General features: G+C 45.0%; 1 protein-coding gene across 2 annotated transcripts; it reads left to right on the top strand.

Annotated features, from left to right (window-relative positions):
• The first annotated feature begins 8,461 nt into the window (after positions 1-8,461).
• On the top strand, positions 8,462-106,149 carry CUEDC1 (CUE domain containing 1). Of its 2 annotated transcripts, XM_032216807.1 has the most exons (12): positions 8,462-8,653; positions 69,919-70,064; positions 74,002-74,639; positions 79,995-80,122; positions 81,091-81,217; positions 81,780-81,963; positions 85,194-85,277; positions 94,192-94,281; positions 96,626-96,719; positions 99,178-99,236; positions 102,872-102,937; positions 104,844-106,149. In XM_032216807.1, exons 3-11 carry the CDS (start codon positions 74,349-74,351, stop codon positions 102,934-102,936), a joined length of 1,122 nt encoding a protein of 373 aa, XP_032072698.1. In that variant the 5' UTR covers positions 8,462-8,653; positions 69,919-70,064; positions 74,002-74,348; the 3' UTR covers position 102,937; positions 104,844-106,149. The 2 variants fall into 2 exon arrangements, with proteins under 2 accessions (XP_032072698.1, XP_032072699.1); XM_032216808.1 differs by lacking the exons at positions 85,194-85,277; positions 94,192-94,281.
• The last annotated feature ends 8,785 nt before the right edge of the window (positions 106,150-114,934 follow it).

Genomic DNA, 114,934 nt, shown 5'->3' with positions numbered 1-114,934 from the left:
GTTTTGCATAAGAAACTCCTGGAAGATTGTGCCTTTTACTGCTACTACATGGAGCAAATTGCTATCTGGAGTGTATCTCTGTCATCCTTGAATAGTACACTCCAAATGTGCTGGGACTACAGTTTCCATTGCTCTTCAGCTCCGAATGATTTAAGTTAAGGATGCTGAGGACAGCAGGCACCAACACATCTGCACAAGCATTAAGATTATTAGCCTGGCTTTATTTACAGTACAGATTAATTGTGAATTAAGTGTAAATCTAATTGTAAACAATAGATGGAAACTAAGCAAGGAAAATAGCAACCTAGAAGGAAGGAGAAATTTCCTAACAGAACAATTAACCAGTGGAATGACTTGCCTTCAGAAGTTGTGTGTGCTCCAACACTGGAGGCTTTCAAGAACAGTCTGGACAGCCATTTCTCTGAAATAGCAGAATCTCTGAGCAGGGGGCTGGATTAGAAGACTTCCAAAGTCCTTTCCAACTCTGTTATCCTGTCATCTGTCTAAAGTGAAAAACCTAGTTACTGAATTAATCCATTTGGGGGGCTCAAACCTACGAAGGGCTTGTACAATAAGCTAAGCAGCCCTCTTCCTCACAGACCGTTTTGACACCGGTCCAGTTTACATGTTCACTGAATGGCATCCACCGCCCAGGTTAAGCAAGTTTTGCGGCTTCCAGTTATACCTGGGAGTGAATTGTATTAACAAGTCAGGCATCTATACAACAGACTTTATAATGCATGTTAAGAAACTAGAGAGAACTAAATACCAACTTCTTCGGAATGGCTCAAATGACGGTGTGGCTTTGAGAAGAGCAGTTCTCCATGGTTGGTCTTCCAGTTACAATAAGGATGCTGCAGAGCAGGGATGTCAAACTGAATTCTTTCGAGGACCGGATCAGCATTGTAGTTCTCCATGGATCAGCTGGAGTGGTGGGGGAGATGGGATGGACGCCTCCTGCAGCACTCTGCCAGCCAAAACTGAAGAGTGGCTGACAGTGCTGCAGGAGGCCGTCCCAGCTGAAAATGGGGCATGGGATGGGGGCTGTGCATCCTCCCCATGCCCCATTTTGGCTGCCAGAGGCTCCGAGGGCCAGTCCTTTGCAATTTCCAAGCTGGCCCTGCAGGCCAGATTTAAGCACCCTGCGGGCTGGATCCGGCCCACTGGCCTTGAGTTTGACAACCTTGGTGCAGAGATACCAAAATGGGAATCTTGCTTGTCTGTCATGATGACCTCGAGGAATCTAATGGCAGATCTGAGATGCCAAATGTAGTGAATTGGCTTGATAAAGATGAGCGGGATAAAATACCACCAATACGCGGACGATACACAGCTGTATCTGTCCGCCCCGTGCCAACTCAGTGAAGCGGTTGAAGTGATGTGCCACTGCCTGGAGGCTGTTAGGGTCTGGATGGGAATGAACACGTTTGCTCTCAATCCCGACAAGACCGAGTGGCTATTGATGCTCCCTCCCAAAGATGGTCCAGCTATTCCATCTCTCAGCCTGGGGGGGTGAAATCATACGCCCCTCAGAGAGGGTTCGCAATTTGGGAGTCCTGGATCCGCAGCTGACTTTAGAACACCATTTGTCGGCTGTGACCAGGGGGACCTTTGCCCAGGTTCGCCTGGTGCACCAATTGCGACCCTATCTGGACCGGGAGGCCCTTCAGATAGTCAGTCACGCCCTCGTGACCTCAAGACTGGACTACTGTAACATGCTCTACATGGGGCTGCCCTTGAAGAGTATTCGGAGACTTCAGCTTGTCCAGAATGCAGCCGCGCGAGCGATTGTGGGTGCACCTCGGTACACCCACGTTACACCTATCCTCCGCGAGCTGCACTGGCTGCCTATTGGTCTTCGGACTCGCTTCAAGGTGCTAGTCGTTACTTTTAAAGCCCTACATGGTATCGGACCTGGGTACTTGAGAGACCGCCTCCTGCCAATTACCTCCCATAGACCTATTAGATCCCACAGATTAGGCCGCCTCCGAATTCCATCTGCTGGCCAGTGTCGGCTGGCAACTCCCTGGGGGAGGGCCTTCTCTGTGGCTGCTCCGGCCCTCTGGAACTATCTCCCCGTTGAGATCCGGACCCTCACCACCCTTCCGGCTTTCCGCAAAGCCATTAAGACCTGGCTGTTCCAGCAGGCCTGGGGCCTCTGAATCTCTTAGCCCCACTTAAGGGTATGACTGTTGTTTTTTACTATGTGTTCTTCTTTTTATTTTTTATTTTGTATTCCCCTTCCCTTTTAGATTGTTAGCCGCCCTGAGTCTCTCGGGAATAGGGCGGCATGCAAACCGAATAAATCAATCAAAAATCAATCCATCAATCATGGAGTGCCAGGCCCTAACGTCAGGATTAGGATCCTGAGCTTTCTGCAGGCCAAGAACAATACGTCCAGTGGGACAATTATCAGTACAGATAGTCCTCGACTTAATGACCAAAGCGGAGCTGGAAATTACAGTCATAAGTCACAGCTAAGTGGGTCCCTGTGTGACTACCAGATTTTATGACCTTTTTTTGCATTATTCGTTATCAAGCTAATCTTTTTGCTGGAAACCAGAAATAATTTCCAAAATTTGGCAAAAAACCGCAAGCCCAGTAAAAATTGTGGGCACATGACCCCATGGTACACTGCAAAGGGTCAGAAATGTGGGCTTGTCAAGCTCCCAAAATGCAGTCGTGACTGACTCCAAGGGAGGGGGCCCCACCTGGAATTTGCTTGTAGTTAGTTCTGTTGAGGTCTGTCATAACTGAATGGTCACTAAGCAAGGCTACCTATAGGTCTAGTACAAAATGCAAAACTGGCCTAAGAATATTGGGATCAATGAAACTTTGGTACAACGTAATGACATATTTATATCCTACTGATTTCCTTAGTTTCGTTTTTTAGAAGCCTGCAGATACCCGTGGCTTTACTCAGCCCAATTTCCTGGGTTCTTGTAACACAACGAAGCATAAATTAACCTCACAAGCTGAGTTCACACGGAAAGCTACACTCCTGCTTTGGCCTTGGCCTGTAAGGCAATAAATAAAAACCAAATAAAACCGGCTACGGCTATGCTACAATGGCTGGCTGATTTGCGGTCTTGTGTATGAACACAGCTAGGCACCATTAATGAAGCATATGATGAAAGCATTCCTGCCCTGAGTGGCAATTTAATACTCGTAGGATGTGTTTGCACAAGCAGTTATGGACTGACCTATTGTGTAATATCGGCTGATTTGTAAAAGCAATTATGGCTTGGTGTTTTATGCAAGCCATTGTGTGGTTAAAGAACTTGGGTGTCTTTTGAGTTTTGCTATCAATATAGGGATGCGGTGGCTCATGAATGCTGCAACAGCCAGCTGGTTGATTTTGGTCCAGTTACCCTCGGCTCAACCCAACCTCACCGGGTCGTTGTGGGGAAAGTAGTAGCAGGAAAGTGCTAGATACGCTTGTGCCTTGTCTTATTGGTTACAATAATACAGGTGGGATACAAATAAATAAAAATCATAATTATATGCCGGTTGACAAGCACCCAAATTTTGATGGTGGGGAGGCTGTGATGGTTGTGTGATGGTAAGTTTTTTCCAGTGCTGTTGTAATTTTGAATGGTTTTAAGTCAGTGTTTCTCAACCTTGGTCACTTGAAGATGTCCGGACTTCAACTCCCAGAATTCCCCAGCCAGCATTCGCTGGCTGGGGATTTCTGGGAGTTGAAGTCCGGACATCTTCAAGTGGCCAAGGTTGAGAAACACTGTTTTATAGCAAGGTTTTCTAACCTACATAGGATTTGCTTCAGAATAGACATGCAAGACATATTCCAGGCATGGCTAATCTTTTTGTTGTTGGGTGCCAAAAATGCGAGGGTGTGTGTGTGTGCTGGCATCCATAATGCAAAGCACCCCGACATGCGCATGCGCACACAATCCCCACCACGCTCCCTCCCGCACGCCACACTGCTTTCCTCCAAGCTGAACTTGGTATTTCTTCGAGGGGGAGGGCAGGAGAGGCTGTTTTCGCCCTTCCCGGACTCCAAGAAAGCTTCTGTTGCCCGGGGAGGGTGAAAACAGGCCCTTTCCGAACTTTTGGTAGACCCGTTGGGCCCGTTTTTTGCCCTCCATAGGCTTTCCTGAATCCTGGGAGGGCGAAAATGGCCTCCCACAGCCTTCCGGAAGGCTGAAAAATCAGGTGGCCGACACACACATGCCCGCTGGAGCTGACGACTTGCATGCCGGCAGATATGGCTCCGGATGCCACAGGTTTGCCATCATGGACATATTCTGTCTTCCCAGTTATGCTACACAAATTAGGGTGGGTGGGTAAAATTGTTAGGGACAATACAACCGGACAAATTTGTGGGTTTCTTGGCAAAAAGGGACACGGTGGCTCAGACGCTGAGCTTGTTGATCAGAAAGGTTGGCAGCTCGGTGGTTCGAATCCCTAGTGACCCGTAACAGAGTGAGCTCCCGTTACCTGCCCCAGCTTCTCCCAACCTAGCAGTTTGAAAGCATGTAAAAAAATGCAAGTAGAAAAATAGGGACCACCTTTGGTGGGAAGGTAACAGCGTTCCGTGTGCTTTCAGTCTTTAGTCATGCTGGCCACATGACCCCGGAGATGTCTTTGGACAGCGCTGGCTCTTTGGCTGTGAAAGGGAGACGAGCACCGTCCCCTAGAGTCGGGAATGGCTAGCACATATGTGCGAGGGGAACCTTTACCTTTTATTTTTGTTATTTGTTTTAATTAGCTATGAACTGCCCAGAATTACAGCTTCAAACACTGAAGTAAGAAATAAATGCTTGACAGTAATTCCCAGCCAATTCTGCGGGTGGGGAAAAGAGGGGAGGGGCAGAGTGGGGTAAGGAAACAGAAGCACCATATTGTGGGCTGTATCTCCAAAAGATTTCACACCTTTGAAAAGTGACACCTCTTCCCACTCACCCTTCCAAAATGACAAGAGAAACCATGAAAAGCTATTAAAAGGGGGATTTGATGGTTAAAGTGCTGGCCTAGAAATAAGAATAGTTTGTTTGTTTATTATATTTATATGCTGCCCTTTTCCCCCCGAAGGGGACTCAGGGCGGCTCACAACTCAAACCAGGGAAGGGGGATACAGACAAAAAAATTAAAAAATGAAACATAACAATGCATAATTTAAAACACACAACAGTCATACCATTCGAGTGGGTAAGGAATTTTGGGAGTTGAAGTCCAAACATTTTAAAATAGTTATTTTTTTTTTCATTTTTCATTTATACTTTATTTGTATGCCGCCCTTTTCCCTGAGGGGACTCAGGGCGGCTCACAGACAAGTTACAAACATAGAGTCATACACCGTTAAAAACACAACAGTCACACCATTCAAGTGGGGTTACAAGTCATTAGCCCCAGGCCTGTTGGAACAGCCAGGTTTTAAGGGCTTTGCGGAAGGCCTGGAGGGTGGTGAGGGTTCGAATCTCCACGGGGAGTTTGTTCCAGAGGGTCGGAGCAGCCACAGAGAAGGCCCTCCTCCGGGTAGTCGCCAGTCGACACTGGCCGGCGGATGGAATTCGGAGGAGGCCTAATCTGTGGGATCTAATCGGTCTAGTGGAGGTAATTGGCAGCAGGCGGTCTCTCAAGTACCCAGGTCCAATACCATGAAGGGCTTTATAGTATGAGTTCTAGTCCCACTTTAGGCATGAAAGCCATCAAGGTGACTTTGGGCCAATGCTCAGGAGACTGTGAGTTCTAGTCTCACCTTAGGAGTGAAAAGTGGTTGGGTGTTCTTGGGCCAGTCACTCAGCCCAACTCACCTCACAGGCTGGTTGTGAGGAAAATAGGAGAAGGAAGGAATATAAAGTATCTTTGCCACTGTGAGCTACTTAGCTATATATATATAAAACCAAAAACCACTCCTATTGCGATCATGAAATCTTCAGAACCGTAAAACCTACAAACTTGAAATTTGGCACGTATGTTCCTCTTGGCTCCTAGGTGCTCGCTAAGAAAGGATTTTTCGAAATGACCATCAGATCATTAGTATTTCTTACACAGTAGTTTACATGCTGTGATGCTAAGGTGTTCTACTCCCCCTCCCCACCTGAGAACAACTCTGTTCCAACTGCCATTTGCCTCACATTCCTTTACCTCAGGTCAAACTGGCAGACATTCCATTCCTTCACATCCCGACTCAAGGTGATTGGCGCGATATATGTGTTTCAACTACCGACCACCACTGAGCCGATGGATTGAACCGGAGCGAACCGGATTTCGCCTGCATTACCTGATCTCATAGTTTCGTTGCGCAGCATGGGTATCCAGTTAGTAAGGTAATAAAGGTGGGATAAAAATCTAATAAACCCTATCACTCAGCCCAATTTTCCCGAGGGTAAACTCGGGGATATACCAGTTTATTCCACTACCACTTTGTGCTGTCGAGAGAAAATGTTAGTACTAAGCATCATTAATCCGTTTCCTTGGATTTTCATTTATGAAATTTATATGCTACCCACCTAGCACTGCAAAAATGACTTTGCCCTTAGCGGGCCAAAGTGTCTTTTCGAATAAATGCGGCTCATCCGAGAAGTTTCACCTGACTTGGAAGATGTGACGTTAGTTTCGGGTTTGGCTTTCAGGGTGGTGACCTGACCCCAGGATGCTAGAGGTCTTGGCAGAGATGCATAGCTGGCTGGGGAATTCTGGGAATTAAAGTCTGCAAGTTCAAGTTGGACAAACCTACTCTGATGGAGGGGACTCAGTGGCTAAGACGCTGAGCTTGTCGATTAGAAAAGTTGGCGGTTCAAATCCTAGCACCGCATAACAGGAGTGAGCTCCCGTTACTTGTCCCAGCTTCTGACGACCTAGCAGCTCGAAAGCATGTAAAAAAATGCAAGTAGAAAAAAATAGGAATCACCTTTGGTGGGAAGGTAACAGCGTTCTGTGCGTTTAGTCATGCCGGCCACATGACCATGGAGATGTCTTTGGACAGCGCTGGCTCTTCGGCTTTGAAATGGAGATGAGCACTGCCCTCTAGAGTTGGGAATGACTAGCACTTATGTGCGAGGGGAACCTTTATCTTTCACTCTGATGGATCCTGCACTGGGAAAGGAATAGAATAGAATATTGAATTCCTTATTGGCCAAGTGATTGGACATACAAGGGATTTGTCTTTGGTGCATCTTCTCTCGGTGTACATAAAACAAGACACATTCGTCAACAACCATAAGGCACAACACTTAATGATAGTCATAGGGTACAAATAAGCAATCAGGAAACAATATCAATATAAATCATAAGGATGCAAGCAACAAAGTCACAGTCCTGCAGTCACAAGTGGGAGGAGATGGGGGGATAGGAACATGAGAAGACTAATAGTAATGCAGCCTTAGTGAATAGTTTGACAGTGGTGAGGGAATTATTAGTTTAGCAGAGTGATGGAAAGGGGTGAGACTAGATCAGTGTTTTTCAACCTTTTTTGTGCAAAGGCACACTTTTTTCATGAAAAAAATCACGAGGCACACCATTAGAAAATGTTAAAAAATTTTAACTCTCTGCCTATATTGACTATATATAAAGTAATTTTCCCACGGCACACCTTACACTATGTCACGGCACACTAGTGTGCCGCGGCACAGTGGTTGAAAAACACTGGACTAGATGACCTCTACAGCCCCACCTACCCCACCCACCCCCAGGATGAGCTGACAGTGGTGAGGGAATTATTTGTTTAGCAGAGTGATGGAAAGGGATGAGACTAGATGACCTCTATAGCCCTTCCCACCCCCACCCACCCACCCACCCTAGAATGAGCTGACTGAGTCCAGCCCAAGAGCAATGCCCTCTCCCTAATTCCCCCTCCCTCCATGCCCCCTCCCCTCCCAATCGCCTGGGGAACCCCTAATAATCAACCCGGTCCCATCCCTTCTTCCCAAATCCGTGTCACTCGTGGCCGGGCAAGCCTTCCCACGAGTGTGTGTGTGTGTTGTTTCTGTGTTTGTGCTTTGTGTTTGTGTGATTTCTGTGTATGTGTGTTGTGATTTCTGTGTGTGTTTTGTGATTGTGTGTTTTGTGTGTATTGTGATTTCTGTGTGTGTTGTGTGTTTTGTGATTTCTCTGTGTATGTTTTGTGTGTGTTGTGATTTCTGTGTGTTGTGTGTTTTGTGATTTCTCTGTGTATGTTTTGTGTGTGTTGTGATTTCTGTGTGTGTTGTGTGTTTTGTGATTGTGTATGTTTTGTGTGTGTTGTGATTTCTGTGTGTGTTGTGTGTTTTGTGATTTCTCTGTGTATGTTTTGTGTGTGTTGTGATTTCTGTGTGTGTTGTGTGTTTTGTGATTGTGTATGTTTTGTGTGTGTTGTGATTTCTGTGTGTGTTTTGTGATTTCTCTGTGTGTGTTGTGTGTGTTTGTGTGTGTCTGTGTGTGTTCGAGCTGCATTTCAAACCCTCGGCCGCTAGGCTGGGAAAAGGAAAGGGGGGGAGGAGAAGAAGAAGGGAGGGGAAAGGCGAGGGGAGACCCAGCCAGCCCGGCCTTATACGAGCCGCTCCGACGTAATTGCAACGGGGCTCCGAGCGCGCAGCCAGCACCACCGCCGCCGCCTTCATCCCGGCCTGAAAGGAAACGGATCGGCTCCGGCACTGGCGGGGGAGCCTTTCGGACGGAGCCAGAGAAAGGGGGCCAACTTGAGCAAACTAACGTAGGTGGCTACAGGGCGGAGGGGTGGTGCTGGTGGCGGCGGAGGGTCCCTCCAGCCTGGCTGGCAGCCGCCGAGATCGGCCGTCCCAACCCCGCTGCTGCTGCTGCTGCTGCTGCTTCTTCGGCCGAGCGGGGCCCTGCCCGGGCTGCGAGGACTGAGCTGAATTCCTCCGCCGCTTGCTTTTGTGCGCTCCGGGATCCGCCGATCGCGCCGCGCCCGCCCCCTCGTTCGCCTGGCTGCGCACCGCCGAGTCCACGCGGCCTTTCGCAGCCAGCCGTCCCCCCCCCCCCCCCCCCTGCCCGGGCTCGGCACGAGCAACCGATGGCCTCTCGCCTGCCCGCCGATTTGGAAAGGGCCGGGCGGCGTGGGGGGGTGGATTGGGATGGCTTCCCCCGCGGATCCAGGGAGCGCCAGCAGCGGCATCCGGCTGCAAGGCGCCCCGGCTGGCTCCTTTGCGCTAAGCTGAAAGGAGGGAAAGCCGGGTGGGCGAGCGCACCTGGCTCGCTTTGCTGAGAGCAGAGGAAGAAGAGAATGGGAAGGGACCTTGGAGGTCTTCTAGTCCAGTCTTTCTCAACCTTGGCGACTTTCAGTCCTGTGGACTTCAACTCCCAGAATTCCCCCAGCCAGCATAGCTGGCTGGGGGATTCTGGGAGTTGAAGTCCACAGGACTGAAAGTCGCCAAGGTTGAGAAACACTGTTCTAGTCCACCCCGCGGGGAAAGCAAGCGAGGCCGAGCGAGCGGGTGGGTGGCTGGAAGCTCGGAGCGGGGAACCGGGAGACAGGCTGGCGTCCCGGCTCCTGGCTCGGAAAGCCTCCGTGGGAGAGAAGGGGGACAGGGCTTCCCCTCGTTACAGGTAGGCCACCGTTCAGTCCCGATATATTTCTGTTGCTAAGCGAGACAGTTGTTCGGTGAATTTCTTTGCCCCGTTTTGCGACTTTTCTTGCCACGGTGGTTCACTGCAGTTAGTAGCAGGGTTTTGCAAAGTGGCGCCTCTGGCTTTGGCTTGTCGGAAGGTCGCAAAAAGGGGAATCATATGACGTCCGTCATAAAACCGAGTCAGTTTTCCAAGCGTCTGAATTTTAAAATCACATGACCATGGATGTGCTGCGGTGGTCGTAAGTGTGAAAAACGGTCACAGGGCACTTTTTCCCCAGTGCCGTTGTTACATCGAACGGTCATTAAATGAACTGTTGTAAGTTGGGGACTGCCTGTAGTTCAGGAGGACGTGGAAGAAATCTCCAGCAGCCACTATATGCTTCTCTTGCTCCGTCCCACGTCATCTCCTTTTCAACAGCTAATCCACACGACACCCCTGCAAAGTAGGCCTGTGGGATTCTTCCTAGATCACTGAAGGCTCAGTTGGGGGCCGTAAAGAACAGTTCAAATACTTGTTTGTTTTTATTTACAGCATTTAAAATTGCTGCCCATTCTGATCTTGTGACTATTCACGGGACAAAACCTAAACATGAAATAATAGAACAATGTTACAGGTAGTCCTCAATTTACAACAAGTGGAATTGGAACTTGCTAGATGAGGTGGCTGTTAAGTGAGTCACACTCAACTTTAGGATGTTTTTTTTTTGCCACCGTTGTTAAACGACTGGCCTGGTTGTTAAGGAAATCCACAAAACCTAAACATGAAATAATAGAACAGTGTTACAGGTAGTCCTCAATTTACAACAAGTGGAATTGGAACTTGCTAGATGAGGTGGCTGTTAAGTGAGTCACACTCAACTTTAGGATGTTTTTTTGCCACCGTTGTTAAACGACTCGCCTGGTTGTTAAGGAAATCCACAAAACCTAAACATGAAATAATAGAACAGTGTTACAGGTAGTCCTCAACTTACAACAAGTGGAATTGGAACTTGCTAGATGAGATGGCTGTTAAGTGAGTCAGACTCATTTTTAGGACATTTTTTTTGCCACCGTTGTTAAACGACTCGCCTGGTTGTTAAGGAAATCCACAAAACCTAAACATGAAATAATAGAACAGCGTTACAGGTAGTCCTCAACTTACGACAAGTGGGATTGGAACTTGCTAGATGAGGTGGCTGTTAAGTGAGTCGCACTCATTTTTAGGATGTTTTTTTGCCACCGTTGTTAAACGACTGGCCTGGTTGTTAAGCAAATCCACCTTCCCCATTGACTTTACTGGTCAGAAGCCAGCTGGGAAGGTCACATGGCGATCACGTGACAACACCCCCCCCCCGCCCAAATGCCATAACTATCCCACCATCTCGTTGCCAGGTGCTCTAATTTTGATCATGTGACCCGCAGGAACTCTGCCGTGATTGTTTAGCGGGAGGACGGATTGCAAAGCACATTTTTAAATGCTGTTGTAGATGGTTATAAGTTGAAAACTACCTGTACAACAAAGCAGAGGGGTGTGTGTGTGTGTGTGTGTCTGAAAACCAGAATCCCATCAGACCAAGCCGGTGAGATTTTGCCAAGATCTCAGCCCTTGTGCCAGAAAAAGGAGCCAAGTTTTCAAGGCTTTCTGGAAAGCTAATGGGGTTGAGAGCTCAGGGTTGTCAATTAAGCGCTTGCAAGTTGGCCTTGGTTTCTTTGGCAACGATCAGGTCACCCTCACCACGTCTGATGAAGTCAATGCAACCTTTTGTAGCCCTGTGCCGAGATCCAGATTCAAAGGTGATTCAGTGTTTGTGGGTGTCTGTGTAACATCTGCTGTTCACAAAGCTCACCTGTATGTGGGCTCCTGCAGGAAAAAAAATGTGTTTGACTTACATGGAAGGCCAACAGGTGAGATATGCATGTCCTTACCTGATCCAGATTGACTTTTCTCCTTCAAACTGGATCTCCACCCAGGACTAGTAATATTTGTGTGTGTGTGTGTGTGTGTGTGTGTGAGAGAGAGAGAGAGAGAGAGAGAGAGGGAGGGAGGGAGGGATGCATTTTCGAATACAGTGTTTGAATACAGGGTATGTCACTTACAGGGGGTATGTCAGTTGCATTTCCTTACCTGATCCAGATTGACTTTTCTCCTTCAAACTGGATCTCCACCCAGGACTAGTAATATTTGTTTGTGTGTGTGTGTGTGTGAGAGAGAGAGAGAGAGGGAGGGAGGGATGCATTTTCGAATACAGTGTTTGAATACAGGGTATGTCAGTTACATTTCCTTACCTGATCCAGATTGACTTTTCTCCTTCAAACTGGATCTCCACCCAGGACTAGTAATATTTGTGTGTGTGTGTGTGTGTGTGTGTGAGAGAGAGAGAGAGAGAGAGAGAGAGGGAGGGAGGGAGGGAGGGATGCATTTTCGAATACAGTGTTTGAATACAGGGTATGTCACTTACAGGGGGTATGTCAGTTGCATTTCCTTACCTGATCCAGATTGACTTTTCTCCTTCAAACTGGATCTCCACCCAGGACTAGTAATATTTGTTTGTGTGTGTGTGTGTGAGAGAGAGAGAGAGAGAGGGAGGGAGGGAGGGAGGGATGCATTTTCGAATACAGTGTTTGAATACAGGGTATGTCAGTTACATTTCCTTACCTGATCCAGATTGACTTTTCTCCTTCAAACTGGATCTCCACCCAGGACTAGTAATATTTGTGTGTGTGTGTGTGTGTGTGTGTGTGTGTGTGTGTGTGTGAGAGAGAGAGAGAGAGAGAGAGAGAGAGGGAGGGAGGGAGGGAGGGAGGGAGGGATGCATTTTCGAATACAGTGTTTGAATACAGGGTATGTCACTTACACGGGGTATGTCAGTTGCATTTCCTTACCTGCTCCAGATTGACTTTTCTCCTTCAAACTGGATCTCTACCTCGGACTAGTAAGTGTGTGTGTGTGTGTGTGCATTTTTCAATACAGTGAATGAATACAGGACATGTCAGTTACACAGACAAAGACCAGAATAATAAAAAAAAACATGGTAAATATTAACACATGAATTTATAACAGTAACTATAATGTGATAACGCTTATATTAACTATAATCGTAAGAGTATAAGCGAATAGTTTAAACTGGGTTTTCTTATATTTTGGCCGATTTACATTTTGTCACACTTATAGTTGAAAACCATCTCTACCTTTCATAGTCTTTTCCCCCTCTAATTCCTATCTAATGGAAGCAGCTCTTTCAGAATCTTCCAGGGATCTTCTCTATCCCATCGACCTACCTGATCTGTTTGCCTTCCCTTGCAAATGGTTCAACGTCACCAATCCCAGTTTTTTCAAGTTCAGGATCCACATGTAGCAGATGCGCGAAGTATATGAGCTTCTACTGCTGATGGTTGCCTCCGGGAGCCATTAGGGGTGGTAATCGCTTACTTTCCCTACCAGTTTGCAAATGTCACTTCACTTGCACGCACCACATCCACACATGCGCTCTGCCTTCCGCGCATGCACTTTGCCTAAAAAAGGGGCCTAAATGGGAGCTGTAGAGCTGGGGCAGGTGGGCGGGGCCACCCGCTAATTTCGGAGGGCTTAAATCGGTCCTACGAGCAAACCGGAAGTGCATTCCCGAACCTCCAGTTTGCCAATAGGGCCGGGTTTTTTGTCAGAGTTCGCGCAGGCGCCACATGCTGTGCGTGCGTGCGTGCGCAATTGGCCGGTTGCTTTAAAAACAGGTATAGAACGTAGGCAGGCGGTTAGGCCAAACCAGCCACCGTACCGGTACGCTGATATGATCTACCGTATGGCCGTACCAGGCCGTACCGGCTGGAACCCAGGTTAGGATAGAGTGAATTTCCTGCTGGATCTGGGTTTTTAGCTGAAAATTGCTCACACTTGGCAATTTTTATATAACAGTCTTCAACTTATGCATCAAAACTGAGCCCAAAATTGAGGCTGTTTTTAAGTGAGTTTTGCCCTATTTTATAACCTTCCTTGCCATGGTTGTTAAGCGAATCACTGCACCAGTAAATTACAAAAATTTTAGGTGAATCTGGCTTCCCCATTGACTTTGCTTGTCAGAAGGTCGCAGATGATGATCGCATGAGTCTGGGACACTGTAGCCGTCATAAATACACGCCAGTTGCCAGGGGTCTGAACTTTTTTTTAATTTTTATTTTTTTAAAAAATATGAACATTCCATCTTTCTTTAAACAGTGCGTCATCTGGGTACAAACATCTATGCAGTAACCATCACAATTTACAGCATCATTCACATTAGCATTAATTCTCCAGTCTTAAAATTATGGTATATTAAACAGTTGAACATAGTAAAACCTTTTCGTTTTTCGCTCTTAACATATCTTCTAATAAAAATGCAATAATAATGTGCAACATAATATTCCTTATAATCATCATATTAACAATTAGCATATTATTTATATATCTATCTTAACGTGTTTTCTGTTCTTCTTTCATCTCCTTTGATTTCCAACTTCCATTTTTATTTTCTTAACCATTGATAAAATGACTCCCATATCATATAGTATTCAGTTTGTTCTTTCTCCTTAATTGCCAGCGTTAATCTGTTCATTTCTGCATATTCTAATATTTTTCCAGTCACCTTCTCATCAGTAGGGATCTCTTCACTTTTCCAATGTTGTGCAAATACAATTCTAGCTGCGGTTAATACATGAATAATTAAATATGCGTTCTCTTTACTATAAGTTTCAGGTATAGGGTCTGAATTTTGATCCCTTGAGCATGGGGATGCTGTAACAGTCATAAGTGTGAAAAATGACCATGAGTCAATTTTTGAGAGACCGCCTGCTGCCAATTACCTCCCAAAGACCCATTAGATCACACAGGGTCGGCCTCCTCCGGGTTCCGTCCACCAGCCAATGCCACCTGGCTACTACCCGGGGGAGGGCCTTCTCTGTGGCAGCTCCAGCCCTTTGGAACGAACTCCCCACGGAGATTCGGACCCTCACCTCTCTCCAGGCCTTCCGGAAAGCCTTTAAAACCTGGCTGTGCCGGCAGGCCTGGGGTTGATGAGTTCCCCTCTCGACTTGTATGGCTGTATGACTCTTGTTTATTTTAATCATGTGTATTGTGTTTTATGTTCCCTTTTCCCCCTTTGAGTTGTTCGCCGCCCTGAGTCCCTCCCGGAAAAGGGCGGCATACAAATAAACTAAATCTTAAATCTTAAATCTTTTTTCAGTACTGTTGTAACTTTGAACCAATGGTTGAAATTTGAGGACTGCATGTATATGGACTTCAACTCAGTGGTGAAATCTATTTACCTTCGCTACTGGTTCACAAATGTGATCGCACGCACCACCTGTGCATGTGCAGGACCTTTCGTGCATGCGCAGAATGTCAAAAACGGACCTGATGGCGTTCAGGTGGGTGGGCGGAGCCTGCTACCAAGCACAATTGCAAAGGTAAGTAGAACAGCGAGGAAGGGGGGAGAATCCGCTGTGCCACACAATTTAGATTAGCTAGAATGCAGGGAATCCTGCTTTCTAGCTCATATAAATCACACATCACAGCTGATTGTCGGAAATACCAGTTTGCCTGAACCGATAGCAATTTTTGTGACTACTGGTTCGGGTGGACAAGTAGCTTTTTTTTACTTGGAGGGTGGGAAAATTGTTAGGTAAGCTTCTAACGTCTCCTAAAATGTAATTTGAGAAGCCATCAAATCTATTTGAGGAAAGCTGAGATTGTTGACTGCTAGCCAAGAAAGCTCTATCCTTTGACTCTGTTTCCAAGTTCTCAGGTTTTTTGGGCCTCAGCCCAGCCAACTTGAAGTCCACCCAAGATAGTGAAACAGCTGACACGTTGAGGTCTTGGAAGAGCCAGTCTTTGTGATCAAATCTTCTTCTTGGTAGTAGGGTTGGCATGTCAAGTAAAGAGCCGGTCTTCCTTTTAGAAGCAGGAAAAGAGAATCATCCACAGGTTGGAAAATTACTATAATTGCAGCATAATAATATACTACACAGCGGTTACACTGTGACATCAAACATTAAAGGAAAGGTAACACTTATTATATTAGTAGAGGTAAAAGACTCCCTTGAGATCAGCTCTGTGAACCTGCTTTATGTTGCCACCTTGGCAATAACAAAAGAAGTGGTGTCCCACTGTCTTTATCTAGAGTGTCCTTCTACCTTGTTTATTAAATATATGCTCTGGGGTGGGGAACTAATGATCTAAACCGGTATTTCTGAACCTTTAAACTGTGTGGACTTCAACTCCCAGAATTCCCTAGCAAGCATGCACCTGGGAAAAGGGCCTTCTCTGTGGTGGCTCCCTCCCTTTGGCACATCATTCCTTAAGAGATAAGATTGACCCCGCCTTTTTGTTTTTCATGCGCAGAAGCCATTGCAGGTGGGCGGAGCCTCTCGCCATCACCATTACTGATTTGCCTGAACAGGGCTGAATCAGGAGCAACCCACCTCTGGGTGTCATGTGATATATCGGAACTCCCCCCCCCCTTTGCTAAACTGGGCTTGTGCCCAGTACGTGATGCATCTGGTCTAGTTCATTCCTGGCATTAATAACAACAGCACAGTGGTGGGTTTCAAATTTTTTTCAAACCTACTCTGTGGGTGTGGCCTCCTTTGTGGGAGTGGCTTGCCGGCCATGTGACCTGGTAGGAGTGGCTTGCTATCCATGTGTTTGCTTGTTTGTTTCTTTCTTTCTTTCTTTCTTTCTTTCTTTCTTTCTTTCTTTATATAGCAATAGCAGTAGACTTATATACCGCTTCATAGGGCTTTCAGCCCTCTCTAAGCGGTTTACAGAGAGTCAGCATATTGCCCCCAACAATCTGGGTCCTCATTTTACCCACCTCGGAAGGATGGAAGGCTGAGTCAACCCTGAGCCGGTGAGATTTGAACTGCTGAACTGCTGATCTAGCAGTAGCCTGCAGTGCTGCATTTAACCACTGCGCCACCTTGGCTCTTCTTTCTTTCTTTTCTTTCTCTCTCTCTCTCTCTTTCCTTCTTTTTGTCTCTCTGTCCCTTTTTCCTTTTTTTCTTTCATCTCTCTCTCACTTTTTCTTTCTTTTTTCTTTTTTATTTCTTTCTTTCTTCCTCTCTTTCTCTTTCTCTTTCTCTTTCTCTTTCTCTTTCTGTGTGAGTCTGTGTGTGTGTGTGTGTGTCTGTCTGTCTGTCTGTCTGTCTGTCCGTCTGAACAGCAACAAGAACATACATTAAATTACATTAAAACAAAACACTGTCCTGATAGAGAGCTAGTTTCTGATTTAATCAGTTTCCTGGGTTTAATAAAGGGCATTAACCCAAAACAAACTCCATCATGCAGTTAGAAAAAGACAAACCTAAACCTTACCGGAATTAAAATGTGACACTACTAATTTTTTACCTGACCTGGTAAAGCATGTTGTGTGAATACACCCATAGTATATTAACCAGAAATAGAGGAAAGGGGAAGTTTAGTCAGCAGAGGTATGTCTCTCCTTAATCTTGGTTTCAATTCCAGTTTTTCCAGGTGTAGCCAAGGTAGATACTTGCCTAAATCCTGGAGAGAGACCAATAATTAGATAATCCGGAGCCTTGCAGGTGTTTTAGATTTTATGTCTGTGGTAATAACCATTGCAGCCGGTGGCAAGAAACTCTTGATTTTAATCCAAAACATCAGGAGGTACCAGATTCTGTAACCACAAGTTCCCCAATATTAACTATTTTAAAATGTTTGGACTTCAACTCCCAAAATTCCTTACCCACTGAGGAATTCTGAGAGTTGAAGTCCACGTGGCTTAAAAAGGTTCCACCACAAAACCGCGGTAGACAAAAGCGCGGTCGATGAAAGCGCGTATGTGACGTCATCACAGCGCGACGAAAAAGATCGAAAAATGTAAAAATAAAGCGAAAACCTTACCCTAACCCCCCCAAACCTAACCCTAACCTTAAACCTAACCCTTAACCTAACCCTAAACCTAACCCTAACCCTAACCCTTAACCTAACGAAAAACCTAACGCTAACCCTTAACTTAACGCTAAACGTAACCCTAACGCTCTAAACCTAACCCTAACCCTTAACCTAACCCTACCCCTAACCCTAACCCTAACCCTTACCTTTATGTGAATCGGCTTGCTGTAATTTAATTTTTATTTCAATTTTTCGATCTTTTTCGTCGCGCTGTGATGATGTCACATACGCGCTTTCGTCGACCGCGCTTTTGTGGAACGCGGTTTTGACAGGTCACGCTTAAAATGGCTAAGCTTGGGAAACGCTGTTCTCATACCTGAATTTGAACATCACCCAACTGGCTTGTGTCCCTAAAGTGAGGATAAAACACACACTCTTGATTTCTAGTGCAGGACCACCATCATTAAACTGGTATACATGCACCAAGATTTTTTTAGTCTACTTCACCCTGTCCTGTTGTATAATAGTTGTCTACTAACTAAACAGTTGTGGGACCAGGATGAAAGATTGAAAGTCTCAAGTCTTCTGCCCCAGAGGTTCTGTGGGTTTGTACATCTCATCTCTCTTTCCTAGCTGGGTAGTTCTTGTGTCACCGCTTATCTTCCATGGGAATGCCACCACCCGGTGTCTTCCTGAGCAGATGAAGGAGATAGGACAATCGTAGCCTGGGTAACCTGTGTGTCTGCTTTTGAGTCAATGTTGACTCCTAGTGACTGCTTGGACAAGTCCCTGCCAGTTGTCTTGGTAAGATTTGAGAAGTGATTTTGGCTTTGCCTGAAAGAGGGAGATTTGGTCGGTTCCACCACAAAACCGCGGTGGAATAAAGCGCGCTCGACGAAAGCGCGTACGTGACGTCATCATAGCGCAACGAAAACATCGCGCTGTGAGCGGTAAATTTAAAATTAAAGCGAAAACCTTACCCTAACCCCCCCAAACCTAACCCTAAACCTAAACCTAACCCTTAACCTAACCCTAAACCTAACCCTAAACCTAACCCTTAACCTAATGCTAAACCTAACGCTAACCCTGAACCTAACCCTAACCCTAACCCTTAACCTAACCCTAACCCTAAACTTAACCCTTACCTTTATGTGAATCGGCTTGCTTTAATTTTATTTTAATTTTAATTTAATTTATTTTTAATTTTTTTCGTCGCGCTGCTGATGACATCACGTACGCGCTTTCGTCGGGCGCGCTTTATTCTACCGCGGTTTTGACGGGTCACAGATTTGGTCACCTGGTTAAGCCAGCAGGATACAAACCAGGAGACTGTGAGTTCTAGTCCTGCCTTAAGTGTGAAAGCTGCCCAGGTGGCTTTGGGCCAGTCATTCTCTCTTACCCCACTCAACCTTACAAGGTTGATGATGTGGGAACAATAGGAGGAGGAAGATGTTTGGGATATGTTTGCAGCCTTGAGTTATTTATAAAAACAATAAAGGTGGGATTAGGTTTAAAATAAGATTTTAGATTTAAAATAATCTAAATTTTCTAAATCAGGGGTGTCAAACTCAATTTCATTGAGGGGCGCATCAGGGATGTTATTGACCTTGGGGCGGCGGGCGTGGCCGACTGGGTGGGCGTGGCCAGCTTGATGCCGCTTCCCAAATTGCTGGCCTGATGTTTCCTCTTCACATTAGGTAGACCGGATCGAAGCGACCCGGGCCAGCCTCTTACATTTTCCAGGCCGGCCCCCACGGACCGTATCCAAACACCTTTGTGGGTCACATCCAGCTTGCGGGCCTTGTGTTTGACACCCCTGATCTAAATAAATAGAAGTTATCCCTCCACCAGTGTGTCATCTCGAGCAGTGTCCTCCACTCCTTTGGGCACCAGAGACCGGTTCCATGGAGAGAGTGTTGTGGCCCGCCAGCAGAGCTGGCAGTAGATTCGGGCAGTGAGGAAGTTGGGTGTTGAGTGTTGTGGCCCGCCAGCAGAGCTGGCAGTAGATTCGGGCAGTGAGGAAGTTGGGAAGGAACCTGAGCCAGTCCTGGAGTCCTGGGGAAGGCTCTGATGAGGGCTCTGCGTCGGAGGCAGAGAGGGGGCCAGAGCCGTATGGTTCTGTTATCGGCTGCCTTCGGAGTCAGACATCAGTGAGGCAGATGAACAGCTGGAGCCTGTTCCCAGTGTGCGCATGGGCAGAGTTGCCAGACGAGAGGAACAGCTAAAGAACAGTGGTCGACTTGGGAGTAAAGCCACAGGTGGATGTGAATGGCCCCTCCCAGAGGAAATAAAAGAGGAGCAAAGGGGGAGTGGAGTTTTCAGGAGACCATTAGTTCGCTTACTTGGTTGGTGACTCTCCGAGACTCCTTGCCAAGTTTTACAGATATCGGCCTGGCAGCTCTCCAAGCCAGATAAGGTCTGTGACTATAAATCCTCCCTCGAAAGACTTTGCTGGATGTGAATGAGCAGAATTCACGGTCAATTAATAAAAAGGGTTTTTGTCGGGACAAGGAGTCTGCTTCATGCTCTCGGGAAGCCTAGGTCAGAACAGAGAGGTTTTCCCGTGGACCGGAGGGAGTGTGGTTTTACATGCTACTCGCATCCCATGGATGGGGCTTCCTTTGTTTGCGCTGTCTGGTTTCCGGCATGCCAGTGCCAGTCCACCGACCAAGGGTTGGGCACCCCTGGCCTAGAGAAGGTGTCTTCCTGAAATCAGAGGCTAGAGGAGAATTTTACATCTCTGTTGGTTCTTGCCATTTTTCTCCTCTCCCTTCTGCAATTCCCCCCCCCCCCTTTTTTTTTACTTCTACTTGGGACTTCTACTTGGAGAAGAGGAGAGATCTCTGCTTTGGTTATGTGATAAAGCCAGCATCTCTCCCTAGGAGGATCCTGCTTAAAATAAATATTCCCGGTCTGGACAGCAGCTGTTAATCTTGTGAACTGGGACCCAGAACTCTCAGCATGTTAAATTGCCTCTGCTTCTACAGCTTTCAACAGCTCAATGGGTGTTTCACCTAGTGATTTTTCTATTTGGCAAGCTGGTTTATTCCCTCTCATCCCTCACTGTGTAATGGGAGTTCAGTTTGCAGGAGGGGCGGGGGGGAAGAATCTATTCCGTTCGGTTCCTGAATAGATTCTTTTCCTGCAAATGTTTCTGCTGTTCTGCAACCTCATTGTAAAGGATTTCACAATAGCTTTTTCTTCCTCCTTTAATTTCTCCCTTCTTTTTTTTTTTGCCTCTATTCGATTTCATCTGTGATCATTCATACTACTTTGGTTGTATTCCCCCCCCTCCCCCGTGATTTTTCTGGTATTCTTGAAAACATTTCTCAAATGGCTTTTTTGATAATTTTATTTTATTTGGTGCCATTCTTGATTGATATACCCTTGTCCTTTCTTATTTGATACTAGCTGATAAGCTTGGGCTGCCCTGGTATTTATTTAGCCCAACCCTCCTTCCATGCACGTCGCCGCAATTTCTAATGTTGGATTTCCCCCCTTACCAGAGGGAGCCCCCTTATAAAGTACTGTGAAGTTGTTAACGTGGCAACTGCACAGACTTGTACAATAGAAGCCATTTTACGGCAGTATGCTAGAAGCCATTTTAAGGCACAACAGGCTGTATCTTAACAGAACACCACCCCCTCCGAGGGGTGTTAGGAATGTCTTATTTCCACAGTATTTGTTTCCAGATATATTTATATTTATATTTATATTTATATTTATATTTATATTTATATTTATATTTATATTTATATTTATATTTATATTTATATTTATATTTATATTTATATTTATATTTATATTTATATTTATATTTATATTATTTATATTTATATTATTTATATTTATATTTATATTTATATTTATATTTATATTTATATTATTTATATTATTTATATTTATATTTATATTTATATTTATATTTATATTTATATTTATATTTATATTTATATTTATATTTATATTTATATTTATATTTATATTATTTATATTTATATTTATATTTATATTTATATTTATATTTATATTATTTATATTTATATTATTTATATTTATATTTTTAAAGTCACAACCCCTGGTATGCCCCAATTATGGGAGGAAGCTAACTGCTTCCATTCTCTGTCCATTGGCTCGTCACAAGAGACCATCCAGACAGAAAGCCCAATATTTTACTGTTGCCTTTTGTTACATTTGTGTAGTATTTGTGCTTTATTTATTTATCAGCACAAATACTACATATATATATATATATAGATATATATATATATAGATAGATAGATAGATAGATAGATAGATAGATAGATAGATAGATGATAGATAGATAGATAGATAGATAGATAGATAGATAGATAGATAGATAGATAGATAGATAGATAAAAAGTTTGTTTTCAGAGTGGTCTTAAAAATATTGGCTGGAGAATTCTGGGAACTAAAACCCACACTTCTTAAAATGTACAGACTGGGGAATTCTGGGAGTCCATACATTTCCAAGTTGCTGAGTTTGAGAAACACCGGCCTAAGGCTTCCATCATCTGTCTTTCACCGATTAGCATAATCAGTGACTGCCTCTTGGAACTTTTCTTTGAAATTATAATATTTTTTCCTGCTTTCACAATATCTCTTATCTCCTGCCATAAGACTTCAAGTTCTCTTTTTTCCAAGTATATTGAATCTGTTCCTTTCACAGAACATAGGTTCTGACTGCATGTCCTTCAGGTCAAATCGTTGCTGCATTCATACTTTCTCTCACTTCCTAAGTTAAACTTAAATTGACGGATTATGTGCCATCAATTTGTGGCCACGTAGGCAGACCTTTTCCAGGGTAATTTGTCCCCAGTCTGGATCTTCCGATGGTGCCTTTATTGGTTCTGTAATTGAATTAATCCACCTTGATCCTGATTGTCTCCTATTTCTTTCCCTTTCCAGAATTACAACTTTCTATAGCGAGCCTTGCATAATGCCCTTGCATAATGTCTCTAAATTATGATGATATGAGCTTGATCCTTTGTGTATTGAATGAAAACTTTAAATTGATCTTCTTGATGAGCTACTTATTTGTTTCCTTGGCTGTCTGTGGTACAGGTAGTCCTCAAGTTATGAATATAATGGAGCCTGCCCATTCCATTCGTAACCTGAAGATTCATGGGATTGAATCTCCTACCTTGAATGGGATCACTCCCTCCTTTCACCCATGCATTTGCTAATCGCACATAAGGCTTGTTAAGTGCACATGATGTATTTCAGGGTGGAGAAGGCCATGGGGGGGGGGGTGGCTAGTGATGGAACAGGCCACTTGCCTAAGACTACCTAAGGCATCCCTGGCCCACTGAAATACATCATGCTCCCCACAATTGCTTTCCCGCCCCCCTCAGGGAGAGGCCCACAGAAGCCCAAATGGAACATCGGAGGGGTGGATCTGCCCCTCAGAAGCTCCATTTTGGCCTGCAACATGCTGGGCGAGGCCTCTGGAGGCCCAAACGGGATGTCGAAGCAGCAGATCCACCCCTCGGAAGCTCCATTTTGGCTGGCAACATTCAGGATGAAATTTGCAAAGCCTCTGCAGTTGTTCGTAAGGGTGAATAACTGCCGTGGTGCTGCAAGATACGTAGTTTCGGGACTTGTTCACAAACACTAAGGGCTTATCACGTAACTTCAAGCGTTCACTAAGGGAGATTATCTGTATTCTCATGTATCTTCTCCAGCATCAAGAATGAAAGTGTGAATACTATTGTCAGCGTTCCAAGTATCATGCAGAATTAAATCAGAGTGCAAGGCAAAACGATCCTTAAAGTTCCAATTTAATAACAGACATCTTGGCACATCTGTGGAATCCTAATTCTGGAAGTTACCTAGGATTCCCACCCAGTTGAAAGTTTAAGATCTTGTCCCCGCACTCACAAATCCATCACATGGTCCAATTTTCTTCTTCCACGCTGGCATCTCCACCCAGCTGGTTCTTGTCAGGTGCAGAGGTGCGGAGACAAAAGATGACCTTGGGCTTCTAGAAAAGAATAACAACAACACATTCCACAATTCTACTCCTTTCTATTCCCCCCTCCCAACTACCACACTAATGAAACAGCATAATGAAATAAGAGAGAGTGTGGCAGGCCAAAGATCCTAAAAGGGATATAACTGCAGGCCTGACAACTATTTCCATCAAGCTTCTTCAATTTTTTTGTAAAAGGTCAAAGGGAAAACAATCATCTGCACAATTCTGATTTTTGTAGGAATAGATACAGGTAGTCCTCAACTAACACCCATTCATATAGTGGCTGTTTGAAATTATAACGGCACTGGGAGTAATAACGTGTGACCAGCCCTTGCACTTATGACTATCTGCAGCATTCCCACAATCTTGTGATAAAAATTTTGAACACTTGGCAATAGTTGCAGAATGCCAGGATCATGTGATTGCCATTTGCGACCTTCCCTGCTGGCTTGAGACAAACAAAGTTAATGGGGCAAGTTGGATTTGTGTAATTCATTTCACGTAGGAGAAGGAGTGGCAGAACCTGGGGTGGAGTTAAAAGAGGAATCAGACTAGAATCCCTACATTGCCACAAGCAGACTAAGATCAGAGTGTAAGGCAAAACGATCCTTAAAGTTCCAATTTAATAAGTCAGACATCTTGGCACATCTGTGGAATCCCAATTCTGGAAGTTACCTAGGATTCCCACCCAGTTGAAAGTTCAGGATCTTGTCCCCACACTCACAAATCCATCACATGGTCCAATCTTCTTCTTCCACGCTGGCATCTCCACCCAGCACCCTTGAATTCCGTCGACCCTTATCTAACTCCAAACAGGTGCTAATCATTGAGAAGATTCCTGTACATAGGCATGATTAGCAGTAAACCAGTTTAATTGGTCTTTCACATGTGAGAGAGAGAGGGATGGAAGGAGAGAGGGAGATGGAAGGAGATAGAGATGGAGAGAGAGATAAATGGAAGGAGATAGAATGAGAGAGAGAGAGATGGAGATAGATATGGAAGGAGATGGAGTGGAGGGAGATAGAGATGGAGAGAGAGGGAGGGAGATGGAGGGGGGAGGGAGATAGGGAGGGAGAGAAAGAGATAGATAAATGGAGATAGATGGAGGGAGGCAGGCAGGCAGATAGATAAACGTTCTCCACTATGATCTGTCCTTAACCTGTTCTTTCAAGTCTCCCAATCCATTGCCACCGTAACTGAATCCCTCTTCCTTGTGGCTGGACCGCCTTGTTTTCTCTTTTGTTCTACCTTTCCCAACATTAGAGCCTTTTCCCCGAAATTAGGCTCTTTGCATAATCTCTCCAAAAAAAGGATAATTTGAGCTGAAAGCCAACGAACCACTAAGATGCTCAACCCACCCACCCCCCAATTCAACCCCTTACCTCTCCCAATGTAGCTTCTGCCCCAGCTGAGTGCAAGCAACCTCCCCTTGCTTCCCCACAGCACTCCACAAAGCTTCTCTTCCCTTTATGTTTTTTTTAAAAAAGAGATTTAAACGGCCTTGGGAGGAACGCAGCTCCTTTATGACACTGAACGATCCGTTTTTCCTCGCTTGAGAGTTTCCATGGAGCAATCTACTCAGGAGAGAAAGAACAACCTGTTCCTTTTTTTTTTTTTTGCTTTGATTATTGCAGCATTTAGAACAAAGGGGGAGGAGAGGGGAGGGAAAAGCCCGTGTAAATGTCAAAGGAGACCATGGGAGGGAAGGAAGGGAGGGAGGGTGAAGACACCCATGTATGCAAAAATCTGGGAAAGCAAAGGAAAGGCACGGAGGGCCCTAAAGGAAAGAGGGAAGACATTGGGAGGAGCCTTTTCTGCATGGTGGGAAAGGGAAGCAGAACCTTCCCACCAAAGTGGTACCTATTTATCTACTCCCAATTGCATGCTTTTGAACTGCTAGGCGATCGGGAGGCAAGGTAGGAATGGCACTTGGGTATTGAACCCAGGCCATCAGCTTGACAAGCGCAGCATCTTTAACCTCTAAGCCGCTGCACCCCCTCCCCCTATAACAGTCATGGCTAACCTTTTGGTTGTCGTGTGCCAAAAGCGTGCACACGTGTGTGCCCATACCCATAATGCAATGCGTGTATGACAGTCCCACACATGACACCCCCTTTGCATGTATGCGTGACCCCCATGCTCCCTCCGTGCATGCACGCATGAGACACCCCCCCCCCCCCCGCATCCCATTTTGGATCTAGTAGGCCTCCCTGCAGCCTCCTGGGACCAAAAATAGGGCATGGGGAGACGCCGCCCCTCCTGTGGATGCATGTGTGTCTCCCGCATCCCCCCCCCCCGTGCATGCATGGCAGGGACCTGAAAATCAGCTGACTGGCAGGAGTTCCCCGCGTATGCACGGTGGAACTGAGTGGGGCGACAGCTTGCGTACCCGCAGAGAGGGCTCCGCGTACCACTTCCTAGGTTCACCATCACCGAGGTGGAGCAGTGGTTAGAGTGCAGCACTGCAGGCTACTTCAGCTGACTGCAGTTCAAATCTCTGTTCAAGAGACTGCAGTTCAAATCTCTGTTCAAATCTCACCGGCTCAAGGTTGACTCAGCCTTCCATCCTTCCGAGGTGCGTAAAATGAGGACCCGGATTGTTGTTGGGGGCAATATGCTGACTCTGTAAACCACTTAGAGAGGGCTGAAAGCCCTATGAAGCGGTATATAAGTCTAACTGCTATTGCTATTGCTCTCACGGCCCTATCATATCAAGACATAATGATCAGAAATGTGCAAAAACTTTCTATTCCTCAGACTTTGGCAGACTGGTGGTGGTGGCCTTGTGGATTTCCTGGAATGAAATCCTTGACCCGTATTATGGATATGGCCTTCCAGCTGAAATAACCAGATCAGGGGAGGAATGGAAGATTCCCCACATTCCTGAAAGTTACATTCTGCCCAAACCACAGAGTTATTATTTGCCTGTTCCTTTTATAGGAGGCCTTATTAATGTCAGATGGTCCAAACATGCTCTTCTAAACGAATATTGCCATGAACCGAGGCCCCTCATGCTCAATCTGACTATCGCTTTGTCTCTTATTCCACCAGTGCGGTTCCATAGGCAGAAAAGTCTGGAAAGTTCTAGTCTTTTAGAGCAGTGGTCTCCAACCTTGGCAACTTTAAGACCTGTGGTCTCCAACCTTGGCAACTTTAAGACCTGTGGACTTCAACTCCCAGAGTTCCTCAGCCAGCAAAGCTGGCTGAGGAACTCTGGGAGTTGAAGTCCACAAGTCTTAAAGTTGCCAAGGTTGGAGACCACTGTTTTAGAGGAAAGACCTAGAGACTAAAACATATGAAGATTGGTTGTAGGAACTGGGTATACTGATAGAAGTATTCCAGTATTTGAGAGGCTGCCACAAAGAGGGAGGCCAATTTATTTTCCAAAGCACCAGAAGGCAAAACAAGAAACAATGGATGGGAACTAATCAAGGAGAGAAGCCACCTGGAATGGAGGAGAAACTTACTAATAGTGAGGACAATTAACCAGTGGGAGCAGCTTGCCACCAGAAGTTGTGGGTGCTTCATCGCTGGAGGTTTTTAAGAAACTGGGCAGCCACTTGTCTCAAATTGTATAGGGCAGGGGTTGGCAAATGGCCTGTTTCCCACAGAAAAGAAAACACCGGGAGCCACAAAGGTTCTACCCGGAAGCTCCCTGTTCAATTCTGGAGCTGACCGGAAGTTCAGTTCCCCCACCATAGAGTCTCCTCCTAGCACGGCGTCCTTTTTCCTCTACCTGTCCTAACCGAAAGTCCTATCAATTGTGGAGACACCTGGAAAACCCTCCCCTTGCCATAGAGTCTTCTCTTGGCACACTGTGCTTCTCTCTCCCCCCCCCCCACCGGAAGCTCCTCTCAAAATTGTGGCGCCGACTGGTGACGGAGCCGCAGCAGAGGGAGGAAAGAGCCGCATGCGGCTCCAGAGCTGCAGTTTGCTGACCCCTGGTGTAGGGTCTTCTATTTGAGCAGGGGGTTGGACTAGAAGACCTCGAAGGTCCTTCCAGCTCTATTCTAATTGACGTTGGCTGCCATATTAGCTTACCCAAACATTCCATCAGTTGATTTTAGGCAGTGGTGGGTTGCCAATTTTTTAATACAAGTTTGTGTGCGCTTGTGCATGTGACGATTCTGTGCATGTGCAGAAGCATCCGGGGAGTGGGCAGAGCCTCCCGCCGCTGCTACTACCAGTTGGCCCGATCGAGGCCGAACTGGGAGCAACCCACCTCTGATTTTAGGGCACCTTGGCAACTTAGAGATGTATGGACTTCGATTTCCAGCCATGCTGGTTGAGGAATTCTGGGAATTGAAATCCATGTATCTTCAAGCTGCCACGATTGAGAAAAACACTGCTAAAGACCACCAGTCCCGGTCACCTTCTGAGCTGGCTCTTCTGTCTGAGTAATCTTGGTTTTTGTGTGAAGATTGATGGTTGCTTAAGTTGATGAAGATTTCAGTCATCCAGATAAAGTTGCCTAGAAGGTTAGTCATGGCTAAGAGCCAAGGTGGCGCAGTGGTTAAATGCAGCACTGCAGGCTACTTCAGCTGACTGCAGTTCTGCAGTTTGGCTGTTCAAATCTCACCGGCTCAGGGTTGACTCAGCCTTCCATTTTTCTGAGGTGGGTAAAATGAGGACCCGGATTGTTGTTGGGGGCAATATGCTGACTCTGTAAACCGCTTAGAGAGGGCTGAAAGCCCTATGAAGCGGTATATAAGTCTAACTGCTATTGCTATTGCTATGGCAACTCGACGTCTTTTGTTTTTTGTTTTGAAATGCTCTGGTGCTTATCCAAATAGCTTCTTTTAAAAAATAAAGAAACAAAAAAAAAGTCCAGTTGTTAACTTCCAGATGATTACTTAAAGCTTTGTAGGTGCAACCTCCGCTCTGCTCTTTTGTCCATCTTTGAAAAACTAGACTCTGCGGCTTAAGAGACGTTACAAAAGTTCTCAGTTCATGTCCCATCAGTGCTATTTACAGCTGGGGTCCCCAACCCCCACAGCCCATGGACCGGCACTGGGCCGCGGCATGCCATGTTTGGGGGCGTGGCCTGGGTTGCTGCCAGTTCTGCGGCCCATGCCAAATCACCACTACCGGTTCAACCGAACCAGGAGCAACCCACCTTTGGCCCCGTCCCCATCTATTCTCTGCCTCCCGAGTCCCAGCTGATCAGGAGGAAATGGGGATTTTGCAGTAACCTTCCCCTGGAGTGGGGAGGGAATGGAGATTTTAAAGGATCCTTCCCCTGCCATGCCCTCCAAGCCACACCCACCATGCCATGTCATGCCAACCAAGCCACACCCACAGAACTGGTAGTAAAAAAATATATTGAATTCCACAACTGGAGTATCTCACTCCAATCTAAATTTCAATAACGTGGATTTAACATCCACTTTAAGTAGAAAGATCAGTAGAGAGACAAGGAGAGGGAAAAGTAATGGTAGGAGAATTGAATGCATGACTAAATCTTTTAATGTTGGGGATGTATTGCACCGAGGGCGTATGGAATGAAATAAAAACGCCATTCATTTTGTAATATGATATGGTTTTCCTCAGCTAGAGTTGTTGAAATAAGCTATAAATATCTGGGTTTACCTATTGTACTAATCCATAAATCAGAATCTTTGAACAATAACAGCTGGATTCTCCTAACATGCTAAACCAGTGTTTCTCAACCTTGGCGACTTTAAGTCCTGTGGACTTCAACTCAGATTCTGGGAGTTGAAGTCCACAGGACTTAAAGTCGCCAAGGTTGAGAAACACTGTACTAAACTGTTCGTCTTGCTGAAATATATTGTGAGAGTTCATTCACTACACTAGCCAGCAATGAAGGCATATGGGGCAGTAATGGGAATTACATAATTTTTTATGGTGTTTTGCCTATGGCAAACATTTTTGTGGTCAGGCATTTGTTTCACCCTTTTGATTCTTTTCTTTTTTTAAAAAAAACCTTGTTCTCCGTCTTACCTGTTGTATTTGCTTCTGCTTTTATTAAATTGCAATTTTGGACAAATGGTTTTTGTCTTTTGAAATGTACAAATGTAGAATTCTTTATTGGCCAAGGGTGATTGGACGCACAAGGAATTTGTCCTTGGTGCATATCAGGGGTGGGTCCCAGCTGCTGCTACTGCCGGTTCCCTCAGGGACGCGCTTCATGCGCGTGCGTGCTTGAGGCGCGCTATCAGCACATGCACATTACTTTAAAAAAATGGTTCTGCACATGCGCAGAAACAAAAAACAAGATGCGCTGCTGAGAGAACCAATTCGGGGGTGTGGCAGGCTGAGTTACTACTGTATTTTTCGGAGTATAAGACACACCGGAATATAAGACACACCAAGGTTTTGAAGAGGCAAATTAAAAAATAAAGGTTTTGCACTCTGCAGACCTCCCCCAATGGGCCTGGTTTTTTTTCAAAAAAGGGCACGAATAGCCTTTAGGAGGCTTATAGAGTGCTCCTCGGGGCTGGTGGGGGGCAAAATTGAGCAAAAATGGCCCGTTTTATGCTCATTTCTGTCCTCCCCAGCCCCCAGGAGTGCACTGCAAGGCTCCTAAAGGCAATGCATGGCCATTTTGGTGAAGGGGGCGGGGTTTTGGGAGGCAACAAATGCTATATTCAGTGTATAAGACGTACCCAGATTTTCAGCCTCTTTTTTGAGGGAAAAAGGTGCGTCTTATACTCCGAAAAATACGGTACCTCTTTGGCCAAACTGGGCCAAACTGGTAGGAACCCATTTGCTCTCAGTGTACATAAGGAGATTAAAATGCATTCATCAAGAATCGTAAGGTACAACTCTTAATGATAGTCATGGGGCACAAAGAAGGAATCGGGAAACAAGGCAAACTCCGCTTCAGGGCCTAGTATGTATGATCCACACAACCCATTTCCTGCTTCTTTGCCAGCAATTGCTACTAGCATCATGACTTATTTCCCCATGCAACTGAGTCGGACTGACTGGGCTCCTGCCTTTATAACCAGGTGACCTGGTTTCTGATTGGTCTTCGTCTGAACTGGAGTTTGATTGGTGAAGGCTCTGATCTCTGATTGGTTCTCTTTGTTTGCGCCTGATCTTGATTGGTCATTTCAGGTATGGGTTCCTGATTGGTCTTTTGTTAGAAGCCAGATCACCTGGCTCTACGATAAAGACGAGAGCCTACTACTCCATCCCTGTTCTATTAACTGTGTAACAGTTGCTGGTAGTATTTTCCTTGTAAAAAAAAAAATCCGAAGCTGAATTTCCAAACCGACAGTCCTGCTTGATGTGTAAAATCTCATTAGAGTTAATGGAGACGTTGGAGGAGGAGGAACTGTTCTCCTCCTCCTTAGTTAATTACTGATTATAAGGAATGTATCCTATGTAGTTGTTGCTGATTTGGAGTTTTCCTGCTTGGATGACCTTTAGCGATGGAAGAGGAAATGTAGGATTATTAATGCTGAATCTGTAATCTTGCCAGGAAGTTTTGCAATTGGGAAGGGAAGAAGGGAAATAGGGGAAGGGCTATTTTAATGCTTCCTGTGCCTAGGATTTCCCTTTTCCGTTTCAGTGTTATTCTCTCTTTCGCCCTGCTGGTAGGTGGACTATCTCAGGAAGCATTCTCCTCCCCTGAAGTGGTTGCTTTTGAGCATCCCTTGATCATTTGTTGCAGTGGAACATGGGAAGACACGATGGAAAGGTCTATCTGGCCAGGCCAGTTCTGCTGGGAAAGATAGGAAAAGGTCAGGAGTGGGAACCTACTGGTTTAACAACCGATTCTCTGAGCGAGTGCTGTGCACAATTTATAAAAAAACCCTCTCCTTCCGCGTTACTGCTGGTGAGGAAAACAGCTGAAGCGCGGTAATCCACTCTGCCACGCTGATCAGCCGGATTTTGGAAAAGGAAATATAGGTGAATGTAGCGCAGGGGCAGGTGGGAGGGCCCACTTCGAAGTCGGAGCAAACCGGTTCGCTCCCAGCTGATAGTCGAAGCTACTGGTTCGTCCAAACCAGTCTGAACCAGTAGAATCCCACTCCTGGAAAAGGTGCTTTTCAAATGGCAACTGGACTTTCTTGGGTTTTTTTCCTTGAAAACATTTCACTTTTTATTCAAGAAGCTTCTTCAGCTCTAACTGAATGGGGTGGGGGGAGAGAATGGAAGGATTTATATATAAGCCATGGTGGGCAGTGGTTGCAGGCTGATTCTGCTGATTGTCAGCAGTTCGATCCTGACCTGGCTGAAGGTTGACTCAGCCTTCCATCCTTGTGAGGTTGGTAAAATGAGGACTCAGATTGTTGGGGGCCATAGGCTGACTCTGTAAACTGCTTAAAGGGGGACTGTAAAGAACTGAGACTGTGATGGCAAACTTATTGCACGCGTGCCCAAAGTGGCACGCGAAGCCATGTCGCCTGGCACGTGCGGCCTTAGCAGTTTGTATTTTGGGTTTCTGGCACGCATGCATGTGCGATGATCAGCTGTCCTTCGCACGTGCGGCAGTGCCAAAAACCGTTGTGCTCATGCATGCTGGCCAGCTGATTGTTGGGTGCACTCGGAAGGTCTGCCTTTCCAGAGCGTGATTCCTTCACTCGCACGGCGGTGCCGAAAACTGCCCTGCACATGCACGCCGGCCAGCTGATCCTTGGAGCGAATGCAGGCTAGAACCCAGAAGTCCGGCTTTTCTGGAGTGCGGGTCTGACCAGTGTGCGAGTGTGCACCCACGATGTTTCCGCGTGACCTTTTCGGCACTCGGTACCGAAAAGGTTCACCATCACTGACTGTGCTGTGAAGCGGTATATAAGTCTGAGTGCTATTGCTATTTAGGCTTTAATTTTTATTTATTCATTTGCTGCCTATCTCCCCAGTAAAGCAAGTCTCGTTACAAATCCTACTGGAATCCACCTCCCCCCCCCCCCCCCCAAATAAAGCCTGATGAGAATACCATGCCACATTAGTATGCCTGTAGTGGTATAGTAAATGTTTGTTTAAAAAGAAATAGAGCCTGTTGAAAGGGTGATAGCTTCTGAGCACCCCCCCCCATGTGAAAAAGAAGGCATTTTTGTGCCTGTAGTCACATCTCATGGTTTAGTAGGTTTTTTTGTGATTGTGAGTCATCCAGGTTTGTGGATGAAACCACAGCAGCCGAGTAAATGCATTAACTAATGGATTGGATGGTTTAAAAAAGCAAAACCTACATTCCACCTAACCAGGCCTTGTATATATGAAGCCAGTTGCTAGGTCTTTAGTTGCTCCAGTTCCCATCAAGTGATTTTGTGATTTCCTCTGGTCTTCCTTTTGGTCCACCTCAGAGGAGATTCTGCTGGTTGCATGTATGCAGGGGTTAGTGCGGTGATGGCTAACCTTTCTGTTGTCACGTGCCAAAAGTGTGTGCAACAACCCATGCCCGCTCCGATAATGCAATGTGCACACCCCTACGCATGCCACACCACTGTGCATGCACACATGACACCCCCTCCCATGCATACGCCCCCCCCCCCCACCCAATTTTGGTTTTCAGGTTGGTACAGGAGGCTTTCCAGGCCCAAAACAGTTTTGGGAAGGCTTGCTGCACCAACCTGGAAGCCAAAACAGGGCGCGGGGGCGCTGTGTGAGGCACCAAAATGCAATGTGAACGCCCCCCTTCTGTGCATGCATGGCAGAGACCCAAAGACTACTGCATTTTTTGGAGTATAAGATGCACCTTTTTCCCTCAAAAAAGAGGCTGAAAATCTGGGTGCGTCTTATACACTGAATACAGCATTTTTTGCCTCCTGAAACCTCACCCCCTTCACCAAAATGGCTATGCATAGCCTTTAGGAGGCTTTCAGAGAGCTCCTGGGGGCTGGGGAGGGCAGAAATGAGGGGAAAAGGGCTTGTTTTTTGCTTGTTTTGGGGGCCCGCACTCCCCAGGAGCATTCTATAAGCCTCCTAAAGGCTATGCATGCCCTTTGTTTGGGGAAAAAAAAACGGGCTCGTATTTGCGAAAAGCGGGCCGTTTTTGAGAGGTGTGCAGAGTGCAAAAAACTTTTTTTAAAAAATTGCCTCTTCAAAATCTTGGTGCGTTTTATACTCCGGTGCGTCTTATACTCCGAAAAACACGGTAGCTGGCCAGCGGGAGGCATATGCACATGTGCGGTGGAGCTGGGCTGGGGAGACGGCTGGCATGTGTGCAGAGAGGGCGCTGCATGCCAGCTGTGGCACATGTGCCATTGGTTCACTGTCACAGAGTTAGTGCTTTGGATTTATATCCTTGCTTTCAGGAGCACATTCAGAATAGGCATTCAGATAGGAATCAAGGATACCTTGGTAGTCCTCAACGTATGACCACAATTGAGCCCAAATGTTTTTATGTTTTGAGAAATTTGTTAAGTGAGCGTTGCCCCATTTTACAATTTTTCTTGCCACATTTGTTAAGTGAATCACTGCAGTTGTTAAATTAGTAACACGGACGTTAAGTGAATCTGGCTTCCCCATTGACTTTGCTTGTCAGAAGATCACAGAAGGTGATCACGTGACCCTGGGACACTGCAACCGTCATAAATGTGAATGAGTTGTCAAGCATCCAAATGTAAATCACACGATTATGGGGATGCTGCAACGGTCGTAAGTGTGAAAAGTGGTCACAAGTCACTTTTTCCAGTGCCATCGTAACATCGAACGCTCACTAAGCCAACTGAGGTAAGTCGACTACCTGTACTTGTAATTTAATATAATTCTTTTTCATGTTGTAAAAGAAAATGTGAAAGAAATCCTCCTTCAGCTATTGGAAGTTTTATTTAATAATGCCTCAAGGCAACAGCTGTGTGGATATTTCTCCATGGCCTGTTTTTTAAGGGACACTAATCCTACATTTACACACCAATCAGCCAATTTTTTTTCACCAAGCCCCACAACTGCATAAAATTTTTAATTAGACATGTTGCTTTATTGCCCCATTACTTTTTTCCCTTCCCTAACAACTAATTGTTGTATTAAACCGTTCCTCCTTTTACTGATATTTTTTAATTTCATTGTAAAGAAAAGTCAAAAGCCGTAATAAAGAGATTTGATTCGATTTGATCCATGGATCCATAATGGATCCATCCATTATGAGTAAACCAGAAATGGTTTGTTTTGTAGTAGTAAGCTGTAAACTAGAGATTCCATCTCACAATGGCTGAGTTCTCAGAACATGTGAAATCACACACAGTTGGAGAAGAGTGGAAGGGACCTTGGAGGTCTTCTAGTCCAACCCCTTGCTTAGGCAGGAAATCCTATACCATTTCAGACAAATGGTTGTCTAATCTCTTCTTAAAAACTTCCAGTGTTGGAGCATTCACAACTTCTGGAGGCAAGTCGTTCCACTGATTAACTGTCAGGAAATTTCTCCTTAGTTCATGGTTGCTTCTCTCCTTGATTAGTTTTCATTTTGTCCTAGACCTACAACTTCTGGAGGCAAGTCAGTCTACACATTGTCAGGAAAAATTTCCTTAATTCTAAGTTGGAGCTCTTCCACCCATTACTACTTCTTTTGCCCCCAGGTGCCTTGGAAAATAGGTTTTCCCTTTTCTGTGACAGCACCTTAACACATCAGCACCAGTCCTTCTCTTCATTACACTATACAATACGAGAGTTGGAAGGGACCTTGGAGGTCTTCTAGTCCAACTTCCTGCCTAGGCAGGAAACCCTATACCATTTCAGACAAATGCTATCCAACATCTTCTTAAAGACTTCCAGTGTTGGGGCATTCACAACTTCGGGAGGCAACTTCTGTTCCACTGATTAATTGTTCTGTCAGGAAATTTTTCATTAGCTCTATGTTGCTTCTCTCCTTGATTAGTTTCCACCCATTGCTTCTTGTCCTGCCCTCAGGTGCCTTGGAGAATAGTTTGACTCCCTCTTCTTTGTGGCAACCCCTGAGATATTGGAAGACTGCTATCATGTCTCCCCTAGTCCTTCTTTTCATTCAACTAGACATACCCAGTTCCTGCAACCATTCTTCATATGTTTTAGCCTCCAGTCCACTAATCATCTTTGTTGCTCTTCTCTGCACTCTTTCTAGAGTCTCCACATCTTTTCTACATCGTGGTGACCAAAACTGAATGCAGTATTCCAAGCGTAGCCTTACCAAGGCCTTATAAAATGGTATTAACACTTCACGTGATCTTGATTCCAGCCCTCTGTTTATGCAGCCTAGAACTGTGAGTGTTAATATAGTGTTGATGAAAAAGCAGAGGATGCTGTCAGATTACAGTAAGTCCAGAAACGGGCTTTTTTTTGCTGTTGTTTCTTTTTTAAAACAAAAACAAAAATTGATCTATGCACTCTGAGCTTGGATGATTACGGCAAATTAATGGGTGAGGGGAAGATAGAGATTTGCTGCTGTTTAGAACATGGGACTGACTTCTAAAACCAGCTTAATCTTGCCAGTTGGTTTTTCCAAGGAAACTGCCTTCTGTGGTCTAGTGATGCTAAGAGAGAAAAACATTCTTACTGTGTTTTCCCCAAAATAAGACAAAGTCTTCTTTTCTTTTGACCTCTGAAATAAGCACTTGGTCTAATTTTCGGGGAGGTCTTATTATTTTTGAGGTGCAGGAGGCGGCGAGCGGGGTCACCTCATGGCTGCTGCTGTGTTGCAATATTTTCGGGGAGGGCTTATTTTAGCGCATGCGTTCAAAAGCCCAATTGGCCTAATTATCCGGGGAGGTCTTATTTTTAGGGAAACGGGGTATTTTTTTATTTCTCTTCCTGTACATCTTTGCCTCCTCATCTTCTAAGTGAGTTCCATTCTACCCAGAGATGGATGATCCCTATTGTAAGGACCTTGTATTTGGGATGCCTGTCGAGAAGATAAATGGATGTACTGTATTTAATTTGAAAATATTACTTTCCATTAAGGGTGGTGCTTCCCAGAGCCATTTCTGTTTATGCTCAAATAGATGGATCATTAATTCCACATCCAGCGGTGCGGTTAGATAATTTTAGGCTCTCTGAGAAACCGGCCTTCATGGCTGTTTTCAGGTTGCCATTATGAAAGGAATGGAAACATTTTTTTTCCCAATCCAAAACAGATCTCCTCTCGGTCTAGCAAGTTTTGTGGAGATGCAGATCCATCCATCTTGGCTAAATGTGAGTCAACGTTTGATTGAGCAGCTGGAAAAAATTGCCAGTAGGTATTTGATGGTCATGATAACCACAGTTCTCTTTTTTCATTTCGCCTTGTAACCACAACTTGTTCTCATATCTCTGAGGTTTTTCATTCAGCTCTAGCCAAGATTCCAACGTCTTTCTTTCAAAATGAGATATTAATCTGTTGGAAGAAATATCCATCTGGGTTCTGTTCCAAGTGCGGGGGTGGGGTGGGGCACTGGAAACATGGTGGCTGCTTGGAAAGATGGTTTTAATGGTGGACAGGATCACATGCCTTGAAGATGTTGGGTGAAGAAGAAAAAAAGGGAAGAGATGCTGAGAGTGCCTCAGTTTTATGGCCTCTCTGGGCTTTTGAATTTGAGCTTGTATTCTGATTGGTTGTCAGACTCCCATGGGGCCATGCAGGGGCAACTCTGTAGGCTGTCCTGAGTCCCAAGCTTGGTTGACTCTTGCTGGGTGATGATGTAATGAAAGGGCTTTGTGGGATTTCTATTATGGCTCTGCCTGAAGGAGGTAGCTCTTTGTTATGTAGAATGAACTGGCTCAGGCCTTAACGGCCCATTGACAAAGGTATGGGTGGGTGCGTGCAGTTTCTCCCTCCCTTTTAGGGGAAATATTCTGCTCTTTTAATATTTCCTAAAGTATTTCATTTTTCTAGGAGAGGGGTGGGTGCTAACTTCCTACAGATCTATTTGCTGAAAATTCATTGAGGCTAATTTCATGTCAACTACTTAATACGCTCGTATATTGTCAGTTGATAAAGGCCAACTTGTATGAAGATTGAACTGTTTTGCTGAGTTTTCCCCTGATTTGAATTGATGTTCGCGTCTTTTCTTTCTTTCTATTATGGTGCTGCCATTCTGTTTTCCTTTTTGTAAGATTTTACATTGGCTGTGTTTTCTAAAAAAAAATAATTATGTGAGGGTTGCTGAGAATCATTTTATTTCAGCAATCTAGAAATGTGTCTGATAAATTAATACCCTTTCACCACCTCATTCAACTTTCTTTCATATCTTCCCTGGCTACTGTAATGACCATGAGGACCTGGACTGTGGGGCAAGTTGCTGACTCAATTTGCTAAAAAAATTTGTAAACTGCTTAGAGAGGGCTGAAAGCCCTATGAAGCGGTATATAAGTCTAATAAATAAAATAATAAAATAAAAAAATAAATAGTAAAGTCCTTTGTTACAAAAGGCAGTACAGAAGCAATGGGTGGTGTTCTGCCCCGGGCAATGAGGTTCTGCTCGGGCAGCCAGTTAACTCCACGCTTAGGAATCTCTTTCAGACCACGTTTATTATCAGGCATCCTTAATAGCAAAACTTACAGTCCAGTGTTAAGATTCTTCTGACTTTCCATGATCTGTCCCATCACGTAGTGTAAAAAGATGATGATTTTATCCCCATGCTGAGTGGAGATGTAGAAAGCTACTATTTCGGTTCACAAAAGCAATTGAACTACCCGGCTATAAACTTTGCATGTGGGCAAGACGCCCCGGTGGCCAATCATAAACAGAGATGTGATCACATGTCATGGAACTACATTTCCCATAAGGCAGTCTCTGCCTGCATTTCCCATGAGGTAGTTTCTTAAAGGAGACAGTTCTTAATTCCTACACTAGCTATATACTGCAGGTGGAAACTAATCAAGGAGAGAACCAACTTAGAACTAAGGAGAAATTTCCTGACAGAATAAGTAATCAGTGGAAAGGCTTACTTCCAGATGTTATGATTGCTCCACGACACTGGAGGTTTTTAGGAAGAGATTGAACAACCATTTGTCCGGAATGGTATAGGGCTTCCTGCCTGAGGAGGGGATTGGACTAGAAGACCTCTAAGGTCCCTTCCAACTCTGTTACTCTGTCTCACAAAGCTGTCATTTGGATTTTATTTAATCATTTTCTTGCTCTTGAATGTGTTGTGGCCTGCCAGCAGCCAGTAAGGAGCTTGGGGAGGAGCATGGGCCAATCCTGGAGGCTGGGGAAAGCTTGGATGAGGGCTCTGCATTGGAGGCAGAGATGTGGCTGTGGCCGTCTGGCAGTGATCAGGTGCCTATGGAGCTAGACAGCCATGAGGCAGAGGAACAGCTGGGGCATGTGCAGAAGAAGAAAAGAACAACTCAGAAATCAGGGTAGACTTGGGAGTAAAGTCATAGATGGAAGGTGATTGGCCCCTCCCATAGGAAATAAAAGAGGAGCGAAAGAGGAGTGGGCTTTTTGCAGGAAACTATTCGTTCATTTGGTTGTTAGATTCGTTTCAGGAGTGTGAAGATCTGTCCAGTGAATCTCAGAAACTCTGTGCCCAGTCTTCCCTTGCACAGCTCCTCATTTGGAAAATATTTACATGGCAGATTTCCAAGATCAATAAGGTCTGTAGTCATTAATATTCCTTTGAAAGACTCTTTGCCAGGCCTTGCTGAATTTGAATGAGAGGAATTCACATTCATTTAATAAAAGGGGTTTTGTCAGGACCAGGAATCTGCCTCATGCTTTTGGGGAAGCCTAGGTCAGAACAGAATGTTCTTCCTAAAAGTTATAAACTTAAACAATTTTTTATCCTTATTAACCTCTTTGGAATTTACCCAATTTTCTAGTTTGTCCTTTATTTTTCCCAAAAAAAAAAAGGCTTCTGCACCCCAGACATAAATCTGAGGATAGAAGCATGCGCTTCAGCGAAGTTCATTTTGCTTCTTTCAACAGTTTTTGAACAGACCACCGTATGATCACCACCTTTCTAATATGCTAAGTGTGATTCAGGACATTGTAGATGCCTCCAAAATAGCAAGATGCAGACCTCTCTATGTTGGCTTGCAAGAAAGGGTCTAGAGCAGGGGTCTCCAACTTTGGCAATTTTAAGACTTGTGGACTTCCAACTCCCAGAATTCCCTAGCCACCCATAATCTTAAATTGCTAAGGCTGAGAAGTTATGAGAACCAGGTTTGCATAAAACAATATTTTTGATGGGAGGGAGCCAGGGGTGGGTCCCTGCCAGTTCTAACCTCTTCTATAGAAGAGGTTCCACAAATCTACAGTGCCGTTTAGAACAGGTTTCAGCTTCCTCCCTCCCCCCCGCCCGTCCGCACATCATCAAGATGAAGAGCGAGAGGAGGAATTCTGGGATTTCTTGTAACTTGACAGCTTTAAGACTTGCACACTTCAGTGCCAGAGTTCCTGAGCCAACATGATTGGAGGAGGAATTCTGGGAGTTGAAGTCCATAAGTCTTAAAGCTGTCAAGTTTGAACACCCCTGGGGTTATTTTTTCTAAAGGGTTAGGGGTGCAAGGGTCTTGTAACTTGACAGCTTTAAGACTTGTGTGCTTCAAATGCCAGAGTTTCTGAGCCAACATTTGGTTGCCAAGCAAGTGTGTTGTTAAGTTAGTTTCACCACATTTTACAAGTTGGCCTGCCCACCCAGTCACATGACTGCCAAGTCACTCCCACTTGGTCACATGGCCAGCAAGCCACTCCCACAAAGCAGGGCACACCCATAGAAGAGGTTCTAAAAAATTTTGAAACCCACCACTGGAGGGAGCTGACCTTTGACCTCTGCTTCTGACCTTTTGGCTATAAGGAGTTAGCAAAGAATCTGCACGTGGCATGGATACAACAAAAGCTTCTTCTCTGCTAGCCTTGAGCCTATTGTTAAAAATGCATAATTTCAAATTAAACACTTAATTAAACCATTTGAAGTTACAATAACACTGGGAAAAGTGACTTCCAGCTAGTACTCATAACTATCTCAGTTTACCCATGATCAAAATTCAGGCGGTTAGCAATTGGCATGTATTTATGGACAATTGCAGTATCCTGGGGTCATTAATGGCCATGAATGCGCAGTGGTTAGAGTGCAGTACTGCAGTCTGCTGACTGCCGGCTGCCTGCAATTTGGGAGTTTGAATTTCACTGGCTCAAAGTTGACTCAGCTTTCCATCCTTCCAAGGTGGGTAAAAGGAGGACCCAGATTGTTAGGGGCAATGTGCTGACTCTGTAAACCGCTTAGAGAGGGCTGTAAAGCACTGTGAAGCGGTATATAAGTCTAAGTGCTATTGCTATTTGCAACTTTCCCAGCCAGCTTCTGACACATAGTCAATGGGGAGGGGAGCCATATTTGCTTAACAACCATGTTATTAACAACGGCAAGCCATGAGGGGGGCGGAATGGTCATAAAATTGGGTGTGATTCTGCCAATAAAAGCGCGTATAGTCAAGGCTATGGTTTTCCCAGTTGCAATGTATGGCTGAGAAAGTTGGACCATAAGGAAGGCTGAGCGCCAAAGAATGGGGGCCTTTGCTGGAGAAGACTCCTGCGAGTCCCTTGGACCGCAAGGCGATCAAACCGGTCGATCCTAGAGGAGATCCACCCTGACTGCTCTTTAGAAGGCCAGATCCTGAAGAGGAGACTCAAATACTTTGGCCACCTAATGACAAGGAAGGACTCACTGGAGAAGAGCCGAATGCTGGGAAGGATTGAGGGAAAAAGAAGAAGGGGATGGCCGAGAATGAGGTGGCTGGATGGAGTCACCGAAGCAGAAGGCGTGAGCTTCAATGGACTCCAGAGGATGGTAGAGGACAGGAAGGCCTGGAGGAACATTGTCCATCAGGTCGCGATGGGTCGGAGACGACTTTGCAACTAAGAACAACACTTAACAATGGAAATTCTGCTTTCAGTTGTGGTTGTAAGTCAAGGACTACCTGTATAAACCATTCAAACCATTGACACACCTGTGCGGCTTTCTTGGCCACAGAATGCAAGCGGTGCTTCCAGGATTATTATAAGTATTTTTTTTCCACCTTGCAAGATTGGCTGATAAGGGAAGAAAGGAAGAGATTTTATAATCTGGCTTTGTGTATCCCGAGATGACTTAAGCAGCCTCATTTTTCTTTATTTGTTTCTAGCTGGGCAGCCCCTGCTCTCCCCCCCCCCCCCGTCCCCATTAAGCGGCGGTGGCAGCTCTCTCTGCATAAAGATTAGCTTTAAATATTCCTCTCCAACTTTAATGGACGGAGGCCTGTCCTGCTTAAATAATTTACAGTGCTGAGGCCTGCCTCCCCCGTTGCCCACTTTGAAAAGCTCACGGCATTGGGTTGCCATAGAAATGCAGTCTGCTTTTTGTTTTGCTGGCGGCTAAGTTTATTTTCTCTTCCTTTTCTGTAATCCCCCCTGTCTCTCCACCCGATCCTTGCAAGGCCTTCGGGAGGAGGCCTTGAATGGGAAGGAAGGCCAGAGTGGGGCACACAGATCTCTTGTTTGTGTAGTAGGGCATGAGTCTTTGATCCAGTTACTGGGATTGGTGTTTCCATACTCCCAGAAACGTGTGAATGCATGGAGCAATGCATTAGCAGCCCCGATTTCTGGATACAGAAATTTGCAGACAAAGAAACAGTCCCCCCCCCCCCCACACACACACATGCCATCACGCCTCTACATGGGCAGCCCTTGAAGAGTATTCGGAGACTTCAACTCGTCCAGAACACAGCCGCGCGAGCGATTGTGGGTGCATCTCGGTACACCCACGTTACACCTATCCTCCGCGAGCTGCACTGGTTACCGATCAGTCTCCGGATACGCTTCAAGGTGCTAGTCGTAACTTATAAAGCCCTTCATGGTATTGGATCTGGGTACTTGAGAGACCGCCTGCTGCCAATTACCTCCCACAGACCCATTAGATCTCACAGGGTTGGCCTCCTCCGGATGCCATCTACCAGCCAATGCCACCTGGCTATTACCCGGGAGAGGGCCTTCTTTGTGGCAGCTCCGGCCCTCTGGAATGAACTCCCCGCAGGGATTCGGACCCTCACCTCTCTCCAGGCCTTCCGAAAAGCCGTCAAAACTTGGCTTTGCCAACAGGCCTGGGGGTGATGAGTTCCCTCCCCTCTCGACTTGTGTGGTTGTGCGACTGTTGTTTACTTTTATTATTTGTATTTTGTTTTTTATGTTCCCCCTTTTTTCCCCCTTGAATTGTTCGCCGCCCTGAGTCCTCCCGGAGAAGGGCGGCATACAAATAATAAAATTCTAATTCTAATTCTAATCACTCTGCTGAACACCTAATCCCCACAGCACTGTTTTATGTCTAAGTATACTTATCCATGTAGTATGGCTGCATTATTTTTAGCCTGCTCATCTGTTCCACTACCTTCTGTTATCCATATCATTATTACGATTAGTGCTTTGATATTATTATTATTACACTGTTGCTTTGCATGTAGACTTGAGAGCTTACGCACCGGAGCCAAATTGCTTGGGGTGCCTAATTATACTTGCCTAATAAAGTACAGGTAGACTTCAAGATACGACCACAGCGAAACCCAAAAGTTCTTTCGCTAAGCGAGACAGTCGGCTTTTGCTCCATTTTATGACCTTTCTTGTCATAGTCGTTCAGGGAATCACTGCATTCGATGAGTTGGTTAAGAGTGAATCTGGCTTCCCCATTGACTTTGCTTGTCGGAAGATCATAAGTGAAAATCAAAATACTGCAACCCTCATAAATGTGAATCAGTTCCCAGGCGTCTGAATTTTGATCACATGACCATGCTGCAATGGTCGTAAAGTGTGAAAAAACATCCATAAATCACTTTTTTCAGTGTGGTGGCAACTTTGAACATTTGCTAAATGAATGATAGTAAATGCAGGACTACCTGTAGTCTATTCCAGTGTTTCTCAACCTTGGCAACTTGAAGATGTCTGGACTTCAACTCCCAGAATTCCCCAGCCAGCGAATGCTGGCTGGGGAATTCTGGGAGTTGAAGTCCGGACATCTTCAAGTTGCCAAGGTTGAGAAACACTGGTCTATTCATAGGAAGCAAAGTGACTCCTGAACAAGGCAAGCATTTAATTTGCTATATTGTTCAGAGCAGGCTGTTTCAACTGAGATGTCTAGATTTGCCACTACATACTCTATCATCCCCAGCCAGGACAGCCCACGCAGCCACTCTATGGTTTTCAGCCAGCAAGTTCCTAAAAATAATGAAAATGTGGGATACAGTCAGAAAGCGAAAGATGTGGTTCTCTTGCTTGATAAAAATAACAGCTGGCCTTTCAGACTGAAAACTGTTTCCTCATCTATCAGAATCATCCTCTCTGCAAAAAATGTCACATTCCAGGCTCCAGGAGGAAGATTACAAGAATGTGAAAGGCCTCAGGCTAGTGGGGAATTGAGGAAAGGCAGCCTAGTGGTTACAAGCGAGCAAAAACCTGTCAGTACCTTGCAGGGAGGGTAAAAGTGTGTGTGGATAAAATAGGTAAAGTCTTTCCTTCCCCCAAAAAACCACAAACCACTTTGACATTGAAAAAAATGTTAAATATTTATTTCTTAGATTTATATCCCACATTTATTAGTTGATAAGTAATTCAAGGCATCAAACGTACATAATACTTGTTCCTCCTCCTATTTCCCCACCACCACAGCAGCCCATCATTTGTTTTAGGTTGCCTAAGGAGAAGTTAATGCTCCTAGCTCCCTACGCCAGCATTCTCACACTCTTGAGATATCTTAAATTAATTAGACATAAGCATTAATTTGCTCTGCTCATTCTGTCCTGCTAAGAATTGATATTATCTGTCTGCAGATAAACAGAGGGAGAGAATCAAGATCACGCGAAGTGTTAATACTACTTTATAAAGCCTTGGTAAGGCCACACTTGGAATATAGCATTCAGTTTTGGTCGCCATGATGTAGAAAAGATGTGGAGACCCTGGAAAGAGTGCAGAGAAGAGCAACGAAGATGATCAGGGGACTGGAGACTAAAACATATGAAGAATGGTTGCAGGAACTGGGTATGTCTAGTTTAGTGAAAAGAAGGACTAGGGGAGACATGATAGCAGTCTTCCAATATCTCAGGAGTTGCCACAAAAAAGAGGGAGTCAAGATATTCTCCAAGGCACCTGAGGGTAGGACAAGAAGCAATGGGTGAAAACTAATCAAGGAGAGAAGCAACCTAGAACTAAGGAGAAATTTCCTGACAGTGAGAACAATTAACCAGTGGAACAACTTGCCACCAGAAGTTGTGAATGCCCCAACACTGGAAGTCTTTAAGAAGATGTTGGATAGCCATTTTGTCTGAAGTGGTGTAGGGGGTTGGACTAGAAGACCTCCAAGGTCTCTTCCAACTCTGTTATTCTATTCTTTTCTATTTATTAATGGTGTGCTGCATTGCGAACCGTTCTCAATTGAATTCAAATCATGGAAACAAACACGTAAAAAAGTTATAACCGAACAGAATAACGGAAGTATTGGAACAGGTCAGAGAATTTAGAAAGAAGGCACTTCTAACACAACACAACAAGAACAAAGAACGACAAAAAGGCAAATAACAAGAAAGTCCAGTTGCCTCTTGAAAAAGCACCTTTGGGACAACTGTGATCTGGATGACTGAGACTCTCCAGTCAGAGGCAACGACCCATATTAGCTATATCATCCCTTCTTTTATAATAGCAATATCATTCCTTCTTCATTTTTGAGGAGTATTGCTTTTAAATAGTTGTTTTATTTTCAAAATTGTTCTCCAATTACATTTTCCATTCCAACTGAAATAGAAACTATACGTTGCAGCCTTGAAAAATATCTATGATTACCTTCTCAATTTTTTTGCCAGGCTTCCTTTTGCCAACTCTTATTTCAAGTTTGCATTCCCTTGGCTATTTCAAGAACGTCATCTTTCCCAAGTTTAAAATTGCTCTCTCTTGCAATTTACTATCTGCAAGCTATGGAACTTTTTCAATTAAAGTATAATACCTCATTAATGTAGGCTTAATTTGGAACTGCAAAAGACTTGCATTCCAGTGTGATGCAGCAGCTCATTAGTCACAGGAAAATAAAGGAAAACACACATGCACACACTCGCACACACTCGCACATTACACATACTTGCACATTCCAGACATTTTTAGAGGCCAATACAAACAGAGGTGGCATCTTCAAAGCTGCTTTGTAGAAACTAGAGATTTATCTGATTCTGACCATTATGGCACTGAAGTATTTAAAGCAAGCAAGGAAAATGATTGAAGAATTCCCCAAACATTGGGTGGGGGTGGGGAAGCAGAACACATTTTCTAAACTCTATTACCAGGCCAGGTATTCTCCATTTCATAACCATGCATTAGATATGTTTTTCTTTCTGCAGAACGCTAATAAAATTTCATTTCATTTCTTTATGCAGTTTTCCATTAAATTTCATTCTGATATTTTAGAGAGATGATAGATAGATAGATAGATAGATAGATAGATAGATAGATGGATGGATGGATGGATGGATGGATGGATGGATGGATGGATGGATGGATAGATGATAGATAGATAAATAAACAGAGTTGGAAGGGATCTTATAGGTATCTAGTCCAGGTGTCACCAACCTTTTGGACCTCAGAGACCACTAAATATTCATAATTTTAAATCCCGTGGACCAGTAATATGACTTTTTAAAAACGATAAATAGTATTTAGTGCAATATAAAAATGCAAATAATTTTTCTGTGGACCACCACAATTTTCTGGTGAACCACTAGTGCTCCATGGACCACCGGTTGGTAACCGTTGATCTACTCCAACCCCCTCGCTCTAGCAGGAGACCCTATACCATTTCTGTCAAATGGCAGTCCAAACTCTTCTTGAAAGACGCTCCCACAACTTCTGAAGGCAACTTCTGTTCCATTGGTTGATTGTTCTCCCTGCCAGAAAATTTCTCTTTATTTCCAGGTTGAATCTCTCCTTGGTCAGTTTCCATCCATTATTCCTTGTCTGGCCTTCGGGTGCTTTGGAAAATAGCTTGACCCTCCTCCTCTCTGTGGCAGCCCCTCAAATATTTGAATACTGCTATCCTGTCTTCCCTGGTCCTTCTCTTCACTAGACTAGCCATGCCCAGTTCCTGTACCCGTTCTTCATATATTTTAGTTTCCAGTCCCCTAATCATCCTAGATGCTCTTCTTTGCACTTTTTCCTAGAGTGTCAACATCATTTTTATAGTGGTGACAAAAACTGGATGCAGTACTCTAGGTGTGGCCTTACTAAGGCTTTATAGAGTGGTATTAATACCTCCCTTGATCTTGATTGTATCCCTCCATTAATACAGCCTAGGGATTCCTTTGTCTTTTTTGGCTGCCACTGCACACTGCTGGCTCCTATTTAGCTGGTTGTCCACTAAGACTCCAAGGTCCCTCTCACAGTTCCTGCTATTAAGCCTGGTTTCACCCAGTCTATATGTGTCCTTTTGGTTTTCCTTGTCTAAGTGTAAGACTTTTCTCTACAGTGAATTTCATTTTGTTAGATAGGGCCCAGTGTTCAAGTCTGTCAAGATCCATCTGGATCTTGAGCCTATCATCTAGGGCAGGGGTGTCCAAACCTGGGAACTTTTAAGACTTGTGGACTTCAACTCCCAGAATTCCCCAGCCAACATGGCTAGCTGGGGAATTCTGGGAGTTGAAGTCCACATCTAAAAGTTCCCAAGTTTGGACACACCTGATCTATCTAGGGTGTTGGCTATTCCTGCCAGCTTGGTATCATATGCAAATTTGTTAAGTTCCCCTTCTTTTTTCTTTTTTAATTTTTAATTTTAAAACACTTAAACACAGCAACAAAAACAAACACGCAACTTACAAACAACACAGCAACTAAACGTTCCAGCATACCCCAGTTATCTATCGGTGTATCTTTACAGTTATCGTTTCCCCTCCTATACATTCCAATTTTACATTTGTGGCCACCTTGTTTCTTACTCCTTTCCATGTACTATTCTCTAGTTGGTTATATTTAGCCGTTTATATCAGACTATCATATTGCCTATATCATATTTATATACTTTTCTTACGTTAATATATCTTAACTTATCTTTCCTACCCCCTATCTTATTGCTAAATCCGAATTCTTCTACTATACCTTAATTTTACATTTCCCAATTTCTTATTTCTATCGTCTAACCATTGGTACCATTTTCCCCAAACTAAACAGCATTCTGATTCCTCCTTTCCTTCTATTTCCTTCGTCAATTTGTCCATCTCTGCGCATTCTAAGATCTTTCCCTTCTATTAGGGGAATAGTTCCCCTTCTATTCCCTCATCTAAATCGTGCATGAAGATATTGAAGAGTATTGGGCCTAAAACGGAACAATGGAACAAGAGCCGAGGTGGCGCAGTGGTTAGGGTGCAGTACTGCAGGCCACTTTAGCTGACTGTGATCTGCAGTTCAGCGGTTCAAATCTCACCTGCTCAAGGTCGACTCAGCCTTCCATCCTTCCGAGGTGGGTGAAATGAGGACCCGGACTGTGAGGGCAAGTTGCTGATTCAATTTGCTAAAAGAAATTTGTAAACCACTTAGAGAGGGCTGAAAGCCCTATGAAGCGGTATATAAGTCTAATTAATAAATAAATTAATAAATTGTGGTTCCCCACTGCTTACTTCCCTCCATGTAGACGTAGACCCACTAAGGCTACTCATCAGCCCATTTCCCTAACTTCTCAAGATCACTTTGGGGGAGTTTGGTTCCCCCCCCTCCCTTTCCTCTCGGGATATCAGCCATTCATTCTAGTTTTGCACAATCTGTAAATCTGAAGGAGCTCTTCTACCACTTATCCTTAAGTAGCTGGCCTCAAGTTTCAAGTTTGTAATGTTCCACTGGTTGCATAACGAAGTACCTATAGTTTCCTTCATTTAGTTGGTTTACATCAACTCTCATGCCATGAATTCCAATTTAACTGGCTGCTCATCAGAATATCACAGCTGAAGCATTTTGTTCAGTGCTTTGCCGAAATATCAATATATTTCTTACAAGATTTTCTTGGTAAAATTGTGTTGGGTTCTGATAATTATCGCAATGTTTTCAAAGTGCCTGCAGAGTGATTTGTAGGATTTTTCCCTGCTATTCGTGACAGGCTGATTAGTTTACAGTTCCCTGGAGTTTCCTTTCTGATTTTTTTTTTTTTGAAGATAAAGACAATATTCATCCTTCTCTAACCATCTGGCATTTCCCCCTTTTCTCCTAGTACAGTGTTTCCCAAAGTGTGGTACGCATACCCCCAGGGGTACGGGAAGAGTTTGGTGGGGGTACGGATGGATTCTTGAGAAATAAACATAAGGAGTGTACTTTAACATCATTCTGGTTACAAATGCAACATGTGTATCCGGTTTTAACAGAAAATGTCCTGAAATACATCTTGCCTTTTCCAACTTCATATTTATGCGAAGTTGCTTTTTCTGCATTTGTAGACATTAAGTCGAAAAAAAGGAACAGACTATTGGACGTGGAACCGCATCTCAGATTAAAATTAACAACCAGGGAAACAAATTATGATGATCTGTCATCTCAACATAAACAATTTCATCCTCCTCATTGAATCAAATAAATGTTCTTTATAATATAACTTTCGTTTATTTTGCGTATGTACCAAAAAAAAAAGAAAAAATAAATATATTTTGATTTTTATTAAAGCATATGTTTTTTTATGAGGGGTACTCAGTGTTACGTAAATTATAGAAGGGGTACACATATGTCAAAAGTTTGGGAAACACTGTCCTAGTATTATCTCAACGATAATACATAAAAGTTTCGACTACTAAGGCATCATCAATTTTGTCTCAGTATCTTACCCTCAGGCTGGAAGGCTCTGCTGGAGGGAACAGCTGATGCAATGAACATCATACCATTGTATCACAAGTTGTGTCTCTTTGATGTATGTGTCTTCTTCATGTTTAATTCATTTTTATTCATTTTTACAAAAGTATGGGATCCTGTGAACACCTCTGCCTATGGGGGTTAAGCTCATTAAAAGCAAATAGGTCATTATTCTTTAGACCTGTGCTTTTCAATTACCTCCACCAGACTGATTAGATCCCACAGACTAGGCCTCCTCCGAATTCCATCCGCCAGCCAGTGTCGACTACCCGGAGGAGGGCCTTCTCTGTGGCTGCTCCGACCCTTTGGAACGAACTCCCCGTGGAGATTCGAACCCTCACCACCCTCCAGGCCTTCCGCAAAGCCCTTAAAACCTGGCTGTCCCGACAGGCCTGGGGCTAAAGAACCGTTGCCCCTATCTCGAATGGTATGATTGTTGCGTGTTTTTAAATTATGTATTGTTTTGTGTTGTTGTTAATTTGTCTGTACCCCCCTTCCCTGGTTTGAGTTGTGAGCCGCCCTGAGTCCCCCTTCGGGGGAAAAGGGCGGCATACAAATGAAATAAACATTCAAACATTCAAACTCGCCAATTTTTAGATGTGTGGATGTCCAGAATTTCATATTGGCTGAAATTCTGGAAGTTGAAATCCACAGATCTTAAAAGTTTTGCCAAGTTTGAAAAACTCAAAGTAGACATCAACAGCTTTTATTTTGCTTCTACTGAAAAGAAGGACACGGGGTGACAGCAGTGTTCCAAATATTTGAAGGGCTGCCACAACGAAGAGCGGGGGGTAACTTATTTTCCGAGGGACCAGAAGGCAAGACAAGAAACAATGGATGGGAACTAAAGAAGGAGAGAAGCAACCTAGAACTAAGGAGAAATTTCCTAACGGTGAGAACATAGCAATAGCAATAGCAGTTAGACTTATATACCGCTTCATAGGGCTTTCAGCCCTCTCTAAGCGGTTTACAGAGTCAGCATATCGCCCCCAACAATCCGGGTCCTCATTTTACCCACCTCGGAAGGATGGAAGGCTGAGTCAACCCTGAGCCAGTGAGATTTGAACAGCCGAACTGCAGAACTGCAGTCAGTTGAAGTAGCCTGCAGTGCTGCATTTAACCACTGAGCCACCTCAGTGGTTAAATGCAGTGAACCAGTGGAATGGCTTTGCCTTCAGAAGTTGTGAATGCTTCAACACTGGATGTTTTTAAGATTTTGGATATCCACTTGTCTGAAGTGATGTAGGTTTTCTGCTTAAGCAGGGGGTTGGACTAGAAGACCTCCAAGGTCCCTTCCAACTCTGTTATTCTAAGTGGTTCTAAATGCTTTGAAACATTGCTCCAACACTGGAGACTTTTAAGAAGATATTTGATAGCCACTTGTCTGAAATGGTATAGGGCAGAGATGGTATTCAGCCGGTTCGCACCAGTTCGGGCAAACCGGTTGGGGAAATTTGACCTGGTTTGCTGAACCGGTAGCGACTTTTGGCTGTCCCACCATTGGTATAAGGTCTCCTGCTTGAGCAGGGGGTTGGACTAGAAGACCTCCAAGTCCCCTTCCAACTCTGTTGTTCTATCTATATTCTATGTCTTAACTGTCTTTCTGTTATAAGCTGGCTCTCCGTGATTTTGCACTCTTTCATGGCTTCTGAAAGGAATTCCTTCCTGACGTCAATCTCTCTTGTTTCAAACATTTTGCTTCCCCGCTGGCAGCTTCACCCATCTGGCGATAATAGCCCCAGAAATCAGGAAGGCTGCCGATAGAACTGATGCACCACAAAAGCAGGATTTTTAGTTGCAAAGTCTTGGCCTGCCTCATCCTTAAATAAGGATTTTTTTTTAACTTTGAAAGAGGGTTCAAAGGGAAATGCCTTTTGTTGAATGTGAACAGCCAGGAAGGGGCGGGGGGGGGGGGGAATGCAGAGAATGTTTCTGGCAGCCGCACTGTAGGTAAAGCCACAAATCCGGCTCTGTCTCCCGGGTGCAGCTAATCCTTACTTTTCCTTGCCGAGCTTGGAATCTGTTCCTTGATCCTACCTGCCCCCCTCCCTTTTCAAGAAAACGTTCCCATTCATCCATCCTTTCCTCTATTTCTCACTGTTCTGATCGAGGCTTCCCAAGAGCATGAAGCAAACTCCTGGTCCCGACAAAAAACACTTTTATTAATTTACTGTGAATTCTGCTCATTCACATCCAGCAAAGTCTTTCAAGGGAGGATTTCCAGTCACAGACCTTATCTGGCTTGGAGAGCCGCCAGGCCCATATCTGCAAAACTTGACAGCTAAGTGTCTCCTGCAAACTCCACTTCTCTTTCGTTCCTCTTTTATTTCCACTAGGAAGGGCCATTCATCGTCCACCTGTGGCCTTACTCCCAAGTCGACCCCTGTTCTTTAGCTGTTCCCTTTGTCTGGCAACTCTGTGCATGCGCACACTGGGAACAGGCTCAGCTGTTCGTCTGCCTCACTGATGTCTGCTTCTGAAGGCAGCTAATAACTGGCATATGGCTCTGGCCCCCTCTCTGCCTCTGACACAGAGCCCTCATCAGAGCCTTCCCCAGACTCCAGGACTGGCCCATCTTCCTCCCCAACCTCCTCACTGTCCGAATTTGCTGCCAGCTCTGCTGGCCACTGGTGGACCACAACACTCACCCATTTCAGCCGCGCGAGCGATTGTGGGTGCACCTCGGTACACCCACGTTACACCTATCCTCCGCGAGCTGCACTGGCTGTCTATTGGTTTTCGGATACGCTTCAAGGCGCTAAGAGCCAAGGTGGCGCAGTGGTTAAATGCAGCACTGCAGGCTACTGCTAGATCAGCAGGTCAGCGGTTCAAATCTCACCGGCTCAGGGTTGACTCAGCCTTCCATCCTCCCGAGGTGGGTAAAATGAGGACCCAGATTGTTGGGGGCAATATGCTGACTCTCTGTAAACCGCTTAGAGAGGCCTGAAAGGCCTATGAAGCGGTATATAAGTCTACTGCTATTGCTATTGCTATTGCTATTGCTAGTCATCACTTATAAAGCCCTTCATGGTATTGGACCTGGGTACTTGAGAGACCGCCTGCTGCCAATTACCTCCAATAGACCGATTAGATCCCACAGATTAGGCCTCCTCCGAATTCCATCCACTGGCCAATGCCGATTGGCGACCACCCAGAGGAGGGCCTTCTCTGTGGCTGCTCCGGCCCTCTGGAACGAGCTCCCCGTGGAGATTCGGACCCTCACCACCCTCCAGGCTTTCCGCAAAGCCCTCAAAATCTGGCTGTTCCAACAGGCCTGGGGCTGATGAGTTCATGTCCCTGCTCGAATGGTGTGTCTGTTGAGTTGCTTTTAAATTGTGGTACTGTCTGTCCATGTCTTTTCGCCCTATTTGTATCCCCTACCCCCCCCCCCCCGACTTGAGTTGTGAGCCGTCCTGAGTCCCCTCCGGGAAAAGGGCGGCATAGAAATATAATAAATTCAATTCAATTCAATTCAATTCTTTTCCTTTCCCAGTCTTGGAGGACCAATTGCAAGGGGATGCGAGTTTGCCTGAATAAAAAAGAACGAGGATTGGGTTTCCTTCTGATTCCTTCTGATTTGATTTTTATTTTTTATTTTCTCCAGGCAGCATAATCTCTGTGATTCAACACAGGATTGTGGATTGTCTCAGTGGCCTGATTTTTATCCAAAATTTAAAAGCCAAGCCCCCTCTCTCCTCCGTCTTCAGACTCCCGTCTTCTGCCATTGACCCATAAATGTGTTTCTTTTTTTAAAAAAGTAATCTTTATTGGTTATAGTTTTTTTTAAGGGTAAAACATACAAATACAAATACAGTTTTAAACATACAACACCCCCCCCCCCGCGGTGACAGTCATTCACAGCCCAACTTTTTTTCCCCTTCCTCATTGTTTAGTCTCTAAGCCGCATCTTCTCGTTACAAAGTTCAGGGATCTATTACAATACCCATATTCACTTTTAGTTCCCATTGGTAACAAATGTTATTTAACTTTCCCCGTTTTAAGTCCCTGCTTTTTTCCTTGTCGCCCACATATACCATAGGTTCCAGCTAAGATAATGTTCCATTTCTCCTTTGTCCCTCAGCCAACCCGTCATTCTGTCCATTTCTGCACATTCATAGATCTTTTTAATTATGGCATCTTCCGACGGTATTGTAGTAGATTTCCAAAATTGTGCATAAGTTATTCTTGCGGCCACAATTATATGTAGGCTCAAATGCCATATTGATTTACTCATGTTTTCTGGTTTTATGCTTAGTAAAAAATTCTCGGGTTTCCATTCCATGCTTGCCCCAGTAACCTCTTTAAGCCATTTTTGAACCCTTCTCCAGTATTTCATGGCCTTTGTACAATACCTATAAATGTGTTTCAAAGTGAACCTTAAAAAAAAGAAAATTGGGAGGAACCATTTGATTTGATTGATTGATTTTATTTTATTACATTTATATGCCGCCCTTTTCCCCGAGGGGACTCAGGGCGGCTCACAATTCAAATCAGGGGGAGTGGGTACAAACAAGAAATAAAAAAGACGGAACATAACAATACATAATTTAAAAAACACACAGCAGTCATACCATTCGAGGCGGGGGGCAACAGCTCTTTAGCCCCAGGCCTGTCGGAACAGCCAGGTTTTAAGGGCTTTGCGGAAGGCCTGGAGGGTGGTGAGGGTTCGAATCTCCACGGGGAGTTCGTTCCAGAGGGTCGGAGCAGCCACAGAGAAGGCTCTCCTCCAGGTAGTCGCCAGTCGGCATTGGCCGGCGGATGGAATTCGGAGGAGGCCTAATCTGTGGGATCTAATCGGTCTATTGGAGGTAATTGGCAGCCACTCTGTTCCTTTCCTTGTATAGGTCGTCCTCGACTTATGGCAGTTCATTTAGTGACCTTTTGATGTTACAATGGCGCTGAAAAAAGTGACTTATGACCGTTTTGCACACGACCGTTGCAGCATCCCCTTGGTCACGTGATCAAAATTCAGACACTTGGCAGCTGACTCATATTTATGACGGTTGACGTACCCTGGGGTCATGTGATCCCCTTTTGTGACCTTCTGACTAGCAAAGTCAAAGGGGAAGCCAGATTCACTTAACAGCCGTGTGACTAACTTAACAACTTGCAGTGTGATTCACTTAACAACTGTGGCAAGAAAAGTCGTAAAATGGGGCAAATTTGTCTTAAATGTCTCACTTAGCAACATAAATTTGGGGCTCAGTTGTGGTCATAAGTCGAGGGCTATCGGTATTCTACTTTCTCTCTGGAAGATTCTTCTAGATCCATCGTACTAAAATCTCACAACTTGTGAAAATTATACAGAGAATCCATTTAATACAATAATACAATAGCAGAGTTGGAAGGGACCTTGGAGGTCTTCTAGTCCAACCCCCTGCCTAGGCAGGAAATCCTATACTGTTTCAGACAAATGGCTATCCAACATCTTCTTAAAGACTCTCAGTGTTGCGGCATTCACAACTTCTGGAGGCAACTTCTGTTCCACTTATTAATTGTTCTCACTGTCAGGAAATTTATCTTCAATTCTAAGTTGCTTCTCTCCTTGATTGGTTTCCACCCATTGCTTCTTGTTCTACACTCAGTTGCCTTGGAGAATAGCTTTTCTTCCTCTTCTTTGTGGCAACCCCTGAGATATTGGAAGACTGCTATCATGTCTCCTCTAGTCCTTCTTTTCACTAAACTAGACATACCCAGTTCCTGCAACCGTTCTTCATATGTTTTAGACTCCAGTCCCCTAATTATCTTTGTTGCTCTTCTCTGCAGGAGTGGGCTGTTGGGGGTTTGCAGGGGTTGGGGAGACCCTCTAGTTAAGATTCTGTGCAGTTCAGAGAACCCCCAAATCCCATTCCTGGCTGGCCCCACCCATCCCTCCCCTCCCAGCAGTCCCCACGTGGCCCGTTTTGGATAGAGATAAATGCAGGGCGTGCACGGAGGCTCAAGGAGGGCGAAAAATGGGCCTACCGGAAGTTTGGGAAGGCCGGAAATGGGCCCGTTTCCAACCTCCAGAGCCTTGGGAGGCCGTTTTCGCCCTCCTGGAGGCTCAAGCAAAACCTCTGGAGACCGGGGAGGGCAAAAACACACCCCTCCCCGCCGTGGGGCAGGAGTCCAACTAGGCCACACCCACCATGGCCACGCCCACCCAGCAACCGCGCTGAGAACCTGTTGCTAAAATTTTTGAAGCCCATCCCTGCATTTAATGCATTCATCATATCACTTTGAAAGAGAGAAGTAGATGTATACATCTATTTGAATTACCCTTAAACTTTAGATTCTCTCTTCTTTCTGAAAAGGGAACAGCTAAGAGATTTAAAAAGAAACAACATAAATTGTGCTCAATCTGTGCGCTCAAAATAAACTGGATTACGCCACCCTGTAGCTTACCAGCTAACTGGCTATGGATAAATACGTGTTGCATCCCTGCATCAGTTTCCTTGTATCGTCTTTCAGACAGTCAGATCCCTTCCTTATGTACAGGCAGGGGGAAAAGGTTAAGCTTTTAATGAAAGCAACTTGTAGAAACAGAAACCTAACGATGTTCTGTCTGCTACCCCTTAATTGGTCTCTGTCTGATAACACACGGCAGCTGCATTTATGCAACATATTTAACTAGGTCACCTAAAGATGTAGGAGATGGATTTGCAGGATGACCTTGGTTAGTTCTTGTTTGGATTAAGGATGCGGTGGTGGTGACGATGATGCTCTTAGCTCAGTAGGTGGTGTGACGACAGCCCTCTCATTCAAGGACCAGGGTATCAGTGTAGATCTGCAGAACACTTTACAGTACATGAAGGATGTTGTATCAATGAAATTGTAATAGTAACTACCACACAGATTACCTGGCTTTTTTGTCCTAATATAGCTCACAGGGTTGTTGTGAGGAGGACAAAAGAGGGAAAGCTAATCCGCTGTAAAAGCACAATATTCCCCCCCCCCCAATGATTGTAGTGGGTATCTGCATTGATTCTCCTACATAGTTTTGTTAGCTTGTTTTTCAAAGCTAACTTCTCCCTACAAGGAACTGACTTGTACACTTATTTTTAAATATATAGTTTCATCCTGCAACTCAAGGATTGAGGACATAGCAATAGCAATAGCAGTTAGACTTATATACCGCTTCATAGGGCTTTCAGCCCTCTCTAAGCGGTTTACAGAGTCAGCATATTGCCCCCAACAACAATCCGGGTCCTCATTTTACCCACCTCGGAAGGATGGAAGGCTGAGTCAACCCTGAGCCGATGAGATTTGAACAGCCGAACTGCAGAACTGCAGTCAGCTGAAGTAGCCTACATTGCTGCATTTAACCACTGCGCCACCTCGGCTCTCTGGACATACTGTATCAAGAGGCAACATTTTTGTGTGCCAAACATTTTTGAGTGCCAAACTGGCAAAAATGCTGGCAGCAACCCACCCCTGGGCTGCAGGGATTGCCGTGGCTATTGCCGCCTCTGCGCACCCCGTTTTTGGCCTTCGCATCCCATTTTTGGCCTTTGCGCACCCCATTTTTGGCCTCTGCATGTCCTGTTTTTGGCCTCCGCAGGCCCCATTCCCCCCCCCATTCCAATCCCCACTGCCCAGAATGGGGGGAAAATGGGGCACAGAGGCCAAAAATGGGGCGTCCGTAGGCTGAAAACAGTAATCAAAGACCCAAAATGAGGCACGCAGAGGCAGCAATAAGCAGTGGCAATCCCTGCAGCCTGAAACAGCTGATCCAACCGACAATCAGCTGCTTAGACCGTGACCCGACAAATGCGCGAACGTCAAAAGCGCGCTGACAAAACCGCGGCGCTAAAACCGCGATGTCAAAAGCGCGCCGACAAAAGCGCGCAGACAGAAGTGCGATTTAAGTTAAGGTAAGGTTTAGGGTTAGGGTTAGGTTTAGGGTTAGGGTTAGGGTTAGGGTTACAGCGCGCTTCTGTCGGCGCGCTGTTGTTGGCGCGCTTCAGCGCTCATTCATTGGCGCGGTTTTGTCACTGCGGTTTAGTCACCACGGTTTAGTCACCGCGGTTTAGTCACCGCGGTTTAGTCAGGCGCGCTTTTGTCGTTCGCGCATTTGTGGTGGAACCGCTTGTTCCATAGATCAGGCTGTGCTGAAACTGAAACAGGCTGTTTGCTGTTTGCTGCAAGGAAGCAAGTTTCTTGGAGGCAGAGGCAGATTTCCCCCCCTTGTTTTCCTCCCCAAAAGCTAGGTGCATTTTATACTTCAGAATGTCTTGCGCAGGGGTGGGTTCTTACCGGTTCTGCCAAACTGGTAGTGGTTTGGCGGCCCGGGTTGCGGGAACCCGCAGCAACCCAGGCCTGCCACGCCCCTGAACTGGTTCTTTGGCCGGTGCCATAGGAGCCACCATCTTGTTTTTAGCTTCTGCGCATGCGCAGAATTTTTTTATTGTATCAAGCGTGCGCATGGCGCGCCCACGAGAAAACCCTCAGTAGTGACTGCCGGAGCCCGCCCCCTGGTCTTACGGTGAAACAAGTTGATCTGAAATGCCTGGGACTCCCACATAGGAGAAAACTCCCACGTAGGAGCACCAGTTGCCAATAATTTATACACTTTAACTCAAGAACATTGCCCAACTCTGCTATTCGAACAGAGAGTTCAGGTGTCCGGGAACCAGTGTGGACTTGTCAAAGACTCTAGCTGAAACATTGGAGAACTATTTATTCTGCTTACTTAGCTAATTTCGGCAGTTATGTAGGGCTGGTGTGGTTAGCACTTGATTGCTTGGGATTTACAGAGCTGTTGACTAGTTTAGAGTGTTTAAAAAAAAAAAATCAAATCGAAAAAGAACAAAAAGAGCAAAGCGTTTGCCCAAGGCTGCTGAGGCAGCTGTTGTTATGAGTCAAGCTCAACTTTATTTACTTTTTTGTTTAAAAAAAAACACCTGCCCTGCAAAGATGACATTTATTTATTCATTGCATGTATAGCTTTTTGGGGGGTCACAGTTCATTTGCAGGCAATTAAGCATAGGGATGGATTAAGAAACCGCAATATTACTTGGGTAGGAAATCGCATGGGGTTTAGGTTAGATGGGAAGTCAAGCGTCTCTGGAGAAGCTAATGATGGATTGTTTTTTTGTATGGCTGTCAAGCTACTTGAACTTGCCCATGCAGATGCCAGAAGCTGGATGCGCGGAGTCTATACATCTACAGCTTACTTAACAGAATTGCAGAACACCAAAGTTGGAAGGGAACTTGTAAGTCTTCAAATCCAACCCCCTACTCAAGCAGGAGATCCTGTACCGAGGGTGTCAAACTGGATTTCTTCGAGGGCTGGATCCGCATTGTAGTCCTCTTCCTGTTCAATCCCCCGTCTGCCAAATAGCCGATAAATTCCGCTCTGCGTCTCTTTTAAATCCAAATTTAAAGTTTCTTTACCTTGGGTTGATCACTCTGTCACCCAGGTCCAACACTTTGTTCCAGCACCTCCCCTGCTCAAATAGCTTGGTCCGGTTGCCCCTACTTTAAAGCGACCATTAAAGCTGCTCCCGCTTCCGCTGTCAGTTTGAAGAACTTATCTCGGACCCTTCAAGGAGCTGCCGACTCCTCTCTGGTTTACAAGATGTCTCTTCTTTTTCACCTGTTCCTCCAGAACAGGCTCCGACCTGAAGGTCCCTGGCAGCGGGTGTCCGGTTGGGTTTTCACGGAGCCTGTCAGAGCCCTGCTATTTCCCAACCATTCCCATTGCTTCGCTTCCGGCGAATCCTCTGCATTGTAGTCCTCTTCCACGGGCCGGCTGGGGGGAGGGACATGCCTTCTGCAGTACCCTGCCAGCCAGGCCCCCCCGCACTCTGTTTTCCGCCTGGATGGCCTCCTGCAGCACCCTGCAGGCCAAAATGGGATGTGGGGGGACACACGAGCCTCCCCAGCACCCCATTTTGGATGCCAGAGGCCCTGTGGGCCAGTCTTTGCTATTTCCAGGCCAACACCATGGGCCAGATTTAAGCACCCTGTGGGCTGGATCCGGCCTACGGACGTTGAGTTTGACACCCCTGCCTATACTATTCCGGACAAATGGGTGTTCAATATCTTCTTTAAAAACTCCAGTGTAGGAGCACCCACAGCTTCTGAAGGCAAATCGTTCAATATCTTCTTTAAAAACTCCAGTGTAGGAGCACCCACAGCTTCCGAAGGCAAATTGTTCCACTGATTAATTGTTCTTACTCAGTAGCTGCTCTAGATTTGTTATTTCAAGCCTGTTGATCTGCCTTGATACCCATTTTGAAAGCAGCTCGGGTTTCCAATTGTTGACTGACCTGCCATTAGGCCAAGAATCTTAGCTTTCATTAAAATCATGAAACGACAGAGAAAACCCAACCATGATTTGTTGCATCAAAGGACGATTTTAGGTAGGCTTAGTAGGAAACAGCATACAAGGAGTCCTTGATTTATAACCAGAATTGTGACTAGAATTTGTGAGACACACCTGATTTTATGACCTTTTGCCGTGGTTGTTAAGCAAAGCACTGCAATTGTTGTTAGTTGTTAAATGAATGAAGGAGTCATTATGCAAATCTACCATATTTTTCGGATTGTCAGAAGCACCGGAGTATAAGACACACCATGATTTTGAAGAGATAAAATAAAAAAAAAGGTTTTTGCACTCTGTAAGCCTCCCAAACCCTCTGCACGCAGCGTTTTTTGCACAAAATAAAAGGGGGGCATGCATAGTCTTTAGGAGGCTTCCAGTGTGCTCCTCGGAGTTGGGGGGTGCAAAAACGAGCAAAAACGGCCCAGTTTTTGCTCGATTTTACCCTCCCCAGCCCCCAAGAGCACTCTGGAAGCCTCCTAAAGGCTCTGCACGTCCATTTTTGCAAAGTGGGTGGGGTTTCAGGAGGCCAAAAATGCTGTATTGAGTGTATAAGATGCATCCAGATTTCCACCTTCTCTTTTGGGGGGAAAAGGTGCGTCTTATACTCTGAAAAAAACGGTAGCTTTCCCTCACTGACTTTCCTCGTAGAAGCCAGCTTGGAAGGTTGCAAATGGCGATCACATGACCCTGGGACACCACAACCAACATAAATATGAACCAGTTACCAAATGTCCAGATGGGGATGCTGTTCATGTGATCAAAGGGTCATAAGTGTGAAAAATGGTCATAAGTCACTTTTTCAGTGCCATTGTAACTTTGAATGGTCATTAAACAAATGATTGTAAGTTGAGGACAATCTGTAGTTTCATTTGAATAGGCTCCCTGATTTTCCATCTCTCCCTTGTATGTATCTTGGGATTGGGCCTTTGATGGAATGGGGATATACACCTCTGTAACGTTTAACGCAACAACAACCAACAGCAGTTGGAATTTTGAGTATTGTAGTTCTAGTACATTTGCAGACAGTTTGAGAAAGTTTGCTGGCAGGGAGACTTAATTAATAACAGAATATCAAGATTGGAAGGGATTTTGGAGATCTTTTAGTTCAACTTCCTGTCCTGCTCAAGCAGGAGACCTTATACCAGTGGTGGCGAACCTTTTCAGAACTCCACTTCAGACAAATGGTTATCCAACATCTTCTTAAAGACTTCCAGTGTTGGAGCATTCACAACTTCTGGAGACAAGTTGTTCCACTGGTTAATTGTTCTAACTGTCAGGAAATTTCTCCTTAGTTCTAGATTGCTTCTCTCCTTGATTAGTTTCTACCCATTGCTTCTTGTTCTGCCCTCAGGTGCCTTGGAGAATAGTTTGACTCCCTCTTCTTTGGGGCAACCCCTGAGATATTGGAAGACTGCTATCATGTCTCCCCTAGTCCTTCTTTTCATTAAACTAGACATACCCAGTTCCTGCAATCGTTCCTCATATGTTTCACCCTCCAGTCCCTTAATCATCTTTGTTGCTCTTCTCTGCACTCTTTCTAGAGTCTCCACATCTTTTTTATATAGTGGCAACCAAAACTGAATGCAGTATTCCAAGTGTGGCCTTACCAAGGCCTTATAAAGTGGCACTAATACTTCATGTATTAATGTGGTCTTATAATGGAAAGTCTAGGGCCAACTGACATTTCTAGCTGCAACCCGCCTGCAGCTCTTGGATCAGAAAACAGGCAGGAGATTTTTTTGGCAAGTTTAACTCCTTTCAGAATGTGAAAAGAGGCTTCCTTTGTCGTCGTCCCCCCCATCCCCTTCCAGCTGCCCCCGTTCAGTTGTCCTGAGAGAAAAGCACCCTGCCAAGCTTCCAAGCTGGAATCACGAGTGCGTTTGTGGTCTCTCACGGAAAATGATTGAGAATTTCCAACTGTTGCAAGGCGTAGACCGAATGAAGAAAAGCTTTGACTGAGGCACATAGGAGCTTTTTATGAGTAAAACCTGTCTGAATGCCAAATGCTGTGAATGAAGAGCTTTCCAAGGCTTGGGTGCCATGTGTTTAAGAACTTGGGAAGAGGTGCTGGTGGACAAATGGAGGAAGAGGACGATATGGCTTTGATCTGGGGCTGGGGGCTGGCAGCGGGCGTGGCAGATGGGGGTGGCATGTGTGTACTGCTTAGGCAGGCTGTGTGTGTGTGTGGTGTGTGTGTGTGTGTGTGTGTGTGTGTGTGTTAGAGCTGAAATGAGTTAGAACAGGGGTCTCCAACCTTGGAAACTTTAAGACTTGGCTGAGGAATTCTGGGAGTTGAAGTCCACAAGTCTTAAAAGTTGCCAAGGTAGAAGACCCTTTGAAGTTAGTCTCATCGTAAATAATATTCATTTCCCCCTAGGTTTATTTTATTTCGGAGCAAGGAGGAGAATTATCCCCCATCTTGCTGAGAGTTGATAATTGGGTGACACATACAGCTGCTTTATTAGTGGAGTTCCATCTTTGGAGAATGTATCTGCCCGACTTACTTCTAGATGCTCAGCAAAGAACTTTTAAATGCCACCGGTGAGCTTCCTAGAAGTGTATACTGAAGGGTGGTGGGAACTGGGTATGTTTAGCCCAGTGATGGCGAACCTTTTCAGGACCAAGTGCCCGAACTGTAATGTGCGTGCAGGAGCCCTGGAAATGTGAAGACCAGCTGACTGGTGCACATGCGTGGTACCTGGTCTTCTGGTTTCCAGCACACACATGTGTGCTGGCCAGCTGGGTGGGCGTGGCCAACTTGTAAAATGTGGTGAAACTCACTTAACAATGCTCTTGCTTAGCAACCAAAATGTTGGCTCAGAAACTCTGGCATTGAAGTGTGCAAGTCTTAAAGCTGTCAAGTTACAAGACCCTCGCACCCCTAACCCTTTAGAAAAAAAAAAAACCCAGGGTGTTCAAACTTGACAGCTGGAGCTGGAACCGGTTCTAAAAGCACTGTAGATTTGTGGAACCTCTTCTATAGAAGAGTTTAGAACTGGCAGGAACTCACCCCTGGGTATATCTCACATGAGCTAGCAATATAAATAAACATTTCACTTAGATTAGTAAAACATAATAAAATATAAGTGTTAAAAAGATCTATGTTCAAATACCAATATCTAGGCCAAGGATGGCGAACGTTTTAGACACTGAGTGCGCAAACTGCATGCACACATGCCCAATCTGAAAGGTGCACATGGGCAAATGCACGCAAACGCATGCAAACATAGACATGTGCGCCAACCAGGGATGGGTTCCTGCCAGTTCTAACCTCTTCTATAGAAGAGGTTCCACAAATCTACAGTGCCGTTTAGAACCGGTTCCAGCTCCCTCCCCCCGCCCGTCCGCATATCATCAAGATGAAGAGCGAGAGGAGGAATTCTGGGAGTTGAAGTCCACAAGTCTTAAAGCTGTCAAGTTTGAACACCCTTGGGGTTTTTTCCCTAAAGGCTTAGGGGTGCAAGGGTCTTGTAACTTGACAGCTTTAAGACTTGCACACTTCAGTGCCAGAGTTCCTGAGCCAACATGACTGGAGGAGGAATTCTGGGAGTTGAAGTCCACAAGTCTTAAAGCTGTCAAGTTTAAACACCCCTGGGGTTTTTTCCCCTAAAGGCTTAGGGGTGCAAGGGTCTTGTAACTTGACGGCTTTAAGACTTGCATGCTTCAAATGCCAGAGTCCCTGAGCCAACATTTTCGTTGCTAAGCAAGAGCGTTGTTAAGTGAGTTTCACCACATTTTACAAGTTGGCCACACCCACCCAGTCACATGGCCGGCAAACCACTCCCACAAAGCAGGCCACACCTACAGAAGAGGTTCTAAAAATTTTTGAAACCCACCACTGGCGCCAACATGTGCTCATGAACAACAGAGACCCAAAGACCAGCTGCCCGGCAGAAAGCATGGCACCCCAATCACCAGCAGGGTGGCAAGAGGTAAGATCTTTTTTTCTTTTGTGAGCTTCTGTTTCTCATTTGCAGGGAAACAGAAGCGCACAAAAGAAACGCCACAGAGATTTGACCTTGGGCAACGGCGCACGTGCTGAGTGCCACCTCTGGCACCCGTTCCATCGGTTCGCCATCACGGGTCTAGGCCATCGGACCATTGAAGTGCTTGTTTATATTTTTAAAAAATCACATCTCAGATTAGCATGTGCCCTCAGTTTATAGCCGGTCACAATGTAATCTACATTTTGATGTAAATTTTATAAGGAAATAAATAAATGTTATAAATAGCAACTGTTGCAGCATCTCCACAGTCACTTGATCAAAATTTGGAAGCGTGGCAGCCGGCTCGTATTTATGACAGTGATTGCCTTAACAACTGTGGCAATAAATGTTGTACAAGAGGGCAAAACTCACTTAACAGCTATCTTGGGTAGCAATTTTGGACTCAATTGTGGCCGTAAGTCAAGGACTACCTGTACCTTGGAGATGTTCCTTGAATTGAATGCAATCTGCCGTCAGATTAACATCCTTTTTACTTCCCGGCTAATAATGCTGTTCCAAAACCTTCTTGGCGCATTTCCCAGTTTGCAACAACAAAAGCTCTGGAGATTTATGAGGAAACGTTCAATTTTCTTGGTCTCTTCCCTGAGGTCAGATCCAAAATTGAGAATCGTAAGCTGAATAAACATTTGTCCCTCAGAGAACGAGTCATTCTGAAGTGAGCTTGATCTTTCTTTTAATTGCAAAGACAGAAATCTCCCACATGTCAAGGCAAAGTTGCCTGGTTTACACTTCAGAAACCACAATGTGATTTGTTTGTTTTTAGCATAATAGATAAGCCCGCTCATTCAGCATTGTCCTTCGTGCAAACACGATGACTATGATATGTTTTGTTCAGCAAACTATGCCGCAAAATCCAATTTACCGTGATCTGGATTCTCTAAGTTATTGCTATTGGCTTAAGGTGTTAAACTAGGATTAAGAAGATCTATCGTGTTTTCCCAAAAATAAGACAGGGTCTTATTTTCTTTTGAACCCTAAAATAAGTGCTTGGCTTATTTTCGGGGAGGTCCAATGGTGGGTTCCCGATTCTGTTCCAACCGGTAAAGGTTGGAACGGACCCTGCGTCGCCCACCGTGACCCGTCAAAACCGCGCTCGACTAAGCTGCGCCCGATTAAACCGCGTCGCTGACGTCATCAACAGGGCGACAACAGCCAGGGCGGAGAAAGAAGGGCGCTTTAAATAGCGCTTTGAAAGCAAGCCGATTCAACTTAAGGTAAGGGTTAGGTTTAGGGTTAGCTTTAGGGTTAGGTTTAGGGTTAGGTTAAGGGTTAGGATTAGCTTTAGGGTTAGGTTAAGGGTTAGGTTTAGGGTTAGGTTTGGGGTTAGGTTTAGGATTAGGTTTAGGGAGGTTAGGTTTAGGGGTTAATTTTAGGTTTAGCGTTTACAGCGTGCTTCTGTCTCCGTGCTGTTGTCGCCCTGTTGATGACGTCAGCTACGCGGTTTCGTCGAGCGCGGTTTCGTCGAGCGCGGTTTTGTGGTGGAACCGTCGCCCACATGGATGCGCACAGTGTGCGCATGCATCATACGTGCCTGCGACGCCTCCATGATGCTCCAGCTGCTCGGCGGAGCATCACGCAAGCGTTATAAGCGCCATGCACGTGCGCGAAAGCACCAAAGGCTTAGAGGACAGGTAAGGAGCTCGGGTGGGCGGGTGGGCGGGTGGGCCCTCCTGAGCACCATACCAGAACGGTATCCAGTGCTCCAGGCAAGCTCCAGTACTCCCATACCGAGGCGTACCGCCTGCAACCCACCACTGGGGAGGTCTTCTTATCTTTGAGGTGCAGGAGGCGGCGAGCGTGGTCACCTCATGGCTGCTGCTCTGTTGCAATATTTTCTGGGGAGGGCTTATTTTAGCGCATGCGCTCAAAAGCCCGATTAGGCTTATTATCCGGAGAGATCTTATTTTCGGGGAAATGGTAAATTTAAGTCAGTCTTCAGACATGGTAGCTTACCTTGAGAGTTTGAGTTCCTATCTACAAGTAGTCCTTGACGATGACCGTAATGGAATCTGCCAATCATTCTGTGGTTGTAAGGTGAATGTTGCGGTTGTTAACCACACCAACGGTTCTGTATGAGCTGGTTTTGTCGAAAGCTGGAACTATATGCCAGTTTTTGGCAAAACCGTCGTAAAATGTGGTCATGTGACTGCAGTATGCTACAAACTATTTCCCCGATGAGCCATGTTGGGTAAACCAATACCAGCGCTCTACATGGGGCAGCCTTTGAAGAGTATTCGGAGACTTCAACTCGTCCAGAATGCAGCTGCGTGAGCGATTGTGGGTGCGCCTCGATTCACCCACGTAACACCTATCCTCCGCGAGCTGCACTGGCTACCAATCGGTCTCCGGATACGCTTCAAAGTGCTAGTCGTAACTTATAAAGCCCTTCATGGTATTGGACCTGGGTACTTGAGAGACCGCCTGCTGCCAATTACCTCCCAAAGACCCGTTAGATCTCACAGGGTCGGCCTCCTCCGGGTTCCGTCCACCAGCCAATGCCATCTGGCTACTACCCGGGGGAGGGCCTTCTCTGTAGCAGCTCCGGCCCTTTGGAATGAACTCCCCGCGGAGATCCGGACCCTTACCTCTCTCCAGGCCTTCTGGAAAGCCGTCAAAACCTGGCTGTGCCGGCAGGCCTGGGGTTGATGAGTTCCCCTCCCCTCTCGACTGGTATGGCTGTGTGATTTTCGTGTATTTTAGTTATGTGTATTGTGTTTATGTTCCCTTTCCCCCCTGAGTTGTTCGCCGCCCTGAGTCCCTCCTGGAGAAGGGCGGCATACAAATAAACCAAATGCAATAGAATACAATACAACCTCCAAACCCAGTCACCTGTGACTAAGTCACAAGGGTGCTTTTTTAAAAGGCAACTGGACTTTCTGATTTTTCTTTGAAGATGTTTCACTTCTCATCCAAGAACTGAAGAAGCTTCTTGGATGATAAGCAAAAAGTCTTCAAACCCACCCCCCACCCCCCGAGGAAGTCCAGTTGCTTCTTGAAAAAAGTATTTTATTTGTTAAATTACATTTAATTAATTTTATTATTATTATTAAAAAGTACCGTGTTTTTCGGAGTATAAGACGCACCCTTTTTCCTCAAAAAAGAGGCTGAAAATCTGGGTGCGTCTTATATACCGAATACAGCATTTTTTTGCCTTCCGAAGTCTTGCCCCCTTCACCAAAATGGCAGTGCATACCCTTATGGAGGTTTTCAGAGAGCTCCTGGAGGCTAGGGAGGGCAGAAATAAGCAAAAAACGGGCCAATTTCCCCCCCAGCCCCCAGCAGCACTTTATAAGCTTGCATAAGGCTATGCATACAATTTTTTTGACAAAAAACAGGCCCAGTTTCGCAAAAAACAGGCAGTACGTACCTACCTTCTCTCTCCCTCTCTCTCCCGACCTACCTACTATATTTCTCTCTCTCTCCCTCCCTCCCTCTCTCTCTCCCTTTATCTACCTACCTACCTAACTACTCTCTCTCTCCCTACCTACCTACTGTATTTCTCTCTCTTTCTCTCCCTCTCTATCACTCTATCTACCTACTTTTTTAAAAATTTGCCTCTTCAGAACCTTGGTGCGTCTTATACTCCGAAAAATATGGTACCGTTAGACAACCATGACCTGGGGGACTGGGAATCTCCATACCGTGTGCCAGGCCTGTAGCCATCTTTTCTTTTGGATCTTTGGCCTGCCACACTTTCTATTATTCTACTATGCATTCTGGGAAAATGGGAGGGGGGGATTGTACGGAGTTAGATGCTATGTAGCCATAACAAAATTCTTTCTAGAAAGCCAAGGTCACTCTTTGTCTCTGCACCAGATGCCAGATTCAGTTAACAACCATGTTACTAACAACAACGGCACTGATTCACTTAACAGCTGTGGCAAGGAAGGTCATAAAATGGGACAAAACTCCCTTAGCAACTGTCCTGCTTAGCAATTTGGGGCTCAATTGTGGCTGTAAGTTAAGGACTGGCTGTACAAAGAAGTTCTGATATGGTTAGCTGTTTTTCCTACGGTGTTTTCCCGAAAATAAGACAGGGTCTTATTTTCTTTTGACTTCCGAAATAAGCAGTTGGCCTTATTTCCGGGGAGGTCTTATTATTTTTTAATGCAGGAGGCAGCGAGCGTGGTCCCCTCATGGCTGTTGCTGTGTTTATTTTTGGGGAGGGCTCATTTTCGGGAGAGGGCTTATTTTAGCGCATGCGCTCAAAAGCCCCATTGGGCTTATTATCCAGGGAGGTCTTATTTTCAGGGAAACGGTACATTTTTTGGTTACTATGCAGTGGACAGAGTTGTTTTGTGATGGACAACCTCCTCTTCCTCCTCCTCTATCAGAAAACAGAATAACAGAGTTGGAAGGGTCCTTGGAGGTCTTCTAGTCCAACCCTTGCTTAGGCAGGAAACCCTATACCACTTCAGACAAATGGTTATCCAACATCTTCTTTAAAACACCCAGTGTTGGAACTATCCACAACATCGTCATCCAAAAGTTTGCATTTTTTTTAGAAGGTCCCCTTAGGACGCTCTTGGTTATTAGGATGGTTTTACAATCTAATTTCCGACAGCGTTCATATGACTAGAGCAATTAAAATTAGAGTGATGGCATTTGTATGGCGTGCTAATTACATGGCTGTTACTTGGTTCATTTACGGTTCAGTGCCTTGTGTAAACCTCAAAAATGGGTCATTCCATGACCAGCTTAAATACATTCATGGGAACAGATCTCCCAAGGGCTATTAAGTTACGAAGCATCCATCTAAGGGCAAGACAGTGTGTGTGTGTGTGTTTTGTGTGTGTGTGTGTGTGTGAGAGAGAGAGAGAGAGAGAGAGAGAGACAGAGAGACAGAGAGAGAGACTTATGAAAGCTGTGTTATGTTGCCAGCTTTTCTATTTGATTGGCAATGTCCCATGCATGTCTCAAACCTGAATCAAAATTTTATAGCAATAGCAATAGCAGTTAGACTTATATACCGCTTCATAGGGCTTTCAGCCCTCTCTAAGCGGTTTACAGAGTCAGCATATCGCCCCCACAGTCATTTCACCTACCTCGGAAGGATGGAAGGCTGAGTCAACCTTGAGCCGGTGAGTTTAGAACCACTGAACTGCAGATAACAGTCAGCTGAAGTGGCCTGCAGTACTGCACCCTAACCACTGCGCCACCTCGGCTCCTATTGCCTACATCCAGTTGTTTCTGGCCATCCAGTTTTATTTATTCATTTGATTTAGAATAAGGCATCTACAGAGGTCATGCAATCACTGATTTACAACCTTAATAAAACACATTATACGTACAGATCAGAGGTGGGTTCCGGCTTCTTCTACTGCTGGTTCGCTCAGGGGTGCGCTTCAGGTGGACGTGCACATGCACAGTAGGTAAAAAAAGTGGTTCTGCGCATGCGCAGAAGCAAAAAAACAAGATGGTGGGGCCTATGGTGGGGCCGATAGAACCAGTTCAGGGGCGTGGCCAGCCAAGTTACTACCTACTCGGCCGAACCGGTCCGAACTGGCAGGAACCCACCTCTGATACAGACACAAATATAAGTTTAAATAAAGCCTCGCCAATTGTGCGGGTAGTCCTCAACTTACAGCTGTTCCTTTAGTGACTGTTCAAAGTTACAGCTCCACTGAAAAAAGGGACTTGTGACTGCTTTTTTCAGAGTTACGACCTTTGCAGCATGATCAAAAGTCCTTGATCCTTGGCAACTGGTTCATATTTAGGACCGTTGCTGTGTCTCAAGGCCATGTGATCACCTTTTTGTGACCTTCTCAATGGGGAAACCAGATTCACCTAATAACCAGGTTACTAATTTAATGATTGCAGTGATTCACTTAACAACCGAGGCAAGAAAGTTGTAAAATGGGGCAACACTCACTTAAGAAATGTCTCTTAACAACAGAAATTTTGGGCTCAATTGTGGTCGTAGGTTGAGGGCTACCTGTGTACACACGCACGCACACACACACACACGCACACACACACACGCTCCAGCCGGAGTCCGAAAGCTCGGAAAACAAACCTGTTAGAATATTCATGACTGGGAGAGACATGGGAACAAGGTCAGCCAATGAATAGGCATAGCAACTAAGTCAGCCAATGGGAGCTTAAACAGATCTGGTTCTGTGCTGAGAATTGAAACTGAAACTACTCTGTGTGCTCTGAACTCTGAACTGAAAACTCCTCTCTGCTGTACTGCTGGCTGTGTTTGCTTGTAACTACTACTATGTTGGAGAAAACCTATATTGGTATTGTACATTTATCTTTATGTGTTAATATGTATATAAAGAAGTAAATGAATCCATATGAATCAGTTATCTGTGTGTGCTTTCTGGATTTGATTTTTCTGCAAGAAACTCTGGCAAAAACCTCTCATCCCAGTGACGGAACCAAATTGGATCCTGCAACATTATCCCAAGACACATATATTTCCCTTCATTCATTTTGTTCTTTTGACTGGACTTTGCCCACATCCATAAATTGTATGCAATAATATCTGGAATTACATCAATTAAAATGTCTTTTTTTTTTTGGCAGGTTGCTATGCCTTTTTCTCCATCCTTGTGGACGGACAATGGAAGGACACACTTCTCTTTGCCTTGACCAGAAGCAGAATGATTGGAGGAATGAGATGGTGACGTGGCCCTGAGAATCTTTTCCACGTTCAAGATATACTCCTGAAGGTACAGATGTCCACCTTTTTCCTTCCTAAAATTCCAAGGTTTGTCTGTTAGACCAAGACAAGCAGTTCTGTATTGGGATGCTGCAAAACAAACATTGGATTACTGGGGGGAAATAATATATTGTACAGAAAAAGTTTTGAGTAGTTAAGGTTGTTGAAAAAAAATGATAATAAGGGCAGATTGAGTGAAGAAATGTATTTTGCCATCAGTAAAATTATCCCTCTTTCTCCAGTGGTTTTTAAAAGAATTATTATCTTTAGATCATGATAATGATTTTAAGGTATTCAAAATGAATTTTCACATTGGCCCAAAGCAATAATACTGGTTTAGTGTTTCCTCACCTTGTGTAGAGGACTATATAATCAAGGAATGCCTATAAGTGCCATTAGTTCTAGGGGTCCCCAACACACACACACACACACAGACACAGACACACAGACACACACACCTCTTTTCCTTGTATAATAGGTTTTAGAAATAAACATAGGCTGGATTTGGACGTGCAGATATTTTTGTCCTTGAGGCTTGGAGTCACTGACTCAACTATAGCCAATAAAACAATTATCTGGATCTTCACCAGAGGTTTGGGTAAGTTCTTTGTGTGTGTTTTCTATCAAGTCTCAGACAGCTTAAAATTGTCTTTTAACTGTTCTACTATTAAAGTACAACGCAATGTACTTAAAGTACTACAACACAGTCCTTTCGGCAGTTCCAAGAAAGCTCTTACTCCCCTTTGCGCTATTCAGCTGACCCTGAGGCAGGGGTGGGTTCCTGCCAGTTCTAACCTCTTCTATAGAAGAGGTTCCACAAATCTACAGTGCCGTTTAGAACCGGTTCCAGCTCCCTCCCCCCGCCCGTCCGCACATCATCAAGATGGCGAGCGAGAGGAGGAATTCTGGGAGTTGAAGTCCACAAGTCTTAAAGCTGTCAAGTTTGAACACCCCTGGGGTTTTTTCCCTAAAGGCTTAGGGGTGCAAGGGTCTTGTAACTTGACAGCTTTAAGACTTGCACACTTCAATGCCAGAGTTCCTGAGCCAACATGACTGGAGAAGGAATTCTGGGAGTTGAAGTCCACAAGTCTTAAAGCTGTCAAGTTTGAACACCCCTGGGGTTATTTTTTTCTAAAGGGTTAGGGGTACAAGGGTCTTGTAACTTGACAGCTTTAAGACTTGCGTGCTTCAAATATCAGAGTTCCTGAGCCAACATTTTGGTTGCTAAGCAAGAGCGTTGTTAAGTGAGTTTCACCACATTTTACAAGTTGGCCACGCCCATCCAGTCACATGGCCAGCAAGCCACTCCCACAAAAGCAGGCCACACCTACAGTAGAGGTTCTAAAAAAAATTGAAACCCACCACTGCCCTGAGGACACAGATAAACCTCCAACGACTCTCTAAAAAAAATGCAACTGACCCACTGCCTGCAAGGAGTATAAGGCCTTCCATTCCCCACCATCCAGTCAGAGCTGAAGAAGCTTTTTGGCTGAGAAGTGAAACGTCTTCAAAGAAAAAACAAGGAAGTCCAGTTTCCTCCTGAAAAAGCACATTTGGGTCAACCATGACCTGGAGGACGGAGAATCTCCATAGATGTATTAAAGTAGACTTTTCCATTTAAATAGGCAACCAGCTACAATAATTGTACCATGAGTACATCAAATTCACTTCACTGTCCACTCTCTTAGGTGACTCATAAGGAGTGGGATCAATTTAACATCCCTCGGCTGCGTTAGACTGCTGTGGGCATGACACATATTTTCCATCCATCCCCTGGGCAGTGGTTTCGTTCTGCTATGAGCTGTAGCAGTATCTGGCTTTTTCAAAACAGACATTTTCCTAGACTGGCCTCTGAAAGTTGGACTCTCCTAAGCCACCGCTGATAAGTGGTGGCCATGATTTTGTCTGTGCATGTTACACAGTGGAACAAGTCGACTTAAAAAACCATTTGTTTAACAGCCATTCGAAGTTACAACGGCACTGGAAAAATGTGACTTACCACCAGTCCTCACACTCGTGACCCTCAGCATCCCCATGGTCACGGAATCAAAATCTGGGGACTTGGCATTCGTATTTGTCACTTGTTTGGCATCCCGAGCTCATGGGATTGCTATTTGCAGCCTTCCCAGGTGGCTTCACACAAGCACAAAGTACATTTGCTAAACGGCCTCATGGTCCCCTTAACAACTGCAGTGATTTGCTTAACAACCGTGGCAAAAAAGGCCATTAGCTGAGGACTAGCCGCTGTGATGACCCGGAGCGTGGCACGAAATCAACACAGCCAGAGCATGGGTTTAACTCCCCTTTATTGATCCAATTTTGCCCCCAAACGTCCCCACGTTTACTACAAGTCCCGGGGCAAAGCTCTCACATGCATCCTCAGCAGCCTCTGGCTGCGGGTAGTCCAGTAAGCAAAGTTGGCCATACAGTAACCAGGGCCAGCAGTCCAATAAGCCAGGTTTAGCCAAACAGTAAGCAGGGCTGGCAGTCCAGTAAACTAGATTAGCCAAACAGTAACCTCCAGGTGTCAGCAAGTGCATACAAGGCTCCACAGATTCAATGCTTGTTCCCCACCTAGGTGCTCCCATGTTACACCCCTTTTAGGCGGCCTGCATTGGTTGCTGGTTGTCTTCCGGGTGCGATTCAAGGTACTGATTATGACCTTTAAAGCGCTCCATAGCTTAGGCCCAGGGTACCTGCGAGACCACCTACTGCTACCGGTAGCCTCCCACCGTCCAGTGCGATCCCACAGAGTTGGCCTCCTCAGGGTGCCGTTGGCTAGACAGTGTCGGCTAGTGACCCACAGGGGGAGACCCTTCTCTGTGGGAGCGCCTTCCCTCTGGAATGAGCTGCCCCCGGAGCTTCGTATAATCCTTGACTTCCGGTCCTTCCGACGCGCCCTAAAAAGTTGGCTTTTCCAACAAGCCAGCCTGGCCTGAACAAAACAAAATAAATTATTGATCACTGTTAATTTTAATTCGAATTTTTTTTTTTTAAAAAAGTCATTGTCAATTTTAATTGGGTTTGGGATATTCTATTTAATTCTTTTTTAACTTTTGTATTATGTGTTTCTTTTAATGTTGTACGTCGCCCTGAGTCCTTGAGAGAAGGGTGGCATATAAATCTAATAAACCTAAACCTAAACCCACCAATGCCCCTCCCACTAGCTGGCTATGAGGGAGGAGGGTGCCCTGCCCCCTTCACAAGGCACACCTGGGGACTGAGATGTCTTGTGAAGGGGCGGGGCACTCTCCTCCCTCGTAGCTGGCTCAGTTTGCGTTGTTCTTGTCTTCTCTCTTCTCTCCGTACTCTAGGATCAGGAGGAGGTGGTCCTTGCTTTTCGTCTGAGCTCTGTCTCTCCTGCTCCTCCCTGTCTGCAAGCCTTTCTAATCCTGAAAAGCCTTACCTGGACTGACTCTGCCCCAGTTTCCCTCAAGGCCAACAGAACCGCCCCCTCAATGGCTGCGGATTAAGACTCTGATGGGGGCATGATGCCCGCAATAGGCAGTCCGTGAATATGAGTTCCAATTTATGCACAAATTTGACTTAAAAGGCAGACTTAGGAACGAAACTCTTTCTTAAACCAAGGACTACCTATATCTTTAAATAAGCATTCTAAATTCTAACCAGGATTGAAATTTTATTAAGCCATCTGTCTTTAGGTAGAACAAAGATTTCCTGTCCTGAGGATTTCTGCTTTTGTCTAATAATGTTTGTATCCTTTAGTCCCCAAAATTTGCCTCACTGTATGCAGGTAATCCTCAATTTACAACAGTTTGCTTGGTGACCGAAGTTACAATGTAACTTTGTAGATTTCTTTTGCAAACTCATCTCAAGTTCTGCAAAACTACCAAAAGGTCTTATATAAGGGAGGACGGGAGAGGTATTGATATCAATTTTCTATATTGGCTTACACGTTTTTAAAAATGCATTTCTTCATTTTTCAGTAAAAGAGATGCATCTGGGGCTTTGGACGCTCTTAATTCTCTGAAGAAGTCCTTCTTCACCAATTTCCTCCCGTCGTGGATCGATCCAGGGCTGAAACTTTGCAGGCTGCCTTGGCTCCATCTTGTTTCGCCATCTCCGGGGTGCCACCATTTTGTGGTGCATTGTCGGCCAGTTGTTCTGCGAGACGCGTTCGTTGCTTCTTCTTGCCCAGAACACTGGAAGTCAGATTGCGCCTCACCCTCCCTTCCCCTTGGATCTATACACCTCTTCTCTCGGTTCTTTCCTTCTCCTACCTCAAAAGCCGATCTGAAAAAGTTTAAACATTTTCCAAAAACGGTTATCCAAAATGACAAGCCTGTTCCGACGGAGCAGCAGCAATGGCGGCTCGAGGAACAGCTCTTCGGCTCAAGAACTTAACAATAGCCGCCCCGCCAGGCAAGTACGGAGGCTGGAGTTTAACCAGGCGATGGAGGATTTCAAGACCATGTTCCCCAATATGGATTATGACATCATTGAATGCGTCTTGAGGGCCAACAATGGTGCAGTAGATGCCACCATCGATCAGCTGCTACAGATGAATTTGGACTGCAGCGAGTGTGACGAGAGTTCAGATTCGGATGACAGCATTCCTCCGGAGGTAAATTTCCCCATGTTTTGGAATACAGTTAGTCCTCGACTTACAACCATTCGTTGAATGACCATTCAACGTTACAACAGCGTTGTTAAAGGTCAATCATTTTTCACACAGCATCTCTATAGTCACGTGATCGAGATTTGGATGGTTGGAACTTGACTCATATTTATGACAGTTGCCGTATCCCCGGGGAGGGGGGGGAGGAGTCATGTGATCCCCTTTTGCGACCTCCTTACAAAGTCAGTAGAGAAGCCAGATTCACTTAACAACCACGTGGCTAACTTAACAATGGCAGTGATGCACTTAACAACGATGGCAAGAAAATTGTAGAAAGGGGCAAAACTCACTTCACTGTCTTGCTTAGCAAGGGAAATTTGAGGCTCAATTGTGGTTGTAAGTCAAGATGAAGAGCGAGAGGAGGAATTCTGGGAGTTGAAGTCCACAAGTCTTAAAGCTGTCAAGTTTGAACACCCCTGCGGTTTTTCTTTTCTAAAGGGTTAGGGGTGCAAGGGTCTTGTAACTTGACAGCTTTAAGACTTGCGTGCTTCAAATGCCAGAGTTTCTGAGCCAACATTTTGGTTGCTAAGCAAGAGCGTTGTTAAGTGAGTTTCACCACATTTTACAAGTTGGCCATGCCCATCCAGTCACATGGCTGGCAAGCCACTCTCACATGGTCACATAGTTGGCAAGCCACTCCCACAAAGCAGGCCACACCTACACAAGAGGTTCTAAAAAAAATTTAAACCCACCACTGTCACGGATTCCACCTGTATAGCATGTGTGAGGTAGTGGTGAAATTCATTTTTTTTTACTACCGGTTCTGTGGGCGTGGCTTGGTGGGCGTGGCAGGGGAAGGATACTGCAAAATCTCCATTCCACCCCACTCTGGGGACAGCCTGAGGGGGCATTTGCCGGTTCTCCGAACTACTCAAAATTTCCACTACCGGTTCTCCAGAACTTGTCAGAACCTGCTGGATTTCACCCCTGGTGTGAGGTTACTACAATGTGAGGAAATGATGAAATTGTCCTTGGGTTAAACTTGATTAAATTGTCTCACCATGCTGTCATTAAGTTATTATACTACTGTCCATTATAATCTTCACTTTTGATTTAATTTTTATGTTCACTGCTAGAGTCACCATTATTGTTGGTCTAGTGCGGTGAGGGCTAACCTTTGTGTCATCGTGTGCTGAAAGCGCATGTGTGCGCACACCCATAATGCAGTGCACATGCAGCCTCCCCCTACACCCCCCTGTGCATGCAGGCATGCATGCCCCCCATGTGTGCTCTGCTGCCTGTGTGACCCCCCCCCCGCATTGCCCCACCCCGTGCATATGCTTGTGACCCCCCCACACTCCCCTATTATTCATGCGTGACCCCCACATGCCCCCTGCACATTTGTGTACATCTCCCACAAGCGCCCCACCCTGCCATGCATGTGCAGCCGAGACTCAAAAAACAGGTGGCCTGTGGGAGGCATACATGCATGTGCGGTGGAGCTGAAGTGGAGCGACGGCTCAGGTGCCCACAGAGAGGGCTCTGCATGCCACATGGCATGTGTGCCATCGGTTTGCCGTCATGGGTATAGTGGTTAAGGCAGGAGGCTTTGTTCCAGGCAGTAACTGTTTTAGTAACTGAGATTCACCATTTAAACAATGGCAAAAGGTAATATCTGGACTTGTGTGGTAGGGGAACAAAAACCACAAGTTAAATGTCAGGGAAGAAGAGGATTGAGTTTACCTGATTTGCACCTGTATTTTGCAGCTTACTGTTTGTTCCAGGTGGAAGAAGGCTGCTGCTGAGAAAGAGAAGCCTTTTGGAGTTAAAGGACCTGACCTGAGATTTGAGTGGCTCCACAGGTGTTTGTGTGGATGGAATATGGGCCTTGGCACTCTCTGAGCTTGTTTTTTTTTCCTGCAGCCATTTCTGTCAGGCTGGCAGCCATCTTTTCTCTTGGATCTTTGGCCTGCCACACTTTCTATTATTCTACTGTGCATTTTCTATGGTGGGAAAATGGGAGGGGGGATTGTAAGGAGTGAGGTGCTATGTAGCTATAACAACATTCTTTCTAGAAAGCCAAGGTCATCCTTTGTCTTTACCCCTCTGCACCTGACCGGAACCGGATGGGTGGAACTGCCAGCATGGCAGTGGAAGATTGGATCATGTGAGGGACTAGGGAATGTGGCAGGAACCCTGGCAATTTCATTACTGAACCAGTAATTAACACCAACAGCCCTCAGAGAGCACCCAGGACACCACAGTTCCACTCTGAGCTTACAAATATGATGTTCTATAGCAGTGATGGCTAACCTTTTTGCTGTTGCGTGCCGAAACTGTGCGCACGCATGCACATGCTCATGTGCCCACACCCATAATGCAATGTGTGCATGATACCTCCCACGCTCTCCGCCTCCTGTGCATGCACCCCCCTTGTGTTCCCTCTCCCCCTGTGCATGCGCACATGATGAAGCCTTCAGGGACCAAAACCAGGCCACGGGATGGTGCTCCCCCTTCCCCTGTGCAGGCACGCACAACCCCCTGAGCATGCACACACGTCTCCCGCATGTGTCCTGACCCCTGCGCATGCGCGGCAGAGACCTGAAAATCATCTGCGTGGCAGGAGGTGCATACACATGTGCGGTGGAGCTGAGCTGGGGCGATGGGGCACCTGCCCGCAGAGAGGGCTCTGTGTACCACCTGTGGCACTTGTACCGAAGGTTCACCATCATGGTTCTATAGAATATGGAATAGATACAATACAATACAATAGCAGAGTTCAAAGGGACCTTGGAGGTCTTCTAGTCCAACCCCCTGCCTAGGCAGGAAACGCTATACCGTTTCAGACAAATGGCTATCCAACATCTTCTTAAAGATTTCCAGTGTTGGGGCATTCACAACTTCTGGAGGCAACTTCTGTTCCACTGATTAATTGTTCTAACTGTCAGGAAATTTCTCCTTAGTTCTAAGTTGCTTCTCTCCTTGATTAGTTTCCACCAATTGCTTCTTGTTCTACCCTCAGGTGCCTTGGAGAATAGTTTGACTCCCTCTTCTTTGTGGCAACCCCTAAGATATTGGAAGACTGCTATCATATCTCCCCTAGTCCTTCTTTTCATTCAACTAGACATACCCAGTTCCTGCAACCGTTCTTCATATGTTTTAGCCTCCAGTCCACTAATCCTCTTTGTTGCTCTTCTCTGCAATCTTTCTAGAGTCTCCACATCTTTTTTACAACGTGGTGACCAAAACTGGATGCCGTATTCCAAGGGTGGCCTTACCAAGGCATTAGGAAGTGATATTAACACTTCACGTGATCTTGATTCTATCCCTCTGTTTATGCAGCCTAGAACTGTGTTGGCTTTTTGGGCAGCTGCTGCACACGGCTGGCTCCTATTTAAATGGTTGTCCACTAGGACTCCAAGATCCTTTTCACAGTTACTACTGTTGAGCAAGGTACCACCTATACTGTACCTGTGCATTTTGTTTTTGTTGCCTAAATGTAGAACCTTACTCTTTTCATCATTGGATTTCATTTTATTAGATAGTGCCCAATGTTCAAGTTTGTCAAGATCCTTCTGTATCTTTAGCCTCTCTTCTGGAGTGTTGGCTATTCCTGCCAGCTTGGTGTCATCTGCAAATTTGATGAGTTCCCCATTTATCCCCTCATCCAGATCATTGATGAAGATGTTGAAGAGTAATGGGCCTAATACAGAGCCTTGGGGTTCTCCACTGCATACTTCCCTCCATGTAGATGCAGTTCCATTGAGAACTATACGTTGAGTGCGGTTGGTCAGCCAGTTATGAATGCATCTGGTAGTGATGCTGTCTAACCCACATTCTTCTACTTTATCTAGTAGTAGGCTATGGTCTACTTTATCAAATGCCTTACTGAAGTCCAAGTAAATTATATCGACATTCCTTTGGTCCACTAATTTTGTCACACAAATCCAGGTTGTGCCCCAAAAGAACCTTTGAAGCTCTCCGCAGACCAATAGGTACAGTCCAGTTTGTCTACTGCATTTCATTTCTCTGTTGTAGTTGGCTACTATGCATTGTGCATTGTGCATCTTGTCACTGGTTATTCATTTTACAAGTGAAAGAGTAAAATACTGGGCTGGCTGGGGAATTCTGGGAGTTATAGTCCACACATCTTAAAAGTTGCCAAGGCTGAGAAAACACTGCCCTAATAAGAAAACAGCTCTGACTAAATCAGACTGTGCCTAATAGTTGGGAAAAAAGAGACAGCTGCAAACAGGTTTGGGGTTGTGCAGCACACTGTCAACTATTTACGGGTGTGAAAATCTCCCAGCAAGTGGATAGCAGATGTCCTGCCTGCCAAAACACAGGCTGGATCTCAGCATTCCCTAATAGCTCCTGGCTGTGGTGTATGTGTGTGTGTGGGGGGGGGGGGCAGATTGGGAGCTAGCAGGGTAGCTTAAGGACAAAATGCGGACCCTTTGCCTAAATTTTTCAGGGCTGTGTGTGTGTGACTCTCGAGGTGAACAGTGCTTTCCTTGTCAAGCATTAGGGGTTCGTAATATTGGTATTTTCAGTGCTATAAAAGCAGGCATAGGAAGTGTTAGGAATATAATCTAACGGTTGGGTTGGCAATATATAAATCATGTAACAATGTTGTACCTGTTTCCTTAAATCATACTGTTTCCTTAAATCATACTGTAAAATGTGATTGGTTGCTATTTTCCTCAATCGGCCATAAGAGGGAGCCAGAACGACTGATAGCTCTCTCTGTTCGTTAGATGCTGGGCTGATCTGAGTGCCGTGAGCTATTGTAAGTTTTGCAACTGTTAGCAAACTCTGAGTACTGAACTGATTATATGATACTGGACTATGTTATTTGGATTACCCCTTAACTGAAAGACATTGATGGCTGACTGTCTTATCCGTGTATGACTTGGACTGTTTGATGGACTCTGATACCTCTATTTCCATGAAAGTAAAAGCCTATTTAAACTGCAGTGTCTCTGTATGCTGGTTTGTATGTTCTCCAACACAACTCTCACAACGCTTCTCTGAACGTACTCGCTCTCCCAACGGGGAGTTTACCTTACTTACCTAATATAAGCCCCACTCTCAAAATAAGCCCCACGTAAGTTTGTCTGCCAAATGGACACATATATTACTATATTTTCCTGAAAATAAGACCTAACCAGAAAATCAGCCCTAGCACGTCTTTTGAAGCAAAAATTAATATAAGACCTGTCCTTATTTTTGGGAAAACGTGTCTTCAACTTACAACTGTAAATGAGCCCACAGTTCTGAACCGGTAGTAATGCCGGCAGGAACCCACCTCTGGTTAGGTACCTCTCTAATAAATATGTACTTTTTTCTTCTTTGGTTTAGATTCTGGAACGGACTTTGGAGCCAGACAGTTCAGACGAGGAGCCCCCTCCAGTGTATTCCCCTCCTTCCTACGATATGCACGTATATGACCGAAAGTACATGGAGACCCCTCCAGTTCCACCACCCAGGTATGTAGGCATTAAGATCCAGAATCAAAGAGCAACCTCAAGATAAGAAATCCAGCGGTAAAAACATTGCCAGCAGATGTTTTCCCCAGCCTCTGTGAATAGGGGCTTTAGTGAGGGAAATTCCACAACTGCTGGAATCAGGAGTATTGTCATTCTCCAGATGTTGATGAACAACAGCTTCGGCCAGCATGGATGAAGCAGAGGAAAGCTGGAAATCGTAGTTCAGTTCCTTCTGGTAGGCCAGAAATTCTCCTGTTTTTCTCAGATCAGTATTTAATATGGTTGGAATTTGCAGATGTGTGTGGACTTTTGAAATAGTATAGGTCCGTGATGGTGAACCTATAACACGCATGCCAGAGGTAGCATACAGAGACCTCTCTGTGGGCATGTGCATCGGCCAGCTGGTCTTTGGGCTTACGGCACTGCAGTGTGCGCAAAGACCAGTGGTGCACAGGAAACCTGTAGACCAGCTGGCCAGTGCACTGGAACCGTGACCCGACAAATGCGCGCTCGATTAAAGCTCGCCGACTAAACCGCATCGCCAAAACCGCGACACCATCAAAGCGCCCACAACAGCGCACCGACAACAGCGCGCCAACAGAAGCGCGATTTAAGTTAAGGTAAGGGTTAGGTTCAGGGTTAATTTTAGGGTTAGGTTCAGGGTTAGGTTCAGGGTTAGGTTTAGGGTTAGGTTTACAGCGCGCTTCTGTCGGCGCGCTGTTGTCGGCGCGCTTCATCGCTCATTCTTTGGCATGATTTAGAACTCGCGGTTTTGTCACCGCGGTTTAGTCGGGCGGGCTTTTGTCGGTGAACCTACTGGAACACCTCCAAGGTATTGTCTCTTCTCTTTCTCTTTCTCTTTCTCTTCGCTGTTGATGAGAATTTTGGGAATTGAACTCTACACATCTGCAAGTTGCCAAGGGAAGTGGAATTATATTACTGTAATTTGCTTTTCTCCCCCCAAGCAGAACTGATGTCCAAAATTCCAGCGACTCACAAGCACAAAGACGATACAGGGACTGGAACCCACCATTATTAGGGAATCTTCCGGATGACTTTCTCCGCATCTTACCACAGCAAATGGATATGGTGCAGGTGGGAAGTAGAAAATGTCCATATTTAGAGTGGGTAACACATTGGCCAGTGGGTAATATGTTGGACTGTAATATCCAATTATAATCTGCAGGGGTGGGCTTGAAAAATTTTAGCAAGGGGTTCTCTGCCCGGGTGTTATCTGGGCGTGGCCTAGTCGGTCTCCTGCACCATGATGGGAGAGCGTGTTTTTGCCCTCCCCGGACTCCGGAGGCTGTCCTTGAGCCTCCGGGAGGGCGAAAAAGGTCTATCCAGGCTCCGAAGGCCCTCTGGAGGGTCTTCCCAAACTTCCTATAGCCCCATTTTTCGCTCTTTCCGAGCCATCGTGCACGCCCTGCACTTACTTGCATCCAAAACGGGCCACGTGGGGACTCTTGGGAAGGGAGGGGTCAGGTGGGCGGGGCCAGCCAGAAGTGGGATTTGGGGAGGTTTCCTCTGAACTGCAGAGAATCTTAGCTAGAAGTTCTCCCGAATCCCTGCAAACACTCAGCAGCCCACCCCTGGTTACAGTTCCACAGCAGGTGTGATCACTTGTTTTTTTTTCCCCCACACAATCTCTTTCTAGAGCACCCAAAACTGTCATCAAAGCACACAGAGTCCGGGGAACCAGAGGGCTCAGGGATCATTGGATCAGGAGAAGAAATGGAAGCAGTATTTGGAAGACGAACGGATTGCTCTGTTCCTCCAGAATGAGGAATTCATGAAGGAGCTCCAGAGAAACCGAGATTTCCTCCTGGCCCTTGAAAGAGGTAATAGGCTTTTCAGGAATCAAGGTACCGTATTTTTCGGGATATAAGACGCACCTTTTCCCCCCCCCAAAAAAGAGGGTGAAAAACTGGATGCGTCTTATACACTGAATGCAGCATTTTTGGCCTACCAAAACCCCGCCCCTTTTGCAAAAATGGACGTGCAGGGGGTTTGGGAGGCTTGCAAAGTACTGGGGGCAGGGGAGGGCAAAAATGAGCGAAAAAATGGGCTGTTTTTGCTCATTCCCCCCCCCCAGCCCCTAGGAGTACTCTACAAGCCTCCCAAAGCCTCTACAGCTGAGTTGGCACAGTGGCTAGAGTGCAGTACTGCATGCCACTTCAGCTGACTGCTATCTGCAGTTTGGCGGTTCAAATCTCACCAGCTCAAGGTTGACTCAGCCTTCCATCCTTCCGAGGTGGGTGAAATGAGGACCCAGACTGGGGGGGTGATATGCTGACTCTGTAAATCGCTTAGAGAGGGCTGAAAGCCCTATGAAGCGGTATATAAGTCTAACTGCTATTGCTATTGCTATTGCTACATGCCCTTTTGTTTGCAAAAAAATGGCCCATTTTTTGCTCATTTGTGCCCCCAATCCCCAGGAGCACTCTACAAGCCTCCCAAAATTCTGCATGCCCCTTCTTTTTTTGCAAGAAACAAGGCGTGTAGAGGGTTTGGGAGGCTTGCAGAGTGCAAAATCTTTTCCTCTTCAAAATCATAGTGCGTCTTATACTCCGGTACGTCTTATAATCCGAAAAATACAGTATTCAAAATAATCACCCTTTCCTCTCTAACCAGCATGTGACAGTCTTGATTTTGCCAATGTGACCCTGACCAAGATCTCAGGGCATGTTGGCAGGCTGGCAAATTCCCAAGGATATTGTCCTCCCCCCTCCCCCCCCGCGAAGAGTTTTATGTACAGATAGTCCTTGAGTTCCAACTGTAATGGAACTCGCCCAACCTATCTTTATGGTCATAAGCTGTGAGGGTTGGAAATAGCAATAGCAATAGCAGTAGACTTATATACCGCTTCATAGGCCTTTCAGGCCTCTCTAAGCGGTTTACAGAGAGTCAGCATATTGCCCCCAACAATCTGGGTCCTCATTTTACCCACCTCGGAAGGATGGAAGGCTGAGTCAACCCTGAGCCGGTGAGATTTGAACCGCTGACCTGCTGATCTAGCAGTAGCCTGCAGTGCTGCATTTAACCACTGCGCCACCTTGGCTCACACAGCCGACCTGATTTTAGAAACTCCATTTGTGGTAGTCATTAAGTGAACACTGCACTTGTTAAGTGAACCGGTTGTTTGTTATGGGGCTGTTTTTGCCAAACCCAGGAAGTAACAGCATTGTAAAATGCTGTCACAGAAACATGGGGTGCTACAAATGGTTGTAAATGTGGGCCAGGTTGCTGAGCATCCAAAGTGCAGCCACATGACTGGGGGGAGGAATGACCATTGGAACTTGAAATCTGGGCCGTAAGTAGACTCCAGGTGGGTCCCTTTGAATAATCACTAAGTGATGAGTCATAAGTCAAGGAATACAATACAATAGCAGAGTTGGAAGGGACCTTGGAGATCTTCTAGTCCAACCCCCTGCCTAGGTAGGAAACCCTATACCGTTTCAGACAAATGGCTATCCAGCATCTTCTTAAAGACTTCCAGTGTTGGGACATTCATAACTTCTGGAGGCAAACTGTTCCAATTGTTCTAACTGTCAAGAAATTTCTCCTTAGTTCTAGGTTGCTTCTCTCCTTGATTAGTTTCCACCCATTGCTTCTTATCCTGCCCTCAGGTGCTTTGGAGAATAGAATAGAATAGAATAGAAGGGTTGGAAGGGACCTTGGAGGTCTTCTAGTCCAACCCCCTGCCTAGGGAGGAAACCCTATACCATTGGAGACAAATGGCTATCCAACATCTTCTTAAAGACTTCCAGTGTTGGGGCATTCACAACTTCTGGAGGCAACTTCTGTTCCACTGATTAACTGTTCTAGCTGTGAGGAAATTTCTCCTTAGTTCTAAGTTGCTTCTCTCCTTGATTAGTTTCCACCCATTGCTTCTTGTTCTACCCTCGGGTGCCTTGGAGAATAGTTTGACTCCAGTGGTTGGTTTCAAAAATTTTTGGAACCTCTTCTGTAGGTGTGGCCTGCTTTCCGGGTCCACTGGTGGAACCGCTTCTAACTGGTTCGGTAGATTTGACGAACCGGTTCTACCGAACTGGTGCGAACTGGTAGGAACCCACCTCTGTTTGACTCCCTCTTCTTTGTGGCAACCCCTGAGATATTGGAACATCCTATCATGTCTCCCCTAGTCCTTCTTTTCATTAAACTAGACAGTAACTGTGTTTTATGGATATTGTAGTTCTGGAGTTTTTCTACTGCGAGGGTGAAGGTTCCATCCTCCAAGTTTGTGGGTTGGTTTTCAAACATTTCATTACATCTTCGGAAGAGTTTAGAACAGTAGATGGCGAACCTTTTTCGCCTCGGGTGCCAAAAGTACGCATGTGTGAGCTATTGTGCTTGCTCGCGTGTCCTTAATGCCTGCGCCATGACCTCTGCGCATACATATGTGACCACCCCCCCTGCTGCCCCACGCATGTGCACATTTCTTCGGGAATGGACTTCTAGGTTGCCAGCTGATTTTCGGGCGTTTTTCTCCCTCCAGAGGCTTCCGGAGGCTTTTCTGAAACTCCCAGAGGGCAAAAAATAGTCTGTTTCCAAACTTCGGGTTTGTGCATTGGGCAATTTTTTTGTGTGTGCCTCCAGAGGCTTCAGGAAAGCCTCCAGAAGGCGAAAAACAGCCGAAAATCAGCTGGCAGGGCAATGCCGCACATAACCTCAGAAATGGCTCCGCGTGTCACTTGTGGCACATGTGCCATAGATTCACCATCACGGGTTTAGGGGATGTCAGTGTTCTTCTGTTTATAAGAGCTTTGTGTGGTCAGTAGATCTTGGGATGGATCTGTTGAGGTTATGTCAGGTGAGGGTCCCTGGGAGATGAAGTGCTGGTTGAGGGGGTTGCGTGGGCTGGTTGTGGGTCAGTCCCATCTCTGGCTGGCTCTGTGGTTGATTTGAATTTTGAGGGGTTCGTACCTTGGTTGTCCTCTACTTTTTCTACTGTGTTTCTAGTTGAATTCTTGCTCACGTTGCTTTGCTGTTAATTGCACGGTGTCCTTTATCTAGAAAGTTAGTTCGGCAATTTCCTTTCAGACGTTTGTTTTTCTGTGCTGTCCTCTAGATCGGTTAAAGTACGAATCAAAGAAATCCAGAATGAACAGCGCTGCCCTCAGTTCAGATCCCGCTTTGTCCTCAGTATTATCAGGTAAGCATGTAAGGCTCTATGCATCGCTGTTGCCAAGGGTACTGTTAGTTTTGTGGCTAGATATTATACTAAATCAGGGATGTCCAACTCGAGGCCTGCAGGCCTGATGCGTCACAGGCTGGCCACGCCCACACCCAGTTTAGAGAAGGGGGGAGTCACGATACATCACATGACGCTGCCGTGACAACGCGGGTTTGACACCCCTGTACTAAATTGTTTTGCAGGGTGTTGGTTGGTTGGAATGCCCCTATGACATCAGGCTATGGGCGGGACTTGAATTGTAACAATCTGCCATTTTGCAGATTTTGACATTGTCCCCTAAGGATGTTCAATTGGAATAGAGCTGGAAAGGACCTTTAAGGTCTTCTAGTCCAGCCCTCTGCTCAAGCAGGAGATCCTATGCCATTTTAGACAAGTGAATGTCCAGTCTCTTCTTGAAAACCTCCAGTGATGAAGCACAACTTCTGGTGGCAAGCTGTTCCACTAGTGAATTGTCCTCTCTGTTAGGAAGTTTCTCCTCAATTCCAGGTTGCTTCTTTCCTTGATTAGTTTCCTTCCATTGTTTCAAATCTTTCTTGCTCACTGGACATTTCCAGATCCTTGGCCTCTTTCATCTCAGGCAGCATGTCCAATTAGAGGAGCTTCATGAGAAATGGCACTAGGTCAAGCCAAATAATTCCAGGTTCCTTCTCTCCTTGATTAGTTTCCATACATTGTTTCTTGTCCTGCCCTCTGGTGCTTTGGAGAATAAATTTAGTGATTTTTTTAGTGATTTTATTAATATTTATAGGCCGCCCTTTTCCCTGAGGGGACTCAGGGCGGCTTACATAAAATAAGGAAGGGAGGGTACAAGACAATAAACGCAGAACAATACATAAAAATAAAATAGTACACAACATTCATTCATCATTCGGGTGGGGACAGATTATCTTTATCCCCAGGCCTGACGGGCTAGCCAGGTCTTAAGGGCTGTGCGGAAGGTCTGGAGGGTGGTGAGGGTACGAATCTCCACGGGGAGATCGTTCCAAAGGGTCAGAGCTACTACTGAAAAAGGCTCTCCTCCGTGTGGTTGCCAGTCGACACTGACTGGCAGATGGGACTCGGAGGAGGCCTAATCTATGCGATCTAATTGGTCGCAAGGAGGTAATTGGCAGGAGGCGGTCTCTCAAGTTGACTTCCTCCTCTTTGTGGCAGCCCCTCAAATACTGGAATACTGCTATCATGTCCCTCCCTAGTCTTTCTTTTCTCTGGACTAGCCAAACACAAATCCTGCAACCGTTCTTCATATGTTTTAGCTTCCCGGCTTTTAATAATTTCAGTTGCTTTTCTTTGCACTTTTTCCAAAGTCTCAACATTTTTTTTTTTGCAATGTGATGACCAAAATTGGATGCAGTATTCCAGGTGTGGCCTTGCCAAAGCTTTATAAAGAAGCTGGAAGACGTTTGAACTATTCTTTCCCACTGCTGGAAAGCTCAAAAGGGTCAGTTTGCATTTTACAGAAGACAAGTTAAATCTAAAAATGGTTCCTGCATTAAGTCTGCCTTGGCCCTTTTAAAGATCTCTGGAAGTCACTCAAGTCAATAGTACAGTATATGTACAGTATCTAGATTAAAAGCAAACTTTCAAAATTCTATTCAACTAATAAACTGAGGAACACTTGCATGCAGGTAATCTAACCTCAGAATTAATAATTTTGAATTTATGATCATAATAAAAAGCAACATAAGGAGGATTTTAAAAGGCCTGAAAGTTGTTCTAACCAATGTTTTTCCAGGTTAACAGCTTTAAGACGGGAATTTCAACTCCCAGAATTCCACATCCAGAATTATTCACCCAGAATTGTGGGAGTTGAAGTTCCTGCGTCTTAAAGTCGCCAAGGTTGAGAAACACTAAATAGAACAACGCTAATTCAATGATATTGTACAAAAATATCCTTTCTTACCTGAAAAAAAACCCCACAAATTTATTTTGAGGTATTTCTTTTTACTATGGGATGTGGTGACTTAGTGGCTAAGACTCTGATTTTGTTGATCAGAAAGTTCGGAAGTTTGGCGGTTCAAATCCCTAGCGCCGCGTAATGGAGGGAGCTCCGGTTACTTGTTCCAGCTTCTTCCAGCTTAGCAGTTTGAAAGCATGTAAAAATGGAAGTAAAAAAATAGAGACCCCCTTTGGTGGGAAGGTAACAGCGATCCATGCGTCTTCAGCGTTTAGTCATTCCGGCCACATGACCATGGAGACGTCTTTGGACAGCGCTGACTCCTCAGCTTTGAAACGGAGATGAGCACCGCCCCCTAGAGTCAGGAACGACTAGCACATATTTTACCTTACTATTTTACTGAACATTAAAGAAAATACATAAACAAGGATAGAAAAGGGGAAAGATGGATTAAAAAGTAAAATTCAGTGAATGAACAAGGGATTCAGAAATGTCACGGAGATTATAATTTTCTTGTACAATATAGCTAGTTGTAAACAAACATGTTCAAATACTGACAAATATATTTATCGTTGCTGTAAATCAGATATAGATTTTCCTTCCAGTGCTGAATCATAATGTGAGTAAACTGCCAACAACTTCTGTAGATTTAGATTTTTTTTAGATTAGAATCTAATCTAATCTAAAAATCTAAGAAAAAACAAAACTTCTGTAAAATAAATTAAACTTGTTTTTTTTTTAAAGTCTGCTTTCTCAAAATTCTGTTGATCCACAAAAATATTTTGAGAGGCCCAGGACACCAGAGGTCCTTGCTCTCTTTACACTGCATTGTCCTGCAATGCAAATTTGTCATCAAGATTATATTTATCACTCAATATTTTCCGTTGCAATCTTAAGATTGCAACAATCGCCAGAATTTCAGTGAGTCCAATAATACTTGAAAAATTGAGCCCAAAAAGGAATTGAATTCTGAAATTTCTTATTCCAGACTGACGTTTCTCAACCTTGGGGACTTTAAGATGGGTAGACTTAACATAGATTATCACAGAGTTGGAAGGGATCTTGTAGGCTATCTAGTCCAACCCCCTCGCCCAAGCAGGAGACTCTACATCATCCCTGACAAATCTCCCCTTGAAAGCCTCCAGTGATGAAACTCCCACAATTTCTGAAGGCAAGTTGTTACTTCAACTCCCAGAATCTCCTAGCCAGCTGTTTGATTTTGATTTGATTTTATTAACATTTATAGGCCGCCCTTTTCCCTGAGGGGACTCAGGGCGGCTTACATAAAATAGGGAGGGGGGGTACAAAACAATAAACATAAAACAATACATGAGAGTAAAATAGTACACAACATTCATTCATCATCCGGGTGGGGACAGATTGTGGTCTTTAACCCCAGGCCTGACGGGATAGCCAGGTCTTAAGGGCTGTGCGGAAGGTCTGGACGGTGGTGAGGGTACGAATCTCCACGGGGAGATCGTTCCAAAGGGTCAGAGCTACTACTGAAAAAGGCTCTCCTCCGTGTGGTTGCCAGTCGACACTGACTGGCAGATGGAACTCGGAGGAGGCCTAATCTATGCGATCTTATTGGTCGCAAGGTTGATCGTTTGAAGACGATCTATACCTGGGGTGTCAAACTTGTGGCTCGCGGGCCAGATGTGTCATGTGCTGGCTACGCCCACGCACGGTTTAGTGAAGGGGGAAAAAGTCGTGATACATCATGTGACAACACTGGGACGAGGTGAGTTTGACGCCCCTGAACTATCGTATTTTTCAGAGTATAAGACGCACCGGAGTGTAAGACGCACCAAGGTTTTGAAGAGGCAAATTAAAAAAAGTATTTTTTGCACTCTGCAGACCTCCCAAAAACGGCCCGTTTTTTCATGAAAAAGGGCTTGTTTTTTGTCAAAAAAAAAAGGGCATGCATAGCCTTTAGGAGGCTTGTGGAGTGCTCCTGGAGGCTGGGGGGGGGGCAAATACGAGCAAAAAACAGCCCGTTGTTCGCTCATTTTTGCCTTTCCCAGCCCCCAGGAGAACTCTGGAAGCCCCCTAAAGACTATGCATGGCCATTTTTGCAAAGGGGACGGGGTTTCAGAGGGCCAAAAATGCTGTATAAGACGCACCCAGATTTTCACCCTCTTTTTTCGGAGAAAAGGGTGCGTCTTATACTCTGAAAAATATGGTATACTAAATTTCTCCCTCTCCCCTCTCCCCCAATATCATGGTGTAACACACTAACAATTCTGTTTTGGAAGAGAAAGTTTATTTTAAAAAATCCTGTTCTGACCTAGGCTTCCCAAAGGCACGAAGCCGACTCCTTGTCCAGCTAAAACCCCTTTTATTTAGGTTAAAGGGAATTCCTCTCCAGCAAAGTCCCAGCCAACAATCTTTCAAGAGATTTCACAACTACAGACCTTTATCAGGCTTGGGGAACTGCCAGGCCAATATCTTCCAAACGCCACTCTGTAGCAGACAATACTTGGCAAGAAGTCAGGAACAGATCTTCATCCTAATGAATTGAACTAATTGTCTCCTGCAAACTTCCCTTCCCTTTTGCTCCTCTTTATTCCCTATGGGAGGGGCCATTCACCATTCACCTGTGGCTTTACTCCCGAGTCAACACCTATACTTTAGCTGTTCCCTTCATTTGGCAAATCTGTGTATGCGCACATCGGGAACAGGCTCCAGCTGTTCGTCTGCCTCACAGATGTCTGACTCTGAAGGCAGCTGATAGCTGTCAGAAGGCCCTCGCTCCCTCTCTGCCTCCGACACAGAGCCCTCTTCAGAGCCTTCCCCAGACTCCAGGACTGGCCTATCTTCCTCTCCAACCTCCTCACTGTCCGAATCTGCTGGCCACTGGTGAGCCACAATGAAACCTGTTTAGTAGGGAACAAACATCTGTGTTGGCTAGTAATGAATGACTTGCATTAAGGTTAATCATTCCTTAACATTTATCATTAGAAAATTATCTATAGCCAGTTGTCACTTCATCCTATAGGTGCTTAATTATAAGTTGACCACAAGATAAAACACTTTGATTGTTCTTGTATCAAGGCAACGATTTAACCAAGTCCCTGTTAATACAAAAATACCCTGTCATTTCCTGTTCCATCTGCTTCATAAAAATCTTTCTTTCAGCAAAGATGTTTTTTTCAAGGAGCCCTTCTAAATATATTTGATATTTTTATTTCCCCAAATGGAAAATATTTCATAAGACCATGATCTGAAACTGTAATACGTTTTACATCGTATTGGTTTTGATTTCAAATGTCAGAAGGAAATATCAGGAAATTACCTAGCCAAAAGCAATTGCTATGTACAGATGAAAGGAAAATATTGCTACGTTAGAAGGGATTACTAACATAACCAAATATCCACTAAATTGAAATCATATTTGGAATTTTGCAGGGTATTATAAATCACAGGGCTTTCCACAGTACAGGCTTAAGCTGTTCCACTCCAATGCTTTAATTAAGTGGAAATTAAACCATCTTGATACATTTCTTTCTGGATTTCATCTCCTTCTGTTTTGGCAGTCTGGTTGTCCCTTCCTCTCACAAAAAGTGTTGTCACAATTGGCATCCGATTGTCTGTTTCCAAACAAGTGGTTGTTAAGAGAGTTGTGTCCAATTTTTTTGGTCACAGTTGTTAAGTGAATCACTGCCATTCTTAAGTGAATCATGCGGTCTTTAAACAAATAGGGCTTTCCCCATTGAGTTTGCCTGACTTGGGATGTGGATAGTCCTCGACTTACAACAGTTCACTTAGTGACTGTTTGAAGTTAAGATGGCACTGGAAGAAGTGACGTGGCTATTTTTCACACTTACGACCGCAAGTGAACCCAAAATTTATGTTGTTTTGTGAGACATTTGTTAAGTGAGTTTTGCCCTATTTTACAACAGCAATTAGTAAGCCCTAGTTTACAACTTTCTTGCCACAGTTGTTAAGTGAATCACTGCAGTCGATCAGTGAGTAACAAGGTTGTTAAGTGAATCTGCCTTCCCCAGTGATTGTCCAAAGGTCGCAAAAGGTGATCGCATGGTCTTGGGACACAGCAACGGTCATAAGTATGAACCGGTTGGCAAGCATTTGAATTTTGGTCACGTGATCCTGGGGCTGCGACTAAGGTTGTAAGTGTGATAAATGTTCATAAGTCACTTTTTTTAATTGTGAACAGTCACTAAATGAACTATTGTAAGTCAAGGACTACCTGTATTTGTTAAGTGAGTTTTGCCCCATTTTATGACCTTTCTTGCTTCAATTGTTAAGTGAATCGCTGCTGATAGGTTAGTAACCCACTTGTTAAATTAGTAACCCAGTTAAATGAATCTGGTTTCCCCCATTTAACATTGCTTGTCAGAAGGGGAGACAAAAGGTGATCATGTGACTCTGGGACCCTGCAACCGTCATAAATATGAGTCAGTTGCCAGGGGTCTGAATTCTGATCACAAAGCCATGCAGGTGCTGCATTAGTCACAAGTGTGAAAAACAGCTATGTCACCTTGTAACTCTAAATCAGTGTTTCTCAACCTTGGCAACTTGAAGATGTCCGGACTTCAACTCCCAGAATTCCCCAGCCAGCATTCTGGGAGTTGAAGTCCGGACATCTTCAAGTTGCCAAGGTTGAGAAACACTGCTCTAAATGGTCACTAAATCAATGTGAATTGATTTACTATTACGCGTAATAGTAATATGTAAGGAGAGAAAAAAAAACCAATTCTCTTTTTGCAGCAGGAGCTTAAATAGGTAAGACGTTTTACCTCCCACAGGATAGAAAATAATTTTTGAGTGTTATAAAAATTTCAAAACCTAATATAATATTGAAGGGTCTCCTCAAGGAATATTTTTTAGAGCACTGAATATCTCTCTTAAGTTGCTGAAGTACATTAATACCATCTGGGAAGCGTTATAAGTATTTTTTTATATTTTCACATTCAGTTTGATTAGGCGTTTCTGAAAAAATTTATTCCTCGTGCCACATTCCAAGGAAGTTCAGGTCTGAGGCTGGCTGAAATAACTTTTTTTGCACCATGACAGAAGGTAGAGGTAATGAGATGAAGGATGCAGGCAATAAATTAACAACCTTAATGGAATTGCCCGATCTGCAGTTTAGCCTTTGCACTGGGTCCTCAGGAAGTTGTTTGCTAAGGTAATAGCTTTCTGTTAAACAAAGAAAAATCTATATATATAAAAGGCAAATACGACTCACCCATCGCGAAATCGCCAGAACCCTAATGCCTACAAACTTGACATTTGGCACGGATGTTCCTCCTAGGTGCTCGCTAAGAAAGGATTTTTCGAAATGACCATCAGGCCATTAGTATTTCTTATACAGTAATTAACACGCTCTGATGCTAAGGAGTTCTACTCTCCCCCCCCCACCTGAAAAGAACTCTGTTCCAACTGCCAGCTGCCTTACATTAACACGCTCTGATGCTAAGGAGTTAGACATTCTACTCCCCCTCCCCACCTGACAAGAATTCTGTTCCAACTGCCAGTTGCCTCACATTCCGTTACCTCAGTTCAAACTGGTGGTCGTTCCACTCCTTCACTTAGGAGCGGTCTGGAGCTCCTTACAGTACTAAATGTCGGTCCCTCACCAAAATGTTTACGCCTTCTACCTATGGAACTGCTTCCAGACTCAAGGTGTCGGGAGTGATATTCCCTTATGTGTTTCAATCACCGACCTCCACTGACCCAATGGATTGTGAACCAAATTTCTCCTGCATAGCCTGATCACATAGTTTCGTCGCGAATCACGGGTAGTCAGCTAATAAAGATATGAAAAGTCATTTTGTTTATTAATCATATAGCAGAAGTTGAAATAGAAGAGATGAACGAGTAAGAATGTCCTTCTTTCCCAGGAATTGCTGCAAAATTCATTGAATTCATCTGAACCACAAATATGCAAATAGTAGGATTTCCTGGGGAATTGTGGGAGTTGAAGTTCACACGTCTTAAAGTTGCTGAGGTTTAGAGACACCGCTCTATAACAGTGTTCCTAGAACAGTGGTGGGTTCCGGGCCATACTGGTGGTAGCTGGGAGCAGCAGCCACCATAATGGGACGGTGGCTTGGTTCACCGACAAAAGGGCGCCAGACAAAAGGGTGCCCGACGAAACCGCGGTGACAAAACCGCGAGTTCTAAACTGCACCGACGGATGAGCGCTGAAGTGCGCCGACAATAGCGCGCCGAGAGAAGCACACTCTAACCCTAAACCTAACCCTAAACCTGACCCTGACCCTGACCCTAACCCTTACCTTAACTTAAATCGCGCTTCTGTCGGCGCGCTGTTGTCGGCGCGCTGTTGTCAGTGGGTTGACATCACAGTTTTAGCCCCGCGGTTTTGTTGGTGCGCTTTTGTCATGCGCGCATTTGTCAGGTCACGGGTGGCTCGTTTGGCCCACCCACCTGCTCACGTTCCTTACTGGTTTTTGATGCAAATGGGCCAATTGTGCACGCGCGCACAGCTGGGTGTCACAAGGCAGTGGTGTGCACATGCCCGACGAGGATGCCCAGCCCTGTGTGCAGCCTACTTGCCACAATGGGATCCGGGACCCACTACTGTCCTAGAAGGCATTCGTGCCTTCTAGATCTCTAGCCAGAATAGCCAAGGATTGGGAAGGATGGGACTTGAAATCCAAGTTGTCCAGTGGGATAGAAAGAATGCTCAAAATCTTTCTCTTGCCTTCGGCTGCTTCCTATCGATCCTAAATATGCTTTGAGCCAAGGTGGCGCAGTGGTTAAATGCAGCACTGCAGGCTGACTGCTAGATCAGCAGTTCAGCGGTTCAAATCTCACCGGCTCAGGGTTGACTCAGCCTTCCATCCTTCCGAGGTGGGTAAAATGAGGACCCGGATTGTTGTTGGGGGCAATATGCTGACTCTGTAAACCGCTTAGAGAGGCCTGAAAGGCCTATGAAGCGGTATATAAGTCTACTGTTATTGCTATTGTTATTATATTTGTCTTGCCTTGCAGATGAGGTCACTCGCTCCTTAACCGGTGTGCCCAGCGGGGCTATCTCCGATGATGCCTTATTCAGGGACAAGTTAAAACACATGGGAAAATGTGAGTTACATTATGGCACATGGCTGGCCAGAAGCCAACACTGGGATGCATATTTCCTGCCATTGTCTCTCTATAGCAGGGGATTCCAAATTTGGCAGTCTTACGATTTGTGTCCCAAAGGTGCTTTTAAAAAAAAAAAGGCAAGTGGACTTTCTTGTTTGTTTTTTTTTCACTTTGAAAACATTTCGTTTCTCATTCAAGTAAACTGGAAGTCACTTCCAGTTTGTCCGTAGGGCCATTTTTAGCCCTCCTGACCAGCCTTTTTTGAGGCTTTATAGGAGCCTGGGGAGGGTGAAAACAGCCTGCTCCGCCCCCCTGGAGGCCCTCCAGCAAAAAACGACCCTACGAGCAAACCAGAAGTCACTTCCGGTTTGTCCGCACGGCCATTTTTTGTCCTCCAGAGCCTTCAGGGAAGCTTCCTGAAGGTCCCCGAAGGCTCCAGAGGGCTAAAAATGGCCCTAGGGACAAACCGGAAGTGACTTCCGGTTTACTTGTAGGGTTGTTTTTTGCCCTCCAGAGCCCTGAAGGCTCTGGAGAACTAAAACTGGTCCTATAAGCAAACCAGAAGTCCATTCCTGAATTTCTGGTTTGCCCGTAGGGCCAGTTTTTTGCACTCCAGAGGCTTCAGCGAAGCTCCTGAAGTCTCCGGAGGGCCTCCTTGGAGTGCAGGGGGGCTGTTTTCGCCCTCCCCAGGCTCCTATAAAGCCTCTGGACCTTGGGGAGGGCGAAAAAAAACATGCAAAAAATGGGGGTGAGCACTGCTCATGTGCCCATGCATGATGGGGGTGGCACATTGCATTATGGGTGTGGCACGCCCGCGAACAACCCCCCTGCGCTGCCCCTGCTTTTGGCATGTGAGCCAAAAAGGTTTGCCACCACTGCTCTAGGCCAACTTATTTATTTATTTAGCGTATGTTATATCATGCCTGCACTAGCAATCTTAAGCACTAGTTAAGCCCTAAGCAGAGTCATCCACTGTGACTCTGGCAGCAACCAGCTCAGCCTTTTTCCTTTTACATTTTTTTTTTCTTTTCATGATGACAGTGGTGAGGCTCTGCCTCCCCTGCCTCCCCTGACTGCACGTCCCTGGTTAAATCTGTCTATAGAGCAGTGATGGCGAGCCTTTTAGACACTGAGTGCCCAAACTGCGTGCACATGCATGCCCAAACTGAAAGGTGCATGTGCACATGGATGGTCAGACATGCGTGCGCATGCATAGCAGAGATCTAAAGACCAGCTGTCACTGCATTGGAAGATGCAACAATCTTCCTTGCATTCCCCAAATACCTTGTTATCATCAATTCAGAGCACCCGTGGGTAGATTTGTGTGCACAAGTGTCAAAATTGGGAAGATGATGGATGGAATGTCACATACTCATTCAAAAGGGGCAAGGTTTGAATTACATCTGCTGCCTCCTTGATTTTGACACATAGTGGATGTAACTACATCAGACTTTATCCCAAGTCAATTCTGGAGTAAGAATTAACTGCCAGTTCCTTCTCCTTTAGGAAAAGAGGAAGCAATATTGTCATTTAACCTTAACCCTGCATGGGAAAGACAGGCAGAGATCTGGTCCTATGGGTAGGGTGACCTCTGCCTATTCCAGAGGTGGCGCAGTGGTTAGGGTGCAGTACTGCAGGCCACTTCAGCTGACTGTTATCTGCAGTTCAGCGGTTCTAATCTCACCGGCTCAAGGTGACTCAGCCTTCCATCCTTCCGAGGTGGGTGAAATGAGGACCCAGACTGTGGGGGCGATATGCTGACTCTGTAAACTGCTTAGAGAGGGATGAAAGCCCTATGAAGCGGTATATAAGTCTAATTGCTATTGCTATTCCAGAGAGTCCCCTCTAGGCAGAGATCTGGTCCTATGGGTAGGGTGACCTCTGCCTATTCCAGAGGTGGCGCAGTGGTTAGGGTGCAGTACTGCAGGCCACTTCAGCTGACTGCTAGATCAGCAGTTCAGCGGTTCAAATCTCACCGGCTCAGGGTTGACTCAGCCTTCCATCCTTCCGAGGTGGGTAAAATGAGGACCCGGATTGTTGTTGGGGGCAATATGCTGACTCTGTAAACCGCTTAGAGAGGGCTGAAAGCCCTATGAAGCGGTATATAAAAATCTGCTATTGCTATTGCTATCTTCAGTTAAGACTTAATGTAGCACAAGTGCAAAATTCAGCATCTTGAAGGAGCTGTAGTTTTTTTATCTTCATCAAGTTACTAGTCCTTATGCCTCTCACTTTGGCAGCATGAAGCCCATACCCGAGTATAAGAATGATTTGGAGATACTGCTCTTCCCACCCACCCCACCCACCCAGCCGCTAAAAGAGCCAATGTTTTTCTTTTCAGCGACACGCAAGAAATTGTTTGAACTTGCCAGAGCTTTCTCAGAAAAGACCAAAATGAGGAAGTCAAAAAGAAAACAGCTTTTGAAGCACCAAATGTATCCTTTCCTGGTTGTATGAAGTGACCTCCTCCGGTTGGTCTCCCAAACTGGTGATCTTGGGGGTCTCCCCTGCTGTTCTCTCTTGGACATCAGTCATCAGTCCAGGCCTTGGTGGAGTGTAAAGAGACTATAATCCAAATGTAAAGAGAGGTTTATTCCAGTGATGAAATTCAATTTTTTTTACCACCGGTTCTGTGGGCGTGGCTTGGTGGGCATGGCAGGGGAAGGATACTGCAAAATCCCCATTCCCAACCCACTCTGGGGCCAGCCAGAGATGTTATTTGTCGGTTCTCCGAACTACTCAAAATTTTTGCTACCAGTTCTCCAGAACCTGTTGAATTTCACCCCTGGTTTATTCTCATGAGGACTTCCTCACGTTTTCCTTTGTCATCCTGGCCATTGCTGAGCATTCTGGGAAATGAAGTCCGTAAATTATAGGAATAGGAATAAAATTCTTTATTGGCCAAGTGTTGTTGGACACAAAAGGAATTTGTCTTTGGTGCATATGCTCTCAGTGTACATAAAGAAAAATAAAATACGTTCATCAAGAATCATAAGATCGCTTAGTGATAGTCATAGGTTACTAATAAGCAATTAGGTAAGCTCCCCGTTGGGAGAGCGAGTGCGTTCAGAGAAGTGTTGTGAGAGTTGTGTTAGAGAACACACAAACCAGCATGCAGAGACACTGCAGTTTAAATAGGCTTTTACTTTTGTGAAAATAGAGGTATCAGAGTCCATCAAACAGTCCAAGTCATACACGGATAAGACAGTCAGTCATCAATGATAAGGGATAATCCAAATAACATTGTCCAGTATCATATAATCAGTTCAGTATTAAATGTTTGCTAGCAGTTGCAAAACTTACAATAGCTCTCGGCACTTTCTAACAGCCAGCTTCCAAAACACTCCGATCAGATCAGCCCAGCATCTAACAAATGGAGAGCTAACAGTCATTCTGGCTCCCTCTTATTGAGGAAAACAGCAACCAATCACATTTTACAGGTACAGCATTGCTACATGATTTATATATTGCCAATCCAACTGTTAGATTATATTCCTAACACAAATCGTATTAGGAAACTAAATAAAACAGTATGAATCATAAAGATACAAGCAAAAAGGTTATACTTATGTGGGAGGAGAGAGGTAATAGGAAGGATACGAAGAAGAATAGTAATACAGTCTTAGTAAATAGTTTGACAGTATTGTGGGGATTATTTGTTTAGCAGAGTGATGGCATTTGGGGAAAAAACTGTCCTTGTGTCTAGTTGTTCTGGTATGCAGTGCCCTATACCTTCATTTTGAGGGTGGGAGTTGAAACAATTTATGTCCAGGATGCGAGGGGTCCGTAGATATTTTCCCAGTTTTCTTTTTGACTGGTGCAGTGCACAAGTCCTCAATGGAAGGCAGGTTGGTAGCCATTGTTTTTTCTGCAGTTCTAATTATCCGTTGAAGTCTGTGTCTGTCTTGTTGGGTTGCAGAGCCAAACCAGACAGTTATAGAGGTGCAGATGACAGACTCAATAATTCCTCTGTAGGAATTATGAACAGGAATTTGAATGCAGGATTCTCTGCCTTTCCCCATTGTAACTTCCTACACCCATCAGTTGGCTACCGATTGTGTTCTGGTGGTATTCATCAGTTTGGCTAATTTTTTTGGCTCCCTTCTTGCTCCAAATGGGACGAGGGATTAAAACTACTGTATTTACCAAAAAATAAGACAGGGTCTTTTTTTCTTTTGACCCCCGAAATTAGCGCTTAGCCTTAATTTTGGGGAAGTCTTATTATTTTTGAGATACAGGAGGCGGCGAGAGTGGTCACCTCATGGCTGCTGCTGTGTTGCAATATTTTCGGGGAGGGTTTATTTTCAGGGGAGGGCTTATTTTAGCACATGCGCTCAAAAGCCCGATTGGGCTTATTATCCAGGAGGTCTTATTTTCAGGAAAACAGGGTAGGACTCCCTTTCTTGCTTAGTAACCACAGAAGTAGAACAATCAGATTTACCTTTGTTCCACATGGCATCAACCTTGTTAACTTTCAAGATCCCCCCCCCCATGTTATGTATTCAAAATGGATTGTGATTAATATAGGTTTTTGGTATCATTTTTGAATAATTTGATATTTGGGGGGGGGTTTGCTGTTGTTATAATATTATTAGTAGTATTCTCGTTGGGATGATGACATGATTCAGAAGGGTGGTATTCCTTTCTTTCAAGAGCTGTTCATAGGAATTTCATTTTAATGAGTGTTGTTCTGCCTGACAATAAAGATGATCTTATCTTGTCATCTTATCACCCACCTTGAGTGTGGATCTCCAGGAAGTGGCGTGGAGGCCAGTCTCAAACCCCAGGGAGGTTCAATGACCTTTTCCCGCTGTTTTTAAGCAGCGTTGCTCATTGGTCGGGATTTCCATTTGACGTATGGTTTGGATTATGTTCTCCTTAACACCAATCCAGGATGGGGACGGCAGCTTCCACAGCAAACCTTCTTGATGACGTTGAAGGACATTCATGTGGTAAGATCCAAATCTTGATATGCAGATTGGGGAGTGCACATTCAGCTTAGCATATTCGGTTTAGCTCCCTAATTGGACCCTGAGTTTTGGGACCCTGGAATTATATTATGAGTCGTGGTGGCGCAGTGGTTAGGATTCAGCACTGCAGGCTACTTCTGCTGCCTGCCGGCTGCCTGCAATTTGGCAGTTCAAATCCCTCCAGGCTCAAGGTTGACTCAAGGCCTTGCAACCTTCTGAGGTTGTTAAGTGAATCTGGCTTCCCCATTGATTGTGCTTGTCAAAAGATCGCAAACGGTGATCGCATGATCTTGGGACACAGCAATGGTTCATAAGTATGCACCAGATTGCTGGGGGCAATATGCTGACTCTATAAAACTGCGTCAAGTGGGTTGTAAAGCACTGTAAAGCGGTGTATAAGTCTAATTGCTATTGCTATATTTTCCATTTTGCTGTGCGCCTATAAAATATAAGTCCCTGCTCCAGGGGGAATGTGTATACAGGTAGTCCTCGACTTATGACCACAATTGAGGCCAGAATTTATATTGCCAAGTGAAGAATTTGTTAAGTGAGTTTTGCCTCATTTTACGACTTTTCCTGTAATATTTGTTAAGTGAATCACTGCAGTTATATTAGTAGCACGGTTGTTAATTGAATCTGGCTTCCTTATTGACTTTGCTGGTCAGAAAGTCACAAAAGGTGATCACATGACCCCAGGACACTATGACCAGGAATGGGTTTCAGCCGGTTTGCACTGGTTCGGGCGAACCGGATGCTAATTTTGCATCTGGTTCGCGAACCGGTTGTTGCAAGGATTGGCTGGCCCCGCCCACCCTTCCCCTCCCAGGAGTCTCCACATAGCCCATTCATCATGCCAGGTAAGTACAGGGCCTGCACGGAGGCTCTGGGAGGGCGAAAAACAGGCCTACCGGAAGTTCCAGATGTCCGGAAGCAGGCTCAATTCCGGCCTCTGGAGGGTCTCTGGTGCCCAGGGGAGGCCGTTTTTGTCCTCCGGGAGGCTCAAGGAAAGCCTCCACAGCCTGGGGAGGGTGAACCCCCCCCCTGCCATGAGGAGGCCGAGTAGGCCACGCCCACCCAGCAACCGGGCAGAGAACCAGTTGCTAAAATTTTTCAATCCCACCCCTGACTGCGACCATCATAAATATGAGCCAGTTGCTAAATGCCAGAATTTTGATCAAATGACCATTTGGATGGTGCGACAGTCTTTAAGTGTGAAAAATAGACATAAGTCACTTTATTCAGTGCTGTTGTAACTTCGAACGATCACTAAACAAATGGTTGGGGACTACCTGTATTGTAGAAATGGACACATCTAGAGTGATTGTCTATGGCAGGGGTGTTCAAAGTTGGCCACTTTAAGACTTGTGGACTTCAACTCCCAGAATTCCCCAGCCAGAGTGGAAGTCCACAAATCTTAAAGTGGCCAACTTTGGACACCCCTAGTCTATGAAAGATTCTCAGTCATCCAGGTCATGGTTGTCGCAAAGGTGCTTTTGTAAAGAGGCAGCTGGACTTTCCTGGGCCGAGGGCCGAGGTGGCACAGTGGTTAAATGCAGCACTGCAGGCTACTTCAGCTGACTGCAGTTCTGCAGTTTGGCTGTTCAAATCTCACCGGCTCAGGGTTGACTCAGCCTTCCATCCTTCCGAGGTGGGTAAAATGAGGACCCAGATTGTTGTTGGGGGCGATATGCTGACTCTGTAAACCGCTTAGAGAGGGCTGAAAGCCCTATGAAGCGGTATATAAGTCTAACTGCTATTGCTATTCTTTGAAGACATTTTGCTTCTCCTCCAAGAAGTTTCTTCAGCTCTGACTGGACGTTTCTTGGATGAGAAGCAAAACTTCTTCAAAGAAAAACCAGAAAGTCCAGTTGCCTCTTGAAAAAAAAAACACCTTTTGGGACATCTAGGATGATGTAAGGCTGCCAGCTGTAATCAAGGGCATTGGTAGTAATGATGTTGGGAGCTAATTTTTTTAATTGGAGGAGGATGAAAAACCTTGATGTGGAATCTGCGGTGGATAGGAAACAGTGATGGGATTCAAATAATTTAACAACCGGTTCTCTGCCCTAATGACCAGCTGGGTAGGCGGGGCTCGATGGTCATGTGACTGTTTGGGTGGGGGTGGCCAACTCAATGTCACTCAGGTCGATGGGCGCTTCGCCTTAGCTGTTACAATGAAATTAGGGTTAACCAGAGAGGCAGTTTCTGTAAGGAGGGCAATAAAGATTAGCCTAGAAACAGAACCAGAATGTTTCCTTCCTGCCTTCCTTACAGGATTAGCCCTGTAAAGTAGAAAAAAACAAAAGGAGATTTCTTCCAACAACCGGTTCTCCGAACTGCTCATAAAGTTAACAACCGGTTCTCCCGAATAGGTGCGAACTGGCTGAATCCCACCACTGATAGGGAAGTTGCTAGAAATAGCAATACGGTAGCGTTTAGACTTACCGTATTGTTTGTTTCGGTCTTATACACCGAATGTAGCCCTGCCCACCCGCCTGCCCCCCCCCTTGGCCTCTGCCTCCCAGCAATTTGCCTCCTTGCAGCAAACAGCGAACAGCCTGTTTCAGCTTCAGCACAGCCTGATTAGCACAAGCAGCTGATCGTCGGGCCTCCCGATGATCAGCTGTTTTAGGCTGCAGCGATTGCCATTGCCTATTGTCATCTCCGTGCGCCCCATTTTCAGCCTCCACATCCCATTTTTGGCCTCTGCGCGACCCATTTTCTGCCCATTCTGATTGCCATCGCCCAAAATGGGCAGAAAATGGGGTGCCCGGAGGCCAAAAATGGGGCATGCGGAGGCTTTAAATGGGATTCGGAGGGCAAATATAGCAATATAGCAGTAGACTTATATACCGCTTCATAGGCCTTTCAGGCCTCTCTAAGCGGTTTACAGAGAGTCAGCATATTGCCCCCAACAATCTGGGTCCTCATTTTACCCACCTCGGAAGGATGGAAGGCTGAGTCAACCCTGAGCCGGTGAGATTTGAACCGCTGACCTGCTGATCTAGCAGTAGCCTGCAGTGCTGCATTTAACCACTGCGCCACCTTGGCTCTTATATGGGGCGCATGGAGACGGCAATAGGCTATGGCAATCCCTGCAGCCTGAAACAGCTCATCATCGACAATCAGTTGCTTGTGCTAATCAGGCTGTGCTGAAACTGAAACGTGCTGTTTGCTGCAAGAAGGCAAATTGCTGAGAGGCACAGTTGTTTTCCTCCCCAAAAGCTAAGTGCGTATTATACTTTGGAGCATCTTATACTCTGAAAAATATGGTATCTACCGCTACACAATGCTTTACAGCACTTTGCTAAGCGGTTTGCAGAGTCAGCAAATTATCCTCCAACAATCTGGGTCCTTATTTTACCAACCTCGGAAAGAATCAACCTTGAGCCTGTCGGGATCGAACTCCTGGCTGCAGGCAGAGTACGCCTGCAATACTGCACTCTAACCACTGCGCCACCATGACTCTTCAATCGTCTTTATAGTTGGCCGCAAGAACAGCCTGTCGCTGACACTGTTTTTCCCTGCCTTTGAATTGACACCAACTCTAGTCTAGTTGCAAAGTTGGGCCTTTGCAGTTCTGCAGGCTTCAACCATCTCCTGCCTCTGTGTTTCAGATGAGGACTGCCAAATAAGAAGAAAATTACCTGCAGCAGAAGAGCCATCAAAAGAAGTACAATAAGGTTTGCTCACTTTTCTTCCAACTATCATAAATTCACTTGCTAGCAGTGACGTGCGGTCAGCTTTAGCCCCGGTGAGGCTGTTTTTAGACTTGTGGACTTCAACTCCCAGAATTCCACAGCCAGGCATGCTAAGTTTCGATTTAAAGCGACAGCATTTTTCCCTCTTGCAAAATAAGTTTTCCCATTGTTTTTCTTCTCCCTCTCTCCTTCCTCCCTCTCTCCTTCCTCCCCCTCTCTCAAACAGACACACGCAGACATAAAACTTCGATCCTTCTCTCATTCACTCACTCTCAAACACAAACACAGAAGTTGGATTGGATATATTTTCCAAAGGCTTGAAAGCAGCTCCTCTGCCATACCCCCCCCCCCCGCCTTTCCCTGCTGCCTTCCGATCAAACTTTTTGAATTCCTCCCCCCTCCCCACACACGGACCTTTTCCAGCTGTTTCAGAGACGATTTCAACTCTGCTTCTCCCTGCCCTACCCTGCCCTCTTGAAAAGCCAGAGCTCTGAAGTCAGACTGAGCTAGTCGCTCCTAGAAAACTCTAAAAAGCCTCTAAAAATGCCCTCTACAGGAGGCGAGAGAATACTTGCCTCATTTGCATAAGAAATTCTTCCCTTGTTAACCCTTGCTTAACTCTTAAAAGGCGAAAAAATCCTTATGCAAAAGAGGCCCCTAGTTCTCTGGCCTCCTCCTAGTTAATACTGAGAGCAGACACCAAGCCAATGTGACTTGAAATCTGGTAGCAACTACCCTGGCTTTAATTATTTTAAGAAAATTATTTAAAATCCTTTCCTTTCCCTGAGGAGACTGGTGAGGCCCCGCCTCCCTTGCCTCTAGTGACTGCACGTCCCTGCTTGCTAGGTACTCTGAACAGAAATATTCAAGAAGAGCAACTAAGATAATTAAAGGCCTGGAGTCTAAAACATAGGAAGAACAGGTTGCAGGATTTGTGTTTGGCTAGTATAGAGAAAAAAAGGACTAGGGGAGACCTGATAACGGTTTCCCAGTGTTTGAGGGGCTGCCACAACTTAATTTCCAAAGCACCAGAGGGCAGGACAGGAAAAAATGGATGGAAACTAATCAAGGAGAGAAGCAACTGGGAATTAAGGAGAAACCATGAGTGGGTTCCAGCAGCTGCTAAGACCCCCAAATCCTCTGGTTTCAGCTATACTTCAAGATTTTCTGAATTAATGCATGTATTTCTATCCAATATATTTTGGCTTTTTTACAAGTCCATCAAACATGATAAAAAGTCCCTTCATGCCATTTACATTTCCAGCAAAGATTCAAAGGACCTTTATACATTCCAGGCAGTTTCTCTGATGACAAATACCAGTGGTACATCATTTCATAAAAATTCTTTTTAAGGTTAGAGCACGCAATGTAAATTTGAGTCCTTTCAACCACGTTTCCCTGTTTCTACATTATAGCCAACCTCCTAGCCTAATTTTTCATGCATTCTTTCAGTTGTTCTTCGATCTCATATTTCAGCAAAAGTTTATAAGTTTGGCAACAAACTGTTGAGGACTAGCAGAAATAGACACTGAGCTTGTCGATCAGAAAGGTCGGCAGAAGCTGGGGCAAGGAACGGGAGCTCACCCCATTACACCTCACTAGGGATTCGAACCGCTGAACTGCCAACCTTTCTGATCGACACGCTCAGTGTCTATTTCTGCTAGTCCTCAACAGTTTGTTTAGTGATTGAAGCTACTAAAAGAAATGAATTATGTCTGTTTTTCACAATTACAATTCACAAAAGGTTGCAAAATGGGACACAATCAACTGCCTCGCTTAGCTGCAGAAATGTTGGGCTCAATTGTCATTGCAAGTCGAGGATTACCTGCATTGTAAAGCATTCAAGCTTTTGTTAATATTCCCATATTTCTCTCTTTTTCTTTTCTAGATCCAGAATTGTCAATTGAGGGAGGGGGTGGAAGCCAAATAAGATGAGAAACCATGATGGTTAAAAGGGAAGATAGTTTTTATGCTGATGACTCTATTCTGGAACGATCCGAAGTCAACATATGAAGGCATGTTTTGATTTTTTTAATCCAGTGACTAAGAATTTGGGTCTTAACCTCTTCTATCTTTTTTCAACTCTGAGGAATCCAGCTCCCCACCACCATCAAAAAAAAGGAGGGAGAGAGAAAAAACTGGCAACTGACCTAATCTTTTATACACCAATCTTTGAAGCTGGATAACGATAATCTATTATTTCAAATGTGGTTCGGATGTATGAAAGAAAAACCGCACCATTGTTCCAAAGTGGTTGCTGGCTGCTGTTTTCAAACCATGACTTTTGAACGAATTGATACGTGTGTCCTTTCATTCAGAGAGAGGATGGGCCCTCCAGATTTTGCTGTATTGTGGATGATGATTTTTACTATAATTATATAATTATTGCTGCTAATAGAAAAGATACCTGAATCATGCTGTTTGAGTGTGATAGTCAGAATAATATAATTTTTCCCTCCTCCACGAAAAAATGTCCCTGCAGATCCCTTCCACAATTAGAAGCCGTTTGTGATAGATATTTCCCCTTATTCAGGGGTGTCTGTGGGAGTGAGGGTGTCAAAAAAGTCAAGACAGCACCTCCAAACAAGATAAAAACTCCACTTTTTTTTCAAAATATTTCCTTTAATCAAGTTTTACAAAACACAGTCAATCCAACACATCTTCTAATAAAGAGCAGAAGAAAGAAAGAAAAAGAAAAGAAAAGAAAGAGTTCTGATTTCTTTGTATTCCTTTGCAGCAAATATACAGTTATAAAATTACTGCATGATTTTAAAAAGACCCTCATTTTTTTAAATTATTCATTTTTTCCCCTAATCATGATTACCACAAATCATAACTGCATTTTTTTCTGTTGCGTGCGAAAAGTCTATGAGAGTTTCCAGGTGATCATAAATGTAGATATTTGTTTTTTTCCCCAAACCAAAGAGGTTAATTGAACCATCTCCGCAAGTTCTATCATTTTTACCAATCATTCCTCTGTTGTAGGCACCATAGTGCTGAGCTCTTCCATTTTTTCAGCATAGAATAATCTTTCTACAGTTGTCATAAAGAAAAAGTTCTGAGATTTTTTTCCCCTAGTTGTTTGTTCATTAGCCGAAAAGAAAAGCCTCTGGTTTCAGCTATACTTCAAGATCTTCTGAATTAATGCATGTATTTCTATCCAATATGTTTTGGCCTTTTTTACAAGTCCATCAAACATGATAAAAAGTCCCTTCATGCCATTTACGTTTCCAGCAAAGATTCAAAGTACCTTTATACATTCCAGGCAGTTTCTCTGATGACAAATACCAGTGATACATCATTTCATAAAAAATCTTTTTAAGGTTAGAGCACGCAATGTAAATTTGAGTCCTTTCAACCACGTTTTCCTGTTTCTACACTATAGCCAACCTCCTAGCCTAATTTATCATACATTCTTTCAGTTGTTCTTCGATCTCATATTTCAGCAAAAGTTTATAAGTTTGGCAATAACATATTCGTCGCTGGTATATATAATTTTAATTCAAACTCAGTCTTTGTTCAAAATCTTAAATTGTTTATCCATTTTAAACCTTTCTGTTGATTGTATATAAGAAAACCATTGGGAAGCATATCCTTCTCTTATTAAATCTCCTGATTTCATTTTACAATCCCCGTAAGAAAATTCTAGTACATCTTGGAAGGTTAACCATTTATGCTTACTCAGCATTTTTTTTATTTACAAAATGTTTCTGGGTGCTGACGAGCTCCAACTTTTTTTTACATGTAAAAGAAGTTGGGAGTCTGATCTCATGTTGGTGGATGCCATATTGACTTTTTTGACCTCCCGGGGCATTTCTGCTGTCATTGTTCCTGTTGTCTCTCAACCCAAACCTGGATCCCATTTTGCTTCCGCGCAACCTCTCTGATAACTTTGTAATCCTTGCATTGCTGGGAAAAGAGAACCAGGTTGAAAAATAAGAACGGTGTGAAAACTTACATTCTATATATTGTCCTTTCCCCATTGCTGTGAATTCGGTGTCTCTTATAGTTCTTATGGCCTATGCCCTTAGTCTTGTCCTGCCCTTGCTGAGATGGCTTGGAACAGGGGTGTCAAACTCGCGGCCCGCAGGCTGGATGCATCATGCGCTGGCCACGCACACTCCTGGTTTAGCGAAGGGGGGGAAAGTTGCGTGACAACAATGTGTCGTTGCGAGTTTGACACCCATAGTTTAGAAACTTGGGGCTAAGCTTCATTGGGAAAAGGACGGACTACACTTGTCCTCGTTTAAAGTGACAATTTCTCTCAACTTTTTTTTATAACTACATAGATAAAAGCACAATGCCTGCTAAATGTAGGCAGCTTTTTAATTGATCGCTACTGAAGGATGGCGTTAATACTAATGGTAGGACTTGTATGTGAAGCCTTGAAAAACAGTCACCAATTTCGGGGCTCATGCATTTATGCTAAGCCAGGATCTCTCAAACTCAGCAACTTGGTACGTGGACTTCAACCCAGAATCCCCAGGATTCTGGGAGGAAGTCCACATATCTTAATATGAGCCAGGGTGGCGCAGTGGTTAGAGTGCAGTACTGCAGGCAACCTGCTGGCTGCCTGAAATTTGGCGGTTCAAATCTCACCAGGCTCAAGGCTGACTCAGCCTCCCATCCTTCCAAGGTGGGTAAAATGAGGACCCAAATTGTTGGGGGCAACAGGCTGATTCTGTAAACCGCTGAGAGAGAGCTGCAAAGCACTGTAAAGCGGTATGTAAGTCTAAGTGCCATTGCTATTAAAAGGTTGCTGAGGTTCAGAAATATTGTGCTCATCTTTAGTTTATGGAGATTCTCGGTCATCCAGATCATGGTTGTCCCGAAGGTGCCAAGAGGCAACTGGACTTTCTGGTTTTTCTTTGAAGATGTTTCGCTTCTCCTCCAAGAAGCTTCTTCGGCTCTGACTGGATGGTGGGGAAGGGAAGGATGAAGAAGCTTCTTGGAGGAGAAGCGAAACATTTTCAAAGAAAAACCAGAAAGTCCAGTTGCCTCTTGGGAAAACCCACCTCTGCATTGCTCACCTTAGCTTGTCTAACCTTGCTGTACTGGATAAACTGAATAAACCATGACCTATAACACAGAGTATGTGTGGCGCAGTGGGTAGAGTGCAGTACTGCAGGCCACTTCAGCTGACTGCTAGATCAGCAGTTCAGCGGTTCAAATCTCACCGGCTCAGGGTTGACTCAGCCTTCCATCCTTCCGAGGTGGGTAAAATGAGGACCCGGATTGTTGTTGGGGGCAGTATGCTGACTCTGTAAACCGCTTAGAGAGGGCTGAAAGCCCTATGAAGCGGTATATAAAAATCTGCTATTGCTATTATTGCTAGAGTAATTGGATTCATGCAAGCTACTGAGTGGAAACCAGTCAAGCATCTCCTGGGTGAATCATGCCATGAGCATGTTTAAGGACAGAATTGGTAATACCTGGGGGGATTTGAAAGTTGCTTTTGCTGTTTACATCCCTAGTGACGACAGGCAATGGTAGCAAAGCTGCCTGTTTCCAGATGTTAGTCTGTTTTGATCATGTGTCTAATGCAGAGGTTTGAATAGGAGCGAAAGGATTATATATACTGTATATGTTCAGTCATTAGGGGGTTTATCTCTCTTGAAGTAAAATCCAATAACAAGGAGAACCTTGTGGTTATAAAAAGGGGGGGGGGAAACGCGTGCCAATGCAGATCCAGATAGTCCTCGATTTACGACCACAACTGGGACCAGAACTTCTGCAAGGTGGTGGTTAAGTGAGTTGCGCCTCATTTTACAACCTCTTTTGCCACAGTTGTTAAGCCAAGCTTTTTAGAAACCAGCTGGGAGATTCGCAAAAGGAGACCACATGACCCCAGGATGCTGCCAAGCATCTGAATTTTGATCAGGTGACCATGGGGGGGGGAGAAAGATGCTGTGCAGTCGTAAGTGTGAGGATTGGTTGTAAGTCGGGCTTTTTTCCACTGCCGTTGTAACTTTGAGCAGTTGCTAAACAAATGGTTGTAAGTCAAGGATTTACCTGGACTTTTCAGGACTTCCCTGCCCAGGTTCCCTGGCATTTTAAGAATATCGGTTCGTGTATAGTTGGGGCCTCTGCTATAGCTGGATCTGTGGCAGAGGGCTCCTGAGCATGCAAAGAGTTACCTGTTGTGGGTGGGCTGCTGGGGGTTCGCAGGGGCTTGGAAGAACCTTTAGCTAAGATTCTGTGCAGTTGTGAGAACCCCCAAATCCCACTCCTAGCTGTCCCCGCCCGCCCCTTCCCTCCCCGGAGTCCCCACGCGGCCCATTTTGGATGTAGGTAAATTCAGGGTGCGCGCAGAGGTTCGGGGAGGGCAAAAAACGGACCTACTGGAAGTTTGAGAAGGCCTGGGAGGTTCCCAGGGTCTCCGGAGCCTGGGGTGGCCGTTTACGCCCTCCAAGAGCCTCGGGGAAAGCCTCCCGAGTCCAGGGAGGGCAAAAACACCCCCCCCGCACCCGCCATGGTGTAGGAGAACAATTAGGCCGTGGCCACATGGCCATGCCCACCCAGCAACCGGGCAGAGAATCCCTTGCTAAAATGTTTGAAGCCACCCCTGCCTTTTATACCTCTCTCTGTTACTAATGCACCCGACTAGACCAAAAGGCCCAGCAATAGATGCGAAATGTTGTAAAATTTTATTCAAGCTTTTTGTGATTTTTTTTTTACTCGGGGACAATGGGATGTAAGGAAATGAGCTGGCAAATCTCTTGAGTCTGTTTAAGATGGCTTTCCGTAAGCTTCACTGGTGTTTTAGAGATGCAAGATTTAGCTCTGCTCCCCGTATACGACAAGGTTTAATTAGAAGCCAATCCTTGCCTCCCAATTTGGGAGAGAATCGGACAATGCGTGTAGTTCTCTTTTTGGCGTATTACCGGGATTCCACACACACAAACACACACACACACACAGACACACACACACGGCCCAATAAGAGGCTTATAAAAATCAGGACAAGCCTATATATATATATCCATGTTGCTCTAAAAGACTTGGAGAGTTTTCTGAGGCTTACGCCAGGCTAGTGCTGGAAAATCCTGAATGATTCTTTTTATTCTTTCCAAGCCAGGATTTTATTATTATTATTATTATTATTATTATTGAAAAACATCATTGCATCTTGGGAAAAAGGGATATATTTTTTTTTACTCTGGGGTTCCAATCCTAGCTTCCAAGCTATTATGAAGATTGGAGAAAAGAACTTTGATTGCAAAATAAATTGTGAACAAGAAAGGCAACTGAGCATTCTCCCTGGACAGGCAGTTGATTATTAATGCCATAATACCAATCCAGGTTCCTAGTTTAGGATACTTAGTCTTTGCCCCTCAGAGTAAGCTAGCTGTTTGGACAGAGCTGGAAAGAAAAAAAAAATCCATAAAACTCAAAAGGTCTTGTGTTTGCATCTCCTTAACTGAAAATACTGGCTAATTTCCCACTTTTATTGATTTTCCTGGATGTGCTAACATTGTCAGAGTGTAAAAACCATTAAAGAGATATCTGCCTTTATACACTGTTAATCAATTTGGCCATTGCTTGCGTGATAGGCCCATCCACCCAACTTCCACCTGTAATTAGCTTTGTTGCTTTTACAACAGGCATGTTAATCCATGCTCCTATTCCTTCCTCCCCTATTGAGCACAGCTTGGGCTGCTCATCCCCAGGGAATAACCTTGAGCTGTCTGATGTTGCTCTCTGGCTTACACACAGACACACACAGACACAGACACACAGACACACAGACACACACACACACACACACACACTCATCTTCTTCCCTCTCACTGTTGGCAGGCTGATGGATGGGCCTATCACGGCAAGCAATGGCCAAATTGATTAATAGTGTATAAAGGCAGATATCTCTTTAATGGATTTTACACTCTGATGTTAGCAGTGGCTAACAAAAGCTAAGTGAGCAATATATTTTAAAGTTCCGGAGATTGCAATGTCTGTTTTCTTCTTTTATAACTACACCTGGTACTCGTATTTTTAGGATAATTCGCAATAAACTATATATATATATATATAGTTTGCAAGCAGTACAAAATTTCTTGTACTGCTGTTGCGTTGCGTAAAAGCAAAGTTTGGACATCTTTTGAAAAAAAAAGGGGGATTATTGTCTCCGTGTACAGATTCTCAGTAAGTTTTACGTCAGGAGTCCTTGGTCAATTTTGGAAGTGGTTTTTGGAAAAGAACAGTTTGGCTCTGAGCCTTTGGCAATTCCCATTAATGATATCCAGGGAATAATTTTGTTAGGATGGTACAGTAAATGCTTTTTGTTCAGTTTCTCATATTCTCTCTCCCCCTGCCCCTGTATATGTGTTTTCAAGGCTACAAAGACCAGCTCCCAAAAGTTTAGGTTCCCCCCCCCCACCCTCTCTCAAACAATGTACAATCCATGACAGTAATGTTTGTATTGCTTTCTCTCTTCAGAAGGAAAAGAGGCAACCGAAAAGGGGAGGGGAGAATAAAACACATGAGAGTCGTTTGTGATGTTTGTGAATGTGGGTCTTTTAGAATTTATTTCCATACATACTTTTTTTCTTAAAAAGATGTTTAATATTAATTCGTATAATAAACTCATGTTGTACTCTCTTAAACTTTCCGCTTTGCGGGGCTCTGCTGTCATTTGTGGGCTACCTGGCAGTGAATTGAATGCCAGTAAAGCTTATTGATCAAAAGCCAACACGGTTCTAGGCTGCATCAACAGAGGGATAGAATCAAGATCACGTGAAGAGTTAATACCACTTTATAATGCCTTGGGAAGGCCACACTTGGAATACTGCATTCAGTTTTGGTCGCCACGATGTAGAAAAGATGTGGAGACTCTAGAAAGAGTGCAGAGAAGAGCAACAAAGATAATTAGGAGACTGGAGGCTAAAACATATGAAGAACGATTGCAGGAACTGGGCATGTCTAGTTTAATTAAAAGAAGGACCAGGGGAGACATGATAGCAGTCTTCCAATATCTCGGGGGCTGCCACAAAGAAGAGGGAGTCAAGCTATTCTCCAAAACACCTGAGGGTAGAACAAGAAGCAACGGGTGAAAACTAATCAAGGAGAGAAGCAACTTAGAACTAAAGAGAAATATCCTGACAGAACAATTAATCAGTGGAACGACTTGCCTCCAGAATTTGTGAGTGCTCCAACACTGGAAGTTTTTAAGATGATGTTGGATAACCATTTGTCTGAAGTGGTGTAGGGTTTCCTGCCTATGCAGGGGGTAAGACTAGAAGACCTCCAAGGTCCCTTCCAACTCTGTTATTCTGTTTAGTCATACAATCCCCAATGTTCCACTAGCGGAAGCGCTTAATGGGAATTACGAAGTTTATAGATCATCATATTTTTGGCAGCCCCAGTGTGGGGAAGGCTGCTCTAAAGCAACGGCAGACTTCATTATCTTCTGGGATATATTTAATGTAACCTACTTTCTACTAATGCGTTGACTCTTCACAAAACGACCTGATTCACATAGCATGCAATATTACGGTTTGCTTAAATGCTATTTTCTTTTAATAAATCAGGTTTGCCTGGGTTTGTATAATAAGTTACACCAGTGGTGGGTCTCAATTTATTTTACTACTGGTTTGCTGCAGGGGTGCTGCGACCACTGGAACTCCCAACGACGGTTGTACGTACCACTCATTTAGGGCTGCCCCAAGTTTGGTTGCTAAATAAGTAGTGGTGAAGTAAGGACTGTCCATATTTATTACCAAATCTACGGCAGCAGCCTACAACCCCAATTCAATCACTGCAACCATCAATTTAAAACAATAAAAACCAGGAAAAACCTTCACAACAAAACCATCTACAACCTGATGAGAAGATAAAGCGTCCTTTAAAATGGGGAACTAATGAATTGAAAGGTTTCTTCTCAAAGCAAAGAAGGTGAAGATCGCAGAATAAGCGTGACTGCAGAGAAGGCCCACGCCTATTTTAATTTGGCCTACTATCTGGATGGAGAAGCAGTTTGGTGTACTGGGTTCAAGGCACCAGACTAGAAACTGGGAGACTGGGAGTTCTGCCTCCCTCAGTCCAGTGGTGGGGTGCAGGCGGTATGCCCCAATACGGGTTTACCAGAGCCTGCCCGGAGCATCGGATACAGTTCCTGTACGGTGCTCTGGAGGGCCCACCTGCCCGCCTGAGCTCCTTACTGGTCTTTTAAGTCTTTGACGCTTCCGTGCAAGCACATGGCATGTACAGCGCCTCCGCTCCGCTGAGCAGCCGGAGCGTCGTGGAGGCAGTAAGATGCATGTGCGCGCAACCATGTGGGCGCCGCCAGGCCCGTTTCAACCGTACCGGTTGGAACGGGATCCGGAACCCACCACTGCCTCGGTCACAAAAATATTGGAACTTGGGCCAGTCTCACTTTCTTGGCTCCAGAAAGAAAATCTTAAAATCTTGCCAAGAAAACTACAAAAACTCAAAAACACACACTTACATATACGTACTTCTCTGGAAAGCACCCAGAAAATGTTCTGACTAAAATGGTTCCTCCTACAGTCAACCAGAGCCCAAAGCATGGAGTTTCTTTTTAAAGCAAGCATTTTGTATTTGGCTCAGAAAGGAGTGGGAAACAAATTCAGAGCAGATGTCACACTGTCTAGTTTAATGACAAGAAGGACTAGAAGAGACATGATAGCAGTGTTCCAATATCTCAGGGGTTGCCACAAAGAAGAGGGAGTCAAACTATTCTCCAAAGCACCTGAAGGTAGGACAAGAAGCAATGGGTGGAAACTAATCAAGGAGAGAAGCAACTTAGAGCTGAGGAGAAATTTCCTGACAGTGAGAACAATGAATCAGTGGAACAGAAGTTGCCTCCAGAAGTTGTGAATGCGGGATTGTGGGATAGCCATTTGTCTGAAATGGGATAGGGCTGTAATGTGGGGCCTATGGCACACACCCCAGAGATAGCACACAGCGACCTCTCTAATGGCACATGAGCCTTCACCCCAGTTCAGCTCTGCTGCGCGTGCATGCAAGCCTCCTGCTGGCCAGGTGGTCTCCGGGTCTCTGCCGTGCATGCCCATGGGTAGAGCGCATGTGAGGGCTGCGCGCATGCACAGGGGTGAGGTGCATGCAGGGGGCCGTGTGTGTATGCCCGGGGGCAGGATGCATGCATGGGTGCCATGCGTGCATTGCATTTAGGGGGGGTTCAGGGGGTGCGGGCACTTTGGGCACTCAGTCTGGAAAAGGTTAGCCATCACTGGTATAGGATTTCCTGCCTAAGCAGGGGGTTGGACTAGAAGACCTCCAAGGTCCCTTCCAAGTCTGTTATTCTGTTTAGTCACTACAATTCCCAATGTTCCACTAGCAGAAGTGCTTAATGGGAATTACTCTATTATTCTATTCTATCTATTTACCGTGTTTCCCCGAAAATAAGACAGGGTCTTATATTCTTTTGCCCCACAAAATAAGCGCTTGGCCTTATTTTTGGAAAGGTCTTATTATTTTTGAGGTGCAGGAGGCGGCAAGCGTGGTCACCTCATGGCTGCTGCTGTGTTGCAATATTTTCAGGGAGGGCTTATTTTAGGGGAGGGCTTATTTTAGCACATGCGCTCAAAAGCCTGATTGGGCTTACTATCCAGGGAGGTCTTATTTTCATGGAAACAGAGTAGCAGAGAACCAACCTAAGACTTAAGGAGAAATTTCCTGATGGAACAATTAATCAGTGGCACCGTTTACCTTCAGATATTGTGGATCCTCCATCACTGAAGGTTTTTAAGAAGAAACTGGACAGTAATTTGTCTGGATTAGGGTGCCCTGCGCAAACAGCGGGTTGACGTTGAACACTTCCAAAGTCCCTTCCAACTCTGTTATTCTGATAGCAAATATTTGTAGGATTATGAACTGGAGAATGAAACATGCAGGAACGTGCTACTGTCCATCCCTGCTTTAGATTCATTCGAACCACAGGAAACACTTGATCCAAAAGGACTCTTCCAAAAGTCCCTTCTGAAAGACAGCAAATGT

This window comes from Thamnophis elegans, chromosome 4 (genome assembly GCF_009769535.1).
Source record: "Thamnophis elegans isolate rThaEle1 chromosome 4, rThaEle1.pri, whole genome shotgun sequence".
NCBI lineage: Eukaryota > Metazoa > Chordata > Lepidosauria > Squamata > Colubridae > Thamnophis > Thamnophis elegans.
This window is presented reverse-complemented; position numbering and strand designations above follow the sequence as displayed.

Excerpts from the sequence above, each read along its gene's own strand:
- CUEDC1 (XM_032216807.1), top strand. The coding sequence starts at position 74,349 with ATGACAAGCCTGTTCCGACGGAGCAGCAGCAATGGCGGCTCGAGGAAC. Across the intron at positions 74,640-79,994 it reads ATGACAGCATTCCTCCGGAG|ATTCTGGAACGGACTTTGGA; the intron begins GTAAATTTCCCC and ends TCTTTGGTTTAG. Across the intron at positions 99,237-102,871 it reads CGTTGAAGGACATTCATGTG|ATGAGGACTGCCAAATAAGA; the intron begins GTAAGATCCAAA and ends TCTGTGTTTCAG.